This window comes from Pomacea canaliculata, linkage group LG9 (assembly GCF_003073045.1).
Source record: "Pomacea canaliculata isolate SZHN2017 linkage group LG9, ASM307304v1, whole genome shotgun sequence".
In the NCBI taxonomy this organism is placed as follows: Eukaryota; Metazoa; Mollusca; class Gastropoda; order Architaenioglossa; family Ampullariidae; genus Pomacea; species Pomacea canaliculata.
The window spans coordinates 6,599,466-6,720,320 of NC_037598.1; the positions used below are offsets into that span (position 1 = coordinate 6,599,466).

General features: G+C 38.9%; 4 protein-coding genes across 14 annotated transcripts; 2 read left to right on the plus strand and 2 right to left on the minus strand.

Moving 5' to 3' along the window:
* The first annotated feature begins 451 nt into the window (after window positions 1–451).
* Window positions 452–36,286, plus strand: LOC112571961 (protein polybromo-1-like). Of its 11 annotated transcripts, none has more exons than XM_025251395.1 (40): window positions 452–554; window positions 1,146–1,292; window positions 2,612–2,867; window positions 3,473–3,688; window positions 4,824–4,991; window positions 5,236–5,327; window positions 5,793–6,017; window positions 6,645–6,714; window positions 7,787–7,885; window positions 8,108–8,161; window positions 8,747–8,905; window positions 11,308–11,463; window positions 11,694–11,825; window positions 14,336–14,502; window positions 14,631–14,757; window positions 15,074–15,241; window positions 15,592–15,729; window positions 16,035–16,126; window positions 16,482–16,524; window positions 17,343–17,429; window positions 17,771–17,995; window positions 18,274–18,356; window positions 18,736–18,874; window positions 19,033–19,134; window positions 19,572–19,646; window positions 19,882–20,037; window positions 20,509–20,590; window positions 21,206–21,281; window positions 21,521–21,693; window positions 22,036–22,133; window positions 22,402–22,473; window positions 24,366–24,518; window positions 24,703–24,831; window positions 25,104–25,296; window positions 26,607–26,630; window positions 28,484–28,609; window positions 29,491–29,766; window positions 33,361–33,463; window positions 33,586–33,821; window positions 35,334–36,286. In XM_025251395.1, the coding sequence occupies exons 3-39, from the start codon at window positions 2,781–2,783 to the stop codon at window positions 33,815–33,817; spliced, it is 4,797 nt and encodes a 1,598-aa protein (XP_025107180.1). In that variant the 5' UTR covers window positions 452–554; window positions 1,146–1,292; window positions 2,612–2,780; the 3' UTR covers window positions 33,818–33,821; window positions 35,334–36,286. The 11 variants fall into 11 exon arrangements, with proteins under 11 accessions (XP_025107180.1, XP_025107181.1, XP_025107184.1 ...); XM_025251396.1 differs by having other exon boundaries at window positions 24,706–24,831; XM_025251399.1 differs by having other exon boundaries at window positions 8,747–8,797.
* A 3,135-nt stretch (window positions 36,287–39,421) lies between these two features.
* Window positions 39,422–46,695, plus strand: LOC112571963 (DALR anticodon-binding domain-containing protein 3-like). The gene is made up of 13 exons (XM_025251408.1): window positions 39,422–39,616; window positions 40,007–40,332; window positions 40,714–41,036; window positions 41,606–41,700; window positions 42,236–42,349; window positions 43,195–43,271; window positions 43,467–43,525; window positions 43,890–43,972; window positions 44,667–44,793; window positions 45,079–45,137; window positions 45,389–45,502; window positions 46,252–46,320; window positions 46,490–46,695. The coding sequence occupies exons 1-13, from the start codon at window positions 39,461–39,463 to the stop codon at window positions 46,607–46,609; spliced, it is 1,722 nt and encodes a 573-aa protein (XP_025107193.1). The 5' UTR covers window positions 39,422–39,460; the 3' UTR covers window positions 46,610–46,695.
* A 143-nt stretch (window positions 46,696–46,838) lies between these two features.
* LOC112571966 (glutathione S-transferase DHAR1, mitochondrial-like) lies at window positions 46,839–48,516 on the minus strand. Its single transcript, XM_025251411.1, has 2 exons — window positions 48,129–48,516; window positions 46,839–47,729 (listed from the first exon to the last, which is right to left on the minus strand). The coding sequence occupies exons 1-2, from the start codon at window positions 48,143–48,145 to the stop codon at window positions 46,970–46,972; spliced, it is 777 nt and encodes a 258-aa protein (XP_025107196.1). The 5' UTR covers window positions 48,146–48,516; the 3' UTR covers window positions 46,839–46,969.
* A 415-nt stretch (window positions 48,517–48,931) lies between these two features.
* On the minus strand, window positions 48,932–94,161 carry LOC112571965 (calcium/calmodulin-dependent protein kinase type 1-like). The gene is made up of 10 exons (XM_025251410.1): window positions 93,958–94,161; window positions 84,185–84,319; window positions 77,639–77,713; window positions 74,100–74,238; window positions 73,386–73,509; window positions 61,982–62,057; window positions 61,315–61,427; window positions 60,339–60,417; window positions 58,113–58,200; window positions 48,932–56,998 (listed from the first exon to the last, which is right to left on the minus strand). The coding sequence occupies exons 1-10, from the start codon at window positions 94,050–94,052 to the stop codon at window positions 56,906–56,908; spliced, it is 1,017 nt and encodes a 338-aa protein (XP_025107195.1). The 5' UTR covers window positions 94,053–94,161; the 3' UTR covers window positions 48,932–56,905.
* Between the last annotated feature and the right edge of the window lie 26,694 nt (window positions 94,162–120,855).

The following is a 120,855-nucleotide window of genomic DNA, read 5'->3' on the forward strand; positions in this document are numbered from 1 at the left end:
TGATTGCTAATGGAAGGGACTGAGAAGTAGGAATGAACTTGAATCATATAGGCACAGAGCACACATCATACATAGTGATTTGTGATGCCTTGTTTGTCCGCTAATCACACATCACATCACACTTGTCTACAGCTGTGCTTAATTAAAATATGATTCCAGCCCTCCTATTCACTGTAGATGTGACAGCCTAAACATGTCCATGTAAAATCCTGATCTTCTTGTTGTTGACCTCTTTCTGTGCATGGTAATGATAATGCCTAATCCTTTATATGGTGGATATTGAGTTAAATTTAGAGGGATAAAACATTGTTTCAAAGCATTTGTAAATCTTGTATAACATTATGCTATTGCCACCGTCAGTTTCATTTACAAATTTACATTTTGTTAAAACACTGATTCAGTGGTTATTTTATGCATTAAATATTATAAAATAAAAATGTTGAACTTTGCCACCAGCAAGAAATATGCCAGGAGTTATATGACACCATCAGAAATGCCAAGTCAGATGATGGACATCTTTTGTGTGAAGCATTCATACGTGTTCCAAAAAGAAGGTGACTATTCTTTTGTTTGATGATGAACAATGTTGAATTATAGAAAAAAAAAAGCAACTGGGGTCTCTGGTATTAACATACTTATCCTTTCTGCAAAAATTACATTCAGATTTAGCGCAGTCCTGTAACAATTGCGTGAAAGAGCAACCATGCATGTATTGCTGCTTTTGTGCCAAGATTCATTTTCAAAAAGAAAATGGAATATCTTGAAAATGTAGTACGTAAAACCTCCCTATTAAGACTTGCTAAAGTTACCACTATCATGTCTTAATTGAGAGGGGTATCTTTATTTACCACAGTACATGGGTATAGATTGATTGTTGTGGCATAATCAGTAAAAATGACCAAGCAAAAACAAAAGTGAAAAGGAAAAAATATTATGATGATATGCATATTTTTTAAAACATGACTTTTGCAAAAAGGTCATATTGGAGCACAAACCTTGGTCATGAGTCATGCTGGGGAGGTAATGGTAATAGAGATGACATTTACATAGCGAAATATGTCCATGAAAATATTTTTGATCATATCCAAGTCTAACTGTCCAACCATCCAACTTGTTATCCATGGGAAAATACTGATTGATTACAGGACTGCTGCTGACTACTATGATGTGGTGACAACCCCATTGACTTGCTTAAAATTCAGCAGAAGCTAAAGACAGAGGAATATGAGGACATTGACCAGCTGACAGCAGATGTTATGCTGATGATCAACAATGCCAAAGCTTACTATAAGGTTGGTAAACTTGCTTTGCACTATTAGTCATAAAGACTTTATTTCACGGGCTGTCATCTGAAATGTGAATCTTTAACCAAGACAACAAAGAAGACTTTTCCACAGCTCTCAGAGTCAACAATACTGCCAATAAATGGAGGTGGGAATGGCTTCTTAAAGAAGATGCCATAAAAAGAAAATTTTACACTTGGCTTCGTAAGATCGATGTTTACGGCGAAGCTTAGTGTGTGCTGTGCAACAAGTATGTATATTTTCCTTTGTTATTTCTAAAAATTGGGTATTATTAATAAGGTTTTTAGTGGAATAACAAATTGTGAAATGTAAATCATTACTAAATTTTTGGCATTAATAAAACGCACAAGAAACCAAATTTTCATTAAAGGTTACGTTCCTTAGACATTCCTTTTTTTTTTAACATCTCCAAAAGCTATTATAGTTCATTTTTATGACTTTAGGACACAAAGTGCAATTTTTTTACTCATTAAAATCAAACATGTTGAATAGTTTGTTTCATTCTTTTTTAGAGAACTGAATTATCACTTAGAGATGTTTTTGGTCTCACTTTTAAATATTTTGTCTATACCAAAACATGCTCTAGAAGGAGAATTTGTTTTGTTGAGTTCAGGCAAACATACTATGTCCACATGCAGAAGTAATAGGCGCTTGAAATAGTTTCACCCTCTGCAGTCCATCTGCTCAACCATAGATTATAAATTGTCAGTTTTATGTGTGCATAGGTGTGTGGTCTAGGTGTTCTTAAAGAAGAAGGGTTTTATGTGTAAGAATACATGTTTTTATGTTTTGCCGTGATGCACCACTCACCTTATATCTTGACTAGATTTTTTTTTTCTTTTATAACAGAACAGACTTTTTAAGTTATAATTGCTCATTGGGATTAATAAGGTTGGTCATTTATAAATATTGTGAATTATCAAAGACATTGTATGACTCATAATATGTGTGAAAACAGGGAAACACATATGCAACCATATGTGTCATATAACGTCATATGCATCCGCTCTAGTTCTACATGGCTCTCTAAGTCTTCAGTTCCAGGAAAATTTCTGGCTCCCACCATGTAAACATTCATAGAGAAAACTTTAGTTAGGGAATAAAATAGCAATAGATGGGAAAACACACTTTCACCCTCTCTCTCTCCTGCAGATATGCCCACATGTTCTGCAGGCTACTCAGACCATTTAAGACAAGAAGCATCTAAGACAGGAAAAACATGCAATAGCTAGAATGCAGGTAAATTTCTATCAAACGTGTGACATGAAACAAGAAACAAACACAGTATCTTACATTCTGTTCCACAGAAAGACTCACAGGAATATCATGATGCCTGTGATTTGTGGGAACTGTATGAGGAGGTCAGGGCAGAGTTGATTGAGGAGACTTTTGGAGAACTGTGTGAACCATACAGAGATCACACCCCAGCAGTGAGCACGACCAAGAAACATCCTGAAGAGCCAGTTCCAGACAGTGATGCCACTGATGTTGATGAATATCAGCAAGGGGAAGGATGATGATGTTTTGCAGATAGGTATCGAAAACCCTGATGACGTTCAAGAGGTAGAGATGTTTTATTCATTCATTTTTTTAAATTTTAGAATGTAGTTGTGAAGCTTTTAACAATGGATATATATGCTTATGTACATACATAACTGAATGCATAAATGCTCATTTATATAATATGCATCTGCACACACAGACACACTGTGTTTCTCTCAGTCTTTCTCAATCTGTCTTACTCTGTATATCCTGCTCAAGCAGCGAAGGATGTAAACTGCTTATTTCAGAAAGGAGCATTATAAAATCGTATGTCAGTCAATACTGTTAATAATGTAATAATTTTGCTTTCATGAGATTAGCTCATTTCTTTTGAGTGAATATATAAGATGTCACAAAATATGTATAGACACTTTGAATAATTATAAAAACTGTGTGTATAAATTATATGCATTTAATTGTAAACGCATTTTGAAATCTCGGTAGTATTTTAGGATAACTTCCTTTGTTCAGAGCTTATTCGGGCTGCCATTATTAATTCCAGTGGCTTAAGAAAGAAGAATAAGTACAGAAAAGAAAGAATGAAGAAAACAAACATCAATTGAGCTGCCAGCGTATACATAGTTTAAGGACATCCTGTATTTTATATTCATTTTTGCCCTACACAGGAACATAGAAGACAAGCAAAAGAAGATAAGGAAGACAGCAAAGATGGAGAGGAGATAGGGATGGAGGGAGATGCTGAAATGGAGAGTCCAGATGGTAAATCTGAAACACGCATGGATGACTCAGAGGAGTATGAGCAGCTGTTTGCAGCAGTCATGACAGCTCGAGATGGAGAACGCAACATAAGCGAAATCTTCCAACTTCTTCCCAGCAGAGTGGTAAGATAGGAAGCTGCGATCAATCATCAAGATTAGCTCTTAGGAAAATCTTTTTTGTTGTTCATATCAGTTAACAGCATTGCCACGATTTCTCTGCTAAAATAAAGACAACTGAGCAAAAACCATTTTCTTTTCATTACCTCAAAACTGTTGCTAGATCCCGTAAAATCCACTGCCTCCTATTCACTAATTCAGCAAATTTGCTTGAGCAAAGTATCACTGAAAACAGTTTCAGATATGTTGTATAAGTACAGTTAAACCTCGTCATTAAGACCTTCCCTGGGGTGATCCCTTTCCTAGATACAACCTAAATAATTTCTTGGGTGTATTTCACTATACAAATATCATCTCTATTACAACTGCCTCCCCAGTTCAACTAATAAGCAACAGTTTGTGCTCTATTATGACTTTTTGCAAAAGGTGCATGTTGAAAAATTAAGTATGTTTTAAAACAGACTACTTCTGTACAAGCATTTTCCCTATATTACAGATATAACGTAACAATAAATGAAGTACATTTTGAAAGAGACTGCTTATTTATTGTTGTCTCTTTGTTTACTAGCACACATCAGTTGATTGGGCTTTATTACTAGCCTTTGCAGAAGTTATATTAAAAATAAGATTCTGGTGACCAACTGTTTTTGTTCTATTGTAACATTTAAAAAAATATTTAGTGCATTTTAGGAGAGCATCTTTGTTTACCATGGTACTCATGTATTGGTCAGGGTTATTTTACCCAGAGAAGTAATTCTCCTCAAAATCTTTCGCCAAATGAAACAATGGCGAAATCAGTAAGCATGACTGAGCAAATGTGAAAATGACAATGGAAAGCTCTATGATATGGTTTGAAGAGTTCTATTTTCAACATTTAAATAAATGAACACAAATTCATAGGATTTTGAAGTCATGGTTTGTGGAGTGAAAGACTGGTCAGTTTCCCTACTCAAACCCCTCTCAGTTACAACCTGATTTTGGTAGATTTATCAAGTCTTTGATAGAGAGGTTTTCCTGATTCCAGGATGTGCCACATTACATATCTTCATTCGCTGTGTTAGTTGTCCAACTTGTTATCTTTTACCTTTTTCTGAGTATAGATATGCGGAAAGAAGTCAGTTGTTTCTATTTTGTTTCTCAGAAATACCCAGAGTACTATCAAGTGATTAAAAATCCAATTGACTTGAAAATGATTGCCACAAAGATACAGGATGGAAAATATAGCAAGCTAGATGACTTAGAGAGGGACCTCAATCTCATGATTAGAAATGCCCAGACCTACAATGAGCCCAAGTCAATCATTTTTAAGGTGGGTTGTTTGTGTGTATGGCTCTATTATTTGAATGTGAGAAATTCCAATTTTGTTTGCTTTTTTTTTTTTTTTGGAAAGTGTTATTTATCAAGAGTTATGAACTGGATTTTCGGGTTGAGTATTGAAGGAAAGTGAAGTTATTTTTGTAAATTGTGGCATTAGGTTGTTCAAGTTGAAATGAGGATTTTTCAGATAATTTTTTTTATCAAAAAGATGAGTTAGAATTTTTATTATTTTTTAGGATGCCTGCACTTTGAAGAAAATCATCACTGCTAAGAAACTAGAACTGGAATACAAGAGGACAGGGGTTATGAAGACCAGTGAAAGATTACGGTAATTGTGTCTGCTCATGCTTTTACTTGTTTTTGACTATGATGCTACGAAGACCTATGAGAGATTATAGTAATTGAGTCAGCCCATGCTGTATATTTCTCTTTTACTTTATCTCCATTATGGACAGCTAGTATACTGTCAGTCATTTATTCTTTAATAAGTTTTTAACATATGTGCATTTGCATCTCCAAAACCTGACACAGTTAAATGGATCAACTTAGATTTCTTATCTATTCCTGTAAAGCAGTTGGAATTAAAAGTTGCAACAGTTCAATTAATAAATCCAGCTTATGATAACTTCCCCCTGCCCCCTCCCCCAAAAAAGTCGTTTTATTATTGATTTTCCTCTGAGTAATCTGTTCAAAGTATGATTGTTTTTTTTAAATATCCTTTGGTCCTGACTTAGCTGTAAAGCTCAGAGCACTAGTGTTGACAGAATTTGGGGGTAATCTAAATTGTCTCCAGGACAAGGGAGAGAACTAATGTTCAGAGATTGTCAGCCGTGTGCGCTGCCCTTAGGTACCAGTCAGAGGATGACGACACTGCCTCCAGTCAGATGGACTTTGAAGGAGATTCAGATGGCGAGGAGAGTGATTCTCCTTTCTGGGCACTGTACTTTGCTGTGAAGAACTACACATCATCAGAAGGAGAGATCCTGTCTCAACCTTTTCTTAAACTTCCAAGTAAAAAGTAGGTGGCATGGCAGTTCTGTAGTGGAAGGGCTTGAGTCTGTAAAGTTGTTCATTAGTTGTGACATAAGTGTTTGGCAGAGAAGATACTAATGGGTCATAAGTATCTGGCAGACACCTTTTTTAATGTTTCCTATTCATAAAAAGGGATTTCAGAGCCCCCTCCCCAGTATTACAACACTGCTTTATATGTCATTTGAAGTCAATAAAAAAATATAATCATCCATATTTGTTATTTATTACAAAATGTTTTACACGATGAACCTTCTCAGTTTAACTCCTGATATCAGTTTGCAATTTTTTTTTTTTAAAATCAAGGACCTGATTTAGACACATTTTTTACACCATGGGAAATGCTGCTATTGCTTACTTTATAATGACAGATTTATTTTATTTTCTTACCTACAGAAGGAATATTGATCAGAAGCTTGCTAACTTCACCATAGATGTCAGGTTAAATGATTTATGAAAATTTTGATTTTGGGGTTATTTGATTCATTCATTGTATGTAATATGCTAAGAAAATTTGGGGGCTTATTGTGAAGGCTTTATGTCACTGGGTGGTATATTGCGATGGCTGATTTTTCATCTCACATCTTATTGTAATTTATTGCATATTTAATTTCAGATTTTATCCAGACTACTACAAAGAAATAAAGAAGCCAATGTCACTGTACAATGTTCGCAAGAAAATCAAGGTATCCAATCGAGGTTTTGAATCTTTTGAATCTTTCTGTGTCTCTCTGCTTGCTTTATTTCCTCACATTTTTGTTGCTGTGAGAACTAACTCAGCTTCAGGTAAACAAAATTGCTGAGAATAAAAAATACTTCAAGTTTCTCCCTTTGAAATGAACAGTTAACAGGGCTTCTGCTAAGGCTAAATTATTTGGACCCCTTCTTCAGATTTTTAAGGGGTCCCAGGTTAACTCTAAGGGGTCCCTTTAAAATGTGAAAAATCAACATACATGTACTTTGTTCAACTGCCTTTCAGGCACACAAAGCACTGTAATGTCTAGTCAGAAACGGCGAGATTTCTGTGCCATGAAGTATGTGCAAGCATCTGTGATGAGCTTATGCTTACTGTACTTGGGGTGCTCAATTTCTTTCCGTTTCTGAGACGATGATTTTAACCACGCTGTCAACATCTTGCAAATAGGTTAATGGAACTGTTCCCCGTAAGGGAAAAAGACTCAGTGCAAGGGAAGTAACTCACCTTGTAGCAGACGACAATAGATTGGGCTATGATGTCAGACACTACACTTACCCAATTTTGTATCTGTTCTTCGCCCAAATTTGAAGGGGTCCCCATTGACGAAAATTGAAGGGGTCTTCCGAACTTTTAATACGTACTGTACGCAATTTTTTTGCGTAAGCAGAAGCCCTCGTTAAATTTGTAATTGCTTTGTCAGCGTACTCCTTTGATCTGTGTCAGGAATACTTCTTCCATATAAAGTAAAGGTGAATGTAGTACTGTGACCTTACAGTTTTTGCAGAGTGAAGTTTTTAGAGCTCCCCACCCCCCAAGTTACCCAGGGTTACCTGTTTTTTGAGGGTGGTGTTCTGCCTTACCTTCCCTAACACTCTAAAAAGGTACCCATTCCACAGCAGGGTCAACTGGGGGAAGTACACTGCATCACATTGGTATAAGTGTACTGCATCGCACGGGTATCAAATTAGCAAGAGTGTGAGTGCACCTTTGGGGTCGAACACCATAGCTCTATTAGGTGCTCTACTTCCCCATCTTCTTTATATCTCAGTATTGTGTTGCAGGCAGGACAATACCAGTCCTTTGGAGAGTGTGTGAGTGACTTGAATCTCATCTTTGAGAATGCTCGAAAATACAACCAGGATGAATCAAAGATATACAAGGTAGGCTGTAAGAAAAAATAGAATGACAACTTTTTGCTTTCTCTTCTTTTTCTGTAGATAAAATTTTACAGACTGTGTCATACTTTGTCTCAATCAGAGTTGGACACATAATCTTTTCTGCTATAGAAACTTACCATTAACTGAATCATTGAAACATGATTGTCTTTCTAATTATTGTTTAGGGGTTTATTTGTAGTGACATAATATACTTACACATTGCAGGATGCATGCACTCTGCAGAGAGTTCTTCTTGAGAGGAAGCGGGAACTGGATAAGGTAACTACGTAGTGACCATAATGCTTTGCCACATCTGCACTTCATTATATTGTTGTCATATTGTTGTAGCAAAGATAGAGTTTTTGGTTTTGGCGTTTTAGATTCATGTATCTAAAGATGTTTTTTTCTTTTCTGTTCTGTTTGTCTCCTCAGTGCCATAGCTGTAGACGAGAATACTCCCATTATCTCTAGTCCATACAACCATGGAGGACAATTTAAATCTTTGGGAAGTGGGAAGGGGTGAAGTAGGAACATGTGGTTGCTAGAGAGGGGAAGTAGAGCAAGCTGAGAGATGTTCAAACACCCTTGTTTCTTCTGTTTGTACTATGTGCATATGGGCTAAAACTAAAAGAATGCATTGTTTGTTACCAACCATATCGTTGAAGTAGGTTTTTTTATTGGATGTTGCTCCCTCAAATTTTTATTTCATTGTAAGCATCTTTAATTTTTTTTTATTGACATTTTTTTCATACGTATTCACATAAAAACCTTAATGCATATTTTTTTCTTTTTTTTTTTTTTTCACCTGAGTTTGAATTATCACTACACTGTGCATGCATCACACAAATGTTTGTGTCCCATCAGGATGGGGCTGAGGATGAGACCCCGCTGAATGTCTCTCCTTTCCCGTTGGCGGTAAGTAAGCGATTCTTACCGTCTCCTTGTTCTCCTTCTGCTGCTTCCAAGACCCAGGCTGTTTTATCAGTGAGCAGAGAAGCACCACAACAACCCACTGACATGACCGTATGGACTTTTTTCAGACCTCTTTCTAACCTGTTTGATTTTAACACTCAGATTAATTTCTGTCCATCCATTGATGGGCAAAGCAAGGAGGAGAGAAGGGATCCTTCCATATCTACAAGCTTTAAAAACAGAAAAGAAAAAATGTGTATAAGACTGGATTTTACTCTTTTGCATTCATTTTTTAGGCAGTCATCATGGTAAGTTATTTCTGCAGGTCTTGGCATCATCACAGTCTTTTTTTACCCCCAATCTCCCAACCATTTAGTTTTTATCATTTTTGGTCAGTTCAGGAGGAAAATGTTATAAAAAGGAAATGTGAGGGCACTATTTTCTTCACTTTAAAAAAATAGATATCCTCTTTCCCCTTGTTCTGTTTGCCATTCCAGGAAAGTCAGTACTAATTTGTGTGCTAAGCAGTTTTTAACAAATAATTCTTGTAGAGATACATGCTTCATTTGATTTGTCACTCATAGTCCCTCTCCCTTTTGTTTTGTGACAGATATTTTCTGGCTTTAGTTCAGTAGCTTAACTATATGCTAGATGAGAGAGTGTGTGTGTTGTTTGTTTTTTTAATAGAAGAAGACTTGAGGGATAACACTTAGATCATGCATTTTAATCATTTGTGTGTGTTCATGCTTGCATGCAAGTGTGTGTATGTGTGTGTGTGACATATTTATGTGCATCTGCATTCTTTTTAATTGCTAATGTAAAAACTGAAGAAATGCTCAGTGAAGCTTTAGTTAGATGCTTCTTCCAAAGATCACGCTCTTTTGATGCTTAGTCTCCCGTTGCCCTTGATTCTTTTATCTTTCCAGGTGAGTGTTCTTACATGTTTATGCTGCAAGTTCTCCTATGAAGTGCCTTGATTAAAAGCTTTATACTTTGATGTAAGAATTAAGGCCAAAATAATTAACCAAAGCCCTGTAAGATCAAACAATAGCTTTAATGAGCATAGAATTTTTTTTTTAATGCTGTGCCCCATTAAGTGTGGCCTGAGTGTTTCCTCTAAATCTGTGCATTTAATTGCACATGCTTGAGATTTAAACATCAAACTCCTACAATATTCTTAAGTGGATTTAAAGATAAAGCACATAAAAGCATATTTTCTAAATCCTTTCATATTTATTTCTTTCTTGGGGTCCTAGGTATAAAGTGAAAAGAATTTTTGAGTGTATGATTCTCTTTTTCAAACACGCACACACAAAATTATTAAATTTGTAAAAGAAATGTTTTGGACCATCACCCCTCCTTTCTCAGTCTAGTAAAAAATATGGCTTGTGATTGTACTGTCATGTTTAAAGCATTTATAAACAGAAAACACTGTAATTTTATTTAATAAGTATCATTTGTAATCAATACTTAATTTTTGATTATTTTTAGGGAACCAGCACTAACTTTTTTCTCTCTTTCTCTTGCTGCCAGCTAGACTATCTGGCTAAACACATGCTGTATATCATTGCAAACAAGCTGTTTATAAAAGAGCAGTTATTTGATAATGTTAAATATCAAAGGTTCAGAACGTAAAGTTGCACATGTCACTTGAATTGCTTGCTTTTGTGAATTGGTGTTTTCACAATGTCCGCATGCTTTTTTTTCGCAAAAAGACAGGCTAGGAGAACTATGCTGTAGCCTTACTTTTTTGTGTTTAGGTATATGTGCATCTAATTATGTTCAGTGAAATACTTATATTTTCCAACAGTCAACTTGCTAAAGGAGTTCTGCATATTATTGATGCTCTGTAGCCATTAGTGTAGATAATTTTTTTTTATTAGCATAGAAGTATCTTGATTTTATTAAACATAATTCACTAACCAAAAAGTGTACATTAGACATAACTGGATTCCATAGTGATGAAGTCGGCATGCATTTATGTTCAACCTGACATTTATCATTTCAATTACCCTAGTAATTTAAGATTGTTAAAATTACAGTTTAAATGTATACTCTCTTAGTTCACAATGTATTACATCACACTTCTAATCATTTTTATTGTTTTATTGTTCTTAGCAAAGACATACTCTGTCAAAATATAAACAGTTTGATGAGCTTTTTTTCTCTTGGCATATAGGAATTGATAGTAGCATTATTAGCAGTAACAAATATTCCTATTTATGCTTTAATGTGAAAGACATGGAGGAAGATTAATGTGGTGGGAAGGGTGGTAAAGAGAGAGAGAAAGCATATTCAGGGTAGAAAGAGAAGAGATTTACACTGGCATTTAGAGAATATTTAAGAGCACAAAGAAAATATTGTGTTTGTATATCTTGGAAAAAATTGTAAGCTTTGTCCCTGTTCTTCTAAGCACGCTTTCTTTGCCCAGGTCTTGGTGGACAAGTACAAAACGATAGTGTGGGTCTGTAGTGATGGCACAGACTAGAGATGAAAATCTTGTATGTTTTCAGAAAACTGATAGGGAGACAGATGATGATCTCATGCCAACACCAAAGACAAAGCGCAGATCTGAATGTGAGGTGAAGAAAAAGACCCCAAAGAGGGCCCCAGAAGATGGATTGAGGAAGCGACTCAACATTTTGTACCGAATTGTATATGAGTATCAGGTAGGGGATGAACGTAAATGAGGAACCTGTTTATATAGTGAACATTGTTTGTTTATAAATAATAATTTGTTTATTTGTTTAACAGTAATGTTTATTTTCCAAACATTTTGCAGTAAACATTTTTTTGAGATATTAAAGGATGCTCATCGTAGAATTGTATCAGAGAAAAAGCTTGTACTATTCATTGATTGTGTGTGTGTGTGTGTTTTCACATATTTTATCTGATAAAGGATGTAAATGGGCGAATGTTGCGGAACATATTCATGGGGTTGCCATCTCGCAAAGACTACCCTGACTACTACCAGGTCATAATGGAGCCTATAGACATGACCATGATTGAAGCCAAGATCAAGGCAGACAAGGTAAGACAATTTGTTAGTTGCTCTTTATTACTATGTCTTTGCCTGTTAAGAACATTAAAGCATTGATCATAATGATCTTGAATAATAATATGTGTACCTAGATAAGATCTTTCACGCTGACCAATAATGATAAATTAATTAGGTAACAGACAATGGATGGTGAGATGCAGGTAGGCATACTGAACAACATAAAGTTCAAAAGTAGACTGTAAAGCGATGGATGAAGGTATTAAAAGATATAAGTGCTATAAACAGTGTAGAGATGGAGTAGTTACATAATGATTCACATGAATAAAATATTGAATGAGAGGGGTATATTTCAAGTAATTTTCAAAAGAAAAATGACACAGATGTTATGTCCTTTATAATTGATTAACAAAAATTTACGTTTACCTGTGTGGATGTAAGCTGACTGTGTTGCACTTGAAAGACTACAAACCAACTGATAGTCAACCCTTCAAGAATATAAGCATCAGCAAACAGTTGACACCATAGCAAACTTAAACTAAGTCCTCATATAAAAATGAAAAACTGAAGAGTGAGCATTGGGGCCCTATGCTCCTCGAGGAGTAACTGAGAAGCAAGCAGAAAAGTACTCTTGATTATGCAAAATATTTCTTAAAAGAGATTGATTTTGAAACCGGATTTGAAGGGTTTGATAGTAGACACAATCTGAAGAGGGAAAAAAGTGAAACATTAAAAACTAAAATGATAACATAGTAGTAAATATATTGCATATTTTTCAACCATCATCTCCCCACAAAAAAGGTTGTTGCCACCTTAAACACATGGTTACATGGTGTTTCATTTTCAATTATATCCAATATTTAAAATATTGTTCCATTGTCATAGAAAATGTTTCAACACGTAGCTGTACTTCAGAAGGCAGTTCCAAAAAAAGACATCCTCTTTATGCTTGGTAACTGGAACGCCAAGGTTGGCCCGGACGCCTTCCAGCAATGGGCAGGAACAGTGGGCAAATTTGGCCTGGAGAAACCAGGATCATCAGACTCTTAGAATTTGTGCAGAGCCAGAGGCTCACCTTAGCCAACACCTTACGGCCCCACAAAAATCAAGACATGACACTCATCAGACAGATTGATCCATAATCAAATTGACTATATCCTGCTGCTGAGATGCTTCAGATCCAGCAGCAACAAGGCTAAGACAAGGACATACCCTGGCTCTGACATAGATAGTGACTATGACCTTATTTTAATGAAAGTGAAGCGACTCTCAAACACCCCTCCCCTCGATGTCGCTTTGATTTGGAGAAACTGCAATGACAGTGATCAATTTTATTTGTCCCAGGAGGCAATTTGAACATGGTAAGGTGCTCTAGTTATAAAGTAAAAGTTAGAAATAAAAATAAGAAATGAAGTTCGTTGTAATAGTAAAGCAGAGATCTATATGAACAGGGTACAACTTAAAGAGGTAAGCAGCTTCAAGTACTTTGGAGCCACCCACTCCAAGGATGACAGTTCCATGCCAGATATCCATATCATGAATGCAACAGCAGCAATAGCTAGCCTAGATAGGATCTAGCATAGCCATAAGGTTTACTACCAAGTACAAGGTATACAGCTCCCTGGTAGTGCTGATCCTGCTCTGTGGATGTGACATGTGGGCTCTGCTCGCCAAGACAGAAAGGAGAATCTAAGCATTCGAGAACAAATGTTTGAGGAGGATGCTTCAGATCTCATACAGAGAACACAAAATCAATAACTTTGTATGAAACAAGATGGCCACACTCATAGAACACCAGGAACCTCTACTTCCAACAGTCAAGCAACCCGGCATGACACCTTGTCAAAGACTATCCTTCAACTGGCTTACGAATGTAGCTGGACTGGTCATCTGTACAGGACCTGCTGACTATCACAATAGGCAAGAGTGGCTGGCCCAGTCTACAGCCGTGTCTATCCATGTGCTCCCCCCTACAACAGGTGCCGGTCAAGGACAACTGACTGACTTCAGATCTAACCCTGCTAATCTAAGCATGCAACTCATTGTAACTTGGCACATTTGCAACATTGGCTTTTAATTGATTATTGCTTTAAGATTAAAAAAAAAAACTACTCAGAATTGTGCTTTTTAAATAAATGTTGAATCATGATTTTCATCACATGTATAGCCTACTGAAGCATGTAAGTCAGACATGTGAGAATCAGAAATAATATGTGCTAGCTTGCTTTTTCTATGGATTATAATGGTTATTATGGAGATTATTAGAGACATCACACCATTTTACCTTCAGCAGGAAACAGATTTCAAGCGTTGAAATCTAGACAATTGAAACCACTACTCAACACAACAGATCCTGCCATGAACAGATCAATCCTTTATGATTTAAAAATATCAAAATAATTGAAAGTTTACCTAACATTCCCTATAAAATGTTTTGCATTCTGTTGTAAAGGCATTCCAGAGCATCATGATTGAGTTTGCATGAACATATGTATGCCTGAAATGATCATCTTAACAAGACTAATTATTCATTTTGCATGCAGTACCCCAATGAGCAGGCCCTGCTGTGTGACTTTGAACTTATGTTCAACAATGCCCGCCACTACAACGAAGAAGGCTCACAGGTGTATCAGGATGCTGACACTTTGGATCGCATTTTGCGGACAAAATGGCGGTCCATGAGCCAGTCGCGGGCTCTCACAAGCAAGCGGTGAGTGTCTTGTGTGAAAGGGATATTTATAATAATGAACTTTAGACTCATAGAACTGCTAGATATAGTTAATAAGAGCAGATAGCTATGCAAAAGTGTGCTTATTACATCCTCACCTTCATGTTTAGGTCAAGGTCAAAAGTATCATCACCCTTGTCTCAGAAGCTCCAAGACATGTATGAAACAGTACGCGACTACCAAGATCGTGCAGGCCGAACGCTGTCCACCCCTTTCATCAAGCTGCCTCTCAAGAGCGTAAGCTGTTTAAACCCCCCACCTAAACTGATGGTATTTCATTTCTTTTTAAGCCATCTAAGTTTTAGTCTTTTTATGTTTATGGCATTAAGTAAGACTAATTAAAACCTCAAGAGGGGCTCTACGCCTCACTTTTTTTTCAGCTACATTATTTTCAACATTGTAGCACATTTTGTGATTTTCAGAAACTATTCCTACCTTTTGCTTACAGCTATTCCCATCACAACTTTTATATGAAAAGCAGTGGGCCCATTATATTATCTGGGGTTGGGGGGTTGGTTTGCTTTTGAAATGAAGATTGTACTGTGGGTGACAGGACTACCCAGACTATTATGAAGTGATAAAGAAGCCAATGGACATGCAGCGTATACAACAAAAACTACTGGCTAACCAGTATGAGAGTGTTGAGGACATGGTGGCTGACTTTGTGCAAATGTTTGATAATGCCTGCAAGTACAATGAGCCAGAGTCAGTCATCTATAAGGTGAGAGGTTTGTCTCCCCCATGATATGAAATTTTTTTCAGCATTCCTCCTTGTGTTTTGCTGAAAAACTGATATAGCGACTTACTTTAGGTTTAAAAATGGCCTTGCAAGTAGTTATTCTGCAGTTCAATGCTTGACAATTTGCTGAGCCATTCAAGTGGCAGTCGCTACAACAGTGTAATATCATGAATATCTATTTAGTTGCAGTTGACACTTGTCTTACAGACTAGCTGTGCTTCTTTTTATTCACCACTTCATGTGCCGTTATCCCTCGTAAAATACAAGACGATTTTATAATACAATATGTAGTTTGATATGTCCATGATAGTCACCTTGTCTGCTTGGCATAGGATGCTCTGACACTACAGCGGGTGGTGTTCGAGAAGAAAATGGAGTTGACTGCTGAGGGTACAAATAATGTCCCTGATGTCAAAGCTTTGGTCCAGGAGCTTATTCGGAACCTCTTTATCTCCACTTACAACTCCCAGGTCAGCCTGCCATTTTACTTCTGCCAGTTTTCTTGTCAAAATGGTGGTCAGTACAACTTACTAAGCAGATGCGTAGCATTCAGGAGAAACCCCTCTACTGGAGGATTTTCATTGTGTGGTTTATCTTTGTTGGGTCTGATCTGTGGTCTTATTTTCTGTTATGCTGCATCAGTGTATGTCCATTATCATGCAAATACATTTGTGTGCTGTGGTGAGTAAACATTATTATGGATTTAAAAAAAATGAAAGCAAGCATTGTTGTCAACACCATCATGCTCAGACATACTGTCTGTTTGGATCTGTAGGATGACGAGGGACGTTGCTATAGTGACTCCTTTGCTGAACTGCCAGAACTGATTGAAAGAGACAAAGCACCTGGTGATGAGGATCCCCCAGAGTGAGTTGTCAGAGTGGCTTTGTGAAGTTATCTGCCCTTAGTTTAAGTGAGGTGTGAAATTGTCTGCAGTTAATTGGTGACTCGTGAAGTTTCTTTTTGGGACTTGTGCAGTCATCAGAAGTTGTTGCTGACTTGTCAAATTATTGGTAGTTACTAGGGGATCTATGATGTTGGTGCCAATCTATTGTTGACAGAGAATGTCAAAAGTTATGTCAGTGCAGTATATAAAAAGCTAATAAATTTTTTATAAGACTTTAGCAGCTGATCACAATTTTGTCAAAAAATAAGCACCTGTATCATGAAGTTACTTTTCTCTTTCATTTGTGAAATAACTTGGCTTTTTCATCACATGCAGGCGTTTATTGACCTTTGACCAGATCAAGAGAAATATTGACAGGGTAAGTTTTGTATATCATTAGCATTAGAAGTGCATCACAAAAATCTGTCAATAGAGATTCAGTGCTAACATGACAGGTATGAATATGGCAACAAGTAGTGGAATGGTTTGCTCTGGTAATCAGCCAAGGCTAGGCATATTGCTACATGTCATGACACATCCATAGTTTTAAAATGTTTACTTTTGTAACTTTTAAATGAGTACAATTGAAAATAAAAGGCTTGTATCTTCTGATATATACACATATATGTTATTGTTTATATTTCTATATGTATAATATTTAGTCCTGTTTTACATTCAATACAAAGATGGAAAATAAAGCTTTAATTATAGATTTACTTTTTAGAAAAATAGAGCTACCATAGTGCTGGTTATACAACAATTTTAGAGCATGTTTTTTGCATCTTTTTGTGAATTCAGAGCTCTTTTATTGTCTTTCTATGCAATAAGGATTCTTATTAAAGTGGTTGTTTTCTTCATCATTATTGTAGTTATCAACAACAGATTGGGTGGTTGTCATTGACTACCAAAAGCATCCCCCTTTTTACTGCACTGTTACTTCTTATGCTCATGTGTTGCTGTGACTCAGGACCATAATGCGTATGATATAACATGTACTCAAACATGTGTTTGCCTACACTTGAAAGATCTAAAACTGTCTAGTAGCAGCAGTGTTTCGTTTTCTGCTGCATTGTTAGTTTCTCTTCTTAAAAGCAGTTGTGACAGCTGGCCAAGTTTTTAAATAGCTGTAGTCTGGAGTCATCTAGTTCCTCCTTTGTAGCACAGTACTTGTTCTGATCCCGACATTTTGATTTACAGGGACGATACAGGAGAATGGATCGATTCCAGGAAGACATGTTCAAAGTGTTTGAGAAGGCCAGAAAATTCAGTCGAATTGATTCTCAGGTAAATGGATTTTCACTTTCATGACTTTATTAATGGGCTGTTGTAAAAAACAAACAGATAAAAATTATTGACTACATCGGTCATGCCGGCAGCAAATTCTTTCAAGTTTGTCAGTTCTATAGATCTTGGTATGACCATGAAATATTTGTCAGATTAAAATTTGCACATTGATTCACACTTAGATTATGCTTGCCACAGATGTTGACAGTGTGTATTTGAACATTTTATCTCTGAGTGAAATTTTATCGGTGTCTTTGATTGCTCCTTGAAGGGTTGCAATTGCTTGATACGAAGACACATGTATTGGAGAGTATGGGTTGAGTTTACTTTTACCTCAACAGCTGTATGAAGATGCAGTGGAAATGCAATTGCTATTCATCAAAATTCGTGATGAGCTTTGTAAAAATGGAGAGCTCCTACTGACTCCTGCTCTGAGTTACACTGAGCGCCACCTGCAGAATGCTCTGGAAACAGAGAAGAGAGAAAAACTTGCCATAGAACAGAAAGAGGATGAAGAGAAAAAGAAAGGAGGAGAGTCAGAAGAAAAGTTGGAAGAAGTGAAGCTGGTGAGTGACGCTCATGCTCATGACTGTCAAATGGAAAAAATTAATACTTATAGGAAGCAATGTACAAGATGGAAAATGAACCTCAAAAGTTCTACGCACTTTGATTCAATAAGTATCTTTTATATAAAGACCTGAGAGACCATGTTGGCTATACTTGTTTTTTATACTAAAGTTGTGTTTGTAGCTGATTAACAATTTTATGTATATCCATCCCAGGAACGTTTTGTTTTCCATTTACCTTGTAGACTGGTTAGATATCATTATTTTTGGTGTTGCAGTCCTCAGATGAGCCAAGTGAAAATGAAATTGTGTACAAAGATCAGACGTACAAAATTGGTGACTTTGTCTACATTGAGCCCAGGTATATTTCTTTACACACCTGTTTCCCAGAAAAAGGATATTTTTGTTCTAATTGATCTTATTGAGTAGTAGACAATTCTATTAATTATAACCTCAAGAAAATTCTTTTAAAAGCACTTTCAGACATTCTTTAATTTTAATATAGAAATCTCACCATATTTTAATATAGATATCTCTACTTTCTGTTCATTCAACCAAAGAAAAAGGAGAACATTTTGTTAGCAATTTCTTTGTTTTATGATTATTAATGGGGATTACTGTCAAGGACAGGAGAAAGACAGGTAGTTAAAATAATTAAATTGCATGTTTTGCTGGAGTGATGTTGAGAATGTTGTAAAGAGAATCTTTTAATTATGATTGGCATGGTGATGGGATTGCAGAGAGGAGAATCTGGAACCACACATCATGGTAATCGAGTCTTTCCATGTAGATGAGAATGGTGCACGCATGATGAAAGGCAGCTGGTTTTATCGTCCTCCAGAAACTTATCACCTAGCGACGCGGAAGTTTCTAGAAAAGGTGAGCACCCCCCAAAATTTTCACCAATGTTTACAAGGAGTATAGCCTTTTGGATTAATTTTGAAGTGATATTGTTCTATTTATTTATTAGTTCTCTTGCCAGAAGGGCTTCTTCTCTCTGATACTTTTTTAATTTTTTTTTTTTGTTTTGTCAAAAGGAGGTATTCAAGAGTGATACATCCCATGGAATCAGCATGTCTCAGATCATGGGGAGATGCTATGTTATGTTTGTCAAGGACTACTTTAAACTCAGGCCAGAGGTAAGATCAAGAATCAATTGTATCAAGGTTTTATTTGGGATGAGCAGGTACATAATAGCAGAAGTACTTAGTACTTTGCTGTGGGTCTGGTTCGATGTTAGCTATTTTGTGTCCTATTGCTGTCAAGTATATTCACACACATATGTTCACACATACATATGTGTGTGTGCATGCAGATGCAAAAATATAAAATAATCAAGAACTTTAACAACCATAATCACATTAATAAGAATGTCATTGTTGCATCATCTCACAAATTTAATTGCATTCAGAATTGTGCTACATGTCTAAAGCAAGCCAATAGATCAACTCAGTTGCTATCTTAGTTGTATGTGTAAAAAGAAAGTCCGGAACTACAAATGATGTCTTTTCAGATACACATGTGTGAATACAAATGATAATGAGCATTGCATTCTCATTTGCTGGTCTGTTGGCAGGGTTTACCTGACAGAGATGTTTATGTCTGTGAATCCAGATATAATGTCCGCAACAGGTGCTTTAAGAAAATAAAGGTATGACAGTGATTATTGTAAAAAAAATTGTCAGAGAACTAAAGGTTTTTCCTTTAAATCTAAAAAAATTATTACATTGCACATTTTTTTTTAATTATCTCTGTGTTTTGAAAGCTGGTTTTGGTGGCACAGTAAATTCACCTTAATCATTCCATTTTACAGTGCTTAACTTTTTTTTAACTTTAAGTATTTAACTTAATGTTTTGTAACCTTTTTGTCACCTGTTGTTCTACAGGTATGGCAGGTACCACGAAATGATAGCATTGGCATTGTGCCTCGTGATCTCCCATTGGTGCCCATTCGTGTTGCTTCTGTCTTTGCCACAAAAGAGCCCAGTGAGGTCAGGGAGCCAGATGATGGTGATGTCAGCATTCTAGAAAAATTTCGAGAGGTCAGTCCAAGCTGAGGCAAAACTTTGTATTTTTCACATAAGCTCTCTGACACTGAAAACCAAGCCTAAAGACAGATGACATTTGTCACAATAAAGTTTCTCTTCATGATTTTAAAAAAGCAGCTCAGTGATTACCTTTTGTTTAGATTTTTGACTTTTTAGCACATGCAGTATATTCTAATTTGGCAGTTCAAAATAGTCATGCATATAAATTCTTTTTAATAAAATAAATAATAAATAAAGAGAATTGAAATAATATAGATGAAGGTTAGCTTTAGATTTAAAATTTGTGTATAATAAATTTGCATGTGCACACTGCATTCCTGGTCACAAGCACACATTCTCTTTCTTCTCCCCTCTTTGTCTTACATTTAGCCTGCATACCATCTTAGCCAGAACTATCTTGCCCTATACTGATATACTCTTTACAATGTGTCTGGCTTCTCACATCTGGGATGTTTGACGTTGCAGAATGTTTTGTCTGAGGCGGCACCAGAAGATGGCAATACCTACTATGACCAGTATATTCACTCCACAGGATGTTTGAAACTGGGTCAGTATTAAACCTGCCACAACAGTGCTAGAAGATTGTCTAACTTTTAGCCACTCTACAAGGCTTCCAAGAATAATATTTTGCTAAATTCTTCTGAGATTCTGGAAATGAAAATTGTATTAATGGCTGCAGGATGTGAAGTTGAGTATGAAAGCTGTGCTTGATTGTTTCAAATTTCTTTGCAAAATTTTTGTCAAGCGATTGACAGAGCAAAGCTAGGGGCAGTAATACTAAAAAGTAAGCCTCAAGGAAGGGGAAGTTTGTTACAATGAAGTGGCGAAGGTTGAAATATATATATAAATCTAAACTGTATTTTAAAAAAAATCAGGATGATTATATGTTAAAAAAAAAACGTGCTTTTGACTTTATTAAAGTTTAGTTTAGTTTAGTCCTTGTTACTCCTCGAGGAGCACATGGCCGCAAGCATTAATAAAATATGCAGCATATTTGTTTATCTGAAGTAGTCATCATATAAATCTCCATGGATGGTCAGAGGAAGGAAATTGTGTTGTAACTGCCTGAAAATAAGTAAATTAACCATGGCATGTTTGAGATGATATTAACCATGTCCATGTTTGAAATGAAAGACTTCAGATTTTTTTCTATGCTGTGCAGGAGACTGCGTGTATGTTCGATCAGACAGAGACTATCCACTCATTGCCAGAATTGATAAAATCTGGACAACACCAGTGTCAGTAGCATTTTGTTTTCCTTTTCTGATATTTGGATACATTCATTTGTGTTCCTTTTTTTTTAAATTTAAGTTTAAATTTAAATGTGCATTGTGCTTGACTATTGACTGCTGAGGACTTTGCATCATTTTAAGTTCTCCATCATTACACCAGGCTAAAAAGATGCATGACTGTCTTGGTGTGATGTGAAAACTATTTGTGCATTGCATGCCTGATGGCAAAACTAACCTGCTTTCAGAGGAGATGCCTTTTTCCATGGATGCTGGTTTGTACGCCCTTCAGAAATTGAGCATTCACCAACTCGACTTTTCTATAAACGGGAAGTCTTCCTGAGCTCCATTGAAGACACAAATCCACTAGATAGCATTATTGGCAAGTGCTGTATCTTGCATATCAAGGAGTATTGCACCTGTGAGTTTCATTGCATTTTTTAGTATATATATATATCCATTTGTTGCTTTTGTGTTTAAGAGAGAGATTGAATGTACACACATTCTGTGTGTGTAAGAGAGAGCAAGATCGTGTGTGTGTAAAAGAGAAAGAGATAAAACATGTATAAGAGAGAATGTGTATGTGAGAGAGAGAGAGAGAGAGAGAGAGAAAATGTGTGTGTGCATGCACATGCATATATCTTTATGTGATAAAAGTAGTTTTCTTTTGCTTGTATCTTAAAAAGAAATCCAGATAAAATGTAAAATTTATAGCTGTATAACCCTTTGATAATTATATGAGTCATCTGTGTCATGTTAACAGCACGACCAACTGAGATGCCAGAGTTTGACATCTACATCTGTGAGTCTAAGTACCATGAGCTGGAGCACTCCATCAAGCGCCTTGGCAAGGGACTGAAGGTAGGATGTCACATAGCAATTATTGTTCTCATTATAGTTTTTGCCAGGTCACTTGGTAATATCAAAGACAAATAATTTACAAGAAACATTTCAATTTTTTTGTTTCAGTTACATTTATTTGTCATCTTTAGACCAACCATCACATTTTTAGGTTTGACGGTCCTTTGTAAATATTTATGATCTTTGGGTGTTAGTTGAATAGCCTTTGTAAATAAATCAAAACCTTTAGAGACATTTATGGTTGAGTAGTTGCAATCTTTCTCTGCAGAAACCTGCTTTATCACAGAAAGTCACCGATGATGAAATCTACTTCTTCAGAAAGCCAATAACACTTCAGAAAGTAAATATAAAACATTTTGTGTCTTATTGAATTTTAAACCTTGGCCTTTTAATGCTGTCAGTATTCTTTTGCATATAATTTTTTCTCTAAAGCTATAAAAGCATTATGTAATTAACTGAAATTATATGGCTAGAAAACATGTTCTTTAATTATAGAAATACAGTTCATAATTAGTTTATAAAATGCATTCTATAGCTGTCCAATTTATTATTATATACAAATAATAATAATTACAAATTATAGAATTAGTTAATCCTTTTGGCTTCAACTGGAACATAAGGGAGCATTGAATTTCTTCCTGCCATCTTGGTCCCGGGCAAGCCAGCTGACTTCATTCAACAGTTCACACCTAGATGTCTGCTTCTCTTTCTTCCTCCTGGTGGTATTCATCTGAAGTCAGTTTGTGGATGCCTGGTCTTGTCCATCTACAGGATGTGGCCTAGCCACCTCCATTTATGTTTCACCTCCTCCAAGATGTTGATGATGCCAGCGTGTCTGCTAATTTCTGTGCTCGTGACTTGCAGTTTCCAGTGAATTCTGAGAATTTGACAAAGGCTTCCTCAAAGCCTCTGAGCCAGCTCTTGATCTTCTTGTTGATTCTGTAGGTTTCTAATGCATCTAGGAGCATCCATCAAACTTTTTAGATTTTCATCTTGGTAATGATTTGCAATCATTCTGCAGCCTGTTGAAAGCTTGTCTTCTAGATCAGTTCTAGTGAAGATGTCTTTTGATGTTGCTGTTAGTTGAGAGGTAACTGCTGAGATACTTGAAGTCCTGCACTTCCTTCAACTCTTCATCACATACCTTTGTTTTCATTGTTCTGTTGCTCATCAACTTGGTCTTGTCAGTGTGGATCTTTGCATTTAGGTCCCCCATTACAACAAGGTCATGTTGTAGTGTTTTGTGTATCTGTTCTTGAGGTAAGAAAGTTCTTTTTCCTTCTCTGTTTTGGCCTTTTCTGTTGGCGCTTAGTGCTCTAAAATGGTGGATATTTGTTCCTGTAGAAGAACCTCGTTTTGATGATAGCTCCCTCCCTAACAGACTATACTTCACCTTCTTGCCCATCATGATCCCCACTCCCCTCGATGAGTTCATTTCTCGTCTCGGGCATGCTGTTCTTTCTCTGCATGTGGCATCTGTTTACAGGCTGCCTTGCCATAATATAGCCTCAGTTGCTGGCACAGCGTAAAATAAGCGGTCCGGTGGCGCAACGGTTAGCGCTGTTAGCGCCTGTCACCAATACAGTGAAGGTTGGCTGCCCTGAGTTCATTTCTCGTCTCAGGCACACTGATCTTTCTCTGCACGTGGCATCTGTTTACAGGGCTGGCTGCTTGCCGTGATATAGCCTTAGTTGCTGGCACGGCGTTAACACCAATTCCCCCCCCCCCACAGCGTAAAATACCAATTCCCCTTCCCCCCCTTGATTTTGACAATCTCTTTCCTAACACATTTTTTCTTCTGAAATAAGGGTCAAGATACCTGAGTTGGTCCACCTCATGCCAATTTTCTCAATTTGCAGTCTGTACCATTCTTCCACTTCATACATTGTCTTCACATTTCAGGCTGCTGTTGTCGTTTAATTGTGTTTCTTCAAGGACTCCATTACTCCTTATACAAAGCATTGCTACCATTTTCCTCAATTCATCATTTGAGGTTGAATGACTTCCTAATGATTCTGTCAGCATTTTTGCAGCATAGTTTTGTTTATTTTCGATGTGGGTTGCTACCCCTATGCACAACCCTCCTTATCATGGGCATGGGATCAGGCAGCAGTGGAATTATAATAATACAATTCATTCTATCATTATATGATGCATTCTACAGCTAGAGAGAGAAAATTAAAAAAATTCCCCCCACCTTGCAGCCATCTAATATCATTTTCACATGCCCAGGAACCATCACCATTACTCATGCGAGCTCATGATGACCAGTCCTCATTTCTGGACACGGAGAGCATGAAAGATGCGGAGGTGGACACCACTAGTGACAATCTGAATGCCTCTGTAGAGGAGGCCATTCCACAGCCAGAAAAACCAGCTAAGAAGGTTAGTAAGAGTAGTGTCTCTGGAACTGTAGCTTCTTTTGTTTAAGGAGTCTAAATCATATAAACACTATTGTAAGAGATAAATAGTTGAATAAAAATAATTTCCCCTCAAGTCTTATTCAGGTTTAGGTGTCACTGTGATACATGTAAGGTTATAGAGGAAAATACCGTGATATTTGTTTCAGCAGAAAAGTGCAAGTGCAAGGCGACAGCCCAGTGGATACATTGTATTTGCTGGTGAAATCAGGAAGGCCATACAGAATGAAAACCCTGACAGCTCTTTTGGAGATATTAGCAGAATAGTGGGGCTGAAGGTGAGATAGGAAAATCCAGATTCCATCTCTTCACTAGATGTTTTTATTTATTTCAAATGTCAGCATAAAGTTGTGTTAATTGCTCTGGTGCAAAGAACTGGGCGGTGAAATTATTGTTTGGAATTATGATCTTTTGCTCATCTAAGCTCTTGATTTTTGTTTTGTTGGAAACCTTTAGTCAGTGAATTCAATGTAGTCGGTTAATTCATTTTAGTGACCTCAGCTATGCAAACAATCTCCCATCTTTTGCATATGTTATGTGTGTATTTCAGTGGCGCACATTGTCCAAAGAAGACAAGGAAAAGTATGAGGAAAGAGCCAAGAGAATTGCAGAGGATATGGCAGCCAAGCAGCAGGAAGCAGATCGTGCTTTTAATGATTCGCTCAACCGTTCCCAGTCTCCATGGTCAGATGTCGGCCACTCTTCTCCCAGTGCATCTTCTGCAGGGAGACCTAACACTCCAGGTAGGTGTCCTTTGGTGCAAGGATGTGTTTATTCTGTGACCTGCAATATCTTTTTTCTTATTTCTTATTTGTGAATCACAGGGCCTCATTTTTGTGTTGCATGTGGTGGCTCTTTTTTGTATTTAGACTGAACAGTTTTTATTTATAGATTTTAGTGTTATTTCTGTAAAACAAAAATGTTAACTGGATAAGGCTTTGAATTCCAGTCCTTAAACAGATTTTAGTGAATTTTATGCAGTTATTTGTAATGCAGTGTTCATCATATTTCCCCAACGAGCAGTTAATTTTTTTAAAATTCAGCTTCACATCATTGAAAACTTGCACTAAAGACAACAACACAGACAGCAAATATAATCCCATCTGCTTTGTACACTACTTTCATCAACCCACTTGGAGATAAATGTGTGGTTGTCTTGTTTATTCCCTCTCTGAGAGAAAGAGGGAGTGTGTGTTTTTCTTGCTTCTTTTCTTTTCATTTGTCCTTTCTTTTCCTCTTACTATTTAATTTTGGGGAAAAATACTTGTATAACAAATTGATATTTAACGACACACACATCTTCAATCCTTAGTACACTGAACATTTTTCTTTCGCCAAGTGTGAATGCATTAACCCTATTTGTTAAATGACAAAGCATTATTTTTCTAGAAAATTTGCAATGTGTAGAAAAAGCACTATTATGGACATAAAGCTTTTGAGGAGGTGTGTATTTCAACCCAGCGACTTAAGTAATCTGCGTTGCTGCAACAGATTAACATTAAAAAAAAAAAAAAACAGGCGTTCCAGATTGCCATGTGTTCTTGCTGGATGTCAGGGTGCATATGACTGTGGTATGGTGTATGTGTGAAACTGTGTACATGTAAATTTGACATTGAGTGTGTATGTCAGTGCGGCTTGGTATAAAGATTGCTTTGTGTGCATATAAAAATGGCATTGTGTGTGCATGTAGATGTGAAGTTACGCATGCAAATATGAAATTATGCATGTAAAGATGGCATTTTGTGCATGTAGATCTAGAATTGTATGTGCATGTAAATATGGCATTGTGGAATTGTGTGCATGTAAATGTAGAATTCAATGCATATGTGTGAACATTTGTGTGTGTGTATGTAAATGTAAAATGTTTTGCATTTACATATAGAATTGTGTTCATGTAAATGTATGTATGGGATGTGTGCATCTATGTTTTGCTAAGTTTTGGGGTAGCCTTCACAAAAAGTGTGGAGAAATTGGGTGTTGCTGAGGAAGAGTGAAGCTTGTGTTGATATCTAATCTGGCACCTTTTGTGCATGCTCTGCATAATTGTCTGTAGGTAGTATGCAAGCTGACATGGATGGTAAGTCTTACCTGTACAGGTGCTCCTGACTTCTCACGTGGCTTGCATCGTTGCTGACTGCTTCCAACAAAAAAGCATTAACACTTGCCAGTTATTGAAAAGTCCAACGGCAGCAGATTGTCATGCTGCAGACTAACATCTAGATTCTTTTTTGTCTACTTGTGCTGCAGATATTCGTTTCTTCTTCATACTGTACCAGATGACATGACGATATATAGATCGCCCTCTAGCTACCTCAAATTCAGCTGTCTAAACCCATGCAACACAGTAGGACCTGAATTCAGCTCAGCCCCCTCCTATCCCCACCTGTCTTTTGCCGCTACCAGGAACCCAGCCAGACTGCAGGAGCCTGTCAGAGCATTAAAGATTTACATTTAAAGATCAGCTCCACGAAAGGTCAGTGGAGGCTGTTTTTACTGGTACGCAAAGGAAAAGTTATTTCAGCACAAACATTCGGGGCCTGGATAAAAGCAGTCACCAAGGCCACCTTTGTCATCGTGTCTCTGACAGGGGCTTCCCTTGGCTCTGCTAGAGCACATAGGTTCAAGCGGTTGCTACCAGTCTAGAGAAATTTAGCCATGAAGGATATCATTCAGGTGATAGGGTGACATGTTTGCTAGATTCTACCTGGGGGACCTTGCACACCATTCTGAATCCCTGAATACAGTTGGTGTTGTCTTGGCAGCTCAGCATGTGACATGCACAATGGCCAGCTCAACCGGCCTGAGAGCAACCTTGCCTTAGTGCAGTCAGGACTACCTCACAGCCTTCAGCTCGATTAGATTTGGGGTAGGCGTTTTGGTGTTTTGTCTCACTTTTTGTATTACTAGGTCAGCTGAGAGGATGAGGTGCCACTCTCTCCACCTGTTACTTATTCTCCATATGGTCATGTCATCTGGTACAGTACGAAGAAGAAATACAATTTTTGGTGGTAAAAATTTCTTTCTTCGAGTACTTACCAGATGACATGACAGCTAGCTCCCTCCCACCTCCCCACGGTGAGTTCCAAACTCAGTCCAGGCGAAAAACTGGAGTAAAATACTTACTGATGTGACAGGCATAGGATAGGAGGGGGCTGAGCTGAATTCAGGTCCTACTGTGTCGCATGGGTTTGGACAGCTGGATTTGAGGTAGCTAGAGGGTGATCTCCATATAGTCATGTCATCAGGTAAGTACTCGAAGAAAGAAATTTTAACCACCAGAAATGGTATTTTACATCTGTTTCTTCCAAGTCTCTGCATTATTTATGTCATCCTGCTTTTCTCTTTCATCGTTGTGTTGTGCTTGTATCATATAAACTTGGTGCTGTCATTGGTGACATTCACTTTTCAATTCTGTAACATTTCACTCAAGTTTTATGATGTGAGCATGAAAATTATTGTACATTACCTGAACCACGTGAATTTCACTGGACTGGCTCTGACCAAAAGCTAAAATAATGAACATGAGGTTTTCTTTTCACACCTGATAGTGAAGGTGAACATGAAGATTTCACTGATCTTTGAAGTTATCAGAAGAAATGCCTTAACAATCATGTGCATGTTGAGTCTGTGTAAGACATGATGCAGAGAGACTGTAGCCATACTGTGGGTCTCTGTAGACAGCCTGTGGCATATTGCAGCAATGATGGAGATAGGAACTTGATGCACTGATGATTTTCAGCACACAATACAACTGTTCCCTTCCAGTGCTGCCACCCTTCCACCAAGTTCTCTTGCCTTGTGACTTTGGTGTGTTGTCACTGAATGTTGTAAGCTTGAAGCCTTAATTTGTTGTTTTTGGTTGCATTGTATGTATTGTTATTTTTGGTTTGAAGTTCTGCACGCTTTGATTGGTTTTATTTGGAATGCTAGGGCTGTATCCTGCAGGCTACAACCCTCCATTCCAAGGCGGCTACCCAGCTTACCCTGGCACTCCTGGGGGCCCACCACCACCCCCAGGGTACCCCACTCCCTCTCTTCCTCCCCAGGCCCAGCAAGGTGGGTACAGCTTACACGTGCTTTTGCTGGTTTTGCATGTTCTGTAAAATGTTGTATCCAGTTAAATTGTTTTTTGCATGAAAGTTTAACAAAACAGAATAACTTGTTCTCTGATTTGACGTACAAGAATTGTTTCTTTAAGGGGGACATAATTATGTCATCCTGAGAGAAATGTAAGTCACCATGTACTGCAGCCAACGCTCTTGACTTTAGGTTTATTGATGTTAAGTTTAATAAAAATTAAATCTTCATCTCTTCTTTGTCTCTCCCTTGAGAAGAAAAAGTAAATATGCTAACTAAAGTGATCTTTGTTAATATTACATCTATACTGTTGAAGGCATATCTTGCCACTGACAAGTTACCTTTTTCTGTCATAATCTATTTCTTTGTTAATGTATTTTGTATGAAATTCATTTCACTTACGTCTGTATACACTACTGAAGATAGCATATTTTAGAAAGAAATTTTAGAACTGTAGTTTATCAGTTTAATCTGGTTTGTTTGCAGAGTTTTACTATGTTGTTTTGTGTAACTGCAAGAATTGTTGCATGACAAATTCCATAGCGGCTAGTTATCGTTATGTGGTGAAAGCATGATCAGCTATGGGTCATTGACATGTAAAACAAGTCTTTGGTAGCAGCTAGTGTGTATGTGTGTGGGTGGGGGTGGTTTTATTTTCTGCTAGCAGAGTTGAGCCCAGATTGTGCCACTTGTTCTTTGTGTGTACATGGGGTACAGCACTTTTGTGTAGAGAGTTCATTTTGTATTTCACTGCAGAGTAGGAGCATGTACGTGCATTGACCACCTCCCCATGCCTTGTAAGACTGTGCACTGATCAGTGTTGTTGCTTTGGTTGGTTTTCATTTTTTTTGTTGTGCTAGGAGGCGGGTACAGCGTTCCCATGCAAGCGGCCGCGTACCCGCATCATCATCAGCACCAGCAGCAACAACAGCAACGTATGATGGGCTCACCATACAGCCACTACCCCCCAGCCCAGGGTCAGAGCCCACTGCAGACTAGCCCCCATCCCCCAAGCATGCATCTTTACCCTAACATGCCCCTCGGGCCTGTCAGTCCCCAAGGAGCCAATGGCATGCCCTCCCCTGGAGGGCATACTATGTTGCCACCTGGTGCCCTGGGGCACACAGCGTTGCCAGGTATGAGGCATCCAAGGGGGAAGGGTGTTGGTGTGGACGCTGTAAGTGCCCTAGAAGGCCCGCCTCGTAGCAGCTGACCACTGCTGTCTGCTCTTCCGAAGTTTGACACCCTCTGGTGTTTTCCTTCATGCTAATCAAGCCTGGGTCTGCTTTGCTGATAGCTGCTTTGTGATGTGGGACGTGTGTAGAATGCTTAGCATCTTCCTAACTTGGCTTTTGTGTTTATTGCAGCAGAACGCAACAGCTTATTAAATCAGCCTTCACCTACTTTTCAAATGCAATTTGTAACGTTCATAGGCAGTACCTTCAAGCATCAACAGAACAAGTACTACATAATGAAGTAATACTTTTTGATCCAAGAGAGAGGAGTACAAACAGTTCTAACTAGCTAGCATACTTTGCATTGTTTACACACTTTGTAATGGCTGTTGCATTATTTGTAAACACTTTCTAAGTTTTTCGTTCCTTTTCAGGAAAAAGGCTCTCATGCAGCTTACTCTTTCTGATGCTTGAGAAGGTTTCTTTGGGTTTCTTGGATACAAACCACAGGGAAAGACACTAAAACTACAGAACATCTCTTTGTTAGGGTTGAGAGATGGGTTGTTGTGTTGAGGCAAAGCCAAATTATTGTTAGCAGAAATATTTCTTACAGGCAAATACTTAATGTCTTGCTGTCTTAAATGCTTGCTGCTTGTGTCAGGAGCTCCACTAACGTACAGGAATGCCTCAGCTGTCTGGAGAGAATGATGCTTAAGTTATTGTTGAGATATCATTGACCAGCTTGGCTGCATATGTTTATAGCTTTGTGTGTGTCTGAGTTTGTGCCCCCTCTCCAACACCACATACCCAAATGCAAGCATGAGCATTTGCTCCTGTGTTGGTCTCTATGTATGACTTAATAGGAGCATTGCTGTATGGTCACTTAAATGTACCATTAAGTGACTGTCACATGCACACACACACACACCTTAAACATGGTACACTTTTAGTCTTTTAGTTTTTCTTTCTATCTAACAATACTCTTTAGAAATCCTTTGTAAGTTTCCTGATAACTCTCCTGGCTAGTCCCATCCATTACAAACCACAGAAGTTACCTTACCATAAAATTATTTTGTTTGAATCCAAGAAAGGATGTGTCAAAGCTTTACATTTATCATACTCTATCAAGTACGATGGATGTAAAGTTTTGAAGTCTTGCTGTTACTTAATCTACTAAAGTTTTGAGATTTTGTTTAAAAGTTTTATTTCATGAAAACTGCAGATGACTGCATGGATTTCTCATGGTCTTGAAGTTTTTCCAATATGACATGGAATGTCAGGTCCATGTTGTGTCTTGGAACATCTTGCTTTGTTTTAATAAGTTTTAGTAATCAGTGAGTGAAAAAAAGTTCTGCCTTAAAAGCTTCATTTAAAAATAATTTTCTTAGTCTGTGAAAAGACACAATCTAACTAGTACTTTAAGTTTCCTTATAAATTCTTAATGATCATTTTCAGATTGGCCACTAGAAAATGTTCTTTCTGTTCATGAAATTACTTGAAAGATCAACTTTTTGATCAATTGCACCATCCCACATGTAGGTGCAGATGTGCAGGTATCAAGAAAATCTTATAATGAAGAAGCAAACATTATCCTGGCATTACTTGTTAAACATTTGACAAAAATGTGATGTCAGGGCTAGCTCTCCTCTGTGTAGACTTCTATGCACAAGTGTGTGTGTGTGCATGAGAGAGGCTGTCCATTCACACAAGATGGTTCACCCTGGTCTGAACATACAGGAACTGGGCTTTGGCTGGTACTTGGTCGTGGAAAACACTTTTCCCATGTTAGCCACTTGATTTTTTTGTAAGGACTTACTCCCTTAGCCATTATCTTTCCCAAGATTACCTACAAGGCAATGGAGCCATTTTCATTTGGCTAGGGTTGTGGTATAGTAATAATATATGCAAATTTTTTAATTGCATACTTGCATTCCTAAGGAGCATGCTCTTAGCGCTTAAGAACAAGAATGAAACATGGACAGCATATAAGGGACAGGGAAACAAACAAATAACATATTAACTATAGAAGAATAAACAACAGTACTAAAGAATAAAATAAAATACAGAAAACACAAAGAGGAACCAACTAACAGGAACAAGAGCTGAGATTCATATGATATTGCAAAAGGAAGGATGGAAAAGGGATGGGAAAGGTTGCTAGGAGTAATGTTTATGGAAGAGTAGCGTTTTCAGTGCATGTTTAAAGGATTCAATAGTGGGTATGTGGCAGATAGGGAAAGGTAGAGAGGAAGGAAAAATGGTAACAGGTCTGTGTCAACCCCTTCCTGCCCATGATGATGCAGAAGTGGAGGTAACAGCAATGTCATGGCATCAGGGACGAGTAAATGTGAATTCAGATGCATGTACAACAGCAAGACTGATTTATATAAGCAAAGTATATGTAGACCATGCATGGAAAATAGCTTTTATAAAAATAGAACTGAGTTTAGCATATTTTTGAAGGAAAGCTGTTTATACTACAAGATGTAGACTAAAACTGCATGTTTAAGACATGAATATAAAAGTAAAAAAATTTTTTCATTAAAGAAATTTAACAGCATTGCTCAAGATATTTTGTGGTGGGATTCTCTGAATGACTGTAATGTCTGGTCTTATCCACTGGAAAGAACCTTGGTTGCTGGGGTTATTCACAGAGCAGATACGATGTACCCGAGCAGTTACCTTCACTAATTAAGCATGCCATTCCACAAGTGCTTGTGCTATATTTTATTCCATCTTATCCTGATCTAGAAATGATGCTTTGCCAACTAACAACATATAGTGCAACTATAAGTTTACTGTGCACTTTCTGCTCATTTTACATGCTGATTCTGCACACAGTAACTCTTTTTTTCTGGAGTAGTGTGAATTTTGTATAGTTCATAAGAAACACCAAGTTTTATTAACAGCTTTTCTGGGTTTTTTTTTTAATTAGGAACAGCAAGTTTTTACTTTTCCAAGAAAATGTTGAACGAGATAATTTTTGCTGGTCCACTCAAAAAGTCTTCTTTTCTCCTTAGCATCCTTAACTTCTTTCGTTTGATTTCTGGATGGGTGGAGAGAGGTGGAGGGGAAAGGGGAGTTAAGTTGTTCACATGGTTACGTGTGCTGAACAATGTGGATGTGTTGTTTGCTGCTTCGATTCCCTAGTAGTTTTTAAGCATGTATCTTTTTATAGCAAAATTATGTTTGACATTGGACTTATTACAAATGTTAACGGGGTGTTATGAGATCCTAAACCTCTCTAGGAATTCAATCAGCCAGTATTGAAGTACCAGTTTCAGTAGGGCATGAGTATTTACTGCTAACCAGAAAATTTTCTGTACAAGAACCATTCTTGAAAAAACTGCATTAAAAAGCAGAATAAATTTTCTATAGAGTTATGTGCCTTAAATATGTTTTTTAATCTGATATTTGAATGAGTAAAAATATATTTCCCCAATGCATGCAGCACCTCAAATGTTCTGGTGGATGGTTCTTTCCCTCTGGTTATAAAACATATTTTTAAGGAACATATTTTTCTTTTTCAGTTGGATTTGTGGTGTGTGTGTGCAGGTCAGGGTATGGTGCCTCCACAGCCCCCAAGGCCTCCATCACCTATGTTTGTTACAGTACCTCCACGAACACAGCGTCTTCTGCATTCAGAAGCTTATCTCAAGTTAGTCTGTTTACACATTGGGGTAATCTTGCTTGTTTAACTTGAACTAGCAGACTTTTAAGGTGTGCTGTAGCATGGGTATCAGCATACATCTTTAAATTTATGTAACTTATTCTGTTTAGGTACATTGAAGGGCTGAATGTTGAGAACCGCACAATCAGTAACTTCAAGAAGACTCTGATTGCAACACCAGAGAATACCCCAACGCCTAATGAAACACGTCTACCCACCCACTGGTTGGCCCAAGGAGCTGGTTACCATGGTAGTGTGACCAATGCTTTGTGGGCGCTGCGGGACTTGATGCTTAAGGACACACTCTCCATTGCACGTACCATTCCCTTCGAAGACTTGTAGTGAGGCAAGTTACTGGTCTATTTAGCAGATTTAGCATAAACATCAGGGTTTTATGATTATTGCAAACATTTCCAAAGCCAGTTTTTCAGGAAATAAATTTTTATATTCTGAAAACTTTAATAAAAAATGAAGTGTTTTTATAGAGCTTGTAATTCTCTACCTTTTGACAGATTTCTGCATTTAGAAAAAAAATAATTTTTTCCGCCCTAGAAAGTGAATGAAGTAGGATACCATGAGCACAATCTGTAAATATTTTAAAGTTTTAATGATCAAGCAAGGGTGCTTTTCGTTCCCCTACCTTCTTCACCTCAGGCGAGGTCAAAGGCCAATAAACAGAAGACTCTGGGAGTTGACAGATGAAAGGTGGGATGCTAGAGGTGATTAGTTGCAGGTAGTGGGGAAGAAATGGGGTCAGGACTATTTTTGAGACAGCGACCATATCTCACAGTCAAACAGGTCATGCAGCTGAAGACAGGGCAGTGCAGACTGAAGGGTGAAAGCTGTAATGAAGGTGTAATTTAGAACATGTTAATCACACTTAATGTAATGAAGTTTTAATGATTTGGTAAGAGTAATAATCACTACTTCGATATAAAAGAACCGAAGACAATCCTACGGTGTAAAAAACAAATCATAAATACAATAGAGACTGAGACACAATAAATCATCTGTCTATGAGAGCTCAATGAAAGTAAGTAAAAACATGTCAGAGTGAATTTAGAGGTAACTTGGTTTGTCAGAGAAAAGTAAAATGAGAATTAACCAAAAATGATTAGGCTGGTGAATTTACCTTTAAATCCCAGCTTAAAGATTTGCTGGTGGAGATCGGCAGTAAGGAAGACATAATTCAGTAATAAAAAAGAAATCTGTGCATCTAATTAGTTAATCTGCATCTTCAATTTCTTTTGAGGTTATCGATTGGGGATGCCCATTTGTTGCTGTTTTGGACTTCCTCCTTTCTCAGGCTGAACCACTAAAGCCATTATGTTGGTAATAATACAGATCTGGACATTTTGCATCAACACCACTTATTGAAAGATTCTTTTAACTTCACCCTTAATCTACCTCAGCACAACTGGACAACAGTATACGACTATATGGTGTATTCACTGCATCAAAGTGTTATTCACACACACAAAATTGTATTTAATCCATGCAGATCATCTCACCATTATTTCTACAACTCTGGTCTGACCCTGTTTGCCACCACTGAAATCTCAATTGATTGCCATAGCTGAAATATTTGCTGCAACTGAAACAATCCTAATTGCAACATTAATTCTTGCCTAACAATGCAACTGAAATCCTTTTACAGGATTGATTGGGGAAAAAAAGCTTTTTCACCTCAAAATGTGTTGTAACATATTTCAGATCATTTGTGTGGATAGCTGCAGTGAAGGGTGAACGTGAGTGAATGGGTGGGATTATTGAATTTTTCTGTAGAGCTCCTGTTTTCAGGCAAACAATATTTGAAATGTTTTAATCTGTATTCTTATGGCAATTTTAAATATTGCAGGTGCACCAGCTCAGTAAGCCATCAGGACAGTTGCAGCTAGTTTTGTACTTTAAAAGAGATTTTTCCATATTGACTTCTAGAAAGGGAGTACTAGTTATGCAGTTTTTATCTTGCATCACAGTTGTTTTATACACCAGATATCACCTTATAAACTATGAATATCAAAGGTTTTTATGGTGTCTGAAAACTTCTTTTGTATAAATTTAATTTTGTTCTTAAACAAGAATGTGTCTGATTACATTTTTAAAGTTTTTTTTTTAAAATACCACCTGTCACCATGACTGACTGTTTGGCTCCCAAAGTTGGAAATGGTAACAAGTAAATGTGTCACTTGACTTAATACTAGTCAAAATTGTGCTTACAAAGATCTGAGAAGTTCTAGAAATGAAGAGAAAGAAAATGGGAAGAAATACATGTGAGCCCTGAGTTAACTGCACCTATCACCATTAATGTATTTCTTTGGCTTTTACCTTTAATGTAGCAGCTTTTGGAAAAATCTTGCAGCTGTAAGATGTATGGGCAGCTGTCAAGTGTAGTGCATCTAGAAAAGCCAGCAGTTACAAGCTGTAGGGAAGGTGTGACTGAAGGGTAACTTGCTGGGGAGTGAGGGGTAGGGAAACGCGCACAGAAAAGTTTGCAGAGATCTTCAGCACCAAATGTTGCCAGTACATTCATAATATTATTCTGATCAAATGTGATGCAATTCATTTTGACTATTAATTAACTCTGAATGCTGCATTGGCAGACCACAGAAACAGCAAGGCGACATGTTATAGTGGTTACCATCGTTCATTATGTTGCATTATGGTCAGTACTAGAGTCTTATAATCACTGTATAGTGATGCTGCTCTTTGTTTTGTATATATCATATATTGTCATTCATAATTTGCTAAGGGACAGAAGGGTGAAGGGAGGGTATTCACTGCAAGTAAATAAATGTATGTACTTTAAAATCTCTGCTTTGTGCTGGTGTCCAAGTGAAAGTAGCATGTTCAGGTCTTCGCTTCAATAGCATCTGATCTTCATGAGAAGAAAATGGAGACAATTATGCTTTGTGACAACAAAAAAAAAAAAAAAGAGAAAGTCTTGTGACATATCCATTGGTCCTAAAATGCAGAAGACAAACCAGTTCATGACCTCAAATTACGCTATATTCAATAGCACATCAGACAGAATTTGAAACATGTCCCACACCTCAGATCATGTATTTTCATCGGTCAGGTCAATCTCAAACTGCAGAACTAGTGCATGATGTACAGATGTGTACCATCTTGTATGAAACCATAAAACTCTTTAGCAGCTCCAGGTGTTGGGAATGTCTGACCACCTGATGGTAACTAAGTATTGTTTGTCCATCCTGGTACTGTCCTTTTCTTGCCCTCTTGAAGTTGCCAAGCCAGTTTTCTCCCTCAGCTGTCTGTGTAGATGGCCATGTCTGGACACCAATTCTCAAGCCTACAAAATAGTGAGAATAAAAGGTTTTCTTAAATGAACAATTTGTCAAATATGTTTTGATCATATTTGCTGAGGAGATCTGTTCCGACATTTCACTGGGCTGTCCCCAAGCGTAAAGCAAAGCTGATGAGTTGTGGCTCAAAGGATGGATCTCAACACCCAAGTCTGGGGGATGACAAATAAACTTAAGTTGGATGGCCAGTTTTCTAGCATCCCATAAGAAGAGTGTAGAAAAAATGAACACCCTTAAGACAACTGTTGGCAATGTCTGGCTTGATGTGGGTAGACAATAATATGGTGATTCTCGTCATTATTATCCTTCCACAGGTAGTGGGTAGAGAACTGGTTTTGCTAGTCTTGGCGGGCTCCTAGAGTTGAAGAAAGGTGATGAGGAAGAGTGAGAAGGAAATCATGTTTCTGTGGATGGTGGAGTTGAGGGGCGTAAATGGAATGATGGGTAAACTGTCAAGTTGTTGGGGCACTGCTTGTTTCTTATGTAGCGGTGACTGCCGTTATAAAAAAAAAGGGGAGGGGGAACCATTGACATTGCACGGTCTAGGTGGAATTGTTTTTCTAAACCTATTTTATTGTTAAAAGATGCTCGAATGAGCTGTATTTATACAATAATGTGCCCCAACCCGATCCCTGGTATGAAATTGAAAGTATGTTAAATTTTAACCCTTTCCTAACTGGATGCTATTTAAAAAAAAGTCACGTTTTTCCGGTGTAGCATGCCTCTGGATCGCACCAGTTTTTTTTTTCTACACCATTCAGTGATCCCGACAAAGAAACACTTGCAAGAATGATGCTACGAAAGGCACCCATCGAAGGCTAGGACAGAAAGCCGACCAGGGTAGACAACTTGAATGCGTCTGTTTCGCCAAGCGTCCTTTTGGCGGGAGTTCCGTCCCCTTCCTCCGCAGGCCTCAGTAGGATGTTTACGAGGCGCCAGCAGACACAACACTGAGCGTCGTCATGGTCACCGCCAGCAGACTGCCTGCCAGCGAGAGGCAGACACAGAAGACTGGAGCAACAAGTCTGGCAGCAGCAACTGTTCCAGCATCAGTGTAGCCGTTCCGACGAGAGTAGCATCCGTCGGAAAGAGCAGACACTTACAATGACAATTCTTTACTAACGAGAGGTAAAGTAAGCAAGAATATGTTTTTTTTTCAATTTAGCCCTCGCCCTTAAATAAGTACTAAAAGAAGAAATAGTAATAAACATAACAGGATATCAGAAGGGTGGAAGGTGAATGTGTACAGAAGTAGTGATTAAAACATTTACAAGGGTCCTGGGGGAATTAAATATCACGAACGAACAGGAACAGGCAGCTGGCAACTGACCTGATCACTTCATAAAAAAGAAGTGTTGGCTTTAAGGTGACCAGACGTCCCGCATTGACACCTGATCATCTTACTTCAAATTGTCTTTAAAAACTTTTTTCGGCGTTCTTGAAGATCGGCAGCTTTGTCTGGCTATAGTGGTCAGTGACTTCTCAACAAACTCTAGCACTGACATTGCTTCCTAACAGTATTGCATTGCAAGTTGCACACAGGACATTTGCCAACTTAATTACCTGCCAGGAAGCAAAGGATGGCGTATATCAGGGATTTCACCGTCGTCCGTCGATAACTGATTTTACTACAAAATTGGAAGATTCTAGAAACGCTTTCTTTCCATTCGATGACCCCGTTACTACTCATTTTCAATAAAAACATATCATTTTATACCAAAACACTTCAGCTCGATCGTCTCATCATGCCAGTAATCTCCTTTTCCACTGGTATGTTATCGGTGCTTTCTTGTCTCTGACACTCACTTTCCCGCACACAGCTTCTTTTGTCACACCTGTGCTAATCAAACATTTCTATCCAGCACATCTCACGATAACTTTTTTGCCGTTCTTATATGTCACTCGTGCAATCACAAAATGCCATGCACGAGTCAACCATAGTTCCTTGCAGGTGTACACCACCATAACGACGCCTCTCACACACACACCCCGCATGCACTCCAACCAAATGAATTTTTTTTTTTAAATCTTACGGCATCTGTGAACGCTTGTCTACGACTGATGTCTTAAGAGACTTACAGCAAGGTGTACGTCGTCTCAAACAGATCGTTTTGCGTGAAGCAGACGGCAATATGATCGTTAGACCCTGGAAGATCTTTTCCACCTTCGTGTCAAATGATTCTATGAGAACAAAATTCAATTTGCCCTCTGGTCCCATGCTTAATGTCTGTTGAGTATCTCCGCAAAAATCGAAACATTTTGGTATACAAGCGGCTATGTCAATGCATGTCTGACAAAGTGGTACTAAGAATATCTTTAAGGACCATCGTTGAGACGATATTCTGTCATTTGAGGAGGGCGCAAACTCGATGTTTATGTTTTGGCTAAGCCTTTGCAACACCTCTCGATCAGCACGTCGGGTGTAGCTTCCGAAACACGGGGTGTAGCTTGCAAAGCACTCAACTCTCGCCTCATGTCTGCCATCTTGAAACTCTGTCTTCCGGCTACACTGCGTTGCACAGGGACCGTTAGATTCGCTAGGCTAGCTTCGCTCGATTCGCTTCGTGCTATGCAACACGCCACTGCACAGTTTCGTAGAAAAACGTCACGTGCAAGCTCTACTACCACGTGACCTAATGTACATCCGGTGTAAACAAGCATGGCCTTCATGGAATTGTGGTTAGAAAAACTCTTGGAAAAATGGATGCTTGACAGAAATCTAGACTGTGAAAATATTAAAGTGTGTCGCAAAAGAAAAGATTTGAGGCATGGTGACTTTGTAGTTCCAAGGGGAGTTCTGAAAATCGATTCTAATGTAAGCCAGGAGAGGACGCTACGGAGTTCGTTGTGTTGTGTGTCAACGTGTGTGAGAGAAATTTCTGCCTCTCTCCCATATTTCTTTTTCTTTTTTATTTCTGTGTACCATACATTAACAGGTTCCCCGCTTTTCCTCAATAGAACCACGAAAAACATCGAAGGAAATTACATTTTATGAAATCAATAGGTAAATTAATGAAATAAATGAAGAACTTTAAAACTCGGTTATATATCATGTAGCTAAACATCATATACACCGTTCTATCCAGCACTTCAATACACTGAGTAAATAAGACTTTGTTCTCACGTCAATGTCGATTTCTTATGTTTGTTTTAAATGCAACATTTAAGTTTGATATGGCCTAACTAATCTTTGCTTTATTTTCAGATAATAGAAAGGTCTGACCTGGAAGCAAAAGTACAAGAAGCAACTGCACATGGGACACTTCCTATCGGTAGAGTGAGCTGTGATAATCACAATGCAGTTATTTTCTTTGTTAATCGGACAAAAGCCTTTAAAAATATCATTGAAGAAGTTATTTCTTCTGGTGACAAATATGGCCATAGGAATGAGAGGAATCAGAGTGTCATTGTGAACCCTGTTGATTTGAATATCCATGACATTGCTTCTAATGACCATGTGTTGGTGTCAACAACTCAACTACGAGCTGCCATACTCCTGAAGCATGTGCTGCCATTGCTGGCAGCAAATGGGTAATAATGAATATCACATGTTTGGCTCTAGTTAGCTTGGATGTGGAACCATAAAATACATTGTCAAATTTTTAGAGCCATACGCAACAGGCAAAATCCACGACACAATCCCCCATCTGAATATCAGAAATGTAGTGAAACTTCAAGCTACATATTTGCAATAGCTACAAAAGCTAGCATAAAATATAGTGAGAATTGAGGTTGACTCTCACTCACCTGCCCGGTTCCCCTGGGCCAGTATTCACGTTCTTGCTAAAACCCAGGAATACTGCAATACTTGCATTTCTGTTTGTTTATGCTACATTTTGTAATATTAATATTTGACATAAAATATTAACTTTTGTGTCTCTAATCTTAGACAGTTTTGCCCTCTTATAAAAGGTACACAACTGAGGTTTCAAAGATTTCAAGCACCAGCAAGGTTGTTGAGTTGCTGAACACTTTAAGGGTGAAGGTATCAGAGCAGGTAGTCCCCTTAACTGAGCAGGATTGGGAGCCTCTCTTTGAAGAAGCAAAGGCCAGCAAGTGGAGAGAAACATTGGAGACTGCCAAATGCTTAAATGACTTAGAGGAAGTGAATCCAGAGGCTTCTGTTGTCCTCAAGTCAGTGGAGCCTATCATACTGAACATCAGAAATGTCATTGATGATGAACATCTGCCGACTGGAAGGCATGGTTATGATAAAAATCTGCATCTTGTTGAGGGTGTGTTGTAGTACAGTACACAAATTTTGTTACCAGCATTTTTTTGTTTTGTTTTGTTTGGTTGGGGGTGTACTTGTTTCCTGATATGTGAAAATATATGAAGAAATCAAAAAGAGATATGTATAGAATATTAAAGTGTTATTAAAAGTGAACTATATTTGTAGAGAAATACTTAAAATAGTCCAAATGTGATAAAGAATTCTGAAAATATGAACAATGATAAGAACAGGGGGATCTTGTCATAAAGATGAATACTGTGAGAATGAGTGTGTTTATCAAAGTGGTTAGTATTAGATATTAATAGTTGCAGGGACATATTAACAGTACCTGTTTTGATATTATTATAGCATATTTTAAAAGAACTGTCATGGGTTCACATTTTTTGGGGTGGGTCGGTGGGTGGTAAATTTGTCATTCATTGGTAGTGAGTTAAGATTTTGTTGTTTTTTGCAGCAGTTTTTTCTAAACTCATATGCATTGAAAAGCTTTAAAATGGTCATTGAAAGTTTGTCAATGTCCCCTCCAAATGATAATGTACCATAACACTAACCCCTTCCTTCCTTTAACAGTTATTCAAGGCAGCGGAGCAGCATCAGTGGCGCTGATGGAAGCAGCATTTATCAACAGACTTGTTCCTCGCAGTGATGATAAGGGAGATGAAGTGGTAAGGTTCATGTTGTGTTCTTAGAGTAAAGTTGTAATGTTCAGGAGAAATTAATTTCTGTTCAAGTTCTGCTTCATGAAGAGGCAAAAATATTGTTTTGATTCAGAAAAGGTTTGACATGCAATAGTGCGATTATTTCTGGCAGATGGAAAGGCTTTAAGGAATCATCTTTTTTAGTGACTCTGAAATAATATATTTTAGATAAAACCAGTTTTGTTGGCAAAAACATCCCGCAGTGATGTATGTGTGTCTGAGTGAACATATGTGTCAAACACAGACAGGGTTAAACAGGTTGGTAAAGGTGACGAGTAGGGCTTGATATGTTGTCTGTCTATTGCTTCAATTTTTACAGGTGTTTCTGGCCTTGCATGAATATGTAAGGTATAGTGCTATGGCTAGGTCTGTTAGGCAGGCACATAAAAATAACCATGATGATGATGAGGAGGGAGCTTATATAGCACGGTTCCCAAGTTATAGTTGGGTTTAATGCATTAGTGCTATGTTTATGTAGTGTGATGGTGTTGTTGTGTTCCAGGTGAGCCCAGCAATAAACTGCATACATCTGGTGTCACAACCACTGGCATTTTCACAACAACAGGCTGACCTCTTGCTCAGAGCATGTTCCCCTTCTTCTTGGTGCTTACAACAAGTATGTTTTTTTTTTTTTTGTCTGTTGCCAGTTGCCTGCTGCCCATGAGGATTTATGTTAGGGAAGCAAATAGCTCTTCCACACAGTTGTGTTATACATGTTTCCATGACATGCTCTCTGTGTGATATTCATTTACTGGTGTGACCTTTTTTTTTCTTCATACTGTGCCAGATGACATGAGAAATTGGAGGAGAGTTCTCTGGCTGGCAAGGATGGGATTGGTGGGGAGGGAGTGAGTTGGTTGATTTTGTGTTCTCCCTGTTCATTGGTCAGGTCTGACCAACTGGTAGTGGGCAGCTGGAATTGTGGTAGCTAGTTGGGGTAACTCCATATAGTCATATCATCGGGTAAGCACTCGAAGGGAATTTTACCATTAAAAAGGGTATTTTTAAAACTGGAGATTGCACATTTTTATACAGTTCTTAAGATTTTCAAACTTGAAATTTTTTTAGCTGTATTTCTCATTTAAAAATGCACAAAATCTCAAGACATAAAAACGCAGAAGACCTCCTTGTAATGATTAACAAAAACTTTTGTCTTTGTGAATTTGAATTCAAGTATTAAATTTACAGCAAAGTAAATAAGCTTAATGGAGATATGTCAAGCTCCAGTCACAGCAAACTTTGAGTGTCTCACTGTGTCTGGTGCTCTCCTTCCACAAGTCTTTTGCCTTCCCCAAGTCAGGTGGCTCTTCTTGATGGGCAGGTGGAGTTTTTAAGTAATTTTCTGCTCTATAGTCAAGGACACTAAACACTAGACTACAATAGTGCCTTTTATGCACTACATGGCCACATGGCAGGTAAGAGGCCACGACGTTGAATGAGACAAGTGTTAAATGGTTGCAGAGGCATTTGGTGTTCGGGACGGTTGGCAGTAGAAAATCCTCTACTGTTGTGATCGCAGATGCAGAAGAGTTTTACAAGTAAGCATGATCTCATTGGGTTATCACTAAATTTGTGCTTTCAGAGCAAAAATGAGAGAGAGAGAGAGAAAGAGGTGAGATTTATGTGGAGATGTTAGCTTTGCTAAATATTATTGATGATTATGACATTTATCATACATTGTCCTGCTTTTTCTTCAACACAAAAAAGATAATAGACTTTTTTTTCTGTAACAGTTTGCGATATAATCAGATGACACAAGCAGCCATGATGAAATATGGAGATCATGAACAAGGTTAGACTTTTTTCCCCACACTTCTAAATGTGCTTTTATACAGCTTTCAGCTTAATAGAAGTGCTGTATATTGTTTACATGCAGTTGGGTGCAAGATAATGCAACCTAAAATTCTTACCTAAATCTGGGAGAAGTTTAACTTTTTATGACTTTAATGCTGTATCTATGCTTTGTACATTTATTTTTTCAAATCCCTGATTCTGAATAACATAATTCAGTAAGAAGCACTTTCCCTTTGGTCGTTTAAATTAAGTTCATGCACATCTGCATCCATGAATGCAGAAGAACATGAAACATAAATGTTTTAGTAATTTATGTTAATATATAAGATTTTTGTAATAAAATGTTTTCTGTCAACATACAGGGCCTGGATGGCAGGATATGATTGATGGCTTGACAGCAGCCAGTGTCACTTTTGAAATGTTGACTACTGTGTGCGGCAGGCCTGTGAGAATCTTTTCAGATGATTATCTCTCAAATGCCTCACATATCCAAGACCGGATACATGACTTAAAGCCGCCCAAAATAAAATTCATGAAATTCCTAAAATTGCATTTTGTATATTACAAAAGTTTGTTTAAAAAATCAGACTTTATCTTCACCATCGAATTTTGTCTTTTGGTTTCACTGATATTCTTCGTTTGTACTGGTGTTATTCTTTTATAGTTCATATATTATTTTTTTATTTTCCTGTCCCTCGAATGCTGTCCATGTTTCGTTCTTGTTCTTAAGCACTAGGGAACAGCAATAAGCAAAGAGCTGCACTGGATTCCAGTACACTATCATATTCACTTTAAGATTGACAACCTTACTTGCTGTTATTTTATGGCTATCCTCCATATAGGTTTCTTTTGTCACTGAGCACTGTCTCCATTCTGCTGCAGAAATGCTCTTTTTCCAAAGACTAATCTCATCATTTTATCACCATTTGTTGAGGGTGTGTGTGTGTGTGAGAGATACTTCTTGTTATGTTCATTGAGCCTTGGTGAGAATAGTGTTCTATAAAAGGGCTTAATTATTATTACTTTTCGTAACAACCTTATCACTTTCCACAGATATATTATTCTACATTTTTGGGGGTAATGTGTCAACTTTCTTAAAACTTATGTACCTTTTGTGTAATATTTTGCTTTATCTGCAGGTTCTTCTTGATTTAGCAGAAGATGACTTGGAAAAAGGAATTGACAATCGCAGTGGGCCTTTTGTGCTGTACAACTGTGCTCGCTTAGCAACTCTCCTCCAGTCATTTCAAGACCGAGTAGCACAAGGTGAAGCTGGAGTTTTAAGACATTTACACAATCTATTAATGAACAAAAATTGTGAAAATGAAAAAAAAAACCACTTCAGAGCAACTATTTCCTAACTATTGAATGCAAGGTCGTATGACTATAGTCTTAATCAAGACTATCAGGTCCAGTGCCTTACAGTTTAGAAGAATAACCTGTGTGAGTTCAATAAGCTTCTTTTCGCAAGAAACCCTCCCCAGGTTTTGTAAGAGACTGTGTGATATGCCACGGAGCAGTTTTATCTATGTGTATACTTATGGTCTGCAGGGGTCTACCCAGAGCTTCCAGATGCCAGTAAAATAGATTTTTCACTGCTACGAGAAGAGGTGAGCTGACTAAAATTTCAGTTTAGTCCTGCAGTTTCACACACCAGTCATCTTTTTTCATGCACCTGTTTGGTGGATTTCCTTCCTGTTTTTCTAAATTTGTTTTATTCCTTCCTATCTGCCTGACAGATCTCCCACACTCACATATACATGCTTGCATAGTATTCTTCATCATCATTATAATTTGTAATAAATACATCAGATAATCCAGTTTAAATATCAAAAAATAAAATAAAACTATCAATTTCTAGGAAGAATGGTCAATAGCCTTCCTGTATCTGAATGCCTTCCCACAGCTGGTACAGGATGCAGGGAGCAACTGGCAAGAGAATGAGGGAATATGTGTTAACTTGTCTACACATAAGGTAACTTCTTGCTTCCCTGGCATGACATTCACAGCTGCATCGAAATGTGTATTTTGCACTTGAAATTGTATCATTTCTCAAATGTTTTCCTCCTGTTTGTTCTTCTTTTAACCTTTGATCTCCTATACGCTTGTCAGTTCTAAATAGTAATAGTAATAAATGGAAATTTTGTAAAGCACATACACTCCTAAGGAGCATGCTCTTAGCCCTTAATAACAAGAACAAAACATGGACAGCATACGAAAGACAGGAAAACAACATATGAACTATAAAAGAATAAACAACTGCACTAAATGGAGAATAAAATCAAATACAGAAAACACGAAAAGGAACCAAATAACAAGAGCTGAGAGTAACATGATATTGCAAAAGGAAGGGTGGGAAAAAAGACTAGCATTATTAAATAGCCACAAGACCTCTCATTTGTTTCTCCAAAACAGCAGATTGATGGTTTTAGTGATTAACACATTACATGATCAGATATATATTGTTTGTTTTATAAAGTTATTTCTTTTTAAAATTATTATCAGGTGTTCCTTTGTAAAGGAAAAATGATACTTTTGATCAGTGATTACTTGATTTCCCTATTGAAAACAAAAACAAAAATTTTACAGCTTAATTTTTTTATTCCCTCCATCTTGTATCAGCAGTATTCTGGTTCCACATGATGCACTCATCACCAGATTCATTAATGAACTACACAGTACTATATGCTTATGATTTCTTCTTCCTTTTTTTTTTCTGATCAGGTTGTACATTTTCTGCTCAGTTTTTCCAAGACTTTGAGCAGCTATTATAGCCGCTACCATATACTAGGGGTGAGTAGAATCTAAACATCATGTCTTTGTGAATGCATATTGACATTTACTCAAATGGTTGATTTGCATTGCTTGTCCTTTCCTCATAAAAGGAAAGTAAGAGAACTGTTTTTCCCTATATTTTACCTGCGGCAGAAATTTACCTTTGGTTCACACTACTGTTTTTCAGGGTTCCGAGGACCACTTGCTGCCCCTGATGTTCGCACGTCTTAGCCTGATAAGGGCAGCACACCAGGTCCTGTGCAATGGGTTGCGTCTGCTAGGCTTGCAACCTTTCTCTCAGCTTTAGGTCTCTAAGCGTAGAGCCTGCCTGGAGTGTTTTTGCTCCTTGACCGAGAGTTGTTAAATATATTACTTTGAGTTTGAGCTTAAAAACCATTCTTATCTTTTATGGATGTCATAGGCTGATTTGTGGTTGGTCACTTGTGCAGGCTAAGTCTGCTCCCTTTAGTTGTGTGCAGACTTTGTACTAATACTTCAGCAAAGATCTTGGAGTCTTAGGAATCAGGATTAAGATGCATTGGATATGGGAAACTGATGATAGATTTGTAAAAACACCAGATTTTCAATCGACATGTTATATATATATGTGTCAAATGGCAGAGACTATGCTGATGCAATTTCACAGACCTTCACATTTCATAAAGCATTAGGGCTTAGCATGCTTGTGCCGCAGATGTTTTAAAGAGGGCTTCTGGAGAAGTTGGAAAGTCTTCACAGGCTCAATCAGGTCAATCTTATGGACAGCCCAGCCCTTGATGATTTCGTCGACAGGACAACACGTGCGACGGAAAGCCTTGCATGCGAGGCCATGCATTAGGTACATGTGAAGTGGCACCATCTTTGCTGGAACCAAGAAGTTCTGATAATAATGGCCAGCCACCAAGACATGACGAAGTTGCGGTAGGAGTGTGCAGTCCAGATCACTGAGGTTGGGTCCCAGGAGGTAGGGACCAGTTTTATGGTAACTGAGTAGGTAGTCATTCAGTTTGGACAGTTCTGAAAGCAGGTTATCTAGGTGCTCCTTCCTTAATTTTGGATCCTTGTTTTTCAGCAATGTCACCAGCATAGGAAATATTTCTGCACAGAAATCTTTGGCTCGGCCTTTGTAGCCCACAAACATTTTAGGCAGAGGAAAGATGTTATGGATGTATGAAACGATGTTGAATGATTCTTTAACTACAACTTGCATCTCCGTGTCTTCAAGGACTGGAACTTTGCCCAGAGGATTGAGCTCAAGGAATTTAGTTGGCTTTCTTTGTAGGTTCACTGGGTAGACTATGTATAAATTTTCTGGCATTTTCATGAACATCACCATGCAGACATGCTGGCAGAAAGGACAGTCTCCCAGAGTTTCCCCATTGGTTGCTGCTTTCACATAGACAATGAACCTAGGGCACATTCTGGATCTGTTAAGCAAAAGCAGGTTTGATGTGAGGTGCTTCGTGTTCTAGAACCCAAGTATCAATAAAATATCTGTGTGTTGTGCGGTATACATATGTGCTATTTATCTAGTGGTGAGGAAAAGGGTTTTTATCATCTTGTTCTCAAAATGTGCCATACAGTTTTCATTGAAATCATCGTAGTTCATAATATTTTGAGATTTTAAAAAAATTTCCAATTTAGGTCTGTGCGAATCATCTCTTACTGACAGAAAAAAAATCTTTAGCAGGCACAGCTAAGTGATCAATAAATATATTGATGCAACAGTTTTTTGCAACTTAAAATCCCCGAACTGCTAAAATAACTGCTGAAAGAAATGGCTGCAGCACTTTTAAAAAGTACAGTCGATAAAAGCTTTGGCTTACGCGTTGGTGTCGTCCATGCTGTTCTGACGTGCTGGCAGCTACCGCAACGTTACATCATCAGTGACGTCAAGTGACATTACCCACTGATTTCATCATCAGTGACATCAGTTAACGCGACTGACTACCCACTCACCTCAGCAAACAACAATCGTCCAGTTTTCAAGGCGTGTATTCGTAGGTCTGTGTGGTTGCGTTGTACGAGTTTTATTCTTTTTATTCTCGAATTCCTTGTCAAATTAAGCTGCATCGCTCAAGTCCTCCACAACGACCAGCACAGGTCAAAGATCAGAAATATTTGAAGACAGACAACCCATTATATTCTTTACACACAATTGTGCAAAACGTTGAAATAGAAAAATATATCCATAAATAGGCCGCAGTCCTACGTCAATGGAGGCGGGGTAGGGAGGGAATTGGTGTTTTACACTGAGCCAGCAACACGTCAAGGCATCTGTAAACAGATGTCACATACAGAGAAAGAACAGCGTGCCTGAGACGAGAGCTGAACCCATGACAGCCAACCTTCACTGTATTGATGACTTGCTCACCGGTGCACCACCGAACCACCCCTACGTCAATGAAAAAATTTTGTTATTGCCTGTGACTAAAATTTTGTATTCAGAAGTGGACAGCAGCGTTTGCTGTTAACAAGTATAACATACAAATAGAATGCTTGTTCATGTACTTATTACTTAAGTGCTTGGGGCAAAGTCCAGAGTATCTTCCTGTTGGTAGGCAAACGGGCAACATTGACGCACACACACTCCCGTTTACTCACACAGATATAATCGACAGCTGGCTGACAGATTTTCAACATATTGTTTTCTGTTTATTTGTGAAAATATGTGCCGCCAAACAAAGAATGTTTGACAACAGGATCCAGGAGGTGGTTACACACTAAAGTGCTTGACGTCAATAGGTAACTATGACAACACTGTCAAGTGATAAAAGTGCAGCAACTGATACAAATATCGGTGTAACGAGTGCAAAACATCACCGAGGAATCAAACCTAAGCTTGAAAGGATGTGACTTTTTTCCTAAAACTTTGAGGTTTCAATAAGTACTTATAAATGAGAGAAAGAATGCGGAGTGATTGAATCAAGTGGTAACTAACAAGGAGTTTGATATCGCCGAAAAGTTACATCAGATAGTGGAAAAACAGCCAAACTGCAAAGTCCACGGCCAAGTTCTGCATTCTGAGCTGAGATTTTAACGTGCTGAAACATTAGCTGATCCATCAGTCAAGTTAATGTGCTGTCAGCTAACGCTGGTACACCCACATGCAGTTTTGGCAGCCTTGCTTCTATTAGAGTTTTACTTTCTCAAAAAAAAAAAAATACAAGTCTTTCTTCATTTCTTTATACAGCTGAGCATTGCATGCTGTTTGGGAAGAAAATCAACTGTGCAGACTGATGGTACACTGCATCTTTATCTGGAATAGCAAAAGTAACAATGTCGATAAAGGTAACAAAACAATAAACATCTCAAGCAGCGGTTCTGGAAATCCTGAATTTGAGTAGAAGCGTGAATTAAACCACACAAAACAACATAAGATGAGCTTCAAATGCTTTTTTCAAATTGTGAAAGCAAAAAAAAGTTTGACAGGTTTAACTGACAAATCTAGGCGGAACTGACTTAAAAAAGGGAAAAAAAGCTCAGTTCAGTATGTTTTGGGTGACATGAATCTTTCTACTTACTACACCAGAAAAGAATTCTCATTATACAGAAAAATATAATTTTGTATAAATATACTAAGATATGTTGACCAATTGAATACAAAATTGTATTTTGGCATGTCCGTGATAATTTTATTTCGTTTAGCTTTTTGGGGAGGCTATGCAGGAAATGTCAATTTTTGTCAGTGTTGAATACTTCCCCAAAAAAAAAAAAAAATTTAAGCATAGCGACAGTCTGCGGACAATGTTACATTAGCCTGACCTTTAGCATGCATAATATCTGACAATTTTTCACTTCTGTAATTTCAAGATTTAAACACAACCATCACCACCGACTTTCAGATCTGCTGTCCAATATCCTCTAGTTTGCATCTGCACTCACCAAGAAGCACAAACTAAGAGTGCATAAAAGCAAAAGAATAATCTTTGAAACCTATAAATTCATACATATAGATAATAAGAACTGATCTCTCAAATATCCTGTTGATAAAATCTATGGAACATTAAATTTTTTTAAAATTTAGAGTCGGTGATAAAGCATTCCTCATCTCCAGTGCTACTTCAGCAGCAATTACACACAGATGCAATTCATTTTCAGATATTGGCATTTACATAAAATATTTGAAGTTCGCATGGGCCAACCACAGAACATAAAAATGAGATTCTGAAAAAAAGATACTGCCTAGATGAAAAAAAGCAAGATCTGAACTTTACCATAGAATACACACTGATGATCCAGCAGAAAGTGATAACTGTTTTTTTTTTTTGTTTTTTTTTTTGCATGGGAGGAGGCCCAAAAATGAAAATCTTCATGCAGTTGCTAAATGCATCCATACAGACTAGAGATAAGAACACGTTTGCACTCCAGTAAAAGAGAGATCCTGATACTGGTATTTTTTTTTTATATGAAGTATCCAATATGTTTTATGCCACAATATCAAGCTTGCTCCATGCTCTTATCAAAGATGACAGGAGCACAATACAAGGGCTGAATGTTTTAAGATAATGATGAATGAGGTATGGGAAAGTTGGAAAAAGAGATGTTTGAAGACCAAGGGAGACGGGTTGAGAGATAAAGGGTCAACATGGACGCTTAAACACTTGCTCAATATTTTAAGAATAGTTGGATTTGAAAGGAAACTTGTTACAAGATATCAGAATTTCACTTTTTTAAATGCATTTTAAATTGGTAAATATTTTTGAGATTCTCTGTACTCTGACAGTCTATTTTATATAAATAATTAGAATAACAATGTCAACATTTTTAATATTTATAAACTTATGTAATCCTGTTTGTTCCCAATAGTAGATCATTCTGAGTTGTGTACTGTTTGAAAAGAAAGGTGGAGTGTAGTGCAGTGATTAAGACAGTAATCAAGAAACTGCCCTGTCTACATGATGAACTCTCATTCCTAGCAAACAAAACTTGAGAAATACTGGTTGATATCACATTTTATCAGCAACCATCAACAATACCGCCTTTTGGAATGTTTGTGTACCAGAAGTGGTAATGCTTTGCTCTCTGTACTTGTTGAATAATTTTGTTTCGTGCAATACCCACCTCTTATTGTTGTCAACTGACAAACGACCACTGTGTCAAATTTCCTATTTCTAGGACCTACATTTCTTATTGTTAGAATAATAAACCAAACACTAAAGAAAAATGACTAATTTAGTTGTCTTTTTGGATTATTACACTTTCATCCAATTATTTCAGATGTCAGTAATAAACAATAATTGGATGGAGGAATGCAGGTTGGTTGTGGAACCATGTCCATGAAAATGCTAAAATCTATAAAGCAACAAAGTTTACTCATACAAAACGTTTTCTATAGAAGGAAGAAAATCTCACTTCTGAAACAAATACATGTATACAAGATTTACTTTTCCATTGGTTTAGAATGACCATACCACTCTGTCCCTCACTCAACCAGTGTTACTTCTTTAACAAGTTAGTCTTTTCAAATAAAATTCTTGATCTTCATCTTGCACTTTGTTCATATGTACACAGAGTCATGAAATTGCTGATGCTTGTGTTCCTGTATGGTTGAATGTCTGTTCATTTGTAGTCTCCAGAGCACATTAAGCTCGCCTTATCATGGGGAAATGCAATCTACAAACGTAATACTATTATTATTATAAAGAAAATTTGTAACAGGTAAAAACTGCAATCTTAACAAGAATTACTGAAAAACACAAAAATACATGGACACATACATTCATATAGTAAAAGTTGACATTATCATTTTCACAGGTACCTTTATCTTTCCTTTAATTTTCAGAAAATATTGGTTTGCTCATGTCAGGTTTCACTATCTTCTGACAAAAGATCCAGGAGAGGCAGAAAAAAGAAGATATTTAGATTAACCATTAATTAATTATTTAGATGACGAAGGTGTTGCTTATTTACACTATAATGTAGTAACAAATGCAACAATATATGTACCCTGATATATATGAATAATTACCCTTGCTGGTATTTGATGAACCTATGACAAAAAAGGTTTGGGAGCAAAATGTAGCTTTAACAGCAATGGTATTAAATCTTGCAGGACTGAAGACTGTACACTTGAAAAAACCCCAATTATATCTTGAATAAAAGACAATCATAAATTTGCACTACTGTGTGCATGATGCAAATGAATGAACATAATGAGCAACCACTAACAAACAAAACAAGTAGCTATAATTATCCACACCTGGAAAGGTCTACTAATACAACTTGAAGAGGCATGCAAACATCATTAGATGAATTAGCTAAGTCTGCACTATAAATACTTGGCTCAACCAGGTGTAGAAAAGAAAGGTAGCATTAGAATTACTGGTCAAGTGATTATATGTGGTAAATATTAGACACTTGAAATAAATCTGCAAAAATTCACTTAGCTAAAAAAGAAGGGTAAAGCCATAAAGTGGAGGTTGTTTTTGGCTTGTCCAAGATAGCACATCAGGACAAAACGCTGAAGACAATTCATTTAAAACACAATTCTAAGATTTGTGTATTTAACTTCAACAATGAAATTCAATTGGCAAAAAAAAAATCTGAGAAATAAAATAAATGTGAAAAAGAAACTAAAGTATTTCTCTTTGCCATTTATTATTGACACATTGAGCCTGGGAGTAGAAAAACTTTGGCAATTTTCTCATTTACAGGAAAAGGTATGTAAATGAACGCTTCATAGAAAGCGTAAAAAGGACTTAAAATTATTCATAGCAGTAGAAGGAAGTCACCACAAGCAGTGAACCAAAAATCTGTAGTTTTTTTAATTTCTTAAATAAATTTTATTAAAAGTGATGCAAATGAGCCTGCATTTTTCTCCACAAAAAATATACTTTTAAAGTTTAAATTTTACTACTGTAACAAAAAAAAAAAAAAAATTGTCCAGCCAAACTCAGCCATTTTACAGTCTTATTTCACAATCACAATTAAAAATGTGAAAAGACTTTTACAACTTTTCTTATATTATCAATTTACAATAAAATGGATGAATATTCAGTAAGAAATATTGTTTTCTTCTTAGGAAATCCTTTCCAAATCACTTTCATCAAGACTGTATAATAAAACTGCATATCCTTTCCAAACAAATTTGGTATCATAATACTATTATTGCAGTAACAATTACTCAAATTTTACCTACTGCACCTTTTTTTGCTTCTAGGCTGAGTCTTTGCTTAACTCTTATCCCTTAGTAATAAAACTAATGACACTCATTAAAGAGCAGGCAAAATAAATACAACAAACAGCTACTTAGAACTGGCAACCATGTTTGGAAAATTAGTTTAAAATTTTATTCCTTCGACATAGAGGTCACTAACTTTTGAGAAGAATCTGTTTTGCTCAGAAACTGTCTACTGCATCCTGCTTACCCAGAGGTTGCTTTTAATAAACTATCACCTCATTCCAGAAGTATATTTTTAATGCCATTCTATCAGATAATATATCCAATCATTTCTCAAACTTGTCTCTGGCTTATAATCTATTTCACAAAGCTAAATACTGACACACCCTGATAGAAATAAAGTCAAAATATTTTCTAAAAGCAACAGAAATTTATATCCCTGCTTTGATTGTCAGCACTTTCATAATAGAGTATCAACATAAAAATGTCTTAAACATGGCTATTAAATTTCAGATTAAAAATCTGATTACATTCCTTTCAAGAGTTCTACTTATTAGTGGTAAAAACAAACTACACAAAAAACATGATGACCAAACCCAACTTGTTTCTTATCAACATTAATGCTGATTACAATTAGAATAGATCCATTTAGAGTGAGCGAATGCTCTAAGTAACTTTAAAATACTGATGGTATACCAATAAAAAATATCATTCTCACCATCAATGATGGCTATGAAATAAATATTTATAAATCTTTATAAAAGGGCTTTTTTTAAAAAAAAAATTCAGGCTGTTTTAGTCACGCTGTTTCTTCAGATAGTGCAGTCCCCTGCAGCTTACTGATAAACTTGAGCAGCGGTGTTACTATAATATTCCACTTGATCAAATCAGACAATCAATCGTGCGTGTGTGTGTGAGAGATGTTTACAACTCTGTATATGTCATTCATGCATGCACAAACTGTAAATGTACATTTTGACTGTAGACAAACTCGCTCCTGTCTTCTTTTGGCTTCACATCTTATAAAATAGCAGAACATGGTACGCCAAAACATTTGTGCACAATATTTTAACACAATAAGCAACATTGCAATACACAGACAAGATTTATTGGGATTTTTCATTGACCATGAAAAGAAAGACAGCTTATTCCCCTCACCCACATAAAACCTTACCAGTTCTAATGATACCCTTCTCTCCAACTTCCAAGGCAAGTATAATTAATTCACTGATACTTTTCATAGTGCTTCAACTGTGAAACATGTTTTTAAACATGTTTATTTACAAGGAAATGATAAGCTGACAATAAATGCCATTAGTTCACACTAAATTTGTATTATTTTTAGTCACAAAAAGCATTTGGCCAGCAATAAACTGCTAAGCTGTTCAATCATAAGACTGCAGAAACATAGTACACATATAAATAAACTATCTTGTAGAGTTTTCTACAATTATCTTTATGAAAACAAAAGTCTAGATTGCTGACTGCTAACAAATTTCAGACTGCAGTCTCAAGTAAAGATTGATTGGTTGCTAATGCTCTATACCCAAGGAAACATGAGAGTCTGAGGAAACATGAAAATATGCTCAACATTATGGATAGGTAAGGAGAAGACAGAAGTGTAATTTTTTTTACAACTGCTATACGTTCTGCTTAATTTTGTGATTTAAATTGTGCTTTTTTCCCCAAAATGTACAAGAGAACTGCAAGATTTTGTATTTGTAAACAGAGTTATATGCTTAGATTTTGTGTATTAGTACCTTGTGATGAACTAATTCCAGCCAAAAAACCTCTGTACTTGAGTTGGCCTTTATTTTTCTGCATACTCTTAACAGACAGGAAGAGCATGATATGGGCAGTGCCAGTTGTGCAATAGCCAGACAGCAATAACATACAATGCAGCACTGAGCAAATACTAAAATATCTGAATGGTTCATATACATAGCAGACATTTTGTCATCCAAGTATGGGATTATTAAAAAAATCAATACTAGATTTCAAAGATTTTATGAGCAGCTGTTTCCTGTAGTGGCAAGTATACAGGACACAGTATCAGTCTCAAATTCATGTATCCACTTAGAAAAACCATACAAAATATGTGAAATCACAAGCATAAATGGTAGAAAAATTGTGAAAAAAAATCTGCAGTTTTTAACATCAGTTTATCTTCTGAATGTCTCCTTAATAATACAATCCTAATATACAAGTAAAGAAAACACCACAAAGTCAACAAAATACTAGATATGAAAGAGATAAAAAGGAGGCAGAAGGAAGATGGATTCAAAAACTAAGAGTAAGAGAATGACACATTTACAGAAACACAGATAAATGCCATCTTCTTTACAAAATCAATCTGTAATTTTTTTTTCCTGAACCTATTTTACAGAGGAACAATGCAATGGAAATCTGGCAAAGGATCAAAAAAGCAAATATATAACATCAAAGTAGAAGAGCTTTTCTAAACCATGACACAAAAACTGTCCTTTTGTTCAACAAATAATGTGTTATCAGGTTGTTCTTTTTTTTTTTTTAACTCCTGCAGATCACATCGTATCCATACTGAAAACAGAACATCGATTAAAAATGAGATCACAAAACAGATATGGCGGCCTAGTGTAATTGTTGAATTAACCTGGACGTCATGTACACAAACTCAAACAATGAATCAGATCAAAGAATAGGACTTAGGAAGATCACATTAGGGCAAGATACAAGAACTATGCTGGAGAATCACATAAGATCCAGATACAACACAGGAAACATTAACCCATAAGACCAGATAATCAGGACAAGATTTCAAAAAGAGAATCCACGATGATGATAACTGATGATTAATGATAATGATGATAAAAAAGATCAAGATGCAGATCTCTGCAAGATTTGAGACAATGGTGAAAGAAAGAGATAAAAATCAAGACAGCAAAAACAAACCCCAAACCAACAAAAAAAAACCAAACCAAAAACAAAATTCAGAGCTACTTATGATTCTTTGTACATGAATCACTGTCTCTTCACTTTTTTCTTTGCCAGTTCATTTATGCACCACACAGCAGGAGCAGAAGAATCCTGCTTTTCCCTTTTTTTGATTTTGTTCCAATCTTATCTATGACAGCTTGTTGAAATGTCAGATGGTTGAAAGGTTGGGGTGAAACATGCACACAAGGAGCTTGGTGCAAAGGAAGGAGCTCCTAGCCATTCTTATTGCCAAAGATGCAGTGTGCACCTTGCAGAGTGAGCTGGTGAGTATGTAGGTTGCTGAGTCGAGTGGGGCTCCGAACAATGGGGTTAAAACACCAACAAAATGGCAGATCAAGCTTGAAACCCCCCACCCTGACATGGACACAGCAACCTATGACATGGTCGCGTTTCATGTCCGGTTGCGTGACTGCAGACATTCCTGTTAGTAGCAGTTTGAAGACAGTGGCAGGATCTGTCCCAGTCCCACACTTTCATCTGTTTCCAGAAGCCTTGAAGTGATCGCTATTTGGCTTGCTGCTGCTGCTGCTGATTCTCTTCTTTGTTCATGGCTAGCTTCTTCATCTGCCTGATCACTGCAGTGGCATTGTATGCTTGCTGTAACAGAAGTATCAATTCTCCTAGTGCACTGTTAGTGTCAAGCGCGTATGACGACAATCCTCTGCTTTTTTGTTTCTAGTTTTGATATTGATAACCATCTCCAATGCCGCTAACAAAGCACAAATTTTATGCATTTTGTCAAAGAGAAGAGGAAATACACCCCCCCCCCCCCTGGATGGAGCAAAAAAAAAGTGCCAGTTACAAAAGTTTCTAAATTCTATGAAAAGTTGAAAAAAAGCCTTCCCCATCAGTAAAATCACCAATTAACAGGTTTCCTTTTGAGTATATAGTAATTGCTCACCTTGTGGCCCTATGTTCCTCAAAAGAGCAACAAGGATCCACTAACTAATTGCTCACCTATCACGGGGGGTTATGTTCCAGAGACCCCCCGCAATAGGTGACAATCTGCAAAGTAGCTGCATTAAATTTTTTATTTATATATATATTTGAAGGCTTTATTAAACCCTTCCCACACTTCTATAAACCTTTCACACTCTCATGTTAACCTTTTCCACACTCTTATGAACACTTCATATGCTTAAACACTTTCTACACTCTTAAACCTATGTAATTTTAACAACATATAAAATTCTATATGGGTACTCACCAGTGAAGTATACTACAACTTGAATGATTAAAATCATAATTATTTAAATACCGACATACTGCAAAATGATGCAATTTAGCAAAACTCTGCAATACAAAATTAGATATTATTTTAAAAACCTGTGTTACAAAGAAGCAATAATAAGCGAACCACGATTTAGCGAGGGATTACTGTGTTAATATTTTACTTATTTTGAAAAAGCTGTTGTCCCATGTAATTATGATGCTCTATGATATATATACATGAAGATTATGATATCTTTAGATTACACACACATGCCACTATCCCATTGCCAGTGACAAATCTGTATGTCTCAGGCATGACATGTTTGATTTATGTATGCGTGCATGCATCCATCAGATATATGAGAAGGGGTAAAAGGGGGAATATATGGGGTGAGAGGCTGAAGTGAGTCTGACAAGAAGTGAGACAAAGACAAAAACACCCATGATAGCAGGAAATGGAGGTGGGTGGCAAGGACAATGCTAGTGAAAATAAAATTACCTTCCACTTAGTTTTGGCAAAGGTCTTCAACATCTGTGCCTTGACTGATGGGTGTATATTCTTATCCAGGGCTGTATTGCCAGAGATCCTGAGTACATATCAAATACAAAGATGTGACATGTCATACATGCACTGCATGAACACACCAGGATTGTTGCAATGGACTCAAACACCACACACATAGAACACTTAACAATGACTCACAGATTCTCAAATGACTAATCAATGTAAGAGGCAAAGGTTCGCATATTTGTGTCTTGCACATAACTGCCTTTAGAAATATTACAAAGATGATGACTGTGCTGGTAGTGGAACAGAGATGGTGAGAACTGGCGAGTGTCTGTGTTTAGGGGGAGCGGGGGAGTAGAACCTCCCACTGTAAACTTGACCTTGATGCTACCAAACCTTAGCATAATCCATTTCTGCTCTGTCATGTTAGTCTCCTGATAATATAAAATCTAACAAACTCATCCCTGTAAATGAAGGATACACTCATCATCTCAAGAATTCTCAGAGACTGCTGTCGTCGTTGAATTGTACTGAAATATTTTCTTCTTTAGTATGAGGCAAGGATGTTAGCATTAGTAGGCTTCGCAGTCCGACCGCTATCTTTTGGCTACGTTCAATAGCATATTCATACTCTCCTGCAATGCCAAGGTCGGAGGCTGTTTCCTGTATTCCTTGCCGGCTGTCGATCCCATGGATTCGATCTTTCGTCTCTTCTCCCGTTGCGGCGGGGGAGGGAAAACGCGGATGGTTTGGCGACTCGTCGATGCGGCAAACATAGCAGATAAACATCTTTTTTCACTTTCGTCTGCTCGTTTGAATGGATGACGACCGTCATCCTCCAACCGTTTATTTTACTGAGCTCTAACAGTATCACTGGGAGTTTATATAGCTTCGATCAGCCCTGTAAACAGGTGCTATACGCAGCGAAATTTGATGTGATGGAGACGAGATGTCGTCGCCAACTAGATTGACGACAAACGCTTTACCTTTACGACCATCCCCGCGCGGGCACGTGCACACCTACACATGCACAGACGGATACAGCGAAAACATGCAAGCACTACACTAAAATAAACGGCACTTATGCTACATATTATGAACGCACAAATTTGGCCACAAAACACACCGACAGAGCGACAAGTAATAAAAAACTGAACGTTGCCGACATCATGTGAATATGCGCTTGAGTTGGGGGTCAGAGATACCCCCCTCCAAAAAGAAAAAAAAAAAAAAGAGACCCTAGCCTGCAAGAAGTTGACGACTGCAATGACAACTGCACGCGACGCGAATTCCGCGCTGACGAGCGGAGCAACAGCAGCACGAGCCGCGTGGTAGGAGCAATCGATGGGACAGCGGCGACAGGCAGACAACACCGCGACCCGCAACCACCGCACAGCACGCAGCGACAGCCTTGACACGGCACCAGCGTCTCCGCCTCCAGAAGCTTCCGTGCCGCTCGTGATTTGTACCCGATAACAAACGCTTGCCACAGGGGAGCGGGTGGGGCACAAGCAAGGCCCGGGCTTACACTATTGATTGGCATGAATAAAAACACGTGCCGCCAGCCATCTTGCATAAAACTTCAGCTTTAAATAAATAACCGACAGTAGCCTGGCTAACGTAAAGTGAGTGATTGTTTGACTAATTGGTTTTAAATGTCACGAAAACGTAGATTAAAATGAAATAAAGGTAAGAAGTATGGATAGGCCGTAAAAGCCATTCGTAGTTAATTCTTTTTTAGTTTGTTTACTTTAGAAAACACCACCATTAATGGGATTTAAAAAAACTGAGTTTTACAAAACAATGATTAATGCAATGCTGCTTTTCAACTGACTTGTTCGCTGAAGCAGTTACCACAAACATATCTAATGTTTAATCCAAACGTTTCTGACATCGTGGTGGCAAGTGCCACTTGTCTTGACCAGACAGAGGCCATTAGTCCCACTGACCTCCTCCCAACCCAATCTCCTTGTCCAGTGCACACAACTTCGGTCCACCGCCACGAAAGCGATGCATCATGTTAATCAATTTTCCTTTTGTCCACCGAGGTTCACTCTCCACTGCTGTGTAGGCAGCCTTCTTGACAGATCAGAGAACCTGGTCGCTTGAACAGGAACTTCCCCTGAATGTACCCTTTACCCTTTCTCAATCAGAATCCAGAGGAAACTAGTAAAAACGGACAGATTTCCCCCTGCCCCCAAGACAAAAAGTTCTTACCAAGGGTGGGCGATGGCTTGCTTACAAGTGTACCTCTCTGCGGGATTTTTGCACATGAGATGGCGAATGAAATCTTTTGCTGAAACAATCAATAACAGAAGCTTTTATCGCGCGACATTGCTCCCACAACAGGTCGCACTCTCAGCGCTGACCAACGATAATAAAGAAATGATAGTAAAAACACTGGTTAACAATAGCATTGCTATGATACAAAACACATTCAGCGACTGAGGTCCAGGTTAAGGATACACAGGTATTGAAAGTTAAAGACAGACATAAATTAAGTGTAAAAGAATATACTTCATAAAATACTACATAGAACTGATTTGTGTTAATGCATAGTGGTAACAAAATGACTACAAACTATCAAGCACCTTATTAATCAAATATTCAACACAAAAGGTATACATATATCTTGATAGCTAATGACTTCATGCACAACACTCACCAGGGAGCCGCCAACATAAAATTACAAAAATGACACTTTGCAACAATAAACACAACGAAAAATTAATAAGTAAACAGATAAAAATGCCCCCTCTCTGCAAAAATAAAAGCATAAATCGAAATGTCGTTAGACTTTAATAAATAATATTATTATTAAAAAGCGAAAGCCAAAACTGAAAGGTACATGAATGGATTATTTAAAGACCTACCCGATTTATGACACATATAACGCTCTAAAGACTCATTTCATATCACTTATTAATGTCTCCACATGAAGGAGAAAAACGAATCTCGAGACAATTTTCCCCTTTCAATTCTCCGTTTGGGTCCGAAGTTTCTTGTGTCGTTGATTTTGTAGGACTTGTTGACTATAGTAACAGATCGCCAACTTTGAAATTAGATAACAATTAAAAAAAACTGCTGTGTTTCAGAAGCTGAAATTTACAGAATATATTTATATTCTCTCCATCGACCACGGTCTGTTTACAACTCGGACAAATTTGATAGGTCTAACATGATTATGTCTTACCAGACTCTGAAATCTCGTCCCAGTATGGGGAATCGAACTCATACTCGGCTCGCAGAATCTGTTTGAAAAGCTCCGCGTCGTTCTCATCGTAAAAAGGAGGATAGCCGCAAAGTCTGTTGAGAAAGGACGATGTGAAGTGACAGACCATTCAAATGCAATACTCTTTACGCCCAAGCATTAGAGTTCTGAATGTGACAATGCTTCTCCTTATAACAGGCTAAATACGAACTGCAAGATTTTTTTTAAAACTCATTTATATAGACACTTATTTTGTTAACATATTCTTAAGAGAGATGGTAACAGGCTGCTAATATTATTTTCAAGATTACAGAACTGATGTCTTGTCTGAGTACAATTCCTCTAATCTGTGTGCTCTCAAGGTCGCAATGCAGGATGTGAAAGCAGGAACACTCGACGAGAGACCTGTTAAGGCCCTTTAAGACTCACTGGAAGATGCTAGTGATATAATTTTTTTTTCCAAGTCAAGCATGCATGACCCCCAGGCTAAGTTGACAAAGAAAGTCGTCAGGACAGAAAACGATTAGGTGTATTCACTATTTTTAATTAATTTAAGCAATCGATTACCGAATGCAAGTTGGATATTTTTCTCAATGGTGCTACCTAAATAATCAGTCGACACAGCCATAGGAATCAAAACATGACTTACAATATATAGGCTATAACACCTATAGACCAACAATCCACTTCTTTCCCATAAGGCTGCTGAGCAAGAACTTCGGGAGCTGAAACAGAGCATCACAAGATTAAGACTACACACTTTCACTCAACTAACGCAGTTCTCCTTCTCTCTCTCCACACACACAAAGAGAGAATGTGACTGGGGAAAGAAAGGGGATGAGTGCGGCACTTACATGGGTGAGGGGGGAATTGATGTTTTACACCAAGCCAGTAATTAAAGCTATATCACGGCAAAGTAACTAGACATGTAAACAGGTGCCACATGCAGAGAAAGAATAGAATGTCTGACACGAGATCTGAACCCAGGAAAAACAATCCTCACTGGACTGATGACAGGCACTAACCGTTGCGTCACCGGACCGCCCAACACACCACAAAGCACACCCATGCAATCATCACACTGGGTAAATATTCTGTAACCAGATAGTGACGAACTAATTTTCTGTCTCGATGTTACGTATCACAGATCATCGCTAACACAGATTTGATCACAAAGCATTTGCAAACCGGTTAATCCAAAATACACCTTAAAAAAGTGGTATACTTTGTGTCCCAGGTATGCGCGCGCGTTTGGGTTTACAGGTGGGTGTGTAGCTGTGTATACCTGCATAATCAAATTAGTAAATGTACCCTGACTCATACAGCCTTACAAAACCTTAATCTAGTGCTAATCTAACACGATTCCAGGTTTTGGCAGCATCTTGGAACTAAATATAGTTTAGACGCGCGTGTCTTTACACACTTCAGGAACCCTTCATTTCGCTGTACTGGTAGAATGGGAGGTGGCCACACCGGGAGTGTTACCGTTGGGTACGCTGGAGTCGTGAAATCGACCCATGGAGTGTAAGGGCCAAGTGGCAAGGACTGTAGCATACGAGTACAGTAGTGCCAGCCAATCAATATGGCCGCAGCTCTCCCTCCACACGAGGTCAAAGACAGTAGGGTCACCAGATAAAATATGTCAGGTCTCCAGGATGCCGGACTGGAGTTGCTGCACATATGAGAGAGACGTTGGCAATGCGTTGCACTTTCCACTGTGTGTTGCGGCAATAAGTCAGGCTGGAGTAGGGAACGATGTTCCGCCAGCAAACGGTCTCTTAAGGTTACGGCTGTCTTGCTGGAGGGCTGCTACACGTAACGGGAATCAAGCGGACTAATGTGACAGCGGCATCCCTCATCACGCCTCGCCCGTTACTAAGGAACTGGTTGAGCAAACGTCACCAGCACTTGTCACTGAAATGAGATATGCGAGTTGCTTCCCTCCCTCCTTGATTGGCTCTCTTTCTCCTGTTTTTTTTTATATATATATAAGTCCAGCTCATCGCACCGGGTATGGACGATGAGACTCGACGACATAAATCAAATTTCTGCCACTCACTTCACGTACGTATAACGCCAATATCCCAGTTCAGGCTAACCAAGGATGACTGCCCGAACGGGGTTCGGCAACATTATGGAAATGGCAGAATTTTCCCGCTGACAAATCCTAATTTTATGAAACACTGACTGCTCTATATTCGCGCCCTGGTCTGGCGGGGAAAAAAATTTAATCCTGGTTACCTCGACCTCATCTTGTTCACAGTTCCTTAAGCTCTTCGCTCCATTCTCTTCTTTTGCACCATTCGGATTGCATGATTTCATGGTGTGCGAGAGAGAGAGAGAGCTCGCGCGTGTGAAAGATTTAGAAAAAGAGAATGAATGAAAAGTTTTCATCATTATTCAATGACGACGCCCCATAAAAAGTAGTCAAAGTAGTGCGGAGAGATGCAGGAACGGATAAACAAACACCATCTGATAGACTAAGACACGTGATCTTTTGGTGGTGTGTGTACTTTTGTGGAAAAGACAGCGACAAATGTCGACAACAAGTGCGACTGAAGACAGACGTGACGCAAGGATCAGCAGGCTGTCTGCACGTCGACAACAAGGCGAACAGCAGGCGACCTGTCGGGTACGGGCACTCCCTTGATAACAAAGGCCTGACGTCCGTCAGCAGGAAAGAAAACGCATTAAGCAGCGGGAAGGTGAATGACCGGGTTGAGGGTAGTCCTGCCTGTCTTTCCCTCTCAGCTCCGTCCCCATCACCACTTCCTCCCCAACCGCAGATCCCCGCAACTTCAAAACGAGTGACACCACTGAGCGTGATATATATATATAAACAAAGGAGAGCAATAATTAGACAAGGCAGACAAAAGAGTAAATCTGACGGCAAGGTGCACACTACCTCTGACAAAGTTACCTGATGAAGTATCTAGACTATGAGAAAGGAAGGTCAATGTCGAACCTCAAAAAGAAAGAAAGAAAAAAAAAATCCACAGCATCGCATTCCTATCAGCTAACGAAGGCCAGTCAAGAGGAAGGGGTCAGCCTTTAGTGGTAGGGCAGGAAACAACCAACCTGCTAATACGTCCACATACTTGAGGGCACCAGTGTGACAACAATGCGTAGGAGAATGCCTGATTAGTGTCAATTTACTATTCAAGATTTAATTAAAGAGTATGAAAACTATTTTAACTTATAAATCTGTAGTTTTAAAGGAAAAGTAACAGGGCCTTGCAGTAAACTGTAAGTGGCCACATCTGTCAAGGCGTCTCTCCTCCCGCCGCCCTTCAGTCCAGCAGTCAGAAAAAGAACAGGTCTTCCACTTGCTGACCCATGCCTTGTGTTCTTTGAACCCGTGAACTCCTGGTCGCAATATGAATGACTACATATTGGTAAAATAACGTACAACGTGTAGAGTTAGTGATGATCTCAGCGCATGCTGGCACGTCCTCGTGACTGACAGATCTTTCCAAGAAGTTCATACCAAATGTTCCCGATATGGAAGGTGGCAGCCGCGACGATTGCTTGCGTTTTATAGCTGAATGCATGACCTTAGAACCCAGCTCCCCATGCCAGTTACTTTCATGTGTAGGAATTTTGTAGAAATCTTTGTTTCGATTATGGCTCGATCGTAGGTAATGGTTAGTAGATGTAAGCTACTCCTGAGAATGTTTCCTCTTTGCTTTTTTGTTGTTCTTCTTCTAAGCCGTTACCGGGCTATTTTCTAAAAAAAGAAAAGAAACTACGTAGAAGAAATTGCTACGCACTTCTACTATGCAGAACAAACATGCCAAACGTTTGCAAGCCTAGGGAAGGAAGATTAATTCTACAATTGTTTCACGACTTCGCTACACTGACACCGACATGAATACGCTTAACTCAGATGAAGCGATAGATCAAAAAGTTGATAACATGACAGCTGGAGGAGGAGTTAGCGGCAGAGAACACCCAGGGCGAAGTTGAGTGTCCCGACTAGTATTCTGAAGATTATGTATATTAATACTTATCGCATGCACGCATAAGGGTTTGTGCGTACGATCTATCATGCAGTTAGTATTACGTTTTCCTAAAACAGAACAGACCTCGCATGAAGCAAGCTGACTTATCAACATCGATGGTAACGCGTATGATCATGAAAGCAAGCACGTGTCATGCAGGTGTTCATCGAACGACAAACGACTTTCAGGTTTCCGTAACAGAGCCTGAACATGAGGCAATATGGTCGTGACTTTGAAAATTAATATCGCGTGAGATTTACACATCTGACAGATGGCTTTGGGTAATCGATTCTACCCACCCCTTTACAACCCTCGCTGACGTCTCGAGGGAGTGACTGTGTTGATGTTGTGAATCAAGTCGTAATGTCAGGCTGCGGCTACAAAACAATGTTACTAAGTGTGAAACAACAGCAGAGCCGACATTCGAACACCGGCATGTGCCGTGGGTACTACCCGATCATCGTACAAAAGAAGAGTGTTTTATTTCCACATCCACGCGTCGAGAAGACAAAACCTAAATGAAGCCTTGTGCGTTGGCAAGACTGATTTCGTTCTACCTTGTCAAGTCTTGCCAAAGCAACGTGGATACGCCATAAATCAAGCTATTCGAGTCTCCTTAACACACGCTCGTTAATAACACAAAAAAAAACACTGCCCAGTGCGTACAAAGCCTTCTTTGTTCCTAGTCGAACATGCGATTATTATCAAACCAGAGCGACGCGACATTTATTTCTGAGGGTAATGCAAGCCTTCCTTCCTCCTGGACGAAGAGAATACCATAAATAAATAACCCGAACACACTCATCGCTTGTAGCGATTCCATTCGCTCCACGAAGACGGCAGACACTGAAGGCGAAATAAAGGCAGGGTCTCCAGTAAATGAGAGGGATAAAAGAAAAGCCCCCTCTGTCTCAGAAAAGCGGGTGCATACAGATTGTACGGCGACGGCTCTCATAGGAGGTGACTGCTGAAAGGAGGGCGTAATGGACCGAGCCTTCGCGGCACAACAGCGGTGTTTGTGATCGGACAACAGCGGGATGGAGAGCGAAAACGAAGAAAAAAGTGATCTCCTCTTCCCTCCCTCTTCATTCTCCTTTAACCCTTTCCCCTCCCTTATCGCGTCTTTTCCTCGTGTACGAATACCAGGGAACATTTATTTTGCCATTTCTGCCTACGGACACATGAGCAACATGGCGACACCAAGCGCCGTAGTAATGAAAAAGAAGTAAGGATTCCCCGGGATCGGCTGCAGACCGGAAGCGATGCGGAGTCAAGTAACTGGAAACAGACTTAGGATGATGATTCAGCCATGAGTACAGTTCACATCTATAGCTGCACAGGAGTTTCTGGAGAGGGGAAATTGATGTTTTTCGCCGAGCCAGCAACTAAGACTATATCACAGCAGAGCAGCCAGTCATGTAAACAGATGCCACATGCACAGAAAGAAGACTTAATAGGGCTGCAGATAAAGCAAACCCCGGGGTACAGAAGAACCTCTGGTAAATAACTATAGCAAACTACGTAGGCACTGAGCGGGAAATGACACTGGATGGTAATCTATCGCGAGAAAAGCTTCTAAAAGAGAAAAGTACAGGAGACACTCTGGCTCCAGTGCACAAAGGTCGGCCCACGGTCCTGCTCTGACCGGCCGTTTTGCAAGTTAAAAGCTGCTTCTGTTACAGAATAAGATCGAAGATCCTGCATGTGGAAACCATTTGTTGAGCCTCTTTGGCTTTAAAAAAAAAAAACATGGACCTTGGAACTTGCGATGATTTGTGAAAAGCAGTTTCTGAGCTTGATGCCTGGTGCGCATGGAAGAAGCAAGGGAGGGGGCGAGGAAGGGAAGGTCAGAAAGGGAAATCTCCATCGCAGAAAGGCTGGTCGATAGGCGGTCTTTCAAGCTATTACGGTTTTCATTTACAACACAATAAGACCCCCCACTTCATAAAACAAAGGAAACCTCAACTTCTCAGTGTTTGTAGACAAACCACATAAAAGCATACGACCAAACTACTAGACACAACAGTTAAAAAAATAATCCAATGGAAAAAAATACTCGATGATAAATCTGAACGCAATTCTTTTTTGTTATTTTTTCATCATCATCATCATCCATCAATCAATCAATCATTCATCAATCATTCAATCATCATCAATCATCATCAATCATCATCGTCGTCGTCGTCATCGTCGGTCATCGAGATAGAAAACCAGCGATTAAAACAAAATGAAACGTTACGGGGATATAATGGCGGTTGGAGGAAACTTGTGGCGTCCAATACCCAAAGACAGGTCAGGGTTGAATTTACATAACTGATAGGGCTGGCTGATAACCCAGACCTCCTAAGAGTTTTCTGCGTCTGAAAACTCTCAGCAAGGGCTACTTTACATCATGCGATAGTAGGAATGAAGAATGGCAACTTTTAAGGTCCATTCATCTACATAAAAATGTATCACCAGTTATCATTTGAATGCATATTAACAATAACAACTCTAACCCACATGAGCAGTGTTGGATCTTTATGTTTAGCTGTAAGAATAAATAATAACTGCAAAATTTGTCAAGAGCATACTCACACCCATAAGGTGCATGCTCTTAGCACTTAAGAACAAGAACGAAACATGGACAGTGTACGAGGCACAGGAAAACAAACAACATATAAGCTGGCGGATATGGAAAGGGAGAGAGTTCCATTGTTTCGCTGCACAATAACTAAAAATCATGTGTCCATGTGTTGTTGTTCTGGTGACAGAAAGAGTAAGAAAACGATCATCAGAGGAGGAGCGGAGTTGTCTAGGTGGGACCGAGGAAAGAGCTTCTGCTGCGTTTTCTTCCTCTTTTGGGTTGGAGCTGGACTGTAATGTTATTTTGAGGTGCGAAGACTGCGAACTGTTCGGATTTATTGGCTCCGCCGTGCTTCACTCGGTTCGGCAGCGACCTTGAACTGCATTGAACAAACTGAAGTGGCGATCACCCTTTTGCAGCTTCACATGATAAAATTCATTCATATTCTCCAGATTACTCAATATCTTCTCAGTCTTCTCCTGATGTCACTCACCTTATTCTCTGGAGTCATTATCGTAAAATCTGCAGTGATCGCCCTTCACTGTCAGAACACAGCGAGTCCTCGCATTGTTCTTCGTTTTACATCCTTGTTTCGCGACCTTGTTTGAGTCCTATGAGTCCACCCTTGGCTGAGGTACTGCACTTTATGTAGAGGGATATACATTTCGCACACTAGTGTAATCTGAACAGAGCGATGAATACCACGAAACTCCTTACATGAGTGAAAAACAAGATTATATGCATAAGCTACAAGTGTGTGCGTGTGTGAGAGAGTTTGAGTGCACATTGTAGCAAAATCAAGATTCGCTTCATCGTCATAATGCTTCTTGAGGAATGGGAGAAAGGTGCGAAAGACAGGAGAAGGTGGGAAGAACTGGTGTTTCGCGCCGAGCCAGTTGCTAATTTTATATCATGGCCGAGCAGCCGGCTCTGGAAACAGGTGACACAGGCAGAGAGAGAACAGCTTGCTTTAGACAAAATCTGAATCCACGATCCTGACTGTATTGGTAACAAGCGCATAACCGTTGGGCCAACAATCGCACCAGGAGGTCAGGGAGGTATCACGATCGCTTCGCTTTAGGTCCGGTTACGCGGCAGCGACCTTAGGAGTGAGAAATCCTGAATCAAACCTCTCCACCCTCATCCACCCCACGACTCCACAAACTTCTACGCCTATCTTGGCAACAACGAGGGAGCTATAAAACTGGTTCTCGCTACTCACGTTTCTCATTTCCTTGTCTTACGAATATCAGTCAAAAAAAAAAACAACAAAAAAAACCAAACAAACAGAATTGTACATTGTCGGATACACCTATTGCTTGACTGTCAGCAAAGGTGGTCACTAATCACAATGGAGGAGGGGAGGAAGGAGGAAAGACAATATTCTGCACGCATCTCGTTTTTTCTGTAGTAATGTTAGTCCCTCCCCGCCTTCCCCAGATCCCCCCTTCCAAAAAATAAATAATTATTAAAAAAAAACAATAATACAAAGTGAGCACTTGCGTGTTATTTCTAACTTCTCCGGTAATACAGAATGTGGGAAGTGCACATTCGACTTAATATTTGGCTTGTGAGAATTTACTGATAAGACTCAACAAGCAGCACTGGCCAACTCCCACTAGGTATGAGGTCTGCTTTTTTTATGAATTATGGCTTGCACAGAAAAGCGCAGACGATTGGGCAGTTCACAATGAAACTATACGAGAGCGTACCGGTAGTGATGGACGTGGGTACAATCTAGTGTATGCTGTAGGAGTGTCTAGAGGAGACGCCAGAAAAAGACATAAAATGCCCTATCTAATGGGAGAGAATCCTCACACTCGCGGAAAAAGAACGAAAGGAATACATGAAGCTTTTCGCACGCAACATCGCAAATTATCTCAACCTGCATCTTAGGACTTCTCTTAACCACAAAACATCAATAGGTGCACATAAACATGTCAAACAGACGGCAAAACAAGTTGAGTCTAAAATCCCACACACACACACAGCCTGATCGCACTTTCTTGGCTGTCTGCTCAAGACATACAAACTTCCCACCATATTCTCGTGGGACGCGGGGAGAAGTGACTGGCGAAAATCAATGAGAGATAGAAAGGAAGCACGCATACAAAGTCTGAACCACAAAGAACTTTTCGCCGTTAATAATTCAAAGTGCCCTACAGATGATACTTGTTGGCTCCCCAGTTGCAAGAACTCCACGCCTTCAGGAAGGCACGGTCGCAATTTTACACTCAGGACAAATTCTTGGCGATATGAGATCTTCCACTGCTCCTTGCGTGGCAACCAATGGCGAAATCTGCGCAGTTTCCAGAACGAATGGAAAAAAACCCGCTTCACTTACATGCACTGTTTCTTCTCAGCAGCTGCCAGTGATGTGATCGATAGTAGTCCCGTTTCTTCTACAGTCCTCTATAGAAAACCACGCCAAGGGTTTCATGGGTAGCATTCGCGTCATCGTTAATCTAGTGTGTGCGTGTGTGTGTGTGTGCGCGCGCGCGTGCATATATGTGTCGGGTTATTTTATCTTTGATTTTGTGGTTTTGATATCCATAGTCTTTCCACGACTCTAGCTTTAAACATTTTTAAGTACAATGAGGATTTAGATACGCTGATGATGTTTGTAGGATCTCAAAGAGGAAACATACAAGATAAAGTTTGGAAATCTCCAAAGCACATAAATTCTCCCCTGCTTCTTGGAAAACAGTCTCAGCCAAACGCAAACCCATACCACACTGAATAGCGATAGGCAATAAAACCAGTATAAAAAGCCACACGCGAAACCGTAAAACACGAAGGAAAAAGAACTCATAAACAGCAACATAAAAATCAAGGCGGAGATTCTCATCATAGAGACAGCAGCATGACGTGAAGAAGACGTGATTTCATCGTAAAGAAATACACCTTAAACAGATCATAAGTTATCATTTCACAGAGACAAACTCGTAATTCCAGAAGCCTGGATGAGACGCAAACTCAATAAACTGCAGAAGATAACATTGTACAGGCAATTCTTTTTAACTGCTCGATTAATTATAAATATAAGCGGAGTAAATGCTAGTGCTGCTAATGTTGTCTGTCACGTGCCAACAGCCGCAAACAAAGTACGTGCATTGTTGGTTGGCGATGATAATCAAGGACTGCCCCTCGCGTTATATTTTCACTCGACAATCCTAAACCCCTATGTTAGACATACAAATATGGTAATTTGTAACAACACGCCTTACTTACACCAATGATCAATACAAACTTGAACACGCACACACCCTTCTCTCAAAGAGAGAGAAAGAAGGGAGAGAGAAGGCGCGCCCGATTTTACTAAATGGAACATGACTACAACCAGATTTTCTTAGATATTCACGATGTGGAGGAGGAATATTAGAGAGAGAGACGCAGAAGTGTAAAGGAGTACGTGCGAGAGAGTATAAAAGAAAAGAAAGAAATAGAGACAGATGAAAGACATGAAAGTCACGTTGCTCGGATCATTACTTCACACTCTTCACATTTTCTTGCAGACGTCGAGTCAGCAAAATTCGTAAAATTAGTTACAAACAGAATTTTCTGGCTCAAACCTGAAAAGTCTCTCACTTTGAAATGATCTTCTTAAGCTCGCCTACAGCTTTAAAAAAAGTAAAGTGAAGCTTGTTAGATAGCTGGGCGTGAGAGGGATGTAACCGAAAAGCATGCAACCTGAGTAGGATCTCGAGGTCTACCCTGTTTCAAGACCAACCTCACAAGCCTTCAACGATTTTCTTTACCACTCTTAGCGCCAGTGTCCCCGCTCTACAGACTCTTAAGAATATTTCTGTAATATATACCACGCGGTTATTAATGACTACACCAGGCCTAGGATCGCCAGCTGATCACAGCAAAGGCGCTCGGGGGAATCATGTTACGCTGACTGATTCCATCTTAAACAATTAGACAGTTATTATCAAGGAATATACAACTGCATAGCAGAGCTAAGCTCCATCAGCTTACACGGCGCACCAACGTGAATACAGCTCTGTTCAGTACACTCAACTCTGTTGCAGTGTTACATGTCTATCCCCACTGGTAATTGAGCCACACATGTTTTGTAAGCTTATTAATCGTCTACTACAAATCCGGTAGACGAGAATCAAAGATTACACAAATAAAAATATCCGAATAAGCTCCTCGGTAATTTTCAATAGGAAGGCACTGTAACTGCGGTTAGTAGACTTGACTGTGGAGAAGTAGTCGACGGTTCTAGGCCTGCTTCGGGGTGTGCCTAGAAACTACCTCTCACTGAAATGAGCATGTGATTTTATTAGGGAAGGTAAAAGTGACAAAAGAAGGCTGGGTTTTGCCTTCTTTGACAAAGTTACGTTTACAGCGAGGTAATGGTAGAGAGCAAAAGTGGAGAGGTGATGATCTGATCATTGCGCTGTCACTTCAAAAGAAACTTGTCTCAAATGACAAAGCAATTACATAAAAAAGCTATTACCATTGAGTAAAATAATATAAATAAGAAATTAAAGTCTGACCGAAAACCAAGTCAAAAACGCAATAAATGCTTTATCCTCTAAGAGAGAAAATTACAGTTCACGGAGGGGATGAAAGGAATTCTGTGATCGAAATTTTTGAGCCTGTTGTGAGAAATACAAAGACAGCTGTTTTTATTTTATTTCCTATTTTCGCAGACCACCGGATAGTAAGGTACTCGAGATGAAGACATTGCCTTAGCTATTTCATTTTAACTGTCAACAACTGAAGAAAATAAAAGTCGCTATGCAATCGCCCAGCCGGCCCCCGAAGGCAGTAAAGCGTCCAATTTATAAAAGTTTTAAAAAAGACAAAAGGAAGCGAAATAAAAATGGTCACTGAATTAGGTCTGCTATAATAGCAAATGCCAGAGGCGACAAAATGACAGCCACAGCCTTCTGCAGAACACTTCTCTCCCGAAACAACTGCAATTTGTCTTGCGTTTTTCGTGACCACATGATTGTGTTGATGCAAACCTGGTGGCAGTAGCTTTTCCAGCTGCTCAGCTCCAACGTCGTTCTTATTGCCATACACCTGCTCATGTCGAGTGGAAGGTCCACAACGCCCCAGGACAGAAGGAGGCATAAACGCTTTTATATCTTTTTCCTGTATTATACATAACTTTTACCACTGCTTCAGTTAAGATGCATCCTTGGCCAGACACCTACATGTTTAAAAACCAGTGCAGATCATATGGTCTAAGAGCATAAGTTCCAAAACAAATAAATCAAATCGTATATGGGAACGATGACAGTGGATATAAATAGAAGAAAGAAAATGGAAATACAGAAAGAAAGAACTGGCACTCGATGTCCACTTGCACACGACCGTTCTGTCCACGGCTTTCTCAAAAAGGAAGAACGAAAGGAACAAATATCCAAAGACCAGTCGTACAACTCAGTCTTTGTCATCACGGCATTTAAAAAAATGTATTTTTTAATATGCAGAGACATAGTTTTTTTTTTTAAATATCTACTCACCAACATAGCCAGGTGTTCCGCAAGCCGTAGCCATTGTTCCCGATCCTTCAATTTTTGACAAGCCAAAGTCACTGATCATTATTTTTGAATCATCTGCTGGGCTATAGAACAACAAGTTTTCGGGCTGAAAAAAAGAAAATAGGAACAAAGGAAGTAAGCTTTCAACAAAAAAAAATCCAAATATCTCCCAGCTACTCGCTAAGGGTATTTAGCATAATCCTTAAGTGAAATGACAAATAATAGGGATTTTGCAGATTTGAAAAGTGAAATGTGGAAAACTAGGGTCAAAGTTGTTGTTTTTTTACAAAAACTGCCATATTTCTTACGGATACTAAACTCTGTTGCAAACTCACGAAAAAATAATGAAGACTTTTTATTTAAATCGCTTCATCGTATTTTTCTTTCCTTCTTTCGTTGCAGCTTTTAAGACTTCTAGTCCCAAAGAACAGCTCTAATAAATGTCACAGGGATACTCTACGATAATTTATATAAAAGCAGGGAATGAGGAAGAAAAAATGACTGAGGAAAAGGGGGAAAGGAAACTAAAAAGAAAGCGAAAGAAAGACAAATGAGGCAAAATGCAGGTGGCATGTATGTTAACAAGGTATTAACCCTTAATCTAAAGACCTCTAAAGGAACAAATAACACGATGCCTTTATAAAGCAGAGTCGAGTATACAAGAAATAAAAGGCCTCTTTTGTAGAGACCACTTACTTTGAGATCTCGATGTACAACACCTCTCTCGTGCATGTAGTCGACTGCCTCTAGAATTTGTCGGATGAGCATGCTAGCGTCTTTCTCTGTGTAGCTACCCTTCTCTACGATGCGATCGAACAGTTCTCCACCCGTAACCCTTTAGACAGTGCGGACAAAGCATTCTCAGAAACATGCATAGACAATAATCTCTATTACAAAATTATTCCTCCACCCAAAATACCGGTGACTTAATATCTACAATGACAATAACGGTAAAAGACAACACTGCTATTGCAACAAGTTACCTTACTTCCGGTTGTAACCAGCTATTTGTTTTAGCATCTGCCATGAAATGATTCAATACAAATCTCTCAGGTGATAAACAACACAGGTCTGTCATACACATGACACGCCCTGTGGAGCATAAAGTCATTTTCGGTTATAACCGAATTTTCGGTTACCTAGAAGTGTTCCTTTCTTTTGTAATGACCTTACGGCATGAGTTCCAGAACAACCGACAACGTCTATGCTACACTAGACGAGTGCGCATGCGCATACGTAGATGTTCCTCTTAAATGTATTACTGTTAAGAAGCGAGTGATTTACGCGTGCTACGTTGAAGCTGTAGGCAGGGGACGGTGAAAGCATCCGCGGAAAAAGCAGCACACACTTTTTTAAAATGTTAAATTACCAAATCCCACGAATAACCGCAATTTTTTCTTGTTATTGCCTTTTCATGTTCGCGAAGCAGCTCGAAGCCCACACCATGCATTTTGTCAGTGTGGTCACGTTGTCCCCCACGCCATACTGTGTCTAAATGGAGAAGGAAGAAGAAAGAAACGTTATGGTTCGATTCCGAGTCTCGGTTTTTCCGCGCCTGACACACTACTCTTTATTTGCAAAATGGAGAGCTGACGCCGGTATTTTCATGAGCTGTCTTCAATGCGTTTTTCCTTCCTTGGAAGACTCATTACTGGTTCTTCCCCCCCCCCCCTGCTGAAACAGTAGGAATATAATGTTTTTAATACTCTCATTCTGCAAGAGAACTCTCAGCCGCAGATTTAAAAAAAAAATAAATAAAAAACTCACAAGCCGTTGTCAACATCACGAAAGAAAGTGATATCTTCGCCAAATCATTCTGAATCATTTGCTGGTTCTCCAAGAAAATATTTTACACAAAAGTGTTAGATCGGCTTCGGCTACATCTCTTTTCCCTTCTCCGCATTCCATATCACACATACTTCTCTATAAGTCCTACACAAACAGTCTGTGGAGCGAAGGAAGTAGCGATGGTTGTTTATACTCTTCAATTAGTAATCTGCAGAACTGACAGATGTGATCAAAAATATTTCACAGTTGTATTTGGCTCTCGCAAGTTTCAGAAGTATGAAATGACCGACGAGCAAAGACCATCATGTAAGCTTCAGACGGAAGTCATCTGTCGATGACAGTTCGTAAAAAGTCGGATATAGCATTTTTCTGCCCTTTCTTAGACTCTTGTCAGATGAACTCATTACCCGACGTGACACCATCATTCCTTCCACGATTTTAAAAAAAAGCCTTCCTCATAGCAGCAAAATTTAAATAAAACCTTGAAAACACTGTCCGAAATGATTTTGTCTTGCTTCAATCTTCCAAAGCTAATGGGGAAAAAAGAAACACCAGGAAAGATTCTTTTATTTTATTTTTTCCTCCCTGTTCTTTGGCACTGTCTCCTAATCTAGCTCCACTCTCATCAGCCGCATTACCCTCTAAACAGAATCAGAAGTTGCTTTCATTGTAGGCTGGCACGCCGAACTAGCAGCAAGAACAAGCAAACAAGGCAAAACAAAGAAAACTTCATGTTTTTGAGAAGGCTGCATCGTTTTATTTTCTCACGATTTTGCCTCAGCCGATTGTTACAAATGATGTTCACACTGGAAAGGCTTCCTCGCGTACGGGAGAAGATATTAAACGTCTAACAATGAAGTGTTATTCTTATTCTCTCATCTCTTCTGTTAGCTGTAAGAGTGTATTGCGATTTATATGTTTTTATTAGGTCGTTTTCCGACGGGCATTAACTGCAATGCAAATTGTTTCAGGTGGTATTCATTACATCTCACTAGCTTCTACAAATAAGACTGCCTTTGTATTAATTTATAGTAGATACAATAGGAAGTGGAAAGATGGTGTTAATGGCGATATGACCCAAGCACCTAGTCACCAACGAGACGTAGATACTTGAACTTGCAGACTAATGTCTCCATCAACCACAGTCTTTGCTGCACTTTTGACACGTTTGTTTACAGTGTGTACGTGCGATGATCTCTCAGTGCGCAGTCAGCATAAACAAGCGCTAGCTACAGAAAGCATGCTGAAAAACCGAGCATCAGCGAGAGACGCTTCACACAAACAACAGCGACAAAAGATGACTAAAGGTGACACACGGCTGATCCTTCGTAATAAATCCTTCGTCTCTTTGCATTCCCCTTCTGCGCTTATATATATAATAGCTGAAGATAAATGTAGAAAACAATAACCATCCACGCACTCTCCTAACGAACAGTACAGGCTTAAGACAGTCCCAAGCCCTCGCTCAACTACTAGAAAATATAGAACTAGCTGGAGTTGGATCATGCAGGCAGGACCAAAACAGACGCCAAATGCGTCGCTTAAAGGTAAAGGTTGTCCTCTAACTTTTCTTTAGGTCGTTGGGGAGCGAGGCCTCACTTTTCTCGTGAACAGCTTGATGTGAGAAGCGCCGATCTCCTCTCCTTCCCCAACTCTATGAAGTTCTCTAAGAAGTCAACCCCACTGCCGACAGCTAAGCCGACTGGGGCAAGTTTGCATGTCATGCCACATGGATATTGAATAGCTTGCCTCTCGATTCGGACGCTAGCGCTCTAACCACATGGCTATCCGCTTCTGAAGTTAATGTTCCGTTGATACTACTCGCAGCACCGAGAAAACTGACACAGCTGCGCTGGTCACGCTTACAAGCACTTTCGAAAAATGTCTTATTTCCCAAACCACAAGCTGCTTTGGCGTCTTCAACGGGCAGAATGTTCGTTACATCTTTTTTCCCCACTCTTAAAAACAATTCGCGTCCTTCAGTTACCTAATGTAATATTTGGTGCTGACATAATCAATCACGAACTCGACAGACTCAATCGGAAAACACGGTCTGCTGGTTTCCACACTCCTTCCTCTACCCCTTTCTCAATATTTTAAAAACGTATCTCTCCAATGCGCTGCAGACGTCCTCTGTGACAGGTAATTAAACGAGTGTGAATCCAGAACATACAAGAACAAAAAAAAATTAAAATATTTCTTTCCATTTTCTGCAAAACAATAGAGAAATCTGTCAGTTCACCGTGACACAGCCCTCATTCTCCCGATCTCCGTCAAAAAAGCGTGCTCCTCTACTACCTGAAGTCTTTCACAGTCTTCATCTAAAGATTAATTTAATCATTTTGTACTCTCGTTGATTTTTATATTTTAATTTGCAAGTTTAACGTTTTCTGTCTACCAGAAACGTTTATTTTAGAACAAATGACTCAGTTTTTAATTATACTCACAATTCCATGACAAGGTAAACGTGCGTTTTGTCCTCAAAAACATCTCTCAGCTCCACAATGTTTGGGTGTGTTAATCTGGAAAAAATGCAGAAAGGATAGAATAATGAACATTTTGGGAAATATTACTTCGAAGAAACTAAGAAACTTCTATAAGAAATAACTACTGACAAGACCTGCTTTAGCACTTGACATCTACTGGCAGCATAAAAAGATATATTACCAATATATGTGATGATAAAAAAGCTCCAAATCAAAATGGCTTATAATCTGATTTTGTTCGGTCTCTGTGAACTGATAACACAGAGAACTTACTGAATACATATTCTGTGATAATATCCGTCGGTATATTCCCAAGTCTGATTGCAACCCTTCCATGGTCGAATTACCTTATACCAGTTTCTGTGATTTTGTTCCTTCACTTTTCCGGTACCAAATTACAGCAAAAACCAACAAATATGACCACTTTTGTAAACTTTCGATCTACCTTAAAGTAAAAATATATTTAGCTCAAAGTTTAAATAAAATATTTCTAGTGAAAATCCGTTCCATGCAATCTGAAGTTATTCAAAGAAAACCGACATTGCGCCCGTTTCATGGAGCCTTCAACAATAACACTTTCTTACTCTCCCTCCCGTGTAATTTAATATTGCTCACAAACTAGTGTAGCCAAAAAACAGGCAGAAAATCCTGAATTTCAGCAACTGCACCAAGAAAACACAGAACAGAACAAAGATTCGTCTTTTACTGCTTCTGCTCATGACACTTCATACATGCACGCACGGTGTCCAGCACTCACGGTCGTTCAAGTAGTATATTGATATATCTGCCGAGCACCATGACGGGTATCGGTTACCAATATCAAGACAGATTTTCATTATGATAAGCGAAAATGGCAACACAAAAGCGTGAAAATTAGAGTGGGGACGCCTGTCATACAGGTGCAGTTTTCAGCCTAAAGAGGTTCACACATTTCTGAATCCAGCATACTTCAATATAAGACCTATACGCTTGTGTACAAGCAATCCGACAACTCCAGTAACAGCGTAGAAGCTGTACACGATGTCTCTTATAAAAATGATATGTAGGACCGCGTCATCAGTCGACCGAGGAAAAAAACTGACTTGGAACATTTAAGAAAAAAAAATAGACTGGTCCTGCTTAACGCCATTCAAGACAGTCTAAGTGGCGAATCTTGTCAGAAGCCAGTTCCCCCCTACACCCAGTACCGGCAGATTAGCAAAAGCTGGTACGAGTATCAGTACTATTCAAAGGAAGTATAAATAAGTGAATGCGAGAGAGAGAGAGAGAGCACGCACTTAACAAAATATTAATAAGACATAGGTCCACGGACACAGGACTCAATGTTTGTGCGTGCGCACAAGCTTACGCACGTTTCATTGTCTGACTGGTTTCAGGTCGCGATCCCATACATCAGTTCGTGATTCATCGTTTGGACATGACAAGTGGGGCGGAAACGTGGCACTGTTATCGCTTGTATACCTGCGCTGACGCTTTATGAGGTAAGCCGCAGCATCCTCGTCTAGACTAATTTTAGCTAGACAGAGGATAAGGGGGAGAATGTGTGCAAGCGCCTGTTTTGTTTGCGAGTAAAAGCCTCAGAGCACGACGAGAGTCTTCAGGGAATGATAATTAGAAGAGTGTCCATTAAACTTCTGCGAGAGTGCGCGATTGCAGCCAGTGAAACTGGCCAATCTCAGTCCCGCATCCCTTATGTCCGAGCAGTTAACATGCAAATCGCAAGATGCGGTAAGTGTATGCAGTTAGGACCTGAACGGGTAAAATGACCTTAAGTAATAAATGTATTATGGAAGCCAGAGTTGGCAACAGAATGTTTGCAACCATTTACTCTGTTTTTAAAATATTGTTTCCCAGGTAATTTCCTATCGGTCGCAACGTACGAAACTATTGCGCAAAAAGCCATTTGACAATCACAGAACTGCGCAGCATTTCAAAATGGCACTAATAAATACTACAGAGTTAAAGAACTAGAAAAAAATACTTTCGATATTACTTAACAGTGACGTAAAGAAGAAAAAAGTTTTCAGTTCGTGAACATATTATTTTGAAAATGTAATAGGTGATCAAGTTGTCTGTTCTCCAAGAAATGATACTTCTTTAGACCAAGTAGTAACTCTACAAACCATTTACTTTCTACTTTTATTTCATTAAAGTTTCTTACATTTCATTTTTTTAAATTATTATTGCAATGTACCAATTAAGTCACCAGTGGTGTTTAAATGCAGACATGTTTACCTCATTCTTACACAGCACTAAACCATCGTTATTTAAACGAAGTTCTGATTCAAAACAGTTCTCTTCGAACAGCTATGATACAGTTCAGCCTCAAGACTGTCAAATTTACAAAGCAAATTTCACAAATGGAGGCTATTTTATGATAGGCCATGCGAATGCAAGCGCCAGCATGGCGAAACTATTTTTACAATATGCGTATTACCATCTTCGTTGAATCTGTGATACAAAATAAAACCCTTCCTATGAACTACACTGGCTCTTTCCTCCTGTCTTTTCTTGTTGCAGGGAGAGCCGTTAATTTAAAGCCTTCAAGAGACATGACAAATTCAAGAATGAATAGACATATTTAGGAATAAAACAAGTTCGAACGACTGAAGTGACGGAAATACCGGGGAAGCAGGATGGCGCAATACTTGAAACCTGAGTAAGGATGAAATGTGGGGAGGGATGAAACCGATTATAATACCAGCGCCATGACGACGGAAACGCTGGAATTCAAAATGTCGTGATATTTTAACCGTTAAGGTGACGTCTATGCTAAAATACCGGAATGATGGAACACGTCAGCCGTCGCGGTTAGAATTTTTACACCTAGGCAACGGAATCGGATTCTTCACGAATGAAACCGAAATCAAAGCGAGTAGCTCCGTTGAAGGTGAAGGCAAAGGATTCCATCTTGATGCGGAGGTCTTAAGCTCTGTGGAGAAGGGAACACACGGTAGCGGTTTTGCGGCTGAAATACTACCTACATGGAAGATCACTTTTATTTGACTGACAATGGCAAGTCTCTCTTGAGCCCTCTATTTTTCTCTCATCTCCTTTCTCTCAGACTCGCACTCGCGCGCGCACACACACATATACACACACGAAACCGCGCTGTCTAGCCGTACAGAAGGCGGAAGCCAACAGAATCCATCAAAGCCACAAAGCACAAGCAATCAAGTTTGCCGGCTCAATGGATACGTTTTCAGCTTGGCATCCTGGGATTTTCTATCTGCCAACCCCGAACCCACGTCAGGACGGAGAGCGCACAGTTTATCAAACATGCCCATAAGCATAATCGCTGTAGACAGAGCTAGAGGAAGGGGGTCACAGAAGCCTATCACAAGTAACCTTTTGAGACAACATAAATCAGCTGTTCCATCACCGTTCTCGTCTCCAACCGCTTTAAAACTTCTACAAACATATACGCCTATTTCCACGCTGCAGGCGGCCAACGCCATAGGGCCAACTTGGAGAGAAGTGAAACAAGCCAACAGAACGAAACTCTAAAAAAACAAAAAAACAAATACCCCTCCCCCTGTCAGAATCATCTATTTCTGTATCGAATGTCCAGAAAATTGACTTTTGTAGAATGAGTCATCGGAACCCAATGTCAGTTCTATAGAGCACATCTTGACAGCGCTACATGATTTAGCACTGGTTACAATAAAGCCGTCAACATGTCAACGAAGGAACGGTTGGGAGGGTGAAAAATAATACAGCAGCAACATTTTATTACGTCTGACTGTACAAAACATCCCCGCTCTGAAACATTCATAATTCTCAGCGTGAATTTTTCTGCTTCTTGCATCTGCCCTCATTTTATCGGTATCACTGAACAGATTGCAAGTCAGTTATATGGTTTTGATATTAATGAAAAATAATAAAATAAAAATTTGAAAAAGGAACAGATTTTTAGTTTATTTACTACTGCAGACTATTGATTATTGATTAGAAAGGATTTATTGTGTCGCAAAGCACAATAAACCACCTTTCGGTAATATCATTTAGGCATGATCATTTTATACATAAATGTAACAAGTTACTTTGACAAATCTCCACATTTTCAAATGATTTAAATGACAGGATGATAAACGAACTAAATGTGGCAAAAGATATATTCCCGCCACTGTTAACGAATGCATACACAATATTTCAAATGATTAAAAATATTTAAAAAATAATAACAGACTGTAACAGATGTGTACACACACACACACGAAAAACGAGACAAATGCCATAAAGGCAGAACAGCGCCTATCAACACTAACAAGTTCATGCTGCATGACAATCTGAAGAAACAAGAATCGAGCAAGATACCAAAGATACCTTTCAACAGAAAACGTGAAAGAGTTAAACTGCATCTTTCAATTGATTTCTGCTATGATTCTGGTGAAGCGACGACCCATCCTAAATCTTGATCATTCACACGAACGATCACGATTCCAAAACCTCATAATTTTGTATCGTGCTGCCAAGAAATATATTTTCAGACTTTGAAAGGTTTCAATCCACATGACTGAAATAACTTATCATTAACATTTCTCACTGTAGCAAGACTTGTTTCCTTCCGTCGGAAGATCGATTTATTGATAAAACCTGTCAGACATGAGCAGAATGAAGACGCCTAGAGCAGCAACTTAGAATGCTCCTAGTATTATTTTAAAAAGCGCGAGCATCTGTTTTCACAAGAAACCAAAGACTGTGTTTTACTTAAAGAATGCAGCCAAGTTACCCGTTGTGAAACATGAAGTACATATGTCCTATAAAGACTGTATATGCAATACACCCACAATCACATACAGACTTCTCGAATCAGTAGTTTAAGATCTCATGTAGGGTTGCTATGAATGTTAGGTCTGTGTGTGGGTGGGCAAGTAGACGTAAGTAAGAATGCTTATCATATGTATCTCTTCAAACAACCATCCCTCAAATTTGAAAAAAAAAGAAAATTTCAATTTGATCATTTTTCAATGATATGCTTGTTGTATTTCACAATGCTTCCCATGGGGCCATGCATCATAAAATGAAATCAATGATGACACCAGGAACATGGTCATGGCTTCCCGCGAAGTCTTCACATGCTTCACCTCACACGCATAGCTACAGCTGTCTCCACGACTACCATCGGTTCAAACAGAAGAATCAGCTTAAGGTCAAATCGAAATCTTGTGCTTCACACCAGACTTAGCAACAGATTGCGCTTTCTGCAATAAAACCGCACGGACGCACGACAAAACACTTCTCTGATTGTCTAAAGAACTCACCGTCTGAAGTCAACAAAAAAATGGCGGCGGTGGGGCGAGAATAAATGACTAAAAACACTCTGAAAGTGATGTATATTAAAATAAGTATACTGCAATAAAGCTGATGGTGCACACACACACAATGGTGTCTCTCTCTCTCTCACACACACACACTAGCACTGGGAATGTCATAACAGAATGAATTCTGTGAAATGCTGCCGATGCAAAGTGCTGGGAACTCGAAGAAAGGTCACTTGTTTGGAAAGCCATGACTCTGCATAATGTCATCACGACAGTGACTCAACGAAATTTCACACATATTATAGAGATGAAGACTACTACCACTTCGTAATCACTACTCAAACAGTACCGAAGGAATCTCATATCAGATAGCCCCACAGCATCGCGATAAAATCCTAAAAATCCCTTACCCAACGTTACTCAAAGAGTAAATTAATTTGTAAACGAAATAAAAATACTCGCTCATGTAGTCTTAGAAAAATCCAGGTTCAAATGTCAGGAATAATCAGCATACAATATAGGTACAATACAGCATATAATCAGATACATGAAAAGAATTGAAAACGGAAATTTACGAATTTAGAGGGTAAGCGCCGGACTTTAAATGAAAAGATGTCATTTAACTGAACTATGTCTCTGCTTGTTTACTTGATTCTCTGTTCCTCTTCGTGGGTGCTGCGAGAAAGAATGACAGAAAAAGACCTTTCTACAACTTTGTAAGCAAATATTTTTAATCATGGAAACTAAGGCTGCTTCCTAACAGTAGCTACTTATTTGAACCGCACTGGTTACGCAAAAACCTATACCAATACTCGAGATGATGCCTAAATCATTTTCTTCCCCAATCACCGAACAGGTGGAACATGCCGAAAGTGAACAGGCTATTATACATCGGAGCCAACTGACGCTTCCATTCCCGAATTATGCGTTTGCCGTCGACCGCGGCGGTCTATTGACAGTTTCATTACTTCGCATATCATCGCTCTGTGCAATGCTGTTAATTCTGCGTCTGCATCTTGCTATAAATTCGCGTGAGCTGATAATATTAGTGCACAAATGCATAGCTGCCATAGCAGAAGGTATTCACAGGCACGTTTCTTCATTTAGAACCTAGCATAATAATTTGTAAAACTTGTAAAAATTCACAACTTTGAAACTTTTTTCTTCAAAACAGTTCCTTAAAAACCTTTGAAATATATACCGTCTGTCTTTGCTATACAGTGCTAATTAAAACTGTGGTTACCTTCGTAATACTGATATTTCATTGTCCAGCGCCTCCTCTTTTCCTCGAAGCCCGTGTCGGTCGATGCATTTGATGGCGCAGTACTTTCCGCGCTCCTGTTTGTCTTCCGCAAGAACTACTTCAGAGAAAGCACCCCTGAAACACAAAGCAAGTGACACAACTTCATCACACGTGCAACTGTGATTTACAACAAAATGGCCTTTGCATCTGTTGAAATAATTAGAATTTGCTGCTGACGATGAAATAAAAGTCGTTATGTGAGATTGAAACCCAACACGTCTACTGTAAACTCAAATAAACGTAAGAAAGCAGCTGAAAATAACACGACACTATTCTATCTCCCCTTTCACCAGGCTTTCACAAACATTCCTTAAATTAGAAAATTATCCGACTAATTAAATTTTTGTGGTCTGTTAGCGCAATATTCTCTGTTTAAACATTCCCAATGCTGGCTTTAGGTTTAGAACGGAGGCCATTAAGCTGGGGTAATTCTCAAATACTCTCACCCATTATCATTTTAAGATCAACATTTTGTCATATAGTTATTCTAACTTAAGATACGTCCGCACACTTTTCAATCTTTTTTAATATATGTGTGTGTAATGTTAATTCGACAGATCGTGTGCGTCGGCGTGTTGTCTGCGCGCTGGTAGCCAGTTTTTCGTGAACATGAACAGCAGGAGAATCACTGCGACTAAGAAATATGTGGATATAAGCCAGTGCTTTGGAATGGGGTATGCTAAGCTCAGAATATAGTTGAGATAATATGTATGCATGGAACCAACAACAAAGGACTCAAAGCGTCTACAAAAACACATTATAACACATGGATTTTGTTTTCTAGCACAATAAAGCTCTTCACGAGGAATAATAATAACGATAGAGGGAGGGAAACGAAAAAGTGTTAAGTTTGCCTTTATCGCTTCGGTACACCCACTCAGCATACAGCTGATCAAAGCAGCGCGTGTCTCTCTCACTCAGAGTGGAGCACGCCGGCAGACTCTTTGGGATAAACAAGACGAGGTAGCCCTCCTGCTTTGTCTCTGATGTTTTGCTCAAAGCAGTTCTCAGACGTTAATATTTTCCAATCCTTTTGTCGATCACTGCCTTCAAAGATTTTAAAAGAACAGCGGCTGCTGGGTTGCAAAGACCATTTCGAAAAGAATCAAGTAGCCTGACAAGAAACACACAATGTTTCCCAAACAGCTGCGATTTTCGTCTCGTTAACAAGAAGCCCACATAATGCTCCCCTAAAGGGCAGCTACATTGATCGGATTGACAAAAGCCCAGTAAGCACGCACCGTCAAGAACTTCCCTTTCAAGCGGCAAAGTTCTCTTATCTACTAGTTGATCAAAACTTCTGAAGGCACGGGCTGCCCGACTTGAGCATACGAGGGCAACTTTAGTCTACACTCTACACCCTTTCTCGTCATCAAACAGTAATCAGGAAATGCTGAGCTTCTGTGCTGTGGCGACAATTTTAAACAATATCCTTGGCTGATGTTAACAACAAAACAAAACAACAACAACAAAAAAAAAAACAAAACAAACCAAAAAACCGAAGGCACGCTGCTGCTTCACTTAGCACACGTAGACAACATTTGTTAACGTCTCTTTATTAGAAACTAGTAATCAGGCAATGCCAAACTGCCGAACGCGATTTTAAAGTTGCTGGCTGTATTTGTTGCAAGATAATGGTGTTTTAAGCCGGACTACGGTGCCCTAATGTTTTGTTAGCACACGACAGCGTGAAAAAAAGGGGGTTACCACTAGAAAGCAGAAAAAAAACTTTTTATCGGCTGAGAAAGCAGAACAGACGCATGAATTTATTTTTTTTTTTTTTAATGTATCAACTCGACAAATTAAAGACTGGCACAATAAAGCTAAATATTTGGTTCGAAGAGACAAACATAGCACAGTAAGAAGGGAACGCTGCACCATTCCCATGGACATTTGTTAAGACTGAAAAACTTTGCCGTTTCTAGTTAATAGATGACTGCTGAAAAACTATTTACAGAGAGTGCTTCCAGACTGAACCTGTACTTTTGTGAGCAATCAGCACAGTAACGGAAAGTCCCGAAACACAGATGATAGCCGGCTTTTATTAAGTTTCCAACTTGGGAAACGGTTTGAAAGTCTGAAAAAATGTCAGTCTGTCTCGGCTTGTACAAGATTAGGTATGGTGCACATCACATTGCGTGTGCAAGGAACACTTTGCACTGCTTAAAACCATTGTACTTTGACCGGTGCAAATGAATTGATAATATGTAGCTAGCCTGAATTGCCTGAAACCCAACAGTTTTAAGCTGTTTAAATTCTCTGCTGAAGTTTTGACACTACAGTCAAAAACCACTCTTTATAAAAACAAATTTTCTTTACATGTACGTTACACATTAACGCTGAAAAAAAACTGTGGTTAAAACCGAACAATTCAGTCATATCTTTGAGAAAGCACCTTGTATGCCATCAGAGAGGGTATAAGGTCTCTGATGCGATGCAATGGTTCCTTTTGTACGGAGGAATTTGTATAAATGAGACCTCAAGTATCCCCGAGTTCAAAGCAATTACGTTGAAGGGTTATTATGATAAGAGAGGTAATAAATGTAAGGTAGCAAGAAGGTTATAAAAACTACATAAAAAATCAAAGGAATTCTTTCTGAAACCATCTCTAAATACTGAGGGTTCTCTTTCATTCCCTCGAATAGCGCTTACTTGGGAACGCCTCGCTGTACAAGTGGTGTACGATCAACGAGACCACATAGACACGAAGAGAAAGAACGCTCTGAGGTGAAACCAAAAATTTTAACGACTTCCAAAAAGGATTGCCTGTGTATCTCTCTTTAAAAAGAAACCAAGAAAGCAGTAACAAATGACCAAATTTTTCAGCTATATGGAAAACTGTCAAAATAAATTATTTGAGAGAGAGAGAGATGCGGGAGAGAAAAAAAGAAAGAGCACATACACAACAGAGGATGTGGAAAATTGAGGTTGGCTGCGTTACTAGCACGTGTAAGGTAAGCAAAGCGTTGGGAGATTCGAGCTGGACATACAGTTTCAAAGACTGGCAAGCCTTCGATCGGTACCTACAGAATCCTGTTACCTCAGACAACCCTGAGTAGCAACAGAAAAAAAAAATCACACAACCCAGTGGCCGTGGGTAGAATGAACGGCAATCCTCTATTTTCACCACTTAGCTTCCCTGATTTAACATCTTCCTTTAAAATGAAAAATAAAAATGACTAGGCAGACTTAAAAAAAAACAACCCAAAAACTCAAAAACTTAATGGGACAAATCGGGAAAGTAACAGTTTCCAGACGACAGTGCGATGCCCAGTGTCATGCAACTTGTTCCTTTTCACCAACTGCTCATGGCTACACTCCTTCGACGATATCCATAATTTCATGTATACTGTCAGTATTGCCATGTATATTGTCAGTATTACAGCACACCGAACTTCACGAAAAACCAAAGCTATTATTTTTATAGGCATATGACGCCACCTCCACGAAATCAATAAGGAGGTAGGAATGTGTGATGGGTTAAAGTATCCCCCCCAAAAGTATTTGTCGAATACTCAAGACGATGATGTTCAGCAGCCGCGAGCAGTATCACTGGCTGAGTAGGTAGTGGTAACCTTACTAGCTGGGAGCAGATCAATAATCCATAACAGTATGAGATTAGGGGTTTGCACTGTGCATTTCATACTTATCTTGGGTGACTAAGAATGGTTTGAAATCAGCGGCATTCTAACGGGATGTAGGTAGGGGTGAGGAAAGAAAAAAGTGAACGGCAACACTACATCAGTCGTCGCAGCAGAACGTTCTCTATAAACTCCTTTGTCAAACCCTTCATAAACAGAAATTATCATCTAAAGCCCAACGTTTCATATCCCCCATCTCTCACTCTCGTGTACACACAATAAGGCATGCTCATACACATTTAAATATAAAGTCACGCAAGACACATTGCACATTCTACGGGTACAGACATGCGCACATATTTTGCAAACTGCTATGGATACTAGCATCCTAAATTTTAATATATCTACTAAACTACCGATTTAATCCACCAAGAAAAAGAAAAAAAGAGGAGAAAAAAAAGACCGGGATGGAGAGAGAGAAAGCCTAAAAGAGGATGGTAAAAGTGTAGGAGAGAGAGACAGAAAAAAAGGGGACAGACTGACTCCCCCCTGCTTCACCACCACACACACACACCTCCAGCTGTCTTTATCGTCCTGAGCAACGCCCAATAGTGAACTAAGCTTGCTACAACTGCACAATACGCAGAATTACACTACCAAGAATGCGACAACTATATACACAAGCACGCCTCTGTTTACTGCCAGGATTCTAGGCGAATTCTGCGAGGATGAGTCGCCGCATTGCTGCTGCTGTTATAACGACTACAAAAATCCGCAACCACGCCTTGCCAGCATTCGACTCCATGCCACAAGAGTTCCGTCCCCTGGCTGTACGCAATATCGACATGTACGTGTATATATTGCCGTACTTATGGGTGCCTTATGTTCTGCCTCTGCGACTCTTACTGTACAAACAAAAGGTGGAAGTTGACATCTGCCCGAATTTTCGAGTTGATTGCAAGCAAATGTATGTTTGCCAGAGAAGATCTAAAAAAGTCTGCGCTCTCACCAGTTGCAAGCTGATAGAAATGCTCCGAATTTGGAAAGGTGTTATTGTTCATCTTTGCAAAACCAGTCTCATTTGTTGTTGTTGATGTCTTGCCCTCATAGTATATATGATCACCCCACCCACCCCCCAAAAATATCATGTTCCAATGGTCTGCTAGAAACATGGCTGGTTTAAGATTGGTCTTAGAAAATGCAAGTATTCTGAGGTAGTGTTTAGTGTAGTGTATCAACTATAATTTTACCAACAGTTTTCAGTGTAAAAAGCAAAAGGAGCTTGGACAGGCCTTAACATCTACTAGCATTTCCTAATATGTAAGGTAAGAGAGATGAGTAGTTCTTTGTCGCTGGAAAGTCAGCTTTTTAAGAAGGGCAGTGCCTATCTTCTCTTCCTCGCTGCCTTAACTTACCCAGCCCCCAAAAGACTTGTTAACTTACTAAGCATCTTGGTCGACTAGGGGAAATTTGCTGTGCCACATGGGCATTGAACTGGCGCACCTCCAAGTTTGGATGCCACTTGGCTATTAGCCTCCATAGATTCCCAACTTGTAGTCTGACATTGAATCTTTACAAATTTGTGAACATGGATAGCTACATAAAATCCCTCATTTACTCCGGGGTAAAAAGTAAGATGAAAAAAAGTATTGGTGATTCATGATTTATGTTAATTATTCACAAATACAGACTTTCCAGATTATGCAGATGAATAAAAAACAATCTCAGGTTAATTACATGCACAGTCCTACTTCATAACTCCAAATGCGAGAACTTCACAAAGTTTTTGAGTATTCATGGTTTGAAAATGGAGGGGGAGGAAATTCCACCCAAAAAGGTCATAATTTGCATAAACATTTTGTTTAAATTAGCACAGGTCGAAATAAGTTCACTGAATTGTGTGTGTGCAGACCTTTTTCTACCACCCATACAGCATCATATGCTTTGTTGCTATATTTTGTATCGTTTCAGCAAAATTAGTCTACAACATCCTTTTCTATAGTGCCTTTATCACAAGTCACAAGGTACTGCAGACAACATTTATCACCATCTGTGATACACTATTTAGCACCATGACTTTTTGCTGCTTTTGTTTATAAGCAGTGGAGCAAGAACATATCTCCAGTGAAAGAGGAGTATAACTTCATTAAGTACCCAAGACAGAATAAGCATCATTTAACAAACACCTTTTGGCTAACAAAGGAAAGAAGGACATATTTGATGTTATAGTACCAAGTCCACCAATAAAATCACCTATCACCAGTCATTACTGCAATTGGTCCATCTTCGTACTAATGTTGTCACGACTTATAGGTTTCATATACTGGAAATTTGTTAATGAAAATATTGGATAATACATCACTTACATCGTGCTTTGCTTCCATTAGATGCAATGTGTTTTCTGACTCTTGATTAAAACTGTCAGTTGGACCCTTAGGAAAACTTATTAACCACTTGCAGAAAAAGTACACATCAATGTAGATCACGTGTTAATAGTATTAGCTTAATCTACATAGTCCCACATGAACCAAAAGAACACTAGTTCCTCAGTGTATTGATGACTAAAGTTTAACCTCTCTTTTGAAACAAAAACTTCAAATCAGACTTCCCAAAAATTCAACACAATGCATGAAGCAAACACTGTATTCCCTATGGTTGTGGGTATTTAAAGCAAAAGGAAAAAAGTTATATAATCATAAAGGGAAAATTTACTACCACAATTCTGTTCTTATGTTGGGCAACAGATTTTAGGTTAAAAAATTACTAGACAGCTGCTAGCGAAATAGCTCCGTGGAATCACAAAATCATAGATGAACTATCTTCATACAGGGACTTGTGATAGACAAGGACAGTTTTACCCTTCAATATTCTTCTCACCACCTTCTTCCAAAAAATAACCACCAAAACAACTATCAAATAGAGTAAAAAAAAAATCTGATAGAAAGGATTTTATTTTGTGGCAAATGAATACACTAGTAAGTCAGCATGAATCTGGTAAGCATTGTGTATGGGGAAGCTTACTTCTATGTAGTGAGAACACTTGCATCAAAACTAGGAGGTATACATGTTCATTACCCATGTGGCACAGCAACCTTCCCCTAGTCTGCACAGCTGTCTGGAATGGGTACTTGACTCCACTAAGTCTAAAGGAAGGTAAGACTTTGATGGAAGGAGAGAAGACAGGAACCTCCCTCAAAAAAAGTTGGCCCTCAGAAACTGCATCTCTAACACCTAACCCCCCAACGACCCCCCCCCCCTAAAAAAAAAGTTAGGTGACCGCCTCTACTTTTTTTTAACCCAATGTTCTGGGTATCTTAACAAAATTAGAGGAAGCAGCAGGCCAAATCAGGAAATCTTAGCCATGTCAGAACAAAACAGCCTTGAGAAAGTTTTGGGACAAAACTAAAATTGATTAGTTACCTGCTGTTCTTTTTCTTCTAGCTTTTTCATCATTCTATGTCAGTACTCATCCACTCTTATTCTTATCTCCATCAATGCATCTCAAGTCTCAACTAAACAGATTTCCACAGTGAGAAGAACGCATGGTACTGATGTGGATTTAAAAGGATCTGCATGTTTTCATAAGTTGCAACGCTAAGCAACTTATGAAGCATCTGTACTGGAGGCCAAAATGATGGCAAGACATGTCTCTCTCTCTCTGTATGTGTGTGCAAGAAAGAAATATAGAGCATGTGTGAAAAGACGTACACTAATGCCAATGGCACAAAACCTCTACTATAATGAAATATAACACAGTATAAGTGACAAGATCACATATATCATCAGAAGTCTAAAAACAGCAACAAATTTGGAGATATCAAAAGTACATGTAGTACTAAGTTCAAACTGAAGAAAATGCACAGTACTTAATGAGCTACCAAGATAACCTTTCTTTTAGGTTTGAAATTTAAGTGATGCACACTAGAACTGGGTCTGTTCATAATAAGGAATACTTTACACTTAATTCTCATTGAAACAATAGGCTTTTTGATAAATATGTCATACACTGCCTATCGTAGTTTTGAGACAAAACACACTGTATTTTCACTATCAACGACCCTTCTCCAACTATACACAGAACAGGTGATTATCTTATCCCCTTTAGGGCCATTTCTAGACCATCAAATGACAGTTCCACACTGGTTGGGTATGTGCCTCTTGACAGGTGCTGACACTAATAATGATGTCTGCCAAGGACTCAACCACTACTGTCCCTCTTCCAAATCTGCTCTGCTCTGGGAGACAAGGCCTGGCCTGACCTGGTCGATACCAGATTCCCATTTGTAGACTGTTTGAACAAGCCAAATCATGCAACAATCTGCAAGGCATCCAAGAGCTAGTGCAGCGTGCATTAATGCACAGAGTTTGTTCAATTCATGCACTAGGGAATAATCACATAAAACTTACTGAACTTCATTTCTTTTGCTTTCAAAAATGGACCCTGTGACAAAACAAGAGCTATTTCCACGTTGATGCTAATATTCAATAACCAAACATATAGACAATAATACATATTGTTAAATTAAAAAGTACAGTTTGGAAAATATCCCAAATGCCTTGCTATGTTTCTTCCTTAATTCTACACAACTGAATTTGGTCCAGTTATGATTACAATACAATGGATATATTGTGAATCATATATTACCAAAAACAAACTGCTGCTAAATGTAGTGCCTTAATCAACATCTAGACAGCAGAAGGAATTTTTCTAATTTACACTTTAAATTGTTAATAATTTTCCAGATTTTTAATGGTGGCAATATACAAAAACTCTGATGATATACAATAGGCTATAAATTCTTTTAAGAAATTCTTCTTAAACTAACCTTGTAGTTTTGTTACAATTTTATTTTTGGTACAGCAACATTCACTGCATCTAAAATATATTAAAATTACTTTATATGCAACATTCAAATGAATGAAACATGAGATTTCTGAATGTGTTATGCATTATCACTAATATTCAACAAAGCTAACAACACCTTTGATGTGACTGTTGCTAACAGTGTGTAGCTTTTACTAAACAGTTTAGAGATATGAAACATTAATTTACACCAGTTTAGTACAGCTCTGAATCACTGATATTTTTTCACCAGTCTTGTTCACAGATTTCTGCTACTACAATCAACTTATTATGCAGCCAATAAAGAAAAACATTTTCATCAATACCTGCTTTAAGTTAAAAAAAAGAGAAGTGTTAAATATTGAACATGGAAAAACAGCAGCATTATACAACACTTTAAAATAGTTCTCTAATTGGTAGCAGTGTGACAATTCATGTAATCTGTTGAGGATGTATTAACCTTAAACTGGGACAGATACTTAATAGATCCTGCTAGGCAAGGAAATGAGGGAAGAACCTTTCCTATTAATACGTTCACGAAAGCTATTTCAAATTACACAGAAGCTAATACAACCGCTCTTATTTAATTTTGTAATTCATAAATGATAATAGAAGTTGTGGGAAATACTATACTTTGCTGAATAATCTGACACTTGCTGACAGTTTCACGTTCTCGTTTATCTCTCAAGGTCACATACAATTTTCTGCATTTAATACGGTTCAGTTTATAGCAGTGGTTAGAGTGGCCACAAACAGGATCTTATGCAGATCGTGTTTCGTTTAATGTGGAAACCTCAACTTGTTATCGACATTCTCGATTTAAAAGGGAGGGAAATAAAATGTGAGTTGTGAACGGATATATTATATTGTTGCATCCTGTTCGACTTTTAAATAACAGAACACAAGGGGGACACAGTGTTTATGAATATCTAAGAAGAAAGCTAAGCTTGAAACTTGCAAACAGCCGCGAAAGCTACGAACACACACCGGCAGATACAGTTCACGATACACTAAAGCTGCGCAGACGACACTTTCTAAAGCTCGTCTGCTACAGCTCAATTTTCATAAGGGCTGTAGAGGATACAGTTCTGATACACAATGAGGCCCCTCCGAAATGAACATTTCTTTGATCATGATAATTAGAAAATAATGACCACGAATCAGCATCCACTAAACTAGTGCTTGGGTGCTAATACGTGTGAACAAGCAAATGCGAAACCATGGCTGAGACTCCATGCCTTCACGTTGTGGCTACAGGAGAAAGAGAAAGCTGAAAAAGACCAACTTACGTTCCCAGTGTATCCTTGAACTCATACTTTTTTCGTATATCGCCGTCCTTTGTGTGTTTCTTATCCGATTCGTGTTTTTTGCCAAACAACGGCATGGTCTGAACGACAAGAGGAAGTCGTCGATGACGATAACATCAGATGCTCCTCACACCCAGATAATAACACTTCACCATTCAGAGGCGGTCACGTGACAGCCACCAGGAGGCGCGCTCGTGTTTGCATATGTAATTGTGGGTAGAGCGGCAGTGAAGAAAAAACAACCACCCTGTTGTTGATGCAATGCTATGGTAACGATGACTGGTTTTGAAGTGTCATTCTTGTAGAGTGATATATATATATGATTCGGATGTGGATTATGCAGGATATCTTATTTTCGTTTCTCGCCTGATTACGAAACTGAAAATCGATATATCACCGTCATGCGTCAACGCCTGAACAGTCAGCACTTTATTCTATACTTGTTGGAGCAGCAATAAATATCACAAACATCTCTCCCACATTATAGCTTGAAAAATAGACTGAATGTTTCGCTGACGCCACAGTCCACTTCCCTACCCCATCGGTATATTATACCATCACCATGCACTGGCACTACTATCAAATATGCTGGCCATAAAATGGACATTCGATTTCCGATAGAGTTTGTATGCACGTACGTCTGCTTACGATGATGGACGCACATACGACTTAACCACGAAACCCTCTTGATACGCACAAAGTAAAACCAATTATTTTTCATGTCTTTGTATCACTGTATTATTTTACTTGGGATCCCACTAGACCAGCGCAGCTTCATATGGCTTTGCGACATTTACACCGTAAACTTAAAAAAAATTTTTTTGCTGATTATAACATTGAAATTTTTATTAGACTTTAAACACCATATGGCTTAGATAGAGCTCTTCGTAGACTATAAGTAATTACATTTAAAGTATCTTGCTGTAGCACTCATTATTATATTTTTTCAGCAAATTCACAAGTTCCTGATTCGTGCAGTTACTCCTCTCACATTTTTGTGGTTGTCCCTCCACTCAGTTCAGTTTCCCTTGCGATTTTAAAACACATGATTAAACTATTTCTCAATTAATGATATGATTTTTGTGTGACTAAGTCACAGTTCACAATACCCAATGAGTAAAATTAGGTTCTATTAATACTTCTTAAATACTGTTGATGAACAAATGTAACCGTATTGAAAGAAGAAAACAAGAGAAGAAAAAATAAGTTTCTGTTGTTTCCACCAAATTTCTGTCACTTCGTCTGGTGCCATGATTTGGTACCGCGTCAACAGTTGGCCGCATCTTGTGGGCGGTGGATGTGTGGGTGTCTCAGCGCGACCAGCTTTGCGCGAGAAGAGAGATTTATTTTCCTCTGACGAAGAGCGATCTAGCCACGACGTGGCCGCGCCAAGTACATCACCAATCGCACCAACCACAAATACAATCAACAGCGCCATCTCCTCCCTTTCCACCCTCGAGTCTTTCCTTCACAGGAGTGGCCCCTGGGCTTGATTGTCGGGGAATGGAGCGTGCGAGATGTGAACGACCGACTGCATGGTTTCCGTCACTTGATCTCAAGCCTGCAATCTCACGCATTCGTGACTGAAAGCGGATAGCATCCAATCAACACGGAAAAAAAACCAAAAAAACAAAAAAAAAAAAAAAAAAAACCCACACTTTAAGGCATATTTCTGCTGCTACAGGAAACAAGACCCTTTAAACCAGCAGCAAAATTCAAACTACACCTGTCTGATCAATATTCGCGCGCACACTACAGAAGGTGAATGAGTGATTCCTACATCCATTTATTCATCCATGCACTGATTAAATGATCGAAAATATGACCAAACTAAACTAAATACTTAGCCAAACTTAAAAAAAACCAAACAAACAAACGAGCAAATAAGACCAAAAATTTGAGCTTGTCTCACACAGAGAAATGAGCTATACAGATATTTATTATAATATTATTATTACTATCATTATTCTTTATACAGATATATTATTATTGCTAATAAGATATTTTAAAAGAACAGAAAGAGCTGAAGAGATTTTTTCATTGTTTGTTTCTTTATCTATTTCCCCTTCTGGTGTTCAGGAGCTCACAATGTCCCCGCTTATGAAGCGATCGAGTTCATGAACTTACTCGATCCCCGTCCACGGCTATAGATAGTAATTGTGCTCATTGTGTCTTTTTCCATGGACCTCAGCGATCCTTCATTCTCAAATGTTAACCGGCCTGCAGCTGTCGACGGCCCAATGAGACCAATGCCCAACTCACTTGAGATGATTATCTTTCCTCCAGCCATTCCACACGTACACGCGTGCGGGCACTTAGACACTTACATATTCACGCACACACGCGTGCGTTTACACACACACACACAATAATAATATTAGAGCATGTACACATATTTACACACATCTGCACATGCAGACACATCCCACGCATCCACCCACGCACCCAAAATCCGCACACGCACACATCCTAAACAAGTAAACGTAATGAATCACGACCGACTCTTGTCGTAACTCTGGCGTATCACCTCCATCGGATTACTTCCCTTGCCTCAGGGGTCATCTAACTCACGCCGGCTTGGAAATTCAAGCAGAAGAGCGTCGCCGAGCCTTGCTGTCCCGTTTTAATTGATGAGTGACCTTTTCTCAACGGAGCCATTAGTCTCCTCGAGTTATCGGGGTAGCGGGGAGTATGCCATTTTACTCCTAGTCAGCTGTAAGAAAATATTAACGGGCATGTATATCATAAAATATATATAGTTCGTATCCCGAAAAAAGCTTTTGGGGGATGAGGAAATAATTTATACAAACGAATCTGCCCCTTAAACACATCAATGCTCAGTTTCTGGATTAAAAAATTTCACCATAGAGAAAATGTTGTGGCCTTTTGACACACATAAAATGTGACAGTCATACGCAGCTTAGAGCAGACTCAAACGTACGTGTTCTTTTCTGCACATCCGTCGGTACGAGGGGTCTTGCATCATGGGTGATAGTTCGACAACAGATATAGATGGAGAGTAGTGAGCGTAAGAACAACGATGATTATTTGAAGCTATATCACTCTTTGTCACCAGTGTGTACGCGTTGACTCAGTCTTTGTGTCGATTGGCCTCACCTCACGTTATGCTTTCTTGAAGAGGGAACACATGATTTTTCCGTTAAATAATTGAAAGAGCCGATTTATAGCTCAGAATTGGTCTGTTCATAATTGTCCGTAAAAAATTTTTTTTTCTGCTCTGAATTCCAGATAAGGCTTTCGTCAGAGTGGACACGTACGTGCTGTTTGATAAACAGGTTCATCGTGTGGGGCTCGCCATAAGCCATCTGGGCTAACTAAATGTACCTTTGTGGATTTTTAACCAGGTAAACATCAAAATAAAAAATTTCGTACGACACGATGCCGGTTGTTATTACTTTCTCGTCTTTTAACCGAGTCAACAGTAAAGGTAAGGTGCAGAAGGATTTTAGACCGGGTTCCAGCTTCGATTAAAGGGACTGTACTACATGATGTAGTCTTCTGACAAGTACAGGAGTTTGTGTTTATGTCCCTTGAGCCTTTTAACTTGGCTTCTTTTAAAAGGTAAAGAGTCTCATCACATAAAGCAGAGATTCTCAACCTTTTTCGCGACTGTACCCCCAAAAGGTGAAAGTATGTCTGCAGGTACCCCTCATGCGTAAGATTGTGCATAAAAGTATTTATTTTAATATTGAAACAATAATAATTTATGTCGCTGTGTACCCTTGAATGACCCTTGCCGGTTGTACCACATTAGTTTTGAAGATATTACTGTTTGAAGTTCATGATTTGCGTCACAGCTATAACTGTTTTGGACCACGTCTGAAGCTTTCATATTTAGCATAATAAAATCTTAGAAGGTCCCAAGGACTTTGTATGAGAAGTTATCAACACTGACTTTCTACTCAAGTCGCTGAAAAACTAATTTGCGATAAAAAAAAAAACCATCCAAATTTGAAAAAAATAGGGTTAGGGGTAACGAGTTTAAACAGCTGTAATTTCTAATCTACTGGACAGAGTGGGCTCAAATTTGACATACTGATAGAAAACACATGTATCTGTTAATCTGTGATTGTTATGTTAATTGCTTTTACATGTAGTGGAAGTAGTTATAATGGAAGACTAAGTATTTAATATTTGCTCGGGACACTCAAGTCTTCTTATTCAACTTAAACTTTTACTTGATTGTGATGAGAGAAATAGCACACACAAGCTCAATTCCAAGTAAAAACTAAGTTAATATCCCCAACATTGGTGTGGGTAATACTGTCACCCTTCCCCCCTTTTGATTAAAGTGGGTGCCATTTTTTCTCAAAAATGCAACAATTTTTGGGAAAAAACGTAAATGTACAAAACAAAACAAACAAACAAAAAAAAAAAAAAACTCCCACAACTCAGGTCCCACATTGGGACAGAAAAAAAATATTTTTGGTGAATGTCGTACTTCTCATGCATTCTGGAGGAGAGTGATGTCCCTTCGCCTCACTGTGTAGGCGGTAACTGCTCTCACTTACTTTCCTATTTGCTCGTTGATCTGCGTGAAGTTTTGTGTCTAATGTTCATCGGTACATCTGTTAGGATATTTGCTACGTTTCTGGATGGACTTCTTTTCGTCTTTTCCTGGGTGCCATTTTATTTCTACTGTTACCTCTGCGCCATCTTGCCATTACATGTACTCAGATTTGAGATCTACACATGGACAGCGTCGACTTCACTCTGATTATCTCCCTGCATCTGCTTCACAAAGATTTGATGTCGACTTCCAGCTGCTTCAGAAAGTTTTGATGTCAAGCTGTCACAAGAAGCATTTCGTGCTATACAGGCCAGTCTGACATTACTGACATCAGGCCAGTCTGACATTACTGACATCAGGCCAGTCTGACATTACTGACATCAGGCCAATCTGACATTACTGTCATCGGACCAATCTGACATGACTGACATCAGCTTTCTCCAGGAAGCTCAGGTTACAATGACCGTTAGCGTGTTGCTCTCACAAGACTTGTGTTGATGGAATATTTTTATCTGCGAAAGTTTTGCCAGCGCACCGACGACTGCAAGATGAGCTTCCATACAAATGTCATGATAACTTTCAGATATTTTTGGATGCAGAACTTTACTGACTTATCGAAGATTCCGTGTAATGGCAAGGCTGCATTGGCAGTATCTGTTCAGTGTGCCTAACTTTCAATTGTCTTCCTTTTATCATCACTGGTCAGCGCAGAGAGTGCGACCTACCTCGGCCGTAATGCTGCTCGTTACAAGTGCACACAATTAAATGATATTATTCTCCATATACGACCGTTGTTGGATGCTGGAAAGATAGATAAGTCTCATGCAAATGTATTTTCTACTTTGTCTTTATCAGACTTTGAATGGCAAGTGTATGTATTATTCTCTAAAGCATTTTTTTTAAAATGTGATAATTGCTTCACATTTGTTGCTTGTGTTACAAGAGTTCCAACAATGTATTTTTAAATAGATATATGTGAGTAATTTTGTTCTCGTTTGTAACTGTTAATAGGCACAGTCTGCGGGGCCGGGAGATGGGCCATGGAATGAAGGACCTGGAGATGGGCCGTGAGGATTTGGTTCTGGCTAATACCACGGACTGGTGGGCCTGGCTGATGCCATGAAGTTTTTGCTTTGTTTTAATTTTTGAATTTTTTTAGTTTATTGGTATCCTGGAGTATATGGCCCAGGAAAACAACGTCTGACCCCAAGAGGCAGCGTTTAATATACCCTATTGTGAGGTCACTCGTCCCCTGTGACAGCGTCATTTACAGTATAACGTCTGTCCTCAAGTGGAGACGTCAGTTGTGTTCTGTTTGTGTGATTGTTTTTACGTTTCAAGATAAGTTGTGTGTAAGATGCACATATATATATATATAGATTTATGGAACATTAGTCCCCAGTGACTGTTGATACAGTGAAAGCAGTGTTGTGCCAGAACTTTACATTCATTATTTCTTAAGTTAAACAAGAAAGGAACTTGCTCTCAGGACTGAATTTCGAATTAGGTATCATTAATAAGTGATAATACTATATCTTAGATAGTAGTAAGGATTAATTGATGTATGTTTACTAGAAAATTATTTTTTTTACATTTTTGTGTATTTTTATTAGTTAAAATTATTAAATATATACAGGTCTACAAAAGATGTAGAGTTGTTTTGAGTAGAAAAGAACGAGAAAATGTCCAGGCGTTTGTGGGAACAGGAGTGACTGTGACACTGTCTCACGGTCTGTATAATTTTATTGTTGACCATTTCCCTTCTCCTCGTTTATCGGATTTAATTTGTCACCATGACCTTCTGCCTTTTCTGTCGAACCTTCATGGGGGATTTTTTGGCTTTGCTTTTAATAAGGTCTGTCATTTTCCCAGACTGGATAAATAAAAAGTTTTAATCCAAAGGATTTTTACCCACAAAAAAGAAAACAACGGATCTGATGACAAATCCGAAGGTAAAGTTCATTCCCAGGAAATAAAGCCTCTCTGCAAATATAATTATCTAGAATCTAAAAAAACAATGTTTAGCGACCAAACTCAAATCGATTGCTATCCCCAACTCAAGCATCTATCCATCCACCTACTGAGCTAGCCAGCGTTACATGAACTTTTTATCCCCACCTCCTCCACTAAGCCCCAAAATTTGAATAATTATTGGCAAACACAAAAACACCTCCACACATCTCTAAACACACAAATATGTGCAACACGCAGGCGAAACACACACACACACATGTGCGCGCATATGCGCTCGCAGGCTTTTGTCTGCGTGTGCTAAGAATAATAATAATAATTAATATGCTAAAACTTCCTACCTCTCCCTCTTGCTACCTCCAATGATTTTTCTATGTCTCTGATTCACGACCTTGATAAACTGTTGATGAGCGCCTCATACACTAGAAATAATAATAATGATAATAATAATGATGACGACGATGATGATGATAATAATAAATTATTATTATTGATTAAGCAAAACGCCTTTCCCTGTTTGGACATAAACTCAATGCGTTGCACTCGAAACACTTCAAACGAACTGACAGTCAATCACACAATAAACATAAGCGTCAGCAAACAGATAACATCATGGCAAAACAAAAGATGTGTGAATGAAAATTGAGGAATGAGTGGAGCATGAGGATTAATTATGCAATGCATATCTTAAGAAGACGAGTTTTGAGGCCGGACTGGAAGGTGAGTGTGTGTGAGAGAGAGAGAGGCTGTTGCTCACGCTGCACCTCACGCACGTGATGTTTGCTGACGCTGCGACATCACAAGATGGACATCGCTGTTGATCAAAGCCCTGACCGACATCGTGCTGAGCTGACAGCGTTCAGCGACACACAAAGACTATTTATCGACTATGCTTTCCCCCTCTTCTTTCCTCTCCTAATATTGCTTTCACCCCTACCGATTATTTTCATTATGTTGTTTCTTTTTAAGCATCCTCAAGAGGTTCAACTGATAAATGAACAAAACTCCATGTCTTCATGAGCGCGACTTTCATTTTCCCCCCAGAAGGTAATCTTTTGTATAATGCTTCGTGTAAACACAATTAATTTCCCAGATTCGCAGTAATCTACTGCGCCTGATGGAATTTTAATTAGCTAAATTGTTTCCGTTGCCTAGTTTTCTCTTGTCTGAGATTCCCTGACGCAGGTTCACGTCAGCAGCATCGATCGCCTCAGGTGACCTTGCACCCGATTTTACCCGTAGCGAAAGGAATTTTTCTAGAAAGGAAAGCAGAAAATAAATAAAGAGATCATGGACTCGTGGCACGACCAATGCCACACACTATTATCGAGCGCGGAGGGAAAGTCACCCTATACAAGACCCTCATTCAAAAGGAACCTCATTCCTGAAAGATGCTAGTCACGAGAAATGGTAAATATTTCTTGCTTAAGGCACAGACAGGATCAGGCTTCTTGACAAAAAAGTTTATTAAAATATTGAAAATCTTAAGTCAGTTTAAAATGTACATTTTGATTCCACGCATCAAAGACAGTTACCTTGGTGATTTGGGTAATCAAAAATAATATCCGACTAATCCAAAAGGCTAGTGGCCCCGTATGGCGTAAGTTTTCTTCTTGGCTCGTTTGAATCGTCTAGCAGATGCCTATATTCCTGATTATTAACCTGATTCGGCAGTTAGATTAGAAGAAAGAAAACTTTTTTGATGAGAACAAGATACTCCTTCATTCACCTGCGTCAGATAAAAAGGTGTCGTTCAGGGCAGACGAAGACGCAATCTCGACAAGATGATAAATGAAACTCTACTTCAAAACGCTATTCATGGATACACAAACAGTCGATGAATGCTTGGCAGAAGAAGATGGAACAGTAATGACAGAGCAAAGAACGGATAAGCTTCTTCCTCGAATCAGAAGAGAGTTGCCGCCAGAACCGAAACTTCAAACCTAAGAATCACGCCTGACACAGCAGGACTACATCTCGAATAGAAATGAACGGAACATAAAAAAGTAACAGCAGAACATATACTTGACGACAGCAAGCCAAAAAACAAAAAGCCTCATTTCTGAAAGACTGAGTGCAGTATTATGACCCATCTTTCTGGCACTGAAATGATCCGACACCATCTAAGAGACCTGATCAAATGCAGTTGCTTGTACGTCAGTAGGGACGTGGTGGACTTCATCGCCAGCAGACAACATGCAACATCAGTGACATTCTGAGTGCAGATGCAGCTGGATAGTTCCAGCCAGCAGGGAACAAAATAAACATGCCTTTATAGATACGTAATCTGTTCCATAACAAGAACTGGAAAAAAAAACCCAAACAGACCAAGAATCGCATCGATATCGAATGAAAGCTCTAATATAACCTACCGCCTCAAATTACACCTTATAAAAACCTTACTTTCCTGATACAATTCCTGACCCCTTAACCCTCACCCATCCGCACTTCATGTCCTTGTCATCTTGTTCCTTGCGTCTCTCTTTTCCTTCGTTCACTTTGCCTCCTCATTCCTTGTCAGTGCTGTCCAACATGGCAACCACAGCTAACCAAAATCCAGAACATTTTTGCGTCAAAAGGTCTGCCAAGTGTGAAAGGCAAGAAAAACTGTCATAAAAATGTTTACTCAAATACAAAAGTAAACAATATGTAAACCATTCCTTTTCGATTCCACGAAACAGAGACCTGGATGATCGAAGAAATTCTGCCAAAATGTCTTCACAAAATTAGCACTCAGAGGATCCACGATTATGGAACGCATTCTTTGAGTTTCAGGCTTGGTGCAGCTGTCTTCTCTCTAATAATTTATTTAAAAAAAAAACAAAAAAACTTGAAAAGCTAGTTTGCTTTTGTGACACAGCATTGCAGGCTGAAAATGTACAGTGGTTCGGTGGGTGAATTTTAACTGTGAGAAAATTCGCCTCTGGTCTTGTTCGATAGCGACATGCTTCTGATCCACAATGACAGCAGAACTATAATTTCACTTTTTTCCCACCCATACAGATAGGTTTTTCACACCACGCTATCTTCATATCTGCATGTTTTTCATAGGAAACACATTTTTTTAGATGACCTGAAAAGATATCACTGTCATTGCTGTTAGCTGTAATAAATAATAGTTAATAACCATCATCATCACCCTGGCTCCTACTCCCACAGCTGTCTTCTCTAGAATTAATTTGAAAAAATAAAATAAGTAAAAAATTTTGTAATACACTTTTATTTGAAATGAACTAAAAAGGTTAAAATATTTTTCTTAGGTCTCGGAATTTTCTTTAATACATGTAACATAAAAAATTTAAAAGTGTGGGAGGATTCCCGGACCGTTCCAATTTCCTTTTGAATGCACTTCAAATAAAAGTGAGTTATAATTTTTTTTACTTATTTTATTTTAAATGTTTTAGTTTTTAAAAATTTTGTTATCGCTTTTTCTTTTAACTTTGTAAATTTATTCCTCTCTTATAGGCCGAGTTAAGAGAGATAAAATAGTTTTCTATTCCCAGAGCAGCAGTTTTATATCTCCTTAATTCGGCATATGTTCTCATACAAATTTAAATTAAAAAAAAATTACTATTTGTGGACTACTGGAAATGATTTAATATTACATTGTCACCGGTAATGAGTAAGTGGTGAAAATTTCATACCTCTAGGACGATGGAAAGTGGGAACAGATGACAAAATTCGACAGAATAATATATGCAAATATAATAAGTTAAATAAAATGTTAAATAATCGTTAGTAGTCCAGGATCTTCCCCTTGTCTAAACCTCCGTGCTGGGTTGCATGTAAAGTTTTTAAGTCGGACTTAATGTTAAACCAAAATTTTCTTCGAGAAATCGAAGTTGACTAGTGCACAGATGAGGTCTTGAAAATGAGTCTAAAGTGAAAGGCTCAAGTGGCAATTTTCACACCAAATTGAGCAAACTTTAATTACACTTGAGACCAGCGATTTCAGACTTACTTTCAAGACCTCACATACAATCCTGCCCAGGGGACCAGCGGTGAGACGGAAAGCTCGACATTAACAATCAACATCCGAGGTATGTAGATGTTTGCGTCTATGTCCGCTACCTGCGATACAGTATTATCTTTGGCCTATAGTTACAACCCCAAAGAGAATCGAGATACTAGCCATTTTAATGCAAATGTCATCTCTAGGTACAACAACTTTCAGCTTTAATAATGAAGACAAGTGGGAGACATGGACAGAATACGAAGGACAACTATGCAGGCAAGTTATAAAAGACAAACACAGAAGACTAAGAGGAATCAGATAAAAAAAAACATTAAGGATGGAGAGTGTCATAAGCCTGTCCTGTGGAGGAAGATGGGCAGCCTCCCAGCAGGCTACCTGTACTGATCAGACAAATTCCGAACGCAAAGCAATAGCTCAACATAACATCAAAATGAACAAAAATTGCACTTTGCTCTTCTTTAACAGCATTTCATACTTCATTTGTACACCTTCCATCTTTTTACCCTTTTCCACCCCTTTTTATTTTGGTTGCACATATTAAACTGTCAAAGAAGAATAAAAAATTTCACATTTAGAGTGAAAGCCTTTAAATTTTTATTGGATATTTTTCTGTGAGATATATATATGTTAACTATATATATATCTATGTGAAACCCATTGCAGTTGCTGTTCTGAACAGTTTAGTAGTTTTTCTTCCTTTCAAATGTAGTTTTACATTCCTGAAACTCCTCCACCTGTCACAAACATTTATTAAGCTTATCACAGGTAAACAACTATCAACTAGAAGCATACTTCATTACAGATGATCTGAGGAATGTCTCTTCATTCCAATCAATTCACCACAATTCAGTCTCCATCATTTATCTAACCAAAGAGGATCACCTTTGATCAAACTGCTAAACTGTCAAGGCCAATGCCTATGACTTTTCAGAACTTTTTTTAATTATTACAATCACAACTTACAAGAAAATCTGGCCACTCCAAAAAGATACATCCCCCAAAAATTGTTCCAGAGTATTTTGCTTTTAACGTGCTTGTCACCAAAGTTCGTTTTGATTGCAAATCCTTGTCCATCTTGCTCGCTAGTGTCTTTCTTTCGTTCTTTTACAATTATTGAATGTTGGAGGGGCGACGCCCTACATATGATGAGGAGAGCAAGGGCGTGACAAATGGCTGTGTGGAGGTCGATAACTTATGTGATGTCTCAAGTTCTTTTTTTTATTCTCATCATATTTAATAACGGCTTCCTTTTTAACGAGAATTTGCTTCTTAAGACTACCAGGCTTAAGACATAGCCCTAAGCCGATTGTACAAATTAATGTAAGACTAACAATTTTTAAGGCTTGTTTTCTCCCATTAAAGCGATTAGGATTTTGTTAGACTAACATTTCTCTATGTAAGCTTTTCTGGAATGTAGGTAGAAAAAGCAAACATAAATAACAATGGTAAAGACTTTGGATCCATGAATTATAAAATGTTTCGTTAGGTCATGTCACTTTTGCCAAGCCTATAACAATGACCTTTATGAGAAATGGGGGACTGATCAATCATGGGAGGAAAAAACATAGAACCACCATTAGCTGCTAAGACAAGGATTTTCTGATGTAGTGTCAGGATTCAAATTCATCTATGGTCATGTGCAGGTATCAGGAACTGAAGTCTCACACTATCTTTTCACACAAAGACTTCAAAAAAATGTTTGCCTTTGCAACATTATCTTTCAAAATTCGAAAATGACATGTTCCCTTTATACTGTCGTGGATGAAATGACTAAAGGGAGAGTTATTGTTTATTTATTTCTCTACTTTAATGAAAGCAACAATCAATTTTTTAGCTAGACCACAGAAACCTGTGTAGGCACCAACATTAACTCCAGCTGCGACCTTTTGATGACACACGCGCTGACCTTTTCCATGTCATGATACGCTGTGTCACCGTTTCCCACATCTGCTGCTGCATCTTCCAGTCCTTCGTCGCTTCGATCAAGGTGGCAAAAAATTTAAAAGTTTTCATTTTTTTCCTCTCACGGATACCAAATCCAGCCAGCAGTGTAAAAGAGAAGGGCTGCATATCTATCTTGTGATCCTCATCATACAGGCTCCCTGGTATTCTTCTCGAGGCTGTTCGAGGACCGGTGCTGGCGTTTTTGTCAAACCAGATGCATGCAGAACAGTGTGGCCAGGCGAAGATTTTAGTGACCAGTGTTGTTGTCTGCTTCTGAAGTGATTGTGAGAAAGACACGAAAGCGAAAAAACGCATGAAATAACTAAATACCGTGATATGAACGAGAAAAGGACGAGAAAGAAAAAAAGAACGAGAAAACGAGGAGGAGAGAATGTAGAAGAAAAGAGTTAAAAAGATAATGAGAGATAAAGAATATGGGGGGGGGGAAGAGTAAAATAGAAGAGGGGGAGAGTAAGAAGAATAAGAAAGACAGGAGGAAAGTAAGAAGCAAGAGGAAAAGAAATGAAAAAAAAGAAAGAGGAGGAGGAGGAAAGCAAGAAAGGAATAAGAAAGAGGAGGAGAGGTGAAAAAAGGAAGAAAAAGTCAGAAGAGGACAATAAAAATAAGGGAAAGGAGGAGAAGAGTAAGCAAGGACTGGATGTTGCTTTGCATTACTGTGGAGTCCAAAAGGTGTTAGCATAAAGAGGCTGTGAGAAAACAAATGCGAGGAATGATTTATCATTTGTGTCCGAATGCAAATTTTTTAACGACGAAGAACAATTCTGAAGCAATAGTCATTCTGCAGCCATTATTATTATCTTACGAGACTTTTTTTTAAAGAAGGACGAAAACTTTACTCTTGAACGCATTTCAGGACTCCTATAAATTGTAACTAACTTCCACCGAAGCTAAAATCCTGATCATAAAAGCAAATAAGATGAAATACTTCCACCGAACATTCTGGTTTCTATTGGATACAGAAGCGTTTGAGACTGAAAATCGATTTCTTTTGTGAAGTCAGTAATGGCGACAAAGGGCCAACGTCTTCAACAGTATCACTTTAAAGGTAACTCTGGTGTACTGTGATACAGCACAGCTGGCCATCTCCCATCTCAAACGGTATCAGGAGAACGAGATAGTTTAAAATGATTGTCTGTAGCCTGCCCTTTTCTTTCCCTGGCAATAATTTTTTTGTACTAAGGGGAGGGCTGGTCGTAACGTTTTCAAAGATGGCTAATTCAAAGGTTTTGAAAAAAAGGGTTTGCCACACGCATTGTCGCTGAGACTTTTGCTTCATGTTTTCGGAGTTTCAAACGCCCTTCTGTTCAGGACTTGAAGAATACTTCGAGTGCAAAATTACTTTAACATGAAACGGGCTTACTTCACTATTAATTTCACAAATCCGGGAAAGCCGTTCTGCTTCATTGACGAGATGAAAGTCTTTGAACACCGCAATGCTCTTAAGAGGTCAAGAACTCGTATCCCGTGACGTCACAAATAGCGGATCACTGATTGGACAACGCCTCATTTAGCAAATGGTTGAAGCTCTCTCACTGACCACGGTCATCACATTTAGGTCAATTTGCCTTTTTTTTTTAAAGAAAATGTCACTGCGTAGTCCTGCAACAAACTAACGAGAGCAGCGCCTTCGTGCGGACAACCTATACATGGATGCTTTCTGTCGGGCGAGTCATCACCCTTAGATGCCCTCACGGCCTCTCTCTCAGACAATTCTTCTCACTTTCCCTGCGCGCCGCCATCAGTTGACGCGAATAGGTCAAGAGTTCACTTGACAAACCATGGAGGACAGCCGTGGCGTCAACCATCGCACGCACACGCGAGACTCCAAGCAACTGGTCAACAAATCAGTGATGAGCAGGATTCATTAGTGGTTTTTTTTTTCCCTTTCTCAGAGAATTCGCTGTTCACAAAAGAATAGCTTCAAAAATAACAAACAAGTCGAGACTGAGTTGAAGTGAGTGGAGTGGGGTGAAATGGAGTGAGTGGAGGGAAGTGAATGGTGTGCAGTGAGTGTAGTGGGAGGAAGGTGAGCAGGCTGGGGCTGTTTGAGTCGGATGGAATGAGTGAAAAGGGCTGACTGAGGGGATTATGTGGAGGGAAAAATGAAGGGTATTGGATAAGACGAAGTGAGTGGAGTTGTATGAGCACGGACGTGTATAGGTGGACTGCTGTCTGTCTGCCAAGACCAACGCTTATCCTCTTGCGAAGTTCCCGCTGTTAGTCTCGGCGAGCCTAAACAAAGAATGTGACTAAACCGGAAGCTTTGTAGTAGCACGCCTCGTTTTAGTAGTTAACTGGGAAAAATCACTGCCAGCATTCCAGTAATACAAATTCGTGGTATGAGTGCGAGGGTTAGCAGAGAGGATGAAGTATAGCATGTTGAAGAGATCGAGTGGTGTGAAATGTGCAGACTGGAAGGTAGAGAGTGGTTGGAGTGGAGCAGAGCAGCAGTGAAATGGAGTAGAATTGAGTGAAGTGAAGTTGATAGAAGTGATAATGCGCGTGCATGTGTATTAAGAGACCTGATAATGATCTTTCCGAAAGTTAAACCATTGACCTCAGGATCTTCTCCATGCGACAACATGGTGGAGCTGTGTCTCTGTAATTGCAGGAGGCCATGCCTGGACGTGTTGCGGGAGACGCGAGCGACATCCTCACATTCAGCATCTGACTGCAGCTTCGTTAAGAGAAGCCTCGACAGATTTCTCGGCAGCGTGGGTTTTTACTTCCAGCCCGATGATTTAGGCCTCGCACACCTACACTCTCCCCCCTGCCGTCATCTCATCTCCCCCGACTCATCACAACCCAGGATTTCGTCATAAAAAACTAAACCGTGATGACAGGCTTCACAAGATGGCTTAAGGAATCCAGTCTGATCACCTTGTAACTCTGTTCCGACTCTAAGTCTGAGGGGATGCGTAGTAATAAGGAGAAGACAACCTCAGCAAAAAGATTAAAACTAAACAAAATATTAAAAATAAAATATTAGGAAAGAGCTAAAAAAATTTAATAGGAATAATGACACGGCGATGCGAAAAGAATAAAAATTAAATCAAAGGTCAATCAGACAAAGAAAATCGTTGCAAGATGTCGGGATGTACTTGCGATACTGAATAAATAAACAAGAAAAAAATTACAGAAGTTATCAAACTAGTGGAAACAGCACAAGTTATGAGAGCAGAAATACTAAAAATTTAGAGAAGAAAATATCAAGAAATATTTATCGCGCCACAAGAAAGAGAAGGAGATTAAGGAGCGAGAGAGCGAGAAAGGTGTAGGGAGTGAAGAAATAATTATGTGAAAGTGAATACAAAAGTAATTATTTCCATGTCAAGTGCCACAAATGGATGAGTCTCAACGCATTCATTCAAGACAATTGAGCATTGTCTCAAAAAGAGAACAACTGCCCTCAGCTGCCCAGGGCATGTGTTTTTGCTGTGCGGGGGCAAGGACTTTAACGAGACAATTACACTATCCCCACCAGCTCTGAACAAAGACTGTCTACAGCCAAGCTAAACTGCAGCAGAGTCAAATCAGGAGGCAAACCGATCACAGCCAGTGGGGAGAGGGTAATAAACATTCTACCAAAGATCGTCATTTTACAATGAAATACATGTCTTTCTAATTATATAATTTTCATTCATCTCTCCTGAAAAAAATACTTCCAGGTATTAAAACATTTTATCTATTTCAACGTTTTAAGTATAATTCAATATAAAATTTGTCTATAAACAATATTTGCACAAACGTTTAAACCTTATTTATACCAACAGTTTTTACACATTACTAGCAATAAATTTTACACAATATTAGCACCAGAAGTTTTAACTCGTCTAGGCAAGGAGATGGGGGTGTTTGGTGTTGTACACGGAGCCAGCAACTAAGGGTATTTCACAGCAAGATAGCAGGCCCTGTAAACAGATGCCACATGCAGAGGAAGAACAGCGGACCGAGACGAGAGCTGAACGTTTGGTGACAAGCGCTCACCGTTCTAGACGAGTGTACTTCATTCATTCGGAGACCGCGGCGTCAACGTCCTTTTTTTTTTTTCTCGACGATCGGAACTGCGAATAATTAGCTGCCTGCCGTTCTCGCAGTCTCACGGGTGAACACAATGCTCACACCTTGTACTATTAGACTTCTCACACATGCAATGCATTTGTTCTCTAATGTCCAAATGAATATGAAAAGGGTTGAAATCAACTTCTGCACGAACTGATAAGTAGCAATCAACAATACAGTTATTCGTTGAAATCGGAGTTATATAAATATATATTTCGTGTGTGTGTGTGCGTTAATGTTGAATTGTTGGTGTCATTTTCCATTTCATTTATTTCTTTCTTGTGTCACCTACACCCACACGAAAATTTGAAACTATAAGCTTCACAGGTTACAGAACCCGAATGGTGAAGCCGGGAAAGTATTAGCAGTACTAATTTACTGACAGGTGGATGTCAGAGATAATGGGTAGTACTCGTGACAGGCCAGTAAGCCGACAAGGTATGTTCATTCTGAAAATAAACTAAAGGGTTGAGCAGCACTGTATAAACCCAACCTTCGGCGTTTGTCTTTTACAAGAGTTACAGAAGCGTTACATCCCTGGAGACATTTTAACCTTTTTACATGGGACAATTTTACGGTTGGAAACAAAAACTACCTCCAAGGAATGTCCAGAGAGACCCGGTTTTTGCAAAACTCATTGCAACTCATTCGCGTAGACTCCTCAAGGGCATGTGCTGGAAGTAGCAGCTACGATCGTGATGAAGTGAAAATTTGTTTTTCTTTTTCATTCTTTTTCCGTGACTTCCAGATTGTTGGCTTACTGGTGCAAGCGGATGAGGTATGGGAACGGCCTGATGTTGCCAGTAATTAAACAGTCTGCACTTGTTAAATAATTAAATGATCTATCGTTACCAGTAATTAAGGGCTTTCAATTACTAATAATGGCTGCAAAAAGATACCTTGCCCAAGTCTTGCGAAATAGAGGTCCTAGAGCCACACCGTTGCAATGAAAAATTCACGAGCAAGCGACTGACAGAACCTAGAGTCAAGAAGGCAGACAAGAGGACAAGCAGAGAGGTAGCAGAAGGTAAGTAAGGTTGATACAAAGATGAAGCTGGTTGAGAAAAGTGAATGTGTGTTTGTGAGAGAGAGAGAGAGAAAGAAATAAAGAAAAAGAGTGAAGAGGATAGGAAGAATGCTTCACTCCTAGCCAGCAGCTATATAAAGCTTATTATATCCGAGCAGTCACTGTAAATACTAAAAATAATTTTAAAAATGTCACGAGCGAGCTTGGCTTCGGAAAGGTCGTCAGACCCAAAGCCACATTTTCATCTTAATGTCAGTTATTCCGATGCCTTCACAAGTCTACAAATATGTTTTATTTTATTGATTCTGTCTTCTGTTTAGACTTTCGATGATTCAAACTGACCCTGATGCTAAAGGTTATTTTTCTTGTGGTTAATTAAAATAAACCAAGTTAATGAAAGTTTTTAAAACTGGTCTGACAAGAGAGCAAAGAACGAAGAGGGTTAAAAGTTCTTCTCTTTAGTATTACACGGATGTAGGGATGAACAAATAAAGCTTTTCCTTTGTTACATAGCCACATGCACCAAGGACTACTGTGATGTATAAAAAGGCCTTGCAAGAAAAGAACAAAGAACACGAGCATGTGGTATCTCCGAAGGCTTGTATAGTATGGATGATAAAGATTGGAAAAAAAAAGAAAACAGAATAGAAAGGAGGAAAAAAAAATCTTCTGGAGAAAAAAGTGTTCCAAACCGCAACCAGAACCCTTACGAAATCCAAGGACAAGATACACAATTGCTTTTCCCTTCCTCTCTTGAGAAAGCCGTGCAAGGGGAGTAAATCAAGGAATGTTAGATTATTTGTTTTTCCTTCCTTTGGGTCGCCAAGGAACACGAGAAACAAGCCTAGATTAACAGCAAATGACTTCGTAAGAACAAAATTCTTCTCTGTAATATGGAAGATTTAAAGTCTCTGCTTGTCTCAAATCCGAGTTCGGTAAGAAGAGAGAAAATTTTCTAAATTAAGAAGGAAACGAAGTGGAAGGAAGCGAGATAGTATGAGAAATGACAGGCGGGTCGGAGAGAGAAAAAGGGGAAAAAAATGAAAGAAAAAACTTTGAGCTTGAAAATCAAGAGATTATGGAAAAAGGAGAAAATATACATCAAGAGACAAAATTAATGTAAGAAACTTTTGAAAAAAACGGAAATGACATACTACAGAAAATGAATTAAAGAGATAACCAGAAACCACAAGAAATTCGCAAAATGCAGAGAAAATGTGCAAGGCGAAAAGCCAATGAGATGCAAGAGAAAATTCGGAATGCATGTGAAAATAATTAAGATAGCCTGCTAATAAACTAGTATTTCTAATGACTAATAAATTTACTAGTCTACTACTTCTTCTTTCTCCTCCATCTCATCTGGCCACTACTTTCTGTTACTCAATCCGACTATCTGACTAGTTATTTCTGTATATTATGGATGGTCATTAGAGTTGCATTTTTGTGTCAGTCATCACTGCATAACTGCCTTTTATGGGTTGCACATAACTACCTCTCTTATAGTGACAGTATGTTTTAAAAATTATCCTATAATTCCTGGATGCTGCAGGTGCTGCTCCTACACTTGCTATACACACAGATGCTGCCAAGAGATGCTCCTTTGACTCTCATTAGAACAGCCCCTCGGCATGAGTGAACGAGGGTTCTACTATTCTGATGCAGGGCAACCAGAAGTATTCTTCAGCGTGATGGGCTCAGAACTAACAGACTTTGCTCCCTCAGTATGACTGGTTCGAGATGTTTACAAGAGGTTTTTTTTAAAGTGTAGTTTGTGTAGTCGGCCTGAAAGAACATGAAGTATGTAGCCTTTAAGTAGAAAAGATGTTAGAGGAGGACACATGTCAAAATGTGTCTCTTACTGGTCAAAGAATCATCGACAGTGAAACTACTGTTTCTTCACATCGCTTTCCAGCAAACGAAAAAAGAGAACACTATCTGGCAGGGGGACCTGGGGGTGGGGGTTAAGAAGATAATGTAATGGTACTTGGCTTTTACATACATGTAGACAAATTATGTTTTGCTATATTCCACAAGGATTTTGGACCGCTAAGAAAGCAAGACGGAAAAGTAGGACAACAAGCGACACTGAATGACTTTCACGTTGGTAACTGTTACTGGAATTTAACGACTGCGATACAACGATACGTTCTAAGGTGTCAACTCTAACTGTTGTAGCTGCTGCTTGCATGTTGCTGTGCGTAGTTTTGAACACGGACGTGTATAGGTGGACTGCTGTCTGTCTGCCGAGACCAACGCTTAGCCTCCGCTGTTAGTCTCGGCGAGCCTAAACAATGAATGTGACTAAACCGGAAGCTTTGTACACACCAGCCTCGTTTTAATAGTTAACTGGAAAAAATCGTCTGCAAGCAGTCCAGTAATACAAGTTCGTGATTTTGAAGTAGTTTTCCTTAAGCTGTTTAAACGGAAAGCATTCACTTCGTGATTATCGAGAATACCAAATTAGGAACGCACAAAATGCCTGCTAAAGCTTATCTGCCACCTGTGTCCAGTCTTTTATACAGAGCTTTTTCATCCGTCTGACTTGAGTTTTCATTTTTTTTTTTTTTTTGAATTTTTATAGGATAGCTGAACTTGGAGTGTACAGCCCTGACGATTAAAGTAGATAAATGTTTGTCGGGTAGATCATTTGTCGGCTAAAGCAGACTAGTGTTTGTCTCTGATAGCAAGATCATTTGTCAACGGATTCAGCAAGAGCTGCTCCGGATTCTGCACGAGATGGTCCTATAGCAATATAGACCCTTGAATAGCATTCTGATGTCACGTGTCATCGATGGAGAAGCGCACTTGCTGTTCTCTCTGATTGGCCTTTTCACTCTGATTCCATGTTCAATTTTTTTTTTTTTAGAATTCTCACATTTATCGACGTAGGTATAGTCTAAAGGATTTTTTTTTTTAAATTGCCACCTGAAAACCACCTTGTTCAGTCTAGAACTGAGAAGTGGAACTTGAGTGGGAGTAAGAAGTGGGAGAGTGTTAGACCTGCAACATGAAGTCTGTGACAAAAACATTTCCTTGGCACGCTGCCAGACTTTCTCGGTCTGTCCGATTTATCATTAAAAAAATAAAACTAGGCCAAACTCTGATTTATTTTAAATGTTCTCATATAGACATTCTATGAGCACGCCTTCACAGAGCCTACTATCACAGCATGAGTCAGCATACTCTGACAAAATGTATTTATTACAGTTAAATGCTGAAAGTTGACTTGGATATCTCCCCCTCTCTCTCTATCTCTCTCATACACAATTACAGCCTTCAGAGAAGTTTCTCAGTCTGACTTTCAAGAAGTTAGAGAATAGGGGATCTACTGATTCAGATATGAACAGTTAGTCGGTCAGTCCATCTTTACAGAGATTTGAGTCCGGATCGTTCGGTGACAGTTCATTAATTTGTCCCTTGACTGGGGAGAGGGAAATCACATGACTGTTTCTCTCTTAAAAAATTGTGGAGGAGTGATGGAAAAGTAATTAAAAGATACAAACTGAACATAAGAAAGCAGTAAATTACAGGTGGGGTGAGTGGGGAAAGATGAGAAGAAAGACATTTATCAGTGTGGCATGTTTCAGGGTGCTTGCTGCGCAACTAAGAGCGACTTCGATCCGTACTAAAACACTCGACCTGCTGCTGCTGCTGCTGCTACCCGGGATGACGAGCTTTGCCAAGAGCCGCCTTCTGCATCTGGGGTCGACGGAGAAAGGAGACGATGAAGGTTACTGCAATAAATTAACTCACTCCGATTGTGACTTTTGCTTTATCATGATAAGACCTTTTACGGGACAGGGGTGGCAGCACACTGTGTCTCTCTCCAAGGTTATTAATGGACATGTCTGTCTTGCTCCCAGGTTGTTAACCAAACTGTTTGTCTTGCGGCAACAAGGGCAAGGAGATTTTTCTGTTTACACTGTCATTTCTGTATTTTTTTTTTTTACCTTTGGTGGACATGGGATGAATGGGTCAGGGTCAGGTGAGCCTGTGGATGGGGAGAGTGCGTGAGGAAGAAGAGAGATACAGGAATTCATTTCACTTGGTAGTTAAGCGTCTTGATTGGGGCTTCTATTAACTTTTTTCTCTCCACAGAACGATCCCATTGTGTTGTGCTATTACTAAGTCTGCGTGCATGTAAGAGAAGAAGAAGATGATGATGGAGAAGGAGGAGGAGGAGGATGCGAGGTCAGGCGTTAAAGTGTATTGATTATACACTGCGTGGACGAGTGGAAAATTTGAGATAGCTGTTGTTTGTTTCACAGGTCCGCCGCTTGCTTTGGCCATTATTTCACGAGAGCGCGCAGCCTTGTGTACAGCGGAAGATGTCACAACGAAGTGGCCGTTACTGAGAGAGACCAGAGTGGCTGGCCGCGCCACCCCGCTGAGAATTATGAGTCATACCTGTGTCTTGAGAATTATTTGGGATCTCCATCTTCAGTGGAGCACGGGGCTGAGGATGGCCATCGGAACATCGCGTATACTTGACGCACTTCACAAGCCTATTTCTACACTGCATCATCATCATCATCATATTCATCATCATCATCATCGTCGTCGTCGTCGTCGTCATCGTTGGGGCGGTCCGGTGGCGCAACGGTTAGCACCTGTCACCAAAACAATGAAGGTTGGCTGTCCTGGGTTCAGCTCTCGTCTCGGGCACGCTGTTCTTTCTCTGCACGTGGCATCTGTTTACTGGGCTGGCTGCCTTGCCGTGATATAGCCTTAGTTGCTTGCACGGCGTAAAACACCAATCTCCCCCCCCCCCCCCCCCGTCGTCGCTGTCGTCGCCGTTTTCATATTATCTTCATTTTTTTTCTCCCTTTCTTTCTATTTTTCCATTAAAATATGTTGGAACTTTATTCAAACATATGCTTGTGTCTGTAACTGTCTGAGACAAGAGTGGTAAAAAAACTTTCCTGTGTGTCTCCTCTCACTCCGTTCACTCACTCACCCTGGTTGCGCAAAAATCTACGCACACACACACACACGCACACACATGTACAATCATGTTCGTGCATCACGTGACAGGTAGACTCAAGCACACGCACATAAAATCACGCACACAACAACACACAGCCGCACACACACACATACACAACCACAAAACTCACACACGCAAACACACCACCCAACAAACTCATACACACTTCTTTTATTCCTCATTGCATCACATCCATCCGACTCCGCCCACACCCTGGTGCTCTGAGATAGCTTTTTACTTGAACAGACGAACTTTCCCCATTACTGTGACGGCTGTCAATTGCTGGCCAGACTCCTGGTAAATAAGAAATCTTAGGAAATACCATGTTCCGGGAGATGTTCTAAAAATATACACCCTCCAGTACATCAAGCCAACACGTGAGGGATTAAAAAAACAACTTATTTACGTTTCTTCGTGAATTTTAGACTCGGGCAGGCAAAAAAAAAAAAAAAAAGCTGCCCCGTTTTCTTGTGGACAGACTACAAATGTACCAACACTCAATAAATCAGCCCCCACCAGAAGGCTAATCAGTTTAAAAAAAATGAAAATATACTTGATTGATTTTTTCCCGTTTTACATACGCCGCCATTGTGACGACAAGGTCCGCAGACACTCGGCAGCAGTCGCCTTGTCTTCCACGTCGCCGTAGGGTGAGCATGCTGATGCCGATGTTGATGACGATGTCAGCATGTCGGTCGATACTTGATTGTGTTGCAACCCCGGACTTCTTAGTATGAGGTTGCAACACTTCTTTGAATTTTTTTGATAGATACAAAACAAGAACAGTGACAAAAACTGCTTAATAAACGTGTTTTCGAAATTTTTGTCACATTTTTTTTCTGTACGGGTCAATACAACAAGTTTGTAATATTGGTGCATATTCAACTGAAGATACACAGTCAAAACAAAAAAATATATTCGTGAAACCAATTTTGAGTCGTGTCTTTGCCCAACAAGAAACCTCACTGAACAGAAGATGTTCATAACTACCAAAATGGCGTTCACTTCCATATAATTATGCTGTCACCAACACAGTTCATGTCTCGTCCCATCTGCTACAAGGTCATCAGCAGCTGACGACACACTCATCCTAACAAAGTATATCTCGGTAGATGACAACATTTGACGATCACGTGACCTTAGGCACGTTGTCCATCTCCACTCCATTTCCCGACAATAATACTGGCTTCTTCAGGTGTCGCTTCCTGTCTAAGGAACAAGCAAGAGGACGCTACTGAGAAACGCTTGCGACCTTCCGGTTAAATTATTGGCTGAAGTTCTGTGCAGTTCTAAAGATGTGTCTACAGTTCAAGTATCATGCTGCCAGCGAGAAAAAACAAAACGTGTGCCCACCTTCCACACCCTGACCATGTTCCCGTAATACGTGTGCTTTTAATTTCTCGTGGAAGTTAAACCTCGTTCTGACTACAAAATCCGACAAGTCCTCTTTCCCATTCTCCCTCCCCACTCCTACAATAAAGGACATCCGAGAAAATTGTGTGTGTGTGTGTGAATTTGATTTAATGTGTTCCCCTGGGTAGCCTTTTGGGTGGATTTCTCTGTCTTGTGCTTGACAAAGGGTTAAAGTCACACGCATTTTATTGAATGTTCTTACTAAACATGTCTCATCTATCCAGCGTCCACTGAATTCTAGATGAACCTTAAATATTTTCTTTCACCGGGATTAGGATCCAGAGACAAGCGCGCGTGCTTGTGTGTTTTTATGCGTGGACACCCACAGACCGCTGTCCAGTTTCTAACCAGTCAGACTGGGGACTGAATTAAAAATCTGACCTTCCCACGAACCTAATGTTTACATAGGGAAGATGTCAAGATGCAGCAGCTTTTCTCCCTGTCGCCAAAGCTTCAAACATCAACCTGTCCTTTCATGTCACAATGAAGTAAACAAACACAGAAATAAATAATAAAAATTCCAAGCATGTCAATATTTTCAAAACTTTAATTTTATTTCATTTTATTTTCTGTTATGTCATTTATTTTATTATTACCCTAAGAGAGATTTAAGAACGGTGACAAAGGGTGCTTGGAGAAGGAAGAAGAACGGATGATAAATACCGGTCCTTATTTGTAGGTTTTCCACTGAGTAGCTAAGCAAATGTTACAATCATCAGTGGCAGCGGCAACTGGATTCGAACTACACAGAGCTCGAAAAGAGGCAGTCACAGGCTCACAAACTCAATCCAAGACTTCAGACCTGTGGTCAAATACTTCCACAGGGTGACAAGAGGGTTGGGGAGTTGATCTCGCAGATACGACCGTTACTGTTAGTCATCCACAGGAGTCACCAAGAACGGTAATAACAAGAATCATTATTTCTGGGTGCCTTAGGTGATGTAGCTGACGATTTGATCCCTGATTCGATCAAATAAAGGTTACTTATTAATCTAGGCATTTACTGTAAAGGAAAAACATCCCTGTGAAGAGGACGAGATTAAATGACTGAAACAAGCCTGGTGAATCTGTAGACATTTTTTTTAATTTTTGGTCTACACAAGATTGCCGACGAATGCAAGTAGAAAAGGTTTAAAAGAACTGATTAGATTGTAGTGGTTGGCCTCTCCCTTTCGCTGACCCGCCCTTCCTCCAATTCCCTTCTGTGAGAAATCGCATTTAGGTGGAAGCATCTTTCCCTCCAAATCAACAGCAAAAACAAATTAAATTGTGGTGGAAGTCTTGGATGGTGATTCCTCTTCCTAAGACCAGTCTAGACCATAACTGATTCCACAAGAAGACCGTAGATGATGCAATAACACAGACCAGGAGGCAGAGTGTCAGAAACACAACCTGGGACTGTTCACACCAAATCAGACAGAAAGATGATCGACCACTACTGCGCATGCGCATACAAACAGTTCATCAGTTCTCTGTGCTTCAACTGCACAATAAAACAAGCTGTGACCGACAATTTGCATGAGTATAGCCATCAGGATTTTCCTGACAGTGAAGAGACACTCCTCATTTAGTCCTTGTCCATTCTCTGTCAGCAAAAGCCGACCGCTCAATGCATGTGAATTGTCCTCCACAGCTTGTGTTACTGTGAACACCAAATGATTGTTAAACCTGTTGGGGTCTCCTCTCGTTAACACTCATTTAGTCCTTGTCAAGTGTCTTCAATGCCAGGAAAACCTGACCGCCATGTGCATGTTAAATGTCGTTGGCTACATCTTGTTTTATTGTGCAGATGATGTACAAAGAGATAATGAAATTTGTCTCATTTGTTTTGGGTGAGCAAGTGAGTCATGAGTCTTGCGTGAGCAGTTGGATGATGATGATGATGATGATGATGAAACGGATGATGATGATAATAATAACAACATATATAGCGTATTCGCCCGTTTAAAAGCGAGTTCAAACACATTGATATATATTTAATAATTTTTTTTAACTCCAGTTACTTCTTAATTCTTACCTCTCCTTAGTTAATTATGCACTGTCACAAGCCTTGAGCGCAAAAGCGAAAACAAAAGGCAGTACGAAAAAAGTAAACAAAGTTAACTTCAAAGAATACCACAAAGTTATGTACTTTTCTAACGTTTGTTGTGTATATTACCTTACTAAATGAACTGTACATATTCCCAGTCTCAAACATGTAAGCAGACAGTTATATACGGAAGAAATAATTACAGTTAATGATCAGTATAAGGGGCCCGGGAAGGTTGTCACTGAACCTGTGTTGGCTTTCGGCGGCCCTGCTGTGGGAAGATATTTCAACAAAGAATAAAACTCACACCTACCTGTCTCCAGGAAGCAGTCAGGGACAAAAAGCCGAGATCATAATATTGTGGTCTTTTCATCGACGAGACTTCCCGTCTATTCTCTGCATGAATAGCTTGTTCCCATTCCAGGTTCGCTTTCTTTCGTTGCATAATTTAAAGAAATGGAAGGTTGTATTTCTTCCCTGGCACGCACCGTATCCAAATATAGAAAATTAACACCAGACATGACTATTTTCGTACGATACTTTGAGTACGACAGATTAGCAAACAATACTAGAAATAAAACAGACCTGCAACACACTGAAAACACCGTGAACGGAAGTTGTTTTTGTGTGGAGTCGCTCTGACATGCGCAGTGCCGCTTGAGGCCGAGGAGTGCCAAGATACTAATCCTGCATATTTCTGATTAGTACGATAAGCTTACAGAAGTTTATAGTCGATTTAAAAGTTTTATTTTAAATAACTTCAGTAGTTTACCGCAAAGAACATTAAGAAAGTGATAAAAAGTTCTGAGAACACGGAATCTTTAATCTAAACATGGCAGACGAACTAAGAGATACTTGGCGCGGACAACAACCGTCTTCATTCGTCCATCTTCCACTGAGTAAGCATACTCTACAAACA

What these genes read in the sequence shown, in the direction of transcription:
- LOC112571961 (XM_025251395.1), top strand. Translation starts at nt 2,781, where the DNA reads ATGCCACTGATGTTGATGAATATCAGCAAGGGGAAGGATGATGATGTT. An exon ending in CACAGGATGTTTGAAACTGG is followed by an intron (nt 20,591 to 21,205) that starts GTCAGTATTAAA and finishes TATGCTGTGCAG; the next exon opens with GAGACTGCGTGTATGTTCGA. An exon ending in AAAATCTGGACAACACCAGT is followed by an intron (nt 21,282 to 21,520) that starts GTCAGTAGCATT and finishes ACCTGCTTTCAG; the next exon opens with AGGAGATGCCTTTTTCCATG.
- LOC112571963 (XM_025251408.1), top strand. Translation starts at nt 39,461, where the DNA reads ATGGCCTTCATGGAATTGTGGTTAGAAAAACTCTTGGAAAAATGGATG. An exon ending in TTCTGAAAATCGATTCTAAT is followed by an intron (nt 39,617 to 40,006) that starts GTAAGCCAGGAG and finishes CTTTATTTTCAG; the next exon opens with ATAATAGAAAGGTCTGACCT. An exon ending in TTAACTTGTCTACACATAAG is followed by an intron (nt 45,503 to 46,251) that starts GTAACTTCTTGC and finishes TTTTCTGATCAG; the next exon opens with GTTGTACATTTTCTGCTCAG.
- LOC112571965 (XM_025251410.1), bottom strand. Translation starts at nt 94,052, where the DNA reads ATGCCGTTGTTTGGCAAAAAACACGAATCGGATAAGAAACACACAAAG. An exon ending in TTGTACATCGAGATCTCAAA is followed by an intron (nt 73,510 to 74,099) that starts GTAAGTGGTCTC and finishes TCTTTTTTTCAG; the next exon opens with CCCGAAAACTTGTTGTTCTA. An exon ending in GGACGAGATTTCAGAGTCTG is followed by an intron (nt 60,418 to 61,314) that starts GTAAGACATAAT and finishes TGATTGTTTCAG; the next exon opens with CAAAAGATTTCATTCGCCAT.